Here is a 121,896-nt window from a genome sequence, read left to right on the forward strand (position 1 = left end):
TCCCCATTCTTTAACTTACCCTCCACATACCAACACTAAGGTCAGCATACCAACAGGGAAATCACTAGGGATCCCCATCCCTTTAAGATCTTTTCAGACAGTGCCAAATGGCTTCCTCCATTTTTGCACACTATATATAGAGCCTCTTTCCCCTTACAGCCATCTTCAGGTCTTTTCTAACCCAGATGGCACCGTAGTACGAGGTGATCTCTGCCCCAGCCAGAAACAGGTTCAGCTCTTGCTTGAAGGAATTCAGCGAACTGGTGTCCACCACACGAGCCACAGCCTGTTCCACAGGTCCACTGTTCTCTAGGAAAAGAACCACCTCCTGACATCTAATCTAGATCTGGCCTTGTATAACTTTAAATGGTGACACCGGTTCTCCCTAACCTATTTAATTGGAACAAACTGTCAACTCGAGCACAATCTATTCCCTTCATCATTATGTAAACCTCGATTGGATCACCCCATAGCCCGCGCTTCTTTAAAGTGTAGAGCTGCAGTTCTTTTAGCCTCTATTGCCAATAGAGGCAGTTCTTTTAGCCTCTATTAATAACTAAAATGCTTTAAACTGGACATTCATCTCGTGGCACTCCTCTGCACCCTTTCCAAAGCCTCAATATCACTATGAATGAGCAACTTGTTAAGCAATACATTTAGGAATATTAAATACCTGTGTATATCATCATTCTTTGCAAGATGCAAAACCCAAACTGGGTAACCACAGTTGGATTTAGTGCAAGGCAACTTCCATTAAAGAGGAAGGAACAATACATGCAAAGGGAAGTAATTTACCACTTTTCATTTAAATCTCTCCCACCAGGAGGGAATAATGGTCACATTTCTCTCCCTCCTCTGGGGTGGGCATGACACCTTGGGCCACTTCTTTGCAGATGAGGTACGGTTTTAGCATAGTCATGCAGAAGACTCTGTGTTACATGGTTGACTATATCTTGACTACATAATCCACCTCACTGTGCCAATATATGGACCCAGCCAGAGGGCGTTTACATTTTTTATGCTTCACTGATAGCACAATGCTGACTTACCTGGAACCCGGCACTGCGGTCCGACCAGCTTTTCTGGTTGCCCTGCATATATTCAACCAATCAAGTTAGGTCATCCCTTAATTTAAGTATATAACTAAGTTTCTGTCCTCATTAGCGATTTTTGCTTACTATGTCTTTCTGATTAGTGTTAACAAAAAGAAAATACTGCAGATGCTGGAAATCTGAAATAAAAACAGAAAATGCTGGAGATACTCAGCAGGTCAGGCAGCTTCTGTGAAGAGAGAAACAGAGTTAACATACAGGTTGATGACCTTTCATCAGAACTGGAAAAAAGCAGGAAATGGAACAGATTTTTAAGTAAGTGTAGTGGCTGGGAAATGGGGGAGGGGATGAAAGAACAAAAGGGAAGGTCTGTGATAGGCTGGAAGGCAGGAGAGATTAAGAGACATTGAGAGACATTAAGAGATATTCAAGGCAAAAGGGGATGGTAATGGGACAGGTTAAGAAACAAAGGATGGCTCTAGATGAAGTGTAAATTGCGCTGGCAGAATGGTAGACAGCTGCCATGTGAGAGAGAACAGAACAAAAGTGTGGATAAAATGATCTGAAATTGTTGAATTCTATGTTGAGTCCAGAAGGTTGTAAAGTGCCTAATCGAAAGATGAGGTGCTGTTCCTCGAGCTTACGCTGAGCTTCTGTGGAACAATGCAAGAGGCCAAGGACGGTGAGGTCTGAGTGGGAGTGGAGCAGTGAATTAAAGTGATAGGCGACCAGAAGCTCGGGGTCCCCCTTACGGACTGAACGGAGGTGTTCTGCAAAGCGGTCACCCAATCTGCGTTTGGTCTCCCCAATCTGCGTTTGGTCTCCCCAATGTAAAGGAGACCACATCGTGAGCAACGAATACAGTATACTAAATTGCAAGAAGTACAAGTAAATCGCTGTTTCACCTGGAAGGGGTGTTTGGGGCCCTGAACAGTGGGAAGTGGGGAGGTATAAGGGCATGTGTTGCATCTCCTGCGCTTGCACGGGAAGGTGCCGGGCGAAGGGGAAGGGGTGTTGGGGGCGATAGAGGAGTGGACTAGGGTGTCGCGGAGCGAGTGGTCTCTACGGAATGCTGAAAGGGGAGGTGAGGGGAAGATGTGTTTGGTGGTGGGATCACGCTGGAGATGGCGGAAATGGCGGAGGATGATACGTTGAATGTGGAGGCTGGTGGGGTGAAAGGTGAGGACAAGGGGAACTCTATCATGGTTCCGGGAGGGAGGGGCAGGGGTGAGGGCAGAAGTGCGGGAGATAGAACGGACACGGTTATGGGCCATGTCAACCACTGTAGAGAGGAATCCTCGGTTGAGGAAAAAGGAAGACATGTCGGAAGCACTGGTATGGCAGGTGGCATCGTCAGAGCAGATGCGGCAGAGACGGAGAAACTGGGAGAAAGGAATAGAGTCCTTACAGGAGGCGGGGTGGGAGGAACTGTAGTCCAGGTAGCTGTGGGAGTCAATGGACTTGTAGTGAATGTTGGTCAATAACTTATCCCCAGAGATGGAGACGGAGAAGTCGAGGAAGGGAAGGGAAGAGTCGGAGATGGACCATGTGAAGGTGAGGGAAGGGTGGAAATTGGAAGCAAAGTGAATGAAATTATCTAGTTCAGAGATAACTGCACTTAGTGTCTGTAGTTTCTTAGGGTCCTCCCTGTAAGCAAACAATAAGGGGGAGAAATTCATTATAGCCCAGGATTGGGCGCTAACGTTTGAAAAGTTAGAGATTTAGCGCCAGGCGCTAACGATTCAGAGTGCACGCTAAATTAAGTGTTAGCGCTCAAAGAAAGGACTGGAGCGCTAAATCAAGCGCCAATGACCTAGCTCAGTGGCGGTGGACTCAAAGCAATTTCAGGTGCAGTCTAATCACCAGTCATCATTGCCACAGGCTCTTTCCAGTTCTTAAAGGGGAGATTCAATCATGCTGCAGAACCTCATTCTCAGCATTGCTGGTTCTGCAGCTGTCTCAGCAAGCAGCAGAAGGCCAAGGAGAAGGAACCGGACCACTGAAGGAGGTGTCATTATGGCAGATCAACGGCCCAGGGAGAGAGCTCACAAATTCTGCGACCAAGCATTGGAGGCCTTGATCCTCGCAGTGGAGAGACAGAGGGCGGTGCTGTACCGGACAAGTGGCAGGAGGCCCTCACTGCGCCATGTGGAGGGAGGTAGCCCGGCAGGTCTTGGGCAGCACTGTGGTCCCCAGGACCCACACGCAGTGCAGGAAGAAATTTAATGACCTCACTCATGTAGTGTATGTAACTGTTCTACCTTTAAGAGAACTATTGTATGTAACCGTCCACCTTTAAGAGAACTATTTTAGGCGTGGCACTACTTTATCCTGGCTGCTGTATACTGTAATACCGACGGTGACCACACCGGTATATAAGTGCTGTGGCAGAATTTATTGGGCAGATTCGCCCTGACCTTCGAATAGTAAAGTCCTGTTTAAGTTACTCTTGTAGTCTGTGTATTACTTCGCTATACAACCCACAGACTTTACAGTGGCGACGAGTTCGATCTTACCCTGCGGCAACAATACTTCTGAAGAAGTAAACGAGCGTCGAAAAGAGGCACCCGCCCTCGTCGTTTTGCTGAGAGAAAACTCGAGTCTGCAGACCAAGAAAGGAGGAAGATTCAAACACGAAGTCTTCCATCAGCAACAGGCACGGATTGTCCCTTCTGCCACGGTGGCGAGTGAGCCGATCAACACGAGAAGCAAGTCGGCCACGGTGACTGTGAGTAAAGGGAAAATAGAAACAAATAAACGGAGGATAAGGGCGGTGCGCTCGACCACGGTCGAGGGGGAAAGGAGCCGGACAGACGTCGGGCCCAGAGGCGCTGAGACTGGGACAGCGTGGAGCAGAAGCCGTGGTACGAGAGGGCTGGGAGGCGCGATTGGAGCGAAAAAGGCCGGGCACCTACCGAGGCCGCGAGGCGCTGCGACCGGGATCATAAGGCGCGGAGGCAATAAATAAATAAATAACTAAATAACCCGCGAAGAATCAGCCGCAGCCGGGGAGGAAAGGACCGGACTGCGGGAGGTCTGGGAGAGGCGTTTAAAGCCGCTGAGGGAGAGCCGCGCGAGCGGGAGAGACAGAGCCCGAGAGAGAGCGAGCGAGAGCCGAGCGAGCGGGAGAGACAGAGCCCGAGAGAGAGCGAGCGAGAGCCGCGCGAGCGGGAGAGACAGAGCCCGAGAGAGAGACCGAGCGAGGTTCCGGCCAGCGGCTTGCAGCAGCTGCCGTGAAGGACCAGGAGCTGGATCTGTCCGACGCCAACTGGTTGTCCCCAGCGCCGGTTGCCCCTGCCGAAAAGAAGGGGGGGGAACAAGGAACGCGATCGGCTTTTCTAGCGCGCGCTTCAGAATAAACTGAAGCCGGCGCACAGGCTACAAACCCCGTAAACCAGCGGTCGTCGCCCGAGGGCAAAGCTTACCCCCCCCACCAGAGGAAGAAGTCAGGAGCGGGAAACCGCCATTTTGCCAGTAGGGGGGAAGAAGACAAGCGCGGGAAACCGCCATTTTGCCAGTAGGCGGGGAAGAAGACAAGCGCGGGAAACCGCCATTTTTGGAAAAAAAAAGAAAAAGTTAAAAAATTAAAGAGAAATCCTGTTGTTTCGCAGAAAGATAGTGAGAGATAGTGAAGATGCCTAAGCATGGTAACATCAACAACTTCGATGCCGAGGTGGAAGATTGGGCCACGTACGTAGAACGTATCGAGATATATTGTGAGGCCAATAAAATAGAAGATGATGATAAAGCTATAACCTTGCTAAACTCGATGGGCGCGAAGACATACGGGTTATTGAAGCATCTTCTTTCACCAGCTAAACCGACGGATCAGACTTTCGATAATATTGTTGCTGTTCTGAAGGATCACTTGAACCCCACACTGCTGATGTTGGCGGAACGATTCAAATTTTATGCGAGAACGCAATGGAAAGAGGAAAGCAACGCGGAATACTTGGTCGAACTGCGTAGACTAGCGAAATACTGCCAGTTTGGAGGAAATCTGACAGAGGCATTGCGAGACAAGTTCGTGTGCGGGTTGTCGAAGGAAGGAACGCAAAAGCGACTACTCGAAGAGAACGACCTTACACTTGAGAGGGCTGTCCTTATTGCAGCATCGCACGAAGCCGCAGCGAAAGGAACTGCGGAAATGCAGCTAAAGGCAGCGGTACTCAGTGTGGATCAAATTACTTCGGGTACAACGAAATGTTATCATTGTGGGAAGACAACACACGACCAGAACCAATGCTGGTTTAAAAACCAGGAATGTAGAAAATGGGCAAACTGGGTCACATAGCTAAAGTATGCCGGTCAGGAAAGAAGACCAACAACCAAAAAAAGCCATCACAGGGAAAGTACAACAAAGTACACAAGGTGGCTGAGAAGAGTTCAGACGAACAGAATTCGGATTCAGACCCAAACGGCCAGGAACTGGGTAGTCTGAGAATTCACAATGTGAGTAAGAAAGCTGACCTACAAACTATCTGGGTCATGCTAAAAATAGCCGGAGTCCAAGTGAAAATGGAGTTGGACACTGGATCAGCCCTATCAGTTATAAATCGAAGGGATTACAACCGGCTATTCTCACATATACCCTTGAGAGATACCAAGTTCGTATTGCAGACATACATGGGGCATAAAGTATACCCCATGCGGAAGATAAGAGTCAAGGTGAGAGACAGGGGCAAAGAACACCCAGGAATGGACTTATATGTACTACCTGAGGGAGGACCACCACTTCTAGGACGGGAGTGGATCAAGAAAATAGACATGGAATGGCACTACCTAAAAGCAATAACGAGTGAGGACTCAGTGCAGACAATCAGCTCAGACTCTGAAACGGATGACGATAAGACCAGCCCAAGTATGAAAGACAAGGCTAAAATGGACTTGCTGACTGAGGTTGGAAAAACGAAGGCGTGCATAAAGGCTTATGCGCCAGAGGAGAACAAAGTTTCAGAACAGAATTCCACTGAACAACAACATAGTTTGACAGAGAATTCTGAGTCTGTCCAGTTTACAGACATAGACATTACTGAGGAACACCGGGCTCGAACTCAACTTTATTTCAAATTACAACAGCAATTAGAACAATTGAGTCGCCGTCTTGAGCAAGAGACAACAGCAATGAAAAAGTTCTTGGACACAGAGTGGGAGAATCTGGAAAGACAACAGAAGCAGCTGAGGGAGAAAATGGAGCAGGAGCACACAAACCGTCTGCGCGAGGAGGCCAAACGAATCAAAGCTGATTCGGTCTCTGAAGGTGCGTGCTCTAATCTGGTGGAGCAAGATGTTCAGCAACTGAAGGCGCTTGTTAGCAGGTTGCAGGCAGAAAAGGCTGAGTTGGTCGCCATGAATTCCGAGCTCCTACTGAAGTCGGGTGCAGCATCACCGGACGATTCAATTGTGGAAATTCGAATGGTGGGGGCTGCGGATGATGGTGAAGTAGAAACAGCAAAGGAGCCCCAGGGTAAGGTTCTAAACAGCCCTGCAGCTAATGGGAAATGGATGATGGCAGAAGAGTTAACAGTCAGCCAACTCCTCCAGGGCAAGGTTATAAACAGCCCTGCAGCGAATGGGAAAGGGATGATGGCAGAAGAGTTAACAGTCAGCCAACTCCTTCATATGCTGAGGGACAAGACTCTGAAATGGGAAAAACTTGAACACGAGCCTCAATCTTCAAAGAAAAGGGGTTCGGAGCTCTCAAAAGTTATTGAAATAGCTGAAGTGGCAACACAGACGGAGAAGACTGCAGCAGAGCAGCCCTTGGATGCCAAAAGTACGCTGACTCACGTCAATGTAGAACAACAGAATGCTGAAACAGCTACTTCAGTAGAGGGATTGAATAGTCCGATCAATCAATCTCCGAAGGAAGTTAAAGTATTGAAATCACAAATGAGGTCATTAGTAAAAGACTTGCTGAAAGCCCAGAAAAAGCTGGATGAAGCGGAACACATGAAGAAGTCTCTTCAGGAAAGATGTCTGGATTTGGAACAAAAGCTGGCTAACGTCCAGCTGGGTAAGGAGGGAATAGAAGACCCTCTCGCTGGCCTAGCTCAGGACGACACCGAATATTACCATGATCTGTTGAGTGACACTGAATATTACGAGGACCTGGTCTGCCCAGCTTGTGCCGAGAACTCCCAAAGTGCCGAAATCAGGATGAATCACTTAAAGTCTAAGGAACATAGGGAGATGGTGGCGTTACAGCTGGCAGCTGACAATGGAGCCCCGAGAGTCTCCAAGAAGCAAAAAAGGAAAAGACGAAGCAGAAGATGATAACCATCTGAACCATTATTACCTCTACCCGATCACACACGTGGTCCCCCGAACGGAGCCAAATCAGTTGGAAAGTAGGAAAATTTCCCAAGGCAATCCAACTGTTTTTTGTTTGTTTTAAAAAAGTCAGCAATGCTGGTTCAGAAGTGATGGAAGTAAAGCTGTTAAGTCTAGGGAAGGACTATGGGAGGAGTCCCTCTAGCAAGGTGACCCGACTACACCACGGAGGCGTGGTCCGGACCGAGTCAAGAAGATCAGAGGCTGAATCTGTGAACTGTTTCCCGCAGAGACTGAATCTGTGAACTGTTTCCGCAGAGACTACCTCTGTGAACTGTTGTAACATGAAGTTGGATATGTTATGATGTTATGTTAATGGGGAATAAGTATGTTGTAAGCTAAAAAGGGAGGATTGTAGTGTATGTAACTGTTCTACCTTTAAGAGAACTATTGTATGTAACCGTCCACCTTTAAGAGAACTATTTTAGGTGTGGCACTACTTTATCCTGGCTGCTGTATACTGTAATACCGACGGTGACCACACCGGTATATAAGTGCTGTGGCAGAATTTATTGGGCAGATTCGCCCTGACCTTCGAATAGTAAAGTCCTGTTTAAGTTACTCTTGTAGTCTTGTGTATTACTTCGCTATACAACCCACAGACTTTACAACTCAGGTGGTCAGGGTGAGTCAATGCCTCAACAAATGCTGCAGACCACCATCTGAACCTCAGTCTGCACACACTGCCCAAAGCACCACACCCCCAGCACTCACCCACCAACAGTCTCAACCTACCAACACTCACATCCACATCTCACACCTTGCACGCAATGACAGCTATTCAACTATGCCAGGCACATCTCCAAAACACATTGCTCCACACTCACTCACACACTTTCCATTCTCTTGCAAGCCAAGGTCGCTCACAGCAGGAGGGAGCAGGAGCGCACAGGTGGGGGACAACCTGACACCCAACCACTTTCTGTGCTGGAGGAAAGAGTGCTGCAAATCATTGGGTGCCAGGTGGTGGGCGCCGTGGCCACTGGCGACGTTGACCCCCCTCGGGACAATAGTATGTTCATCCCTACTCCTTCTTCTCACATCCTACTTACCCCTCACCTCACAAGCCTTTCCCACTTTCCAGCTAATCATGCTTTATGCATGCAAGAACATAAGAAATAGGAGCAGGAGTAGGCCATACAGCCCCTTGAGCCTGCTCCACCATTCAATAAGATCATGGCTGATCATCCACCTCAACTCTACTTTCCCACCTGATCTCCTGGCAAAGCCACATGCACGTTCGTTCTGCTTCTCTCTGGTGATGGGAAAGGAAATGTAGTCCTTCTCCTACTGTAGAGAGCCTCTGTGACCTGCTGGATGCAGCGATGGACAGAGAACTGCGAGATGTTAGCTATATCTCCTGTTAGACTGGAAGGATCCACTGGCGAAGAAATTGAGGGTGATGGTGACCTTGACTGCAACTGAGAGTGTCGTGGTCACCCTGATCTGAGGCTCGAGGTTTGGTTGCAGGAGGTGGCAGAGGTCTGTGACCACTTCCTTGCTGAAGCGGAGCCTTCTAATGCACTGCTCCTCACTTAATTGGAGGTAGGAGAAGTGCTGTCGGAATATCCTCAGAGGGCAAGGCCTCCTGTTGAGAGCCCTGATGGCCCTCCTCATCCCTCTGGCCACATGTTCCAATCTTTCTCGCTGCCTCCGCTCCCTACACAGTAGATCCTGGAGGGCGAGGTCGACTGTCAGTATAGCCCCCATTAATGTAACCAAGTGTAGCACTTTGATATCTTGTCAGAATAAATGTCACTAATTTTGAGTAGCCACAACACTCCTGAAAGTAAAAAACCTTTAAATGACAATTAAACTGTTGCACAATCTCAAACTGACAAGGAAGCAGTGAAACAGCACTAACCTGAAAGCTGCGACTGATCCCTTTAAATAGAGCCCCTGGAGCCGCCATCCGCCTGCTTGACGCCTCTTCTCTCGGTCGGGGCGAGATGCTATGGCAGGGGGGCGATAATCAATTTGTCCGATCGGGCGCTCAGGGAACATTGCACGCTCACTGATGTCACGATTTGCCTGGCGCTAACAGTTAGTGGCGGCGCTAAGGGGTGACTGGATTTGGCGTGCAGCTAATGCCCTGGTGCTACTGCATTAGCGTCCCGTTAGCGCCATCACCAGGTGCTAACCAACTGAATTTCTCCGTGTTTTGTCCCAGTACTTGGGGTTCTACTAGTATCTAATAAGAGGTAACTGACGTAATAAAGACTCACTACGCACTTGGTTGTACATAAAGCAAGGCTTTAATCGACTTGCAACAAAACATGGAGGTCTAGTTAGTAGTCACTAGCTTCCTGTTTCCAGATCGTCTCTGGCCAAGTTGGGCCCACGCCCGAGTATTTATACTCCTCGGATGGCGCCCTCAGCTGGCCGTCCAGTAGTACTTCCTGAGTTATTTCTTGTAGAAGTTGCGATTTATGACATTCTTCCTCCCTAAAAGGTTTGGAAGTCCAGTCTTCCTTTAACGGACTAGGCGGACCAAAAATAGCCGTAGTCGTTTATCTTTCTGCTTGTGACCGGAAGGCACGTCTCCCCGGACCGTGTCCTGGTCCCTGGGTCGCTTGGCCCATACCGGTAAGTCGGTAGAGTCCGTGGCGTCTTGATCGTCCTGTGGAGGACTGGGAATATCATGACTCTGGGCCCGGGTCCCTACAGGTGCAGAGCTGGCCTCATCCTGGGTCATAGCCGGAGATTGTCCGGCATCCTGGTTTCAGTGCCAGACGGACAGCGTTCCAGATGATGGCATTGTATCGTTCAACCTGTCCGTTGCCGATTGGGTGATATGATGTCGTCTTACTCGAGGCAATTCCCCTTTGGGAGAGATAACCTTTAAGTTCACTCGACATAAAGGAGGGACCCCGATCCGTGTGGATAAAATTGGCCGTTCCGCAGAGAAAAGACCTGATCGAGGCATTTAATTACCGTAGAGGTAAGCATATTAGGACAGGGGAAGGCAAAGGGAAAGCGTGAATACTCGTCTACCATCGTAAGTAGGTAGGTGTTCCGCGTCAATGAAGGCAATGGCCCTTTAAAGTCTATGCTGAGCCTCTGCATAGGCTGCATTGCATGTATGAGTAAGCCATCTGATGGGCGGAAGAATTGTGGTTTCAATTCTGCACAAATCCTACAGGAGGAGCATGTTTTCTTTACGTCCTCTGTTGAGAATGGTAGATTTTTGGAGCGCACAAAGTGCAACATACGGGTAACGCCAGGATGGCATAAGTCCATATGCAGATCCGCCAGAGTCGACGTTGACATTGAAGAGCAAAATGCCCGTGTGAAGGTATCTGGGGCCACATTCTGTTTGCCGGGTCGGTAACGGATAGTATATCCAAAGGCGGCCAGCTCCATCCTCCAGAGTTGAATTTTATTATTTTTGATTTTCCTGCGCTTCCGGTTATCCAACATGAAGGCCACGGAGCGCTGGTCAGTTATGAGCGTGAAATGACGCCGAGCAAGAAAATGACTCCATTGGCGTACAGCCTCGATGAGGGCTGTAGCCTCCTTCTCGACGGGGGGGTAATGGAGCTCGCTACCCTGCAAGGTTCTGGATAGGAATGCCACGGGTCGACCACCTTGATTCAAGGTAGCCGAGATCGCCACCTCCGATGCATCGCATTAGACCACAAAAGGAAGGTTTTCGTCAATGGAGCAAAGCGTGGCTTTCTCCAGCTGTCGTTTGAGGAGGTTGAAGGCAGAAATAGCCGTTGCTTCCAATGGAAAAGACTTCGCATGAAGCAGGGGCTGTATTTTATCAGAGAAGTGAGGTATCCACTTTGCGCAATAAGCAAACATGCCAAGTGCCCGACGAAGAGAGCCAAGATTTGTAGGGGGAGGGAGCTCCTGAAGTGGACGAAGTCGCTCTGGGTCCGGTTTAATAACACTGTTGCCCACCCAGTCGCCAAGAATGTTCACTGATGGCACCAATTTGGATTCGTTTAACGTTAAGTGGCGACGACGGAGAACGTCAAAAAATCTCTGAAGATTGGCGTCATGCTCCTTTTGATCATGGCCGGCAATAATGATATTGTCTAAATACGGAAAGGTATCCGTCAAGTTCTCTTGCCGTACTAGGCCATCCATTGCCCGTTGGAAGACGGCCACCCCATTGGTGACCCCAAATGGAAGGCGACGAAACTGATAAAGCCGACCATTGGCCTCAAAGGCCGTATACTTTTTGTCAGTCTTTCAGTGGTACCTGATGGTACGCGCTCTTTAAATTGAAGGTTGAAAATACCTTGTATTTGGCAAGGTTGTTGACCATGTCATCTATGCGTAGCGGGTAGGCATCCAGATCGGTATATTGATTAATAGTCTGTGAATAATCAATACACAGACGTTTCTTATGTTGTTGTAAAGGGTTTCTCACAACGACGACTTGAGCCCGCCAGGGAGATGAACACAGCTCGATAATACCGTCAGCTAAAAGGCGAGAGATTTCTGCCTCGATAAATGCTCGGTCGTCTTGGCGGCAATGGGTTTACAGCGGGGGGGGGGGGGAGATTGGCAAACAGGGCGGGCTCACCGAGTAAGGCCGCCGAGAGCGCACAAAACGGCACCTTAGAAATGGTAAGCTCCGGCTTCGACCCTCCAAACTCAAAAGTGAGTCTTTTATGCTGCTTCTGAAGTCCTGTCCCAGAAGCACATCGCTGCATAAGTTTTCGAGTACTCCGAGCCGGGTGGAGAAATAAGTGCGGCCATTGAGGATGAGGTTGACAAGACAGAAGCCAGAAGAATTGGTGGTCAGAGTCGTCAGAGCCATTGCAATCTCCCTGTCCGAGGGATAAATGCGCAGTTTTAACCTGCTGACAGCCCGCTTACTAATGAAGCTGTCAGAGCTGCAGGAGTCGATTAGCGTGCTTAGAGTGTGCCCATTTATTGAAACCTTCATGGCTGCATGGGACAAACTTTGGGGAAAAACAGCTGTGATGGGAGGAAGAGCAATTTTTCCTTCAGCAGCTGTAGCCTTAGCAGTGGTTCTTGGGGGAGGAGCTGCTCCATAAATAGCAGCAGTGAAGCTAAAACGAGCTCTCAACCGGTATACTTTAGAGGAGCGGCCTTTCTTGTTAGCAGAGGCCCGTGACTGGCATACCTTGGAAAAGTGTCCTTTCTTGCTGCAATGATTGCAGGTCGCATTACGAGCCGGGCAAAATTTTCTGTAATGGAGCGTACCTCCACAAAAGAAACACTTTCTTCCTGATTGCCAGGATGCTGCTAGGGCGGGGTCATAATCAGCGAAGGCCTCTAGGGTAGGGTCATCGCCCGTTAGCGTAGAGTCATCATCAGCAGGGGCATCCACCCGAGACCTATTGAAAGACTCATTAAGGGTGATAGCCGCCGCCCGTGCACGTGGTGGGAGATAAGTGTCTGCATTCTTCTTGGCCAAGTCCAGGGAACACGCCTGGTCATAAGCAGCCCGTAAATTGACGTTTTATTTTCCAGCAGGCGCTGACATATAAAAGGGGACGCAATCCCATTGATAAAGGAATCGCGGATTAGTTTCTCTTGATACTGTTCAGCTGTAACCGCTTTAAGGTTACAATCTTTGCTGAGCCTGCGAAGTTTCTGGAGGAATTCATCGAGTGATTCCTCAGGCTGCTGCCGAGTTGTGGCAAGCAGGTATCGAGCAAAGATTTCATTCGGGGACTTGACATATAGCTGCTGTAAAATTTGGATAGCAGCGCCGTAGTCTATACAGTCCTCAATATAATCATACACATGAGGGGATATGTAGTTAATAAGCATTCATAACATATTAGGGGCATCCGCCCCACATTCCTCAAACCAATGCTTCCATACCTTCGCTGCCGCAGGTGCATTCGGGTCCAGGTCGAGACGAGCGGGTCTAAGGAGTTTTTCCATGATGGATCAGTTTCTTGTCCAAGTTCCTTTCTGCGGTTCGAGTTGCAGCTGGTTGTTCCGAATCACCCAAAGCGTGGAGACGATAACAAGTCGATTAAATTGACGTAATAAAGACTCACTACGCACTTGGTTGTACATAAAGCAAGGCTTTAATCGACTTGTAACAAAACATGGAGGTCTAGTTAGTAGTCACTAGCTTCCTATTTCCAGATTGTCTCTGGCCAAGTTGGGCCCACGCCCAAGTATTTATACTCCTCAGATGGCGCCCTCAGCTGGCCGTCCAGTAGTACTTCTTGTAGAAGTTGCGATTTATGACAGTAACTAACCAGGGACCCCGGGAAGTCTAAACTGCTGAGAGCTAGCAGAAGCTCAGCAGATTAAAAATGCACAATAGGGTAAATGACGTCCCAGTGTGTCAGAGGACACAAGCTCTACCAGCAGGGTTGTATAATTAGGAGGATGAACTTTTCATAGAATCAGAGAAACTTACAGCACAGAAAGAGGCCATTCGGCCCATCGTGCCTGTGCTGGCTCTTTGAAAGAGCAGTCGTGCTTAGTCCCACATCCCAGCTTTTTGTCCGTAACCCTGTAAGTTCCTCATCCTCAAGTACCCGTCCAACTCCCTTTTAAAATTATTTATGGAATCAGCTTCCACCACTTTTTCAGGTACTGCGTTCCACAACACAACAATGCGGAGTGAAAAAAATTCTCCCCATCTCCCCTCCAGAACTTTTGCCAATGATTTTGAATCCATGACCTCTAGTTATTGACCCACTCACCAGAGGGAATAATTTTTTTCTATCTACTCTCTAACAAAACCTTACGTCATCTTGAAAGCCTCTTAACCTTCTGTTTCAAGGAGAACAGTCCTAACTTTTCCAATCTTTCCTCAGAACTGAAGTCCCTCATCCCTGGCAAACCTCCTCTGCACCCTTTCTAAGGCCTTTACATCTTTCCTGAAGTGTGGTGCCCAGAATTGTTCACAATACTCCAGCTGAGGCCTAACCAGTGATTTATAAAGTTCTCGCATGATTTCTATTCTTCTATTTATAAATCCAAGTAACCCATATGTTTTTTTAACCACCTTATCAACGTGCCCTGCCCCCTTTAAGGATTTGTGTATATGGATACCAAGGTCTCTCTGTTCATCTACACTTTTCAAAATGGTGCCGTTTATAGTATACGGTCTTTCTATATTAGTTCTCCTAAAGTGCATCACTTCACAGTTCTCCACATTGAACTCCATCTGCCATGTTTCTGCCCATTTCACCATCCTGAAGCCTATAGCCATCCTCATAATTAGCTGATACTTTGATAAGTTTCGTATCATCTGCAAACTTAATAATGCTGCTCCCTACACCTGAATCTAGGTTGTTTATAAAAACTGCAAAGAGTAATGGACCCAAAACTGACCCTTGGGGAACACCAGTGCAAACCACCTCCCAGTCTGAAAAACATCCATCTACCACCACCCTTTGCTTCCTGTCACTCAGCCAATTTTGTAGCCATACCACCACTTTGCCCTCAATTCCATGGGCTGCCATCTTTTTAATAAGCCTCCTGTGTGGCACTTTGTGAATACCTTCTGAAAGTCCATATATACATCTACTGCACTACCTTGATTAACCTCTCTGTTACCTCATCAAAGAATTCAATCAAGTTAGTCAGACACGATTTGCCTTCAACAAAACCATGCTGGCTCTCCTTGATTAACCCATGCCTTTCCAAATGAAAGTTTATTTTGTCCCTGATAATGGTTTCCAATAACATCCCCACCACCGATGTTAAGCTGACTGGACTATAGTTTCCTGGTTCACCCCTCTCCCTTTTCTTGAATAGTGGTATAACATTAGTAACCCTCGAGTCCTCCGACACTACTCCTGTATCCAATGAGGATTGAAAGATTGTGACCAATGCCTCTGCTATTTCTACCTTTGCTTCTATCAGGAACCCAGGATGCATTCCATCTGGACCAGGTGACTTACCAACTTTCAGTAATTCTAATCTTTTTAGTATGTTTTCTCTATCTATTACTATCCTGTTGATAACTTTCCTCTCCTCTTTTAGTGTACCCTTCACATCGTCCACTTCCTTAGTGAAGACAGATGTAAAGTACTCATTTAATATTTTAGCTATGTCCTCTGCTTCTACATGAAGATTTTCCTTTGGGTCCTTAATAGGCCCAACTTTTTCCCTATCTAACTGCTTACACTTTATATGTTCATAAAATGTTTTAGGTTCACTTAAATGTTGCCTGCTAATCTTTTCTCATAACCTCTCTTTGCCTCCCATATTAACTTTTTCAATTCCCTCCTGTACTTTCCATAATCTTCCTGGTTATTAACTGAATCTTACTCCTGACATTTGTCATAAGCCTCCTTTTTCAGTTTTATTTTAACTTTGTCATTCAGGGTGCATTAGCTTTGGATGTTCTACCCTTTTCCTTCAAAGGAATATGCCTAGTTTGCACCTGAACTCTCTCTTCCCTGAAAGCCTTCCATTGCTCCATTACTGCTTTACCCTGCAATCGTCTTTTCCAATCTACCCGATTGTCCCTTCTTGAATCACTGAAATTAGCTCTTTCCCATTTTGAGCATTTTTACCTTCGATATTTTCTGTCTCCTTCCATAATTACTTGAAACCGAATTATGTTGTGGTCACTGTTAGCTAGATGATCTCCACTTGCCCTACTTCATTTCCCAGAAATGGTCTGACATTACAAGTCAAAACCAGTTGGGGAAGACGAGCAAGAGGAGCTCCAACGAATAGTGGTACTGTAGGCATAACTAATAGATTTACATGGTATTCCTCTTGCAGAATATCAGGGGTAGGTAAACTTTACAAACAACAACTTGTTGCAACACTTCCATTTGCCTAGTACTTCCAAAGACCTGTTACGAATGTTGGTATATACTAAATGGATCACTCTAAAGCACCTAAATACAATGCAGAGCTTTCTCCAATTTCTTACATTTTTAACTGCGTGTATATGTTTCAGGTATTAAGTCATAAGCAGTAATAGAATGGTTGACAATTTCATAGTCTGTAATATCCATAAGACAAACGTTAGAAAATGTGGTGAGCGCTTCACCATTAAGTGATGTTATCACCCTTTCAGCTCACTTACTTGCTCCACATATGATTGTTTGTTAACAATGCAACATGCCTGCTGAAAATACCTATACTGTTGTCCCCATTAAAATTTGCTATCAGATTGGCTTTAATGGAATTATTTCCCACAGAGTTATGAGCTAAATGAACTGTACCCTCACTTACTGGATTCAATGTCAATATACCTTCGCCATCATTCAAGAACATGTTGGTACGGTGTCTCCTTTTCCTATACCTCAAATTTGTGATGATTCTTTTCTGCTCTAAGATTCACAGCCTTGAGCTCGTAAGCATGATCCTTTTTTTTCCTCAGCAGCTAAGTGGAATAATTCTATTTCCTTGTCTATGCTTTATGAGCCCTTGTGGGTACTTTTAAACTACTGTTGTCAGTTATTAGTCCATTTGTTTTAAATTTTTCTTGTTGGTCTGTAATATTCTACCTCACCTATACTGCAACTACTGTTACTTTTTTGCAAGTCTTTTACCTTTTCCACTCTAGATATTTTAACTCCTATGTATCAGACTACTCTAATAGGTGACCCCTAGTTCCTCATGTCCTAGAGAGCATTTTGCTCTGCTCTGACATTGAGGTAAAATTCTTAGTGTACCTGGGTAACAAACAGGAAATCCTTTCTGATTATTTCATCTACTGGTTCTATCCTGTGTCTGTAAAGGAACCTCCTTCTCTTTGGAAAGCCACAGAATAACACTACTTTAGATTTTGTCTTGGGCTTCAACTACCAAACAAATTTATTGAACAGTAACAGCACGAGCAAAAAGTAGCAGTAACAGAACATATTCTTACAATAGATAAGGTTTGCCAGCTACCTCGAAAATAATAAATAATTCACAACTATTCTGCTAATGATATTAGTAATTTTCTTACTTAGTGGTACTTTTCCTCACCAACTATGGAAGTTTGGTTTGACTCACTGATTTGAAAAAGACAGCCTGATAAATACCTTTGAAACAGTAACCAGGACCAAGCACAATTTAAATAATTGCATGTTGTACTCAAAGGGGCTACCAATCAAACTCATATAGGGTGCTTGCCTTTGAATTGAGTGGCTTGGCCTAGCCACTGAACACTTACCAATAGACAAATTAACTATTTGTTGCAACAATCTATAGAGTTATTTGTATCCATTCATGTACTATAGCTGAATTAAAGAAGCCAATACCAAGCTAACTCAGACAAAAAGGCTTTATTTTTGTTGCACATTATCTTCAAACATGAAGCAATCATGAAGCAGCATTTTTTTGTCTACACCGATGTCCCACTCATAACTGCTTGTACAATATTTTCATTAAGATGCATAGCTGTTCCCAGGCCACAGCTTACAGGATTCTTACCATGTACCCAAGTAGACCTATCTGGTGGAAGATTTGGGAATTGCCAATGTAAGACAAAGAACAAAGTCACCACTAACTCTCACCGTGCTCTATTTTTTCAAACGAATGATATCTCTGAAATAAAAGTATCCACAAACAAATATTACTTAAAATGTGTACGCATAATTTCTATTCAGGTGAGAATTGCGAGAACACATTGTGATGGAAACATCATTTTATTGAGTTATTACATTAAAATTGGAAAAGTTATCAATTCACAATCAGGCTGCTAATGTTGACAAAAAACTATGCATTGAGTCAGATTGTTACACACACCTTCCATTAAGAACAGTATGTGACTAAACAGTTAAAAGTACTACTCTTCTACAAACTGTACAGAGGAAATCTTTTTATAAATGCTTACTTTGATACATGCCTGTACACTACAATTCTTTGTGTGACAGCAGCAACAACATCCTAATGTTTTTACTGTTGTGACCATGTTATATGCTGACAGCTATATCGCTTACAATATTTTAAATTTAATTATAACTTGTTTAAAAGATCAGGCACACACATGACAAATAACTGTAAACACTTATTATGAGCCCCGCTGTCATAATCCAAATCAAGCAATTCAATCTTTGCAGTTTGTTGGTTCCCACTTATATTGCTGGTCAGCTACTCGATCAGATTTATTTCTCTTCTTTTAAATTCTGTATGCAGAATCACATACAGGTCTCATTTGCACAGTTCTTAAAATCATTTTTAAACAAGACAGCAAGCAGAGATTGTGGGCAGCAAGCGTTGTGATAGAGTAGTGGTAGTTATGAGGAAAAGTGCATTATCTAATTTTTTGAGTCGAGTGGAGGAAGATAGGATGGAACATCATTCCTCCAGTCTCTTGTCACTTTATTCTGTTAATGCATTCAGAAATATCAAAATTGGCGCCAGAAGGAGAGCTACTGATTTTAAGGTGAATGTGAAATTTATAATGGAGAATGGATCTGGGGCTTACGTTACACTTCAAAAGTGCTTCATTGGCTGCAGAGTGATTTGGGACATCCTGAGATTGTGAAAGGCACTATATAAATGCAAGTCTTTCTTTTTTCTTTACTTTTAATCAATTTACCACTGGAAGGATTAAGTATTAGAAAAGTACATAAAATTAGTTGGATGTTGAATCCAGTATATTCCCTGGGAGATTACTTTTCATCTGAAAAATAATTGGCAGTGGCATCTGCACTCAATAATAGGCTCAGTCTAAAAATTACTCCAAAAGACTGCAGTCCCGGTTGATTGACTTATTTTCAGCTGTTAAGAAACTTTACAGAATGTGTTAACAGGCTCTTCTTAAACCATAAATCCAATAAAAAAGATTGCTGTCAACAAGGAGCTAGTTAGTGATTTATTATGGCTTTTTCACAGAATCACAGAGTGCAGATAGAGGCCATTTCGGCCCATCGAGCCTGCACCGACACATATCCCACCCGATCCCCGTAACCCCTACACCAACACATATCCCACCCTATCCCTGTAACCCCACGTATTTAATCCCCCTAACACTAAGGGTCAATTTATCGTAGCCAATCAACCTAACCCGCACATCTTTGGACTGTGGGAGGAAACCGGAGCACCCGGAGGAAACCCACGCAAACACGGGGAGAATGTGCAAACTCCACACAGACAGTCACCCGAGGCCGGATTCGAACCCGGGTCCCTGGCGCTGTGAGGCAACAGTGCTAGCCACTATGCCACCGTGCTGCCCTTGGTTTACTTACCAATTATTATATCTGCATTTTGATAAAATATCATCTTTCATTTTCAATAATGCAGAAAAAATGGCTCCTACAAATTCCGGGACGAACTGAAGTCAAAAACAGTTGTTTTAAGATGAGTAACTCCAGCCATTCTGATTCAAATATGCAAATAGAATTCAAGCTCATCTGCTATATTGATAATAATAATGTATATATGGGAGTGATTGTAAGGCATTAACTGCACCAAGGATTCAGATAATGTTATAAACTATAAATCTTTCCCTCCCCATTAAGGTGGTACTGGATGCTAGAATACAGTTCCAAAGGCACTGACAGCCCTCTGGTACCATGCTCAATTGGCAATTCTTCATTCTTGAGTCCAGATCCTAGACAATGAGTGCCAGTAGAGGGTACACTGCCAAAATAAAATCTTGCCCACATACACAGTCACTTTTCAGTAGAGCTCTTTTAATGATGATCTGAATAGGGAACAGTAGCCATCTTTCCCTTTTCTTTAGCTTAGAGACAATGAAGCTAATCATAAGTGTTGCCATCACTACCGCTCAGCCAATTCAATACAGGGCGGAGGTCAAATCTGGGACTTTCTTTGCCTATAATGCTCAGCACCACACAGTACATGCACCCACTGAGCTATTGGTGGAGGCCCAAGGTTGCAGTTTTGTAGATATTGGCGTGGCCAAGTTATTATTTTTATTTAAATGACATCTGAAACATTTAATACTTAGAATTCCTTGAAATGTAACTTTGAAAATCAGATATTTTACTTTTATTTTATGAAACAAGAATATTTTGATGTAGTTAAAAAAATCTGTACATATATTTGATCAATAATTACTTTTCATATTTTACTGTCTACACATTTCTCATAAATTGGCTAAAACATTTCATTTTCACTCATGCTCTGGTCACAGTTTTCCCCCCTTACCACATCCATGTTAACAATCTGAAAGGCAAGTTGGTCTGAGCCACACAGCTCTTCACAGCTGCCGGTCAATGCTATCTTTATCAGTTGATGAAAGACTATGTGGAGTAGAAAAAGTTCACTACTGGTTGTTTCGCATCACGGATATGCAATACTCCACTACAGTGAGATAAGCCTGGCAAAAAGACAAAAGATTCTATCCCTGCTTTACCCTACAGGAAGCCTCTGCTACAACACAAGAGCTGCTGGATTGTCTAAAAATGAATTTATGTAAAAGTTAAAAGTTACAAAACTATTAATGTCATGTTAAATTTAATTTATAATTTATTGTAATATTCAAGACTAATAATAACAGCTGAAAATAGCTAAAGCTCATAACAATAAATCTGACAATTTTGATGTGCAATGACACCAATGAATTATACAATTTACAAGATCAATCTGTCCTCCCCTCCTTCCTGAATCACCTGACCAATAGAATTCTGGTTTTGCTGTTTTTGAAAGCATTGTTTCTTGCATTCCATTAGTTGCTCAAAATCTCGCCACATTTTAACCTGCTTCATGTTTGGACCATGGCTCTCCCGTACAGCTTTCTGCTTCTCTCGTAGTTTCTATAGGGGAAAATAAAATAACATTTCAGCTAAGGTCATTACAAATATTCATAGTGCACAGACAAGTTGCACTATAAAGTACAAGAACGTCCAATAATTCCTCTCATGACGAGTTTCTGTCCCTGAGGTATCGAACACAGGTAAGATCAATAAACTGGAAGGCAACTTAAAACACCACTTAAGACACATACAGATTGATTTAAGATCAACAAATTGCCTGCTAGTTTCAACTGGGGAGTGGAATGTGTGAACCTAAAGCAGTAAAAAGAATCTCAGAACATTAGAAAAGGAACAGGAATAAAAAATAAATTCTGGAAATTTCTGTAACAGTCACAGGACAAAACAACAGGTATTTCAAATTAAGGGCATTAATAACATGGAAATAGATGGATCGTTTTTCATTCGGTTATGGAATGTGAGCGTTGTTGGCAAGGCCAGCATTTATTGCCCATCCCTAGTTGCCCTCGAGAAGGTGGTGGTGAGCCGCCGCCTTGAACCGCTGCAGTCCGTGTAGTGAAGGTACTCCCACAGTGCTGTTAGGGAGGGAGTTCCAGGATTTTGACCCAGCGACGATGAAGGATCGGCGATATACTTCTAAGTCCGGATGGTGTGTGACTTGGAGGTGGTGGTCTTCCCATGCGCCTGCTGCCCTTGTCCTTCGAGGAGGAAGAGGTCGCGGGTTTGGGAGTTGCTGCCGAAGAAGCCTTGGCGAGTTGCTGCAGTGCAACTTGCAGATGGTAAACACTGCAGCCACGGTGCGCCGGTGGTGGAGGGAGTGAATGTTTATGGCGGTGGATGGGGCGCCAATCAAGTGGCTGCTTTGTCCTGGATGGTGTCGAGCTTCTTGAGTGTTGTTGGAGCTGCACTCATCCAGACAAGTGGAGAGTATTCCATCACACTCCTTACTTATGCCTTGTAGATGGTGGAAAGGCTTTGGGGAGTCAGGAGGTGAGACACTCACCGCAGAATACCTAGCCTCTGACCTGCTCTTGTTGCCACAGTATTTATGTGGCTGGTCCAGTTAAGTTTCTTGTCAACGGTGACCCCCAGGATGTTGATGGTGGGAGATTTGGTGATGGTAATGCCATTGAATGTCGAGGGGCGGTGGTTAGAATCTCGCTTGTTGGAGATAGTCATTGCCTGGCACTTGTGTGGCGCGAATGTTACCTGCCACTTATCAGTCCAAGCCTGAATGTCGTCCAGGTCTTGCTGCATGCGGGCATGGACTGCTTCATTATCTGAGGAGTTGCTGAACACACTGCAGTCATCAGCGAACATCCCCATTTCTGAACCTTATGTTGGAGGGAAGGTCATTGATGAAGCAGCTGAAGATGGTTGGGCCTAGGACACTGCCCTGAGGAACTCCTGCAGCGATGTCCTGGGGCTGTGATGATAGACCTTCAACCACCACAACCATCTTCCTTTGTGCTAGGTATGACACCAGCCAGTGGAGAGTCTTTCCCCTGATTCCAATTGACTTCAATTTTACTAGGGCTCCTTGATGCCACACTCGGTCAAATGCTGCCTTGATGTCAACGGCAATCACTCTCACCTCACCTCTGGAATTTAGCTCCTTTGTCCATGTTTCGACCAAGGCTGTAATGAGGTCGGGAGCAGAGTGGTCTTGGCAGAACCCAAACTGGGCATCAGTGAGCAGGTTTTGGTGAGTAAGTGCCGCTTGATAGCACTATCGATGACACCTTCCATCACTTTGCTGATGACCGAGAGTAAACTGATGGGGCGGTAATTGGCTGGATTGGATTTGTCCTGCTTTTCGTGGACAGGACATACCTGGGCAGCTTTCCACATTGTCGGATAGATGCCAGTGTTGTAGCTGTACTGGAACAGCTTGGCTAGAGGCACGGTTAGTTCTGAAACACAAGTCTTCAGCGTGATAGCCGGGATGTTGTCGGGGCCCATAGCCTTTGCTGTATCCAGTGTGCTCAGCCGCTTCTTGATATCACGTGGAGTGAATCGAATTGGCTGAAGACGGGCTTCTGTGATGGCGGGGACCTCAGGAGGAGGCAGATATGTTTAATGGTCCACCACCATTCACGACTGCATGTGGCAGGACTGCAGAGCTTTGATCTGATCTGTTGATTGTGGGATCGCTTAGCCCTGTCTATAGCATGCTGCTTCTGCTTTTTAGCATGCATGTAGTCCTGTGTTGCAGTTTCCCCAGGTTGGCACCTCATTTTTAGGTAAGCCTGGTGCTGCTCCTGGCATGCTCTTCTACACTCCTTATTGAACCAGGGTTGGTCCCCTGGCTTGATGGTCATGGTAGAGTGAGGGATATGCCGGGCCATGAGGTTACAGATTGTGGTGGAATACAATTCTGCTGCTGCCGATGGCCCACAGCGCATCATGGATGCCCAGTTTTGAGCTGCTAGATCTGTTCTGAATCGATCCCATTTAGCACGGTGGTAGTGTCACACAACACGATGGAGGGTGTCCTCAGTGTGAAGATGGGACTTTGTCTCCACAATGACTGTGCGGTGGTCACTGCTACCAAGGGAGTGGGCCTTTGGCGTAGCGGTAGCATCCCCGTCGCTGGGCCAGAAGGCGTAGGGTTTCGAACCCCGCTCCAGACAGTCCCGGCAAGTGGAGTCGGAGCTCCGGCTCTAAATTCTGGGTTGACATCCAGTGGGATATTTGCGTCCGTGGGTGTGGGTGGCCCCCCCCCTCGTATGGGTTGTGGGAGCCCGTAAAACCCTCCCACCATAGGACTAACCACCCTAATGGCTGGTACGAAGATGGTTACGGTCACGGAAGGAGCGTTAATCGCGGCCAGAAATCCTTCCACCACTTCATACAGTTCCCCAAAGGGAACAGTATGAAGACACGTACGACGACGACTGCTACCAATACTGTTTGTTTGAGGTAACATAGCTGTGTAGAAATAGGAGGCCCCCACTTAAATTGAGAAAGTAGGAGTACGGTTGGATTTTCAGAAGTTCCACTTTTCTCAGAGGGTTATCAACCTATGGAACAGGATTTTCAAAACTGGTACTGACGACTGACTCCTTGCAACCTTCCAAGAAGACTTTAGAAGCTTTTTTAAAAAAAATGACGTGAAGCAGAGCCAGATGAATTATTTCATTAAACAACTAATGGGCTTGGAGCCTCTTGGGGCTTGTCTGATCACCATTGAGGGATTGGAGAAGAGTTTTTGATAGAAAATTCCTGAATTGTATTTCAGCAATAGGCGGGACAAGCATGTATGGGTCCGATAGCCTTTTTCTCATCCTAGACATGTAATATTACATTCAATGTGGATTTAACTTAATTCCTCTATTTTTCTAGGCTCAATATTTCCAAATTCTCTTTCCACATCATGGCTTTCAAACTTTCCTAGAAGGAGGACTCCCTGCAAATACTGACATTTCCACAGACCCTTTTCCTAAGGCTCTGAAAGATAGTCAGCAAACCTAAAGTGAGTAGTGCAGGAATGCCTCATTGGCAACATAAACTTTATGCTTGTTAATTGGCGCCAGAAACAAACCCGGAAAAAGATGCCTAGATACTTCTCTGGAGCAATAGCGACGGATTTCATACCTTTCTTCTGGTGGGTGGAGATACTTGGTTGCAGCTTCAAAAAGTCCAGTAGCTCGTTGGCATATCCAAGTAGTCCAGTTTTATTTGTGTTTTGTGGGATTCATTGCATCTTTGAAGAGGATTGCAAGGTAGTTGATGTACTGAGCTTCAAAATACTGCTGGTGTCAAAGCAGGTAAACTGGTGCTGCTCATTGTAATGACGAGCCCCTTTTGACAATGGCAATCCTTTCCAAACAACGACTTCTGTGTTTGCTGTTCCTCCCCTTGCACATCATCACCATGTGCACATTTTAAGAAATGTTGCCTGCCACTACTGCTGTTGAATGCTGCCCAATTCAGCTGAGAGAGAGTACAACAATGTCCTGTCATGTCACACTGTTGGTGACATAACAGCCTCCAGGGACAGTGATAAATGGCAAGTCTCATTTACATGGTTATAGCATAGATTCTTCTGGGATCTATGTATGGAATGCTGATTCTGAAGGAATTACTGGTGCACTGAAAAAACCCAAATTTCATGTTATGACCTTGAGGATACCAGTTTGAGTACTCGTGTTCCACAGACCCATTTTGAAAAATTCAAATTACAGTAATGTTGTTTCCTCTGTTTGCCTGCTTGTTTTCTTCTTTCTAAAGCCACAGATTGGCAAGGATTCTTTTAAGCTACTGTGTGTATACATGACATGCTACAATTTATTAATTGCAGTAATCATGTGTATAATGATATGTTTTGCATATTCTACTTATTATTTCCTAGTATATCATAATTGTTATATATGCCACTAACAGTTGTTTTATTAGTTTTCCTGAACAGTGTCCTGCAATCTAATTCATGTACACTACGGAGTTAATTGTGTACTGTATTTATGTCCCCATTGACGTGCCCTATACTGAAAATGGGTAAATATAGCACAGTACATGATTTTGGCATTTTTGAATTGATCAATCTGGGGCCACATGGCAGGTTTTAATCGGTTGAAAGACACTTATAATGTTATCCACTCATTTATGTATTAGCTGGCTCCTCTATGATTAAATCTCACCACATTTAGCACAACATTACTTTTTCGACCTGTTGTTGCAAGGATTGAAACCCCTCCACATTTTGCAATCAGGTCCATAATTTTACATTTTTACGTGGCAACATTTCAGTCGTTGAACAAGTGACATATCAGCACAAGTGACATATTAAAGTGGATTGCTTGCCACATTAACTCTCAGCACAAGATTATGCATATTGTAACTGTTCAGCTGGAGTGTACTGATAAAATATTGTTCTTGTGCTCTCCAGTGTATCTCTAAAGTATACACCATACTAGTACCAGACATTACTGTCAGAGTCAATTATTTTTAGTAGCAAGTAGAATTTTTAAGAAAAATACTTGTTCTAAATTATGTAATTTAATCCAAAATCTGATATATTGCTCTAAACAGGAAATTGCCCATAAGCAATTTCCTCCAAAGTGGGTTAAGCTACATCATAACACACACACCTCTTCCTCTGGTGAAGCAATTAGAAAAATATCGACAGTAGATATTCTGTTTTTGGACAAATTACTCGAGCTTGTTCCAGTAAGTAAAATACATGCAATCAGCCCTTCTCTATCCCTGTAAATTTATCACATACTAGCTGAAGTGCCCGGCGGTGCCGAGGGATTTTTGAGGGCATATTGTTGTTGGAAGAGCGAGAGAGAGAGAGAGAGCGACTGGGGGGGAAGAGAGAGCGCGACTGGGGGGAAGAGAGAGAGCGACGGGGGAAGAGAGAGCGCGACTGGGGGGGAGGGGGGAAAGGGGAGGGGAGGGGGGAAGGGAGGGGAGGGGGGAAGGGAGGGGGAAGGGAGGGAAAGGGGAGGGGAAAGGGGAGGGGAAGGGGTGGGAAGGGAGGGGAAAGGGAGGGGAAAGGGAAAGGGTGGGAAGGGGGAGGGGAAGGGGGAAGGGGAGGGGAAGGGGAGGGAGGAGGAAGGGGAAGGGGGAGGAGGAGGGGGGGAGGAGGGAGGAGGGGAGGAGAGGAAGGGGAGAGGAGGAAGGGGAGAGGAGGGAGGGGAGAGGAGGGAGGGGAGGGGGGAGGTGGGGGAAGGAGGGGGGGGGGGGAGAAAGGGAGGGGGGAGCCAACAGACCCTCTCCCCTCTGCCGGCGATGGGGGGGGGGGGGGGAAGGGGGAGAGGGGGGGAGGAGTCCCCGAGCCCCGCCCCCCGATCTCCCGACCTGCCGCCCCCGATCTCCCGCCCCCCGATCTCCCAAGCCCCGCCCCCGATGTCCCGAGCCCCGCCCCCCCGAGGCCCGATCTCACGAGGCCCGATCTTCCGAGGCCCGATCTCCCGAGCCCCGCCCCCCCATCTCCCGAGGCCCGATCTCACGAGCCCCGCCCGCCCCCCCAGCCCCGATCTGCCGAACCCCGATCTCCCGAGCCCCGCCCCCCACCCGAGCCAGCTTCAAGAGCAGAGAGAGACGCCGCCGCCGCGCAGCCTACCGCGTGAGGCCCGGCCGGACTCAAGTCGCGCGCGCTGACTCCTGCCCCACCCGCCTTTACTAAGATGGCGACGGTGGCGATGCTCGGCTCAGGCCCGCCCCCTCCAGCCTTCACAAAGATGGCGGCGATCGCGAGCTGCTTGTTGAGCGCGACAGGTGGTGCCTAGCTCGGGCGTGGCTGGGCAACAGAGGCCCAGGCTTACAGGCCTGGAAAAATGGTGAAAAGTAGGAAAAGTCTAGATGTTAGAGAAAAGATTTACAAATTAATTAACTTTTTTTTAAAACAATGTGTGTTTTAAAAGCAACTATTTTTTTTGCTGGAAATGTAGATTTGAAAAGAAACACGCAGAAAGTGGGAAAAAGAAATGAAAAGTTTGGAATCAAGATCGCGGCAACTCACCTCGGTTCAGAATGATAAGGCCCGCCCACACACGCACCGATTGGTCAACCGTCAGGTCACTGAACTGTAGGATTGGTCAATGATCACGTCACTCAACTGTAGCCCGCACACACAATGAACCCACCCCACTCGATGCAAATGAGCGGATAATGAGAGAAATTTTGAAAGTTTTTTGGATACCGTCGGCACAATTTTTGTCCGAGCAAAAAGTAAATACGCCTACAAGAGTCCCCTAATGATGAGCTTTCTTTTGATATAACATATGTGTAGGTACGCTCTATAACCTTTGCTTGTATAGCCGGCCAGAGAGACAGACAGAGAGACATATCCTTTTATATATATAGATGCTGTGCACCCCTCCCCACTTTTCTGGAACACAAATTATAGCATGACAATATTTTAAACTCATCTCAACCACAATTTACACACTATCACATGCCAGGAAAAATGACCAGGAAAGCTGCTGTATTGTCATAAAACCCCAAATTGTTCACTGATGCCCTGCAGGGAAGGAAACCTGCCATCTCTACTCAGCCTGGCTTACACATGACACAACTCCACACTACATGACTGACTCTTAATGACCTTTGAAGTGGCCTATTAAGCCACTCACTTGCAAAATAAAATTGCTTTAAAACACAAAGCACTCTCTAGCCAAGCTGTTCCAGATCAGCTATGAGACTGGCATCTACCCGACAATGTGGAAATTTGTCAAGGCTTCCTCCCCACCACAGCAATGAAACGGTCCTAATCAAAGATACAAATGGAATTCTTTGTGACTGTGAATGTGGTGTAATATCCTTCCTCATCCTTCTTGACCTGTCTACAGTCATTGACACGGTGGATCACACCATCCTCCGTTGACCAGCTGAGTGGGATTGCCCTCAACTGGTTCCACTCTTACCTATCCAGTCATAGCCAGAGAATCTCCTGCAATGGCTTCTCTTCCCGCCCATGCACCGTTACCTCTGGAGTCCTCCCATCGACTTAGCCCCCTTCTATTTCTCATCTACATGCTGCCCCTTGGCGACATCATCCGAAGCCACATCAGGTTCTACATGTATGCTGATGATACCCAGCTCTACTTCATCACCTCTCTCAACCCCCTCCACTGTCTTGATGTTGTCAGATTGCTTGTCCAACATCCAGTCTTGGATGAGCTGAAATTCTCTCCAATTAAACATTGGGAAGACCAAAGCTGTTGTCTTTGGCCCCCACCACCAACTTTGTTCCCTTGCCACCGATTCTATCCCCCTCCCCAGCTGTCATCTCAGGTGGAACCAGGCTGTTTGCAACTTGGCATCCTATTTGACCCAGCGCTGAGCTTCCAACCCTCTATCACAAGGCTTCACAACCCTCTACCCTCTTCCACCTCTGTAGCACCGCCCGTCTCCGCCCCTGTCTCAGCCATTTGTTGTTGAAACCCTCACCCACGCCTATGCCACCTCCAGACTCGACTATTCCACTGCTCTCCAGGCTGGCCGCCCATCTTCCACCCTCCATAAACGTGAACTCATCCAGAACTTTGACCTCTACCAACTAGAAAGGCAAGAGCCAGTTCCCCTCCAAGTCACACACCTGACCTGTTGGGCAGTAAATACAGCCTTTCACATCCAGAACAAATGTTGAAAAACTGATCTATTACTATAAAATTGATTAACTGTACAACCAACAGTGAAATATCACAACAGTTCACAAACCCAGCAGCCTAATCAATCACAAAAATAATGCAATGCCAAAGTACAATCAGATTGATCATAAATGTAATATTTAAACTAATGTGCGTGGGGGGGGGGGGGGGAAGTCTACATTTGAGACTAGAGAAGGATAACAGGATTAAATAGTGAGAAAATAACATCACAAAAGAAAATATCAGAGGAGATAGAGAAACTGGCTGTGACTTAGTGAAAGACAGTAAGTCTGTTGGAGAAGGGACAAGTGATATCAAAAATTAAATGAGAAAGTCAGGAAAAAGAAGAAGGGTCAACTTTCCAAAAAAATTGGAACGAGGATTGAGTGGTATACATGGGAATACACAAAGCTGTCAAAACAAAACTGGAGAGTTAGAAGCATTAATAACTATGGAGGGATATGATAAAGTAGTTTTAATAAAGATGTGCGCATTTAAGTTTGGCAGGACTGGGGACTTAAATCTTCCTGGTTATAACATTTTCAGGAGAGTTGGGAGGGGTGTGGGGTGGAGATGGGTGATATGGTAATGTTAGTGATGAACACAAGGATGTCTTAGGGGGTTGCATTAAAACAAAATCCATTTGGATAGATTTAACAAATCGGAAGGAAATTGTACAATTCTTGGCATGCATAGAGATGAGATGAGATGAAGATGATGATCTGCAGGCAGTTTAGTGAAATATGTAGGAACAAGGCAGCAATTCTAACTATATCAAGATAGACTGGGATAAAGGTAATATTCATGTGATCAAAGAGCAGAATACTGTTTTTGAATGCATCCAGGACTGCTTCTTAGATTAGTGTTTCTAGTTCAAAAAGGATTGCTTGATTTGATTCTGAGAAATGAAATGGCGCAAATAACTGATGTGAAAGTAGTAAAACAACAATTGGGAAATAATGACTACTACATATTAGGCTCGAGTAAGGATAGAAAAGGATAATCATGAGTCAAAGAAAAAGACAAATTTTTAGTGAATAGGGGATCTGATCCAAATTAACTGGGCAGAAAAGCTAACAGGTTGACGAATCAGTAGGAAATCTTAAAATACGAGTTGCATAGAGCACTAAAACCAATTATTCCTATAAAATGAAAATGGAGGTGCATCATAGAGTTCTAAGGATAAATAGAGTGGTTAAAGCTAAACTAAAAATTAAAAGGGGAGGTAGGTTAAAATTATGGTTAACAATACTGAAGATAATCATTAAGAATATAGAAACTGTATTTGGAATATTAGAAAGGCTAATAGGGAATATTAAAACAAACTAGCAAATAATATGAAAAGAAATAGTAAGGACTTTTATAAGCATAGAAAAGGTAAAAGAATAGTTAAAGATAGCATAGGACCACTCAGGGATGTAGGAGGGGGTCTGATTGTGGAGAAAGATGGTGGGAGTGAGAACATTGTTGTACTACAGGAGGATATGGAACAATAGTTAGAGCTAACTGTAGAAAAGTAATTTTTCTGATGTAAAAAATTGTAGAACTGAAGGTGAATAAGTCACTGGGCCCTGATGGCATGCCTCCCCAGGCTGCTGAAAGAAATCAGAGAGGAGATAACTGTTGTGTCTGTACCTTTCGACCTAGACACAATTTAGGACTCAGAACTCAGAGATTCAAACATGAAGTGCTTTATTGGAAGGAAAGGAAGTTCTGGCAAGTTCCGAACAAAGAGAGCTAAACTTAACCGAGAGAATACCCAACCATTTATCTTCTGTGACAGCGCCACCACAGGTAGGAGGAGAACACACAATACATAACATTTCCTCTCCTCTTAAATGGAAGGTCCACATTATTCCTCAACAGGTAAGTTACTTTCAATACACTCAACTAACCTAGGGTAGAGGTCGACTGCCTCAAACCCTGACTTTACCCTGGGGTTTATTCTGCCCCAGTCTTGTGGGTAAGTCACTAAGCCTACAGATCCAAGCGTCTTGGAGGCCGCCGCTCCCTGACAGGATACCGGCGGTCATCGCTGGCTTCCACAGCAGTAGGCATTGACACAGGCCTGGATGGAGAAGGTGCCTGTGTCAGTTGAAAGTCAGGAGTTTGCACAGGTGGAACAGTCTCTTTGACTTCCTGTGTTGGAGAAGAGCACTGTGGCAAAGGATGCTGGTTTGCGGTATCATTCGGAAACAGTTCAGGCCAACCAGCCGTTGGAGCCTCTGTGGCTGTCTCTGCTCCTAGCAACAGTTGATCTGTGTGTCTTCTCCAGACGACGTCCTCAGCAGTCTCAACCATGTAAGACACAGGGCCCGTCTGCGCAATCACCGTAGCAGGAACCCATTTCGGTCCAGTGTTGTAGTTTCGAGCTAGGATGTGCTCTCCCGGATGAAACCGTCTCTCCTTGGCTCTTTTCTCTCTCTTTTCAACTTGAGCTTGCTGTTGACGATGGACAACCTGCTCTGCCCTTGGAGGTTTGAGTAAGTCAAAGCTTGTCCGCAACTGCCTCTTCATCATGAGCGAAGCGGGGGAAGTTTTGGTTGTGGCATGCGGCTCGTTCCTGTAGGACAACAGGAAGCTGTTCAGACGTTGGTGGATTGAGCCCTGACCTTGCGATGCCTTCAAGGCGTGCTTCAAAGTTTGCATGAACCTTTCTGCCTGGCCGTTAGTAGAGGGATGATAGGGCGCAGACCTGATGTGTTGGACACCATTCACATGCAGGAAGGTTGCAAACTCCTGTGATACAAATTGTGGACCATTGTCACTTACGAGTTGTTCCGGTGAGCCATAACGGCTGAACATCTCACCAAGTTTCTCAATTGTTTTCTCTGCTGTGGTAGACCTCATCACAGCGACCTCCGGCCACTTGCTACGAGCGTCCACAACCACCATAAACATCTTCCCTTCGAAAGGACCAGCGAAGTCCACATGTACTCGCTGCCACACTTCTGCAGGCCAATCCCAGGGGTGTAGGGTTGCCCGCTGTGGAACATTCCGGACCCTTTGACATGGGGAACATGTTTTGGCTTTCTCCTCAATATTCTATTCGAGACCTGGCCACCAGAAGTAGCTTCTTGTCATTTCCTTCATCCGAACCATCCCACTGTGGCCTCATTGAAGTTGTTGCAGTATAGGTTCCCTCCGAGGTGGCAGAATGATGACACGGCGTCCCCAAAGAAGACAACCTGCCTGGATGGAGAGCTCATTTCTTTTTGAAATGTAAGGTTTCAAACTAGGAGAATCTCCTATCGCTCTCCCTCGAATGACATCGTCCATTACCTCAGACAGGACTGGATCGTTGCGGGTGTACCTTCGCACCTGAACTGCAGTGACAGGTGCTCCCTCCACTTGTCTAAAGTAGAAGATGTCTATCTGACGAGGCTCTGGGGGAGTAACAGGCAAGGGTAGCCTCGAGAGACCGTCTGCGTTGCCGTGCAAGTCTGATTTGCGATATTTGATGTCGTATGTGTGTCCTGACAACAGTAAAGCCCACCTTTGCATCCTGCTCGCAGCGAGAGACGGAATTCCAGTGTGGGGCCCGAAGATTGAAGTCAATGGACGGTGGTCTGTCAGGAGTGTGAACCCTCTCCCAAACAGGTACTGATGAAATTTTCGAATTCCAAAAACAATTCCCAAGGCCTCACGCTCGATCTGCGCATAGTTACTCTCGGCCATGTTCAAGGTGCGTGATGCGAAGGCGATAGGTTTCGCTTCACCCGAAGGCATGATGTGGGATATGACTGCTCCCACACCATATGGTGATGCATCACATGCTAGCTGCACGGGTAGCTTTGGGTCAAAGTGTGTCAGGACCTCCGAATTCAGCAATGCTTTCTTTGCTTGGGCGAAAGCTTCGTTGCACAGTTCAGTCCATTTCCATGTTTTGCCTTGACATAGCAACTGATGTAACGGCTTCAGCAATGTTGCTAAGTCTGGAATAAACTTCCCATAGTAGTTAAGTAGCCCCAGAAATGAACGTAGCTGGCTCACATTCTGGGGTGCTGGGGCCTCCAATGTCCCTATTGCTGTGAATAGGTGACAGCTGCAAAAGTGGTATGAAAGCTACCATTTCACAGCTGGTCACCATCCAATGTCAGAAGCTTGAACCTTTCGGACTTGAAGACACTTTTGAGCTGTATGCAGTTTGGATGTGTTTGGAGTAAACTCTCTATTCACTGTCATCTCCTTGGAGCAAGCTCTCACCATTGACAGATCACTTCTGTTATCTCAACTTCAGCAGCCATCTGTTCCAGCAACATTGGTGCATTTGAAAAAAATTTCACCTTGGTCCTCAGAATCCCTCCACGATCAACACCAACACCAACACCAACCTTCTCCGCAATCACCTGATGCTGCACAGGACACAGGGCATCAGCACCCGACAACATTGCTGCCCGGGAGGCCAGCAATGGCATCACCATGGCCAGGTTTACTTCACTTGACGCTGTACACCGCCTGCCACATGATGCGCCAGGTTACCACCACCTCACACCAGCACCATGAAGCATTCCTACAATGACCAAACCATTCCTTTCACACTCATCATCATTGCGGGGGATACTGTTATGTCTCACCATTCACTGCAACTCACTAAGACACTTCCGAAGGTGAGCACAGATCTGTACAATAAGGCCAAGTGTTGAGAATATAGATTTCAATGTTTGACAACACATTAACGGAAAATTTACATGAACATTGCATAAAACGCCCAAGTGCCTACTCTTACCCTTGTGTGTTGTTAGTTGGTATGATTGCACTAGGATGAGGGTGAGGGGTGGCTCGTGAGATGGGGAAGTGATAATGTAGATACAGAGGGATGGGTGGAGGTGCAAGGTAAGTTGGTGTAAGGATGTGCAGGAGTAGGGTAGGGAAGGCAGAGTTATGGGGATGTGATGAGTGGCACAGCAGGATGAGATTGAGTGTGGCTTTGCAGTAACGTTTCATGATCGACTGAGATCATTGAAAGGCTTGAAGAACATTCCCCAAGGATTGGAAGGTAGCAAACATAACCCCACTATTTAAGAAAGGAGAAAAAACAGGGAACTATAGGCCACTTAGCCTGACATCAGTAGTAGGCAAAATGCTAGAATCTATTATTAGGGATGTGGTAACAGGGCACTTAGAAAATCACATGATTAGGCAGAGTCAATATGGTTTTATGAAAGGGAAATCATGTTTGACAAATCTGTTTTGAAGATGTAACTAGTAGGATGGATAAGGGGGAACCAGAGGATGTAATTGTAGTGTCCGTGTGTTGATAGAGACACTGAAGACAGGAGTTGGTTCATAGGTGTTTACTAAGCAAAGTCTGGGGGGGGGGGGGGGGGGTTCTAACGGATATACACAATATACAGGCTTATACAGCCCGAGTGGCCATTACCGGCACTACAGCACACCTGGGGCTCTTAAAGGCACATACACTACAGTAATATATTTGGATTTTCAAAAAACATTCGATAAGGTACCACACAAGAGGTTATTACACAAAATTAGCACTCATGGTATCGGGGGTAATATATTAGCATGGGTAGAGGATTGGTAAATGGACTGAAAACAGAGAGTAGGAATAAACGGGACTTTTTTGGGTTGGCAGGCTGTAACTAGCGGGGTACCGCAAGGATCAGTGCTTGGGCCTCAGCTATTTACAATCTATATTAATGGCTTAGATGAAGGGACTGAGTGTAATGTTTCCAAGTTTGCTGATGATACAAAGTTAGGTGGGAAAGTAAGCTGTGACGAGGATGCAAAGAGGCTGCAGAGAAATATAGACAGGTTGACTGAATGGGCAAGAACATGGCAAATGAAATACAATGTGGGGAAGTGTGAAGTTATCCACTTTGGTAGGAAAAACAAAAAAGCAGAATATTTTTTGAATGGTGAGAGACTGGGAAATGTTTGCACTCAGAGGGACCTGGGTGTCCTTGTACATGAATCACAAAGTTAACATGCAGGTACAGCAAGCAATTAGGAAAGCAAATGGTATGTTAGCTTTTGTTACAAAGGGATTAGAATACAAGAGTAACGAAGTCTTACTACAATTATACAGGGCATTGGGTGAGGCCACACCCGGAGTATGGTGTACAGTTCTGGTCTCCTTACCTAAGGGAAGACATACTTGCCTTAGAGGGAGTGCAACGAAGGTTCACTAGACTGGTTCCTGGGATGAGGGGATTGCCTTATGAGGAGAGATTGACTAGAATAGGCCTATATTCCTTAAGAGTTTAGAAGAATGAGAGGTGATCTAATTGAAACATATAAAATTCTTAAGGGGATTGACAGAGTTAATGCTGGGAAAAGGTTTCCTCTGGCTGGGGAATCTAGAACACGGGGTCACAGTCACAGAATAAGGGGTAGGCCATTTAGGACTGAGATGAGGAGAAATTTCTTCACTCAAAGGATAGTGAATCTTTGGAATTCTTTACCCCAGAGCACTATGGATGCTCAGTCGTTGAGTATATTCAAGACAGAGGTCGATAAATTTTTGGGAACGAGGGGAATTAAAGGATATGGGAATAGTGCGGGAAGGTGGAGTTGAGGTAGAAGACCAGCCATGATCTTGTTGAATGGTGGAGCAGGCTCGAAGGGCCAAATGGCCTACTCCTATTTCTTATGTTCTTATGTACTTTCTCTCCAGAAAGACAGGTCTGCTGAATGAAAAATGCCCACCTGGATAACGCATCTTTTACCAGCCAGCTGCCATTAAAATGTTGGGATTGGCATAGTTTCCAATGCTAGATGCTAATCCTGATAGAAAATGTCATTAAAAAGTTCAATAATGGTAATTATTAGCGGTATGATGTTACTTACTGCAATTGAACTAAGATGCACAAGTTTTGGCAACTACCCATTCATTTCAGTGATAGAAAAGCAAATTGGATCTTAAGGGAAAACTGTAAACATGTCTGCAGAATGCTACCTAAAATAGTCATAATGCATTTGCTTTGATCTTGTACATCATACAAAAAAAATCAATCCCAATCAATTAATCCTAATAATGCAGCATATGTCATGTGCAAAAAGGATCTACTGAATACAACCTATTTTACAGCAAATGCAAACAGGGCACTAAATTCTTAATTGATTAATTAGGTTATGGGCGAGCTACAACAAATGTGCACGTGTGGCCTCAGGAGGCAATCATATCAAGTCTAATGTATTCTTGGCTTTTCCGTCATGCACCTTTCATCATGAGTAATGTAACCCCCTTGAGACGGCAATTAATTTTAGTATTTTGTTTTCTTAAATTATCAATAAAACTGGGCTTTAATCCATCAGGCTCATTATTATAATGGAATGAAACAATAACATTTAATATGTAACACAGTCCACAGCTACAATTCAAGATGCATAGACAGAAGAGCTGGAATAGAAAGAGATGCAGCAGGCATTCCCAAATGAAAGATAGTCAAATTTAAATTGCTTTACAGTTGGGACAGGATCCAAATAGTGCTTAGCTAATGTACAAAATGGCAGCAGGAATGTGGTGAACATAGACCTTCTGTGGCTGCCTCAAGTCGATTCCTGGAAGCTGTAACTGCCAGCAAATCATGGTAATTTGTACACTGCTTCCTACAGCAGGGAGCGCATCTTCTCAAGAACTGGTTCAGCTCATGCGCTATCATAGCTTGTAGATTCCAATAGCATAGAAACACAAAGAGCCCATCCAAATTCACACACATTTATGTTGCTTCTGAGATGTATTACTACACCGTCCATCTCATGCATGACCCTCTAATTTCTGTTACTCAGAATTTTAAAAAATAAAGGACAGCCAGAAAATTACCCTGCAAATCATATCTCGTGGAACAGGGGATATATAGTGAGTAGATGTGGATCACTTTGCTTCTCCCACAATAGGCTACTTTATAAGATTGGTTGATTGGAGGACAGATCTCAAGTTGGAGAATGACTTGGTTACATTTGAGTAGGCTGAAGGTTGCTATTAATGGTAGTGGTTGTGTGTAAAGACCGATTACTAGTGGAGTCCTGCAGGTCTCAGTGTTAGGGCTGTTGTTCTTCACACTGTCAGCTGTGGCTCACTGGTAGCACTCTCGCCAGAGTCAGAAGGTTGAGCACAAACGTCTAGGTTGACACTCCAGTACAGTACTGAGGGCGTGCTGCACTGTCGGAGGCACCATCTTTCGGATGAGACATTAAATCGAGGCCCTATCTGCCTTCTCAGGTGGACGCAAAAGATCCCATGGCACTATTTCGTAGAAGAACAGGGGAGTTCTCCCACTATCCTGGGTATTATTTATCCCTCAATCAACATCATTACAGATTATCTGGTCATTATCTCATTGCTGTTTGCAGGACCTTGCTGTGTGCAAACTAGCTGCTGCGTTTCCTACATTACAACAGTGATTATACTTCAAAAGTACTTAATTGGCTGTAAAGTGCTTTGGGATGTCCAGAGGTAATGAAAGGCGATATATAAATGCAAGTTCTTTCTTTCTTCTCTTTATTAATGATCTGGATGAAGGCACTGGGGAACCGTTGCAAGTTCACGGATGATACTTAGATATATGTGCGAGTGTTAGAATCTTAGAGGAGAAAAATGACTATAATCAGATCTAAATGTGATGTGGGGAATTGGTACTTGTGCATACCTATATAAAATTACATCTGCCAGACATGTCTGGGGCTAATGCCAACCATGTGTATAGCATGCAGGGTCCCGAACTAAAGTCTGTTGAGCGGGCAAGAGAGTATTAGGGCGTATTGCTAGTATAATATATTATAAAACAAAAAGCACTAAATCATCTGTATAAGACCTTGATTGGGCCTCATCTAGACTAGGGAGCTGAATGAGTTCCTAACCGTAAAAAAACAGGGTAGGTGGAGTATTCAGTGACTGTGTTAAACAGAAGAGAAGATTTCAGTGAGCTGTTGTGCTCTGATGTCCTTGCCGCAGTCACTGAGGAATCTTCCAAGTGTTTGTCATCCTGATGCTCTCCTTCAAGTCCTTCTGCCTCCAAAGCAGCTAGGGCCATCTCCTCAGGAATGTCCAAACCCAAGCCTTTTTGTACAGCAATGCTGTGCAGGACACAGCAGGTTCTAACTATGCAGGACACATGAGCTGGAGCATACTGCAGAGCCCCTCCTGACCAGTTGAGGCCATTAAATTGCCCCTTTAAGGCCCCAATAGTTCTCTTGAGGACATCCCAGTAGAGACTACTGTTTCGTTGTAACACTGCTGTTGTTTTTGCAGCTCTTACTGCGGTCATTATCCTTAGGAGCAGAGGGTACGCCTCGTCACCCACAAGCCATATGTTAACATAATTCAGGGAGGGCTGAATTCCGAAGGATGAATGTATTTCAGCAACTGCTAGTAAATCTCGCCTTTATGTGCAGGATCCTTTGCATGTTGTCAAATACAATCTAAATTAATGGAGTGGAAGCCCTTTCTGTTGAGGAGGGTATCTGGGGTTAAGCTGTGGGGGCTCTGAAAACAATATGGGTGGCATCTATTGCCTCCTGGGCCTTGGGAGCAACCCCATAAAATTAGATGGTCCTTTCTTGTTGCTTGCTCAGTGTGACGCAAAACTGGATGCATTCCCCAGCTCTTCTGAAAAGTACGTCAGTCACCTGTTGAACAATTGCCTGTACTGATATTACAGAGATCCCCCATGGCTGCCTGATATGATGCAGTACCATAAAAGCTGTGTGTGCTCATCACCTAATAGCCGCAAATAGAGCAGTGTGGGCAGATGACTGACTGCAGATTCTCATGCAGTGACTTGCACGGCTGCCCTATTGCTTCTTTGTGAGGTGCACTGTATTTATACAGCTCTCCTCACTAAAGTCTTCATATCTTGTGGGGTGCATCCTCCTTAAATGTTGCCTCATTCTCCTTTCCCCCAACCTTTCCTGCTCCTCCTCTTCCATAACAGAGTACAAAGTTATGCTCGTAGCTTTCACTATTGGTGGGAGTGTGGAGGCAAAATCTCCCAAATGTCTCTCACTCCCACAGGCAACCAGACGCAAGACCAATACTGTCTATTCTCAATGCAATAAAAACACGCTCCAAAAAGTCATTCCCATCTGCAGTAATCGTTACTCAAACTCTCCAGACACTTCAGTTCAAATATTCCTCACTTCCAGCGGTCTCAGCTGCTTCTGGAAACAGCTACACCTTGTATTTCTCATTCTAACTTACCCCCTAGTGCATTGTAGGCATAAATCTAGGAAATTAAGGGCTACAGCGCCACTGACCCTCAGTGAGATATATTTAAATTGGCTGCATAGAGACTTAGTGGACAGAATGTGGGAAGGGCCAGATTGTGTTTCGAAATTTGGATGGGTAAATTTTGGGGCAGAAATGGCTTCCATCTTAGACAGATGAATGAATTTCCCCTCTGATAACAGATAACTGTCCTCAATAAAACAAAACTTTGGGGAGGTCTCAAGTCTTTAAACCCATTCCAACAGTAAGTCCTTACTTGAATGAATCCAGTAAAGACTCTAATAAAGAGTAAACGTGGACATGTAACATCTGTTCTGTGCCCCCCTTACATTAATAAGTGCCCCCCCCCTTACATTAATAAGAACATAAGAATCAGGAGCTGGAGTAGGCCATAAGGTCCTTCGAGCCTGCTCCGCCATTCAATAAGATCATGGCTGATCTTTGACATCAACTCCACTTTTCCACCCGATCCCCATATCCCTCGATTCCCCTAGAGTCCAAAAATCTGTCTATCTCAGCCTTGAATATACTCAACGACTCAGCTTCCACTGCCCTTTGGGGTAGAGAATTCCAAAGATTCACAACCCTCTGAGTGAAGAAATTCCTCATCTCATTCTTAAATGACCTACCCCTTATCCTGAGACTATGCCCCCTAGTTCTAGACTCTCCAGCCAGGGGAAAACAACCTCTCAGCATCTACCTTGTCAATCCCCCTCAGCATCTTATATGTTTCAAAGAGATCACCTCTCATTCTTCTAAACTCCAGAGAGTATAGGCCCAATCTACTCAATCTCTCATCCCGGGGATCAATCTAGTGAACCTTCGTTGCACCGCCTCTAAGGCATGTATGTCCTTTCTCAGGTAAGGAGACCAAAACTGTGCACAGTATTCCAGGTGTGGTCTCACCAAAGCCCTGTACAATTGTAGAAAGACTTCCTTACTCTTGTACTCCAAACTCCTTGCAATAAAGGCCAACATGCCATTTGCCTTCCCAATTGCTTATGTACCTGCATGCTAACTTTGTGCTTTCTGTACGAGGACACCTAAATCTCTCTGAACACCAACATTTAATAGTTTCTCACCATTTAAAAAATATCTTGTTTTTCTATTCTTCCTACCAAATCGAATAACCCCACATTTCCTCACATTATACGCCATCTGCCACCTTATTGCCCACTCACTTAACCTGTCTAAATCCCTTTGCAGGCTCTTTGTTTCCTCCTGACAGCTTACTTTCCCACCTAGCTTTGTATTGTCAGAAAACTTGGATACATTGCACTCGGTCCCTTCATCTAAGTCATTAATATAGATTGTAAATAGCTGAGGCCCCTGCACTGATCCTTGCCGCACCCCACTAGTTACAGCCTGCCAACGTGAAAATGACCCGTTTATCCCTACTCTGTGTTTTCTGTCCGTTAACCAATCCTCTATCCATGCTAATATATTACCCCCAACCCCATGAGCCCTTAACTTGCGTAGTAACCTTTTATGTGGCACCTTATCAAATGCCTTTTGGAAATCCAAATATACTACATCCACTGGTTCCCCTTTAACTACCCTACTTGTTACATCCTCAAAAAACTCAATAAATTTGTTAAACATGATTTCCCTTTCATAAAACCATGTTGACACTGCCTAATCATATTATGATTTCCTAAGTGCCCCGTTACCACTTCCTTAATAATGGATTCTAGCATTTTCCCGACCACTGATGTCAGGCTAACTGGCCTGCAGTTCCCTGTTTTCTCTCTCCCTCCTTTCTTGAATAGCAGGGTTACATTTGTTACCTTCCAATCCACTGGGACCGTTCTAGAATCTAGGGAATTTTGGAAGATCACAACCAATGCATCCAATATCTCTGCAGCCACCTCTTTTAGAACCCTAGGATATAGGCCATCAGATCCATTCTAATGCAATTCATGACATCTGTCCGAATACCAGCATAAATTATCAGTCTTGAGAGCTGTGCTGATAGCTGTGGGTCTCTGCTGATAGCTGTGGGTCTCTGCTGGTGCAGAACTTTCCCGGTGTACCAAAAGGGAAATAGAAATTGCGTTAGATAGCCACAGTTCAATTTAAACTCATTTAATTACTTGCAATGTTGACACAAAAACCTGATTCTTCTCTGGGGCTTTTGTCTTTATACTGTCAACGTCCTCCTTGCTAATGGAATTAGTAGCAGATGGATTGCTAAGTAAATGGGCCTTGTGGTACTGAGCTACAGATACCAGGAAGGTCTCCGCTTTAATCCTTGTTTTTTGTTGTGTTTGCAGCTCTTAGCCAAATGGCAGTCAGGGAAATACAACTGTCTTCAGTTTTCTGGATTATGGAGGGGTTTAACAAAAAAAAGTGGGTTTCTGCTCATCATTTCCCAGTGCCTCTCCTGAAGTCCAGCCCCATACAGTGAAATAGCCTGTTGATACAATCAAGGCTCATATATGAGAAATGGCTACTTAGAAGATGAACGAGATAACTGCTGGTGGCTGTGGAACTTTATCCTCACGAGAGTCACTACCTTCAGAAGAGGGGGGCAAAAGGGGAGAAAATTGAGCGAAAAATTCATACTACAAAATTCTTTCTCCAATATTTTGAAAGATTACCACCCCTATCACACAACCTTAAAAAAAACCTTTGTATACATTGCCTTCTCCGTTCCTCTGACTCTTGTATCCGCCCGATTCCCATCACTATTGGCGGCCATGTGTTCAGCTGCCTAATTCCCAGTCTCTGGAATTTTCTCCCTAAACCACTCTGCCTTTCCACCTGCCTCTCCTCCTTTAAGATCCTTCTTAAAACCCACCTCTTTGATCAAGCTTTTATTTGCCTCTTTGGCATGGTGTCTGTTTTTTCTCACGCTTCGGAATGTTTTCCTCCATTAAAGGTGCTATGCAAATGCAAGTTGCTGCAATATAGGTTTCTCTGAACTGCGAGTTAAGGTAGGCATTATAGTGGATATTCCAACTCCATACAATTCATGCTATATGTCATATGGAAAATCCTTGGTGTTGTTAATAGCTGCCACTCCCTAGCTTCATTGCCCCTCACCTTTCGACCTTCAACTGAACACTTAATATCTAATTTTCTTTCTCTCAAATGTAAACGTTCTGAATTTCACCATCTTTGAAAAACTTAGAAGCAGTCAATTTATTTGAAATTACAAATTAATTTCAAATCTGTCACGTTAACAGACTAAAGAGGTTCCATTAGAACAGATGAAATAGATCATGTGGTTTAAATGTAGAATAACTAGGATATTAGCAGGGATAACAATATGTCCATAACTTGTCTCCACTGTAGCACCATGTAAATAATTTTCAGCCAAGTCGCACGTACTTCAGATATTAATTGTGGAACTGGTTTGCCTTTGTATAATAGTGTGTGCCAAGACTATGGGAAATCCCAACACCAGTTAGTGCCTGTACTGGTAAGCTCTGAGAATAGCCTTCATCTTTCCTGACGGTACTACTGAGTGGAGATATCTGTGCGAATACAGGATGCATTCCTGCAATCCCTGGTTCAGACTAACAGCTGCCAAGCATACTTCCCAAGACTCACTAGAACATGCAATGAATTATTTTGTCAGGAAGTTATTGCTAATTTTATCTTCACTTCTTATAAACAGTTTTATCATAAAATCTGGTAAATTTGTAAGTGATCTAATGCCTAGAATCTAGGATATGCAATCCGGGAAGTGATATAAAAAAATACTTTAAAAAGCTTTTTTTAAAATAATTCTCAGTAAATGAAAAAATATTGTCCAGCTACATGGATTACAAAGTTGGTATTTTGGAGTTTTTCGCATCAATCGATAGGTACTGACCATAAACACAGTGCAACTTCAGATGGCATTTGTGTTTATGTCATATCAGAATGCGAAGGAATGAAAGAGGCGGATTCCTTTATTAAGCAAAAAAATAAATATAAGTTAAATAACTCCAGACTACAAAATAGCAGTCAAGTTGCTGTAGCTACAGATCACTGGTTCCCAAAAACAGAGTTTAATTTCTAGTTTCAGTTGCCATTTGAACCACAGTACCCCTCTGATCAGAATTTGCCATTTTGCATCCTCAAGTCATTGAGCATATCATCTCATGGTACAGATGAAGTACTCCAACTTAAAAAAACCCACAATGGCCCAGGTTTTGCTATAGCAGGGCATCTAATGGCATTTGCCATTAGTTAGACTTGCCCTTGCACATTCAGGTTTTTACATTTTTTGCGTGGCAAGTTGCTGAAAGTGCGAGCTGATAACGGGTAACTGGGTAAGCAATTGTGTATCTCCTTAACTAATCAGACTGATGGACTGTGAAATAAACTGAGAAGAAAGTGTAAATTAGAGTGGGTGAATTCAATGTCAAATCAGGAACAGAAAGAGAAATATAGTGGAGAAGATTGGATTAAGAGAGAGTAAAAAGAGGCAAAGGAAAAGTAAAAAAAATGTTTTTTTTTCATTTTAAATTTGATGTTTTAAAAATCTCCAATAACAATTAATACCTGAAGCAATGAGACTCCATACTTTTACTAGTTAATTTTCAGTGCCAGAGAGGTAGTAATTAAGTTACTACGTCGTTAAAACGGTACTTGCGCTTGTAATGACTTTCTGTGATGAGTTTAGTTCGTATCTACCATGCAAATACTGCAACTTCATGCCATTCAATGCATGTCAATGGTGAGACAGACAGTGAGATACCGTTTTCATGAAGTTAACGGTGGAGCGGCGCAACTTGGATAGCAAATTTTTGGTATTGGCATTTAACCACACATCTGCCCCTCGCCTGAAGTTGTTGTGAAAAAAATATTATGTCTATCTAAATGGAAAGGACAGTTTCACAATTATATATGATTTTTGTTGAAGGTTTATACATTCAGTCTAGAGCCCTAGTGGAATTCTCCAAATTTATATAAATAAAATTAACCAAATAGACTTGGTTATCAATTGAGTCATGATTCCCTTATTAAAGCATTTTATTGACACTTTATTTATAAACATAATGGTATAGAAATTCATTTCCATTGTACCTGTGCTGATCTTATGTCTTCAACTGGATCCTATTTCTCTGCCTTTTCACTGTAATTTCTTACATGTATGATCTTGATGGCCTCAAATTCATCTTATTCATGAGGCTAATCCCAAATTGTAAGGTATTGCATGAACTTCCCTGAAGAATATAGAAACATCCCCTTCCCCCTTCCTGGATTACCAGGAATTGGACACATACCTACTTTCACCTTGACCTCCACAGAGGTATATTCATCATCAGATTGCTAGAGAGAATGAAGCCATTGTCACCAAACCATCTCTGTGAATACACATTTGGAAAAAACCCACCATACACAGTTCTTTTTGTTAACAACATTTCTTCTAGGAAAATATTTTTCTAAGCTAGTCGTGTCAGAAAAAAAATTGCTCTTAGAATAATACAGCACAAAAGGAGGTCATTGGGCCCATCGTAACATATAAGCTTACACTTTTACATAGTGTACTAGTTTTTAAAAAATCTCTTGAAATGGGGTTCAAATGTAGCTCAAATAATGGGCCGAAAGTATCCTCTCTTTGCTGGCTGTAAGTGCCTTGCATAAAATTAGTTTAGGCAGCATGTATCTAATTTAGCATGTAGAACTCTCACTGAAAGAGGTCACCGGGATAGGTGCTGTTAGAAATGCAAATGTAACTTGTACAGTAGGGAATGATCTTTTGAGGTTGGGGCTAAGGTGCATTGCTGCTGGAGCTTTACTCCACAAACGATTGAGCTATACCTGACCGGATTTCATCCTGACACTGGGTTACTGAAAGGCAAAAGTGGTGCATTTCCCAGCACTAACACAATTTGCCTTTATAAGCAAATAAATGTAACAATTTTGTTTTTTTTACTTTTTTGATTAATCAAGGTAAATATTTCTTCATGTTCCAGCAAAAATATTAGCTTTCCCCCCAAAAGAAAAGTATCTTTCATTAGTACTAAATTAATATCTGATCTAAGTACCTCTAATTGCTTACTGCTAAATCTCCTGGAAAGATAACTGCTGACATTATCCATCGATTTTCTCCTATTCATTCATAAAGTTATGAAAAAACTAGGCCATGCCCCAGTTTTAAGCCGATTATAAATATTACAGCAACTACAAAAAAACGAGACAAAAGAATAGTCTGACCCGGTTTTAGAACTCCATTTTCATCCCCAAATTTACATTTTCTTTTAAATTACATTGCAGGAGTGTAAATCCAATTTATACTGCAGCAAACATACTGCACTAGCACTATTTAATGGTGATATGAGCGAATAGTCATCATTCTATTGCCCAATCAAATTGCTGTCGAATGGGGAGGCAGAATTCTGCATGTGGTTACTAGAATACATGTGCAGAACAATGCTTATTGGCCTCCAACTGCTGGTGTGATTTCTAATGATAGAAAAGAGTTGATGGATTAGTCAGCTGTTTTCCTGCATTATAATTGAATGACACCACAGTGAGCCACTTGAGATTTTTTTTTTAACTTTAAGGCCTAGAAATTGGGTTGGGGCGCCAAAGTGGCGCAAAAGTCGCCTAAGCGCAGGATTTAGCGCAGCGTTCGAGGCTTCAGCGATCGTCAGATATTCAGTTTCATTGCCCCTCGAGGGACACGGGGCGAGGCTCGAGGCGCTCCGCGTCCCTCTTAGGGCGCTGAAACTGAGTATCGCAGCGCAACGTGCCCACGCTGCGGTACTGCAGGCCTTCCTCCCACTGTTAAGGGGGAGGTGCCTGCAACAGCGCAAGCCCCGATCGCGAGTGCCGGCAAAAGAGCCCGGCACCAAGGAAAAGTGCCCGGCACCAAGGAAAAGTGCCGGGCTCTCGGGAAACAGTTGGCAATGCCGCGGGGGGTGGGGTTAGGAGGCCGGGGACGGAGGTGCTGGCAGGCGGCCGCCGAAAAAGGCGGCCGCCCGCACCTCCACCTTAACTTGCACCGCTGTCGGCACAGTAAGGCCCCGTCGCCCCAACTCAATATCGCGGGAGGCGCAGCCAGTGGCGCTACAGCGGCGCTACTCACCCAATTTCTCCCCCTAAAAGTTAAAGTTTAATAGGGGGGTCATGCATCGGTTGCAATTACATCACAGCTGACATGTGGCGCTAACAGCATGGGGTTAAAAATCCACCGTAAATTGGTGCAGCATATTCTTTCTTGCAGTTAAATTCAGGATGTGCTCTATAATGAAGCATTAGACTACGGAATAATAAATTGCGCTTAATATATTCTCAGCTTCTTTACGAGGTACAGGTTACAGATGAACTAAATTTGTTTTTCTGTAGTTCAACTGCTACAATGAGCATTGCTGAAGTTGCACAGCACAATGTGTTGAATAGGAAGCAATAGAATGTATGCCTGCACTCTCTTTGTGAGTCCCCGATCTCAGCTAGACAATTTGGGGGATAAAGAGGAAAGTTATCCCAGGCCACTCTTGCAGGCTGTTAAGTGACCAATTATCTTAAACCTTCCAAAACAACTTTAAGTAGATTAAAAAGTTCACTGTTCAATGTTAGTTCAGTAACACAAGTACAGCACCTGCCTCTCAATGCAATGGCTGCAGATTTAAAAAGCAGCGCTGCCCATTGTTCAACCTCATCTGTCGCCATTGAGAGCAAGTTTGGTCTGTTCCCCAGAGTCCAGCAGATTAATGGAAAATTTGATACTGTCAGCTCGTGCCGTTGACGAGCTTTGTAGCGAGTCTGCTATTTAGATAGCTATCTTAAACTCACATATATTGCTTTAAGCAAATTAAAAGTTAAACTGCACTATTTTGACCCAGTAGCAGAGTGTCGAACTCCCACCCAAGGACTTGAAATATGATACTGCCTCTGGTAACTGTTAGAAGATGCATGGCATCAAACAGTTGACAAAAATCAGAGTGAAAAAAGGTAAAAATTCCCAAACAGAACTTGGGAGTGATCAATGCAAGATTATCTTCCCATTTTAATAGGAAAGGAACTTTCATCCATACTGATCACAATTTCAGATTCTCAGTGGACAGCCAGATTATTTTAAGCAACTCAAATAATCTCGATTCCCTCCATACATGGGAAAAATAAAATAAGCAGGAAATTGAAGAAACCTTAGCCCCAGGTCCAAGAGTATGTGCATCTGCGTCAGCATCTAAGCCATCTGGGAATAATCACATGCCACCAAACAAATGCAGCTCAGTCTAGCTGCTTGCTACAAATTAGCATTCTTAAATCCTGATGCACGGACGACAGAGTTTAAAATGTATTAAGTTATTTAATATTCAACTTAAACTTACGACTCCCATTATTTACCACTACTGTACAAGTTTCTTTTGTAACGATTGTAAAAGGAATGCGCTATTGTTGTAAATTACATGCCTGCCCTGTTGCTACAGTTCATGCTGTCCCTTGAATTCACAACTGCTGATGTTGCTTCTTCTCAACAGATTAGTTACCGATGACAACAGCTACAAAGTTTTCTTTCTGGTATAGCTGTGCCAGGACTTCTGGACAGCTGGCTGTATCCTTCATTGTCTGCCAGAAGGCAATGAGTTAGCTAATATAGATTTTCACAAAGTACAACATCACTCCTTACATGGCCTATTGCGCAGAAAGAGACTCACCTTTCCCAGATTTTCTTGCTCAAGGATATTTCGATTGTATTGCTCCCTAAAAGATATAAAATAATTACTGAATTAATACCCATTGTATTGCTTTTGCTGATTACTCGACTGGAACTGCAACTGCAAAAAATTGCATAACAACTTCGCAATATAGGATAAGTAATTTAAAGAATAGCTGAGTATCAGACCTACATGAGCTAGACAATTATTATTGGAGGTATTACAAGGTCAATTTTTCTGAAGTGTGGAAAACAATGTTAATGCTGGATGACTTCTCTAGAGCATCAAAGCGCACCATATAATTCAAAATGTTCACATTGACAGATTTAAAATGCTTCCTTCTTTTTGAAACTTGAGAGAAACAATATAGTTATTTTAGAAGCCAATTTTTTTTTAAAGATATTTCCTGGAGAATTATCTTTTCAAATAAACAACCATATTAACAAACATTTTTAAATGAAGTACAGATCTGTTATTTGGGGTTCCTACAGCCTCACAAGTAGGACCCATTCTGCACTACTTATTTAATATATGTATTTTCACTACAGTCAGCAAAGGATGATCCCTTAATTTTGGGAAGTTATCTTTCTACTGCCTTTCATAGTTCCTCTCCTCCAACTCACAAACCTTGCACCCTATTCTCACCCGTTCCAAGTCTTTTATTAGTGCACTGAACTGGCTACTAAGCCGGTTGATTAAAAAAAAGGTGCCAATTGATTCTTTCAATTTTTCCCCCAAAAGAGAAATTGTCTCCCTCCACAGCGTATTATGAATTCACAATGTGGAAAATGACTGGGAAAGCAGGTGCTGTATCACCCTGTGGTACAATGTATTAATCTTAGGTTGCCATAAGGAAAATACCTTTAATGCAAATCAAGTCCATTTTTGCCCAAATAAAGCAAGGATAAGATGGGATAAACTAGTTTTCAAGACAGTTACACAAAGCGTTGAGATCCGTTCATAAACTGCAAGATGCATCCAAGACTTCAAAGAGGCATCCTTCATGAAAGCTCCAACTGGAGTACCACAGGATTTGATAACCAGCAATATAAATTTTACCAACTGATACAGAAACAATATCACAACTTCTATTAATGAATGGATCTCCATGGCATTCCTAATGGTGAGTTGGTGCAGAGGCTAAGTAGAAGAGCAGGAAAAAGATTTCAGTGAGGAAGTTCAGGAGAGTGAGGCAGACAATAAGGACTTTAAACAAAAGGTGGAAAGGTAAGGTGCTCAAACAAGCAAAAAGTGGCAGAGGAGTAAAAGGATACGTTGAAATGGGACTAGAGATGAGACGTGCTACTGCCATCCATGGTGGCTTGGGTACGAAATGCAATGGGTGTGTAGCTATGCAGGACAGCTTCCATGAAGGAGAATTCATCAATAGTGAGCCAGGTTTTGATCAGTGAGTAAAAAGAAACTGACCCATAGCTCAATAGTCATAACATGGATATCCACAAAAAACACAGGTTCAAAAAAAAAAAAGCAAGATATATATAAAAAATATAAATTTTAGAATCTGTAAATTTACCTTATGGCTTTTCTTCTTTCCTGTGGATCTGCAGAAACATATAGCTTCATTTCATCAGCAGCTCGCTGTATCTGCCTTTCAGTAATCTGTTCAACAGAAGACCATTTATACATCTGCAATTTTTTTTTCAGAACTACTAAAATCGATGTTACTTTGAGAGATTTTTTTTGTACCCTTTTCAAGCAGTTGATGTAATGGTATCTAGTTTCCTCCTGGCCACATTCTTCTCGGAGTCCTTGAACTTCCTGCAAAAGTTTCCAATTTAAGAATCACTTTACAGGGTAGAAATGTCATCGTTTACCCGACTTCTAAAAAAAATAAATATTGTATGATAGGAAACTTATACAATCAATATTACACATAATTACTTGCAAATTTAACTGAATGCATTTTTGAGCCTACTTGCCTGGATGAGTGCAGCTCCAACAACACTCAAGAAGCTCGACACCATCCAGGACAAAACAGCCCGCTTGATTGGCATCCCATCCATCACCTTAAACATTCACTCCCTCCACCACGGGCATACCGTGGCTGCAGTGTGCACCATCTACAAGATGTACTGCAGCAACTCGCCAAGGCTTCTTCGGCAGCACCTCCCAAACCCATGATCTCTACCACCAAGAAGGACAAAGGCAGCAGGCGCATGGGAACACCACCACCTCCAAGTTCCCCTCCAAGTCACACACCATCCTGACTTGGAAGTATATTGCCGATCCTTCATCGTCGCTGGGTCAAAATCCTAGAACTCCGTCCCTAACAGCACTGTGGGAGTACCTTCACCACATGGACTGCAGCGGTTCAAGAAGGCGGCTCACCACCACCTTCTCAAGGGCAACTAGGGATGGGCAATAAACGCTGGCCTTGCCAGCGACGCTCAGATCCCATGAACGAATATTTTTTAAAAATTCACCATTAAAGTAACAGTACTTTTTCAAAAAATTAAGTATTTTTTTCTGAACAGAATTTATAATTTATGCAATGAAGCACAACAATTTCTTTTATAATGAAAAGATATTTTTAAAACTTTTTTGCTAGTCCTTCTGAAAACTGAATTACAGTCTCTAGCAACTGAAACTTTGATAAGCTGATCCCTTAATAAGAACTACTTTATTGCTTTATAACTCAAAGTCAACTTTACTTTTTTCAGCCTCATCTTTAAAAGAAAGAAAAATCTAGGGAGGATGCTTTCTGTTCAAAGATACGCCCCTAAACCCCAAAAATCTTTCATTTTGCAGCTACTTGGTGGAAAGTTTATTATTAGCTGAATAGGCAGCAGTATCCATTTGGTAGTAATTCTTTTTGCTGTGTATGCCAATCCCAGGCCACCTTAAGGTGCTGGCTCCCACTAAAGTGAACTGAGCCACTCCTGGATGTGTCGAGCCATCTCCGTAAGATACGCCACCCAAATGTCTAAGGAGGGAAACTGAGACTGGAAATGGTGGCTCTCTGAGGCTAGAAAATTGGACATACAATACAAAATGCAAATGCAGCACCACCAATAGGGGTAATAGCGATTCAGCTTCTGCCTACTGCCATGGAATCTCATTCTCAGGGCCTCACGTCTCTGCTGCTCTCCTCCCATTATTATGCAGAATGGAGGTATGCCCATTGGAAAGGCCATTCCAGCTTATTTGACCTTCTGAATACGAGGGTCCGAAAAACCTAGGGTGCACTGACTGACATCATTTTGGTTAAGTACAGGGCAGGTCTCAATAAAAAAATGTTTTTATATCACTAAGAAAATCCCTATCAAGCAACAGAAATCTCAGTTACGCTGATACCAGGCAACTTTGGGCTACACTGGGCGTAAATCTACACCAGCACATTATTTACGTAAATCCAGGAAACTCGCATGATCTGTTTTTTTGCGTGGGGGTGAAGTTATGTAAATGAGTGGCAGAGAGTATCGGTGGACGTTTCTCACAAGTGGCGCAAACGATTGAGGAAATTCACCAGTAGCAATGTTTCATCATAAAACCACTGTAAATCACTTATACGTAAATTTCCTCGGGGGGAAAAATTGGTGCAATGCTGCTCTTGTGCTCTAGTTACGCCAAAACTTTCCAGGAAATTCCGGGTCAAAATAATGAGTGTAATTGAAATGACCAACAAAGTGTCACATTATGGATCCTTGATTATTCAAGTGGATGGACTGTATCAAAAGGCAAGAACTGTTAACAGCTTTAGTACTAACATTTTCACTGCTGGTTTCAATAAACCAGAAACTGAAAGAGTCCTTTCTTTCAGGAAAGGAGGGCAGGAAAAAAATCCTCAAATCTGGTTACTTCTGCATTCTAATAATAATGACAACATGCGTTGTGCACTCAAAACATTTTCTGTATTGATTCCACATATTTAGTTATTTTTGTAAGAAGTCACACAACACCAGGTTATAGTCCAACAGTTTTATTTGAAATCACAAGCTTTCGGAGCGCTGCTCCTTCGTCAGGTGAAGTGGAGAGATGCATAAAGACACAGCTTATATAGTCAGAGAATAATGCCAGATGATTATTCAAGTGGATGGACTGTATCAAAAGGCTATATAAGCTGTGTCTTTATGCATCTCTCCACTTCACCTGATGAAGGAGCCGCACTCCGAAAGCTTGTGATTTCAAATAAAACTGTTGGACTATAACCTGGTGTTGTGTGACTTCTTACATTTGTCCACCCCAGTCCAACACTGGCATCTCCACACCTTAGTTATTTTTGTATTTGAAAAATTTCCAAAATGTAACTAAATGGCACAAAGAGTCTAAAATGTTACACTGCCAGCAGTAGCTATTGCATATGTAGAATGTGCATGGCTTTTTCCTACCTGTTCAAGCTTAGATCGATTGCTTTCCAAACCTGCTGCACAGCTGTCATAGAGTGCTTTTTTTTCTTCGTACTCTTGAGTTAATTCCTAATGTGAAAGGGCAAAATGTCATGTAAATGAAACTGTGAGCTAGCAGCATGCGACACTAAAACAATGTGTGTCCTTGTCAATCACAGGTCAAGACCTTGTATTCTCAAATACATTCACACTTACAAGCTCATGTAAACCAAACAGGTGGCTTTACACCCTTGTATGTGGAGTAAAATTGCAATACTACATATTTAGGGTCTAACAGTTGACCTGCTATTGAATGCCAATAATATGTGGGCTTCGTGTTTGATTAAGGCCGATTATTCTCCAGATAATACTCCTTCAAATGCTTCCCTGTTCATTAATAGCCATTTTGTGACTGATACGCAGACTGCAATTTGTCTGCTGAATGACACAATGGAATTTGGTACACCAATTTTTGATTTTGCAGGCAACTGGCAAACAGAAGGACAAGAAGCAACATATTTCTTCATTACCGGCTTTGTTGTTTGAATTCCACCACCCACCTGGCACTTCTGTCTCAATGGTCGTAGTTCTTTGATGACTGGCGCCAGGGCAGACTTCTTTTCAGCAATAAGGGTATTAAGTTTCTTTATCTGTGGAAATGTTTTTAACAAAAAAAAACAAGTACTAATTCAAACTCTGCATTACCTCTTCATTTCCTGTTACAGTATTTCTTTTTCAATTACTCCAAGTCTCTTTTACTCTACAATCTGAAAAACTGCTATACAAAGTTAACTTGTACATATTGAAATTTCACCAATGATGTGCGTTCTACACCCAACTTTTTCTTTTTTGTTGTGAATTTCTATAACCCAGATACACATCTTGTTTGTATGGAATCTAAACTGGAGAAAATAAATAGACCAGCAAAGTAGCATGCAGTTGTAAATGTGACCCTGTCCAAGTCAATGCATGCCCATTTGCCTGCCCTTCTTATGTAAGGAATACATGAAGAGACAGGAATACATGAAGAGGTGGTGTGTTGGGGGGCGGGGGGTGAGGGGATAATTAGATGGCACCCTTCCCTTTCACCTCTCAGGCGCATCTCTGTTTCCCAGCCCAAACTATTGAATTGAAAGTCTACTCTCTATTAATCTTCAAGTTTGTTGAAATTAGTTTTGACCAGCTCAATGCAGTTTTGCATGGGCCAATAGTACAAAACTACCCATAACTGGATACAGATTAGCACTCTCATCCAGAGGGGTCATATGGTTATCTGGTGTGTGGAATTGAAAATAATCTGAACTGGTACAGTATGCTCTATAATTGGGGTTAAGGTAGTTTTGCAGATTAAATGCAGATCTGCTCCTTATTTGGTTTTATTATTCCTGACCAGGCACAGCTTGATGCTGACACTGCAGGATAAAAGTGGAAAATGTGTTCCATTCCCCAGTACTGACATCCTTCACCTTGCCAAACAGAGTTGATTTTTTTTAAATAGCATCTGGCACTGATGTAACTGCTAAACAGCTCTTAGACTTGATTTTTTGCACTTACAAATTAACTCTAAAAAGCAAGTTGACAGCATTGGAAATTTAATTTTGAATAGATGTTGACTCTTGTGTGCAAGTGTTTTTTTAAATTAAAGCAGACAGTGGGTCCATTGTGTACAACAGAAGAAGAAAAAGATAAGAAATAAACTAAAGATAAAAGATACAGAAGGCAGACAAAACCGATGTACAGATGAAAGCCACAAATATAATACAGGAGTACACAGGCACACAAGAATCTTCCTCAGGCTGCTCATGTCCACCTTCTTGTGGCCAGCTTCAGAGTCCTGTTGCCAACTGTCTGAAAGCAAGTTGCCCAACTATCTTCTCTTGGTTACAGATTGGTCCCAGCAATCACAATAGGGAAGAAAGATTCCTTTAAAAGGAAATAGGCCTCACCCTAATTTAAAAAAGAACCATTTTAAGGGAACATGGTATTAGATTTAATGAGCACATGCTTCTAAGAAAATACAGTACTGATGTGACATCTACATTTGTAATGCTAACATTACTACATTTACACAATGACTGATTTAAGTTAATGTGCAAAACAACCGCTCCACTGTATCGCGAATGTGTGTGGAAGCCTAACTAGTTCTGATTTGCACTGAATGGCCTCTACAGTAATGTAGTGTCTTTTGTTGGGTATGAATTAAATGTTGAATTTTCAAGTAACAATGTAGTTTTCTAATTAATTGAGTAACAGCAATAGAGGTGCAAGGGAAATATGTGCAATCTATTTTTAAAAAAAATCAGAATACAATCAGTGCCTGACTGCATTTTTTCATGAAGACGGTACTATGAGTGTCTCACATTAGGAAAAGAGATTCTAATAGGTTAACACATAAACTAGCTTCGACAGGAATAGTAATTGTCACATTCTGCACTCAACTTAATTTGCTCATTTAAATTTCTATGACCTTAAAGTTTGCTTTAAAAGATTACATTCAGACATAAATGGTATGAACAAATGATTGAAGGATGGGCAACTGAGTTCAATAATGAGCACTTGAGCAAGATGCCTGGTGACTGAGAAAATGTACCATCATGATGAATAACACTCTTTTGGGAAAGGTGGGAAGAAAATTGACAAATTAAAAAATTAAAAAAAACTTGTGCAACATCATCTGACAGTTGAGAGCCCAGAGGCCACTCTACAGGACTGTGATGATAGCAAAAATTAATTTTACTTGTTTGCTTCAGAATTCAATGATGATAGTTAACAAATACGACAGAAAGATAAGTGATTTCACACAATCTGTTCACATGCTAACTGACCATCACATAAATCACACTGATATAAAAGTTGTTTAATTTTAAACTAGCTCAGTTCTTGCATAGTATTTTTTTTAATACAACTTGAACTTTTCTTGAATACATTTCAGATAGAGATCAGCCAAACACCGCTCTCAGCACAAACATCAATGCAAGTCAGACTCCGCACTTTTACCTGACCTCCTTCAGCAGACCATGGGGCCATTTCCTCTGCAGTGAAATCATGAATGGGAGCGTACTGTCCAAAGTCCAATCCTTTCTCAATGAATTCCGCTCCCCATTCATTTCATTGCAATTGAACTTCACATTGTTACGTCAGGAGAAATTTTACAAAACAAAAAACTTGTCCTTGGGCCACTGGCCTGTAGTTTTGAAAGACACCTCCAGAATACAAACAATTTATATTTAATACACAATGTTTTTAGTATCCAGTTTATTGGACAAATTACTTTTGATCATTTCATGTCTACTGCTAAAAAAAAGTACAAGAGTTGATGAATCACTGTTTGCAAAATTGCTCACAGCATGCTTTGAAACTGGTGAGTTTTATGTATGCTCCTTTAAATGTGTATTACAACCCTTATTTTTCTATGACTGAATAGGGTATAGGTGTTTAAAATCATAAAATTTGGAACAATTTTAGTCATATTTTGAAAACAATTCAAAAATGGAGATTTGTCAGCTCTGCCTCCAAAGACCTCACTCACACCAAGAAAAGTCCACTATGAAGGAGAAAACAGAATATGGTTATGTCTCCAACAGGTATGAACATAAAACTGGGTTTTAGGCCATCAGGAAGATAAATAACAGCTGCATTTATATAGTGCCTTATCATGTCAAAATATTTCAAAGCACTTCACACAACAGATTACTTTTGAACTGATTGTTATGAAGGCAAATTGTACTGCGGATAGGACAGGATCATAATGTGAACATTTTCTTTCCCATCATCAAATGATAAATATTTTACTTTTTATTACAAATCCTCTGAACATTAGGGCCTAGAAATTCACTAGCCTTAGCGCCGCTTTTGAGGCGCTAGAGGGACTAGCGCCAGAGTTATGGCCAGTTGAAAAATTCCCTGGGGCCCTAAAGCGGCGTTGCACCGGTAGCGCTGCGCCTTCACCGATGGCGTCATTGGTGTGCGCAGCGTCCCGGTTGCCATGCCGACGGGCCCCAGCGCCGAAATTCAGTTGCGGCCGCCTCGCCCGTGGCAGCCGCAACTAAGACTCTGGCAACCGAGTCTTACACAAGTTAGCGCCGGCGCATTAAGGTCGCGCGGCGGCCGGCCGCTTTCCCGCCGGCCGCACCTCCCTCCCCGGACTCCTCCACCCCCCCCCGCGCGGAACAGATGCGTCTGGCCTGCAAGCCCGGCACTTGTCCGAGGTGCCGGGCTCATTTTTGAAAAAATCAAACGGCCAGCGATCAGGTGAAGGCAGCGCCTCCTTAACGGGAGGAGGAGGTCTGCACTTCCCCAGCCTGCACCATCGGGTGCCGCAGCGCCGGATTAGCGCCGCAATTCGGCACTCAGCGCCCATTGGGAGGCACTCACGCCCGCCAGTAGCGCCGGCAGCCGTCTGGGCGCGGCGCTACTGAATTTTTGGCGCGCGCAAGGGAATTAGCGCCGGCGCTAAATTTCCGGCGCTAAAGCCCTGGCGTGGCGTCAACTCAATTTCTAGGCCTAGGTTTCCTTAACCTTTAATGGTCCTGATGATCTGTAGAAGCTTGGTCTGAATTTTTCAAAATCAGGCCATCCAGAGGAATAGGTTCTTTGAGATAAAGTTACAACTGAGGCTATAGGGGCTGGAAATATAAGATATCTGAGAAGCACTGTTATTATGGGCAGTATGAAGCAATTAAAATAAATAATTTTTTCATGGTGAACCTGGAGGTCTGAGAAATAGAGTATTTTTTTTTACAATACCACAGTGTTGAAAGGGATTGCTAGCACCCATTTACCCATTTAATGCTTTGCAGAGGGACTGGGAAGTGCAGAAAGCCAGAGTGCTGAATGAGAAAATGTCACAGAAATGCAGCACAGGTCCTAGTTTATAGTATAGTCTGGGCAAAAAATAAAACAATGCCATCTAATAATATATTTGAACAGAAAGAAAGAAGTACAATGTAGACTCCAAAGTGTTAAATGAGCAAGAATGACATGAGGATATTTTGGCTGGTAGCTTTTCTTTATGCAAAGTAATTTATGAAAACATTTTTGATTAGATGAATAAATTACTAGGAGGGTAGGATAAGGTCTGCCCTTCTTCACGGTGAATTGATTTAATAGGGTAATAACTAGCAATATATTATGCACTGGGCAAAAAGTGGAAAGACGCACTTTACCATAATTATAATTATTCTTAATTGGTTTCACAAATTGTGATATAGTCGTTATTAAATGTACAACCACTGAATGAATTTTAGGTTTCATAAAAAGATGGATCACCATTTCAGACATCTCATCAAGTGTTCGTCCCTTCACTTCATCCAACTCGCTCTTCAATGCGGATACTCTCTCCAGCTCCTCTTGAGTGTCACTGAAACCTGTAATACCATGCTTAGCTTCGACCGCTTGCTGTGAACACAAACAGTTTGACAAAATTATGAAAAGACTAGGTATATAAGGAACCCAGCTGGCCATTTATATCATAAACAGTTATAACATAAGTGTCATCAGTTTGAGCTCAGGACCGTGGACATTTATTTATAGGGTGTTGAAAATTCCAAACAATTTGACGTAGTTGGCATACACAGCATCTAAAATTAATCATATTCTTCCATTTCAGCGGAAATGTTATAAACTCTTCTGGCAAGTGAACAGCCTTTGTATATACCATGAAAGCGCTGCTTAAACTATATCTTGGAATACATCTGTAAGACAGCCTGTTTGTGCCATGAATGAGTGACTAAGTTTGATTACCAGCTTCAGGCTACATCTGTATTCAGCTTCCCCCTGTGGGATTCTCTTTACTGAGCCCGATAACCCAGCAAATGTAGTGATGGTGGATAACTGACAAGAAAAAGAAAAATTGACAGGGACTCCTATCCACTCCCGGTGCCACGTGCTAGTGAGTATAGGAATAGGAGGATAGAGCAGATGAATGCGTGGCTAAAGAGTTGGTGCAGGAGGGAGGGCTTTAGTTTCCTGGATCACTGGGCCTGCTTCTGGGGAAGGTGGGACTTGTACAAGTCGGACGGGTTGCACCTGAACCAGAACGGGACAAATATCCTTGCGGGGAGGTTTGCTAGCACTGTTCGGGGGGGTTTAAACTAAAATGGCAGGGGGTTGGGAACCTGAGCAGGGAGACAGAGGAAAGGGAAACAGTGATAAAACCAAAAGATAGGAAGGAGAAAAACAAAAGTGGCAGTCAGAGAAATCAACAGTTTAAATCAAACGTGGCCACAGTAAATAATAATTCTAATAGGTCTAAGAGCATTAAAAAGACAAGCTTGAAGGCTTTGGCCTAGAAATTGGGTTTTGGCGCAGCGACGGCTTTAGCGCCGGAAGTTAGTGCCAGAGCTAAGTCGCGCTGGGCGGGCCAAAAATTCACTAGTTCTGCGCCCAAACGGCTGCCGGCGCTGCTGAAAGCTGTTTGCGCCTGAAAACTGGCGCTATGCGCTGAATTGCGGCACTATTCCGGCGCTGCAGCGCCCGCTGCGGTGCGGCAGGTTCGGGAAGTGCAGGCCTCCTCCTTCCCTTAAGGAGGAGCTGCCTGCACCCGGCCGCGGCCCGCGAAAATCATTGTAAAAATGAGCCCGGCACCTCGGACAAGTGCCGGGCTTGCATCTGTCCCGGGGGGGGGGGGGGGGGGGGGGGGGAGAAGTCCGGGGAGGGAGCTGCGGCCAGGCGGCCGGCGGGAAAGCGGCCGGCCGCCGCGGGGCCTTTAATGCGCCGGCGCAAAGTCCAGTAAGGCACCTCTGCCAGAACGTTGCTTGCGGCTGCCACGGGCGAGGCGGCCGCAAGTCAATTTCGGAGTTCGGGCGGGGTTACCATGGCAACCGGGACGCTGCGCACACCGATGACGTCATCGGTGCCGGCGCAGCGCTAACGGCCTAACGCCGATTTAGGGACCCACTCAATTTCCAAACTGGCCATAACTCCGGCGCTAGGCCCTCTAGCGCATCAAAAGCGGCGCTAAGCCTACCGAATTTCTACGCCTTTGTGTCTTAATGCGAGGAGCATTTGTAATAAGGTGGATGAATTGGCTGCGCAAATAGAGGTAAACGAATATGATTTGGTTGGGATTACGGAAACGTGGCTCAAGGATGGCCAAGACTGGGAACTCAACATCCAGGGTTATTCGATATTCAGGAAAGATAGGCAAAAAGGAAAGGGAGGTGGGGTAGCATTACTGGTTAAAGTAGGGATTAATACAATTGTAATGAAGGATATTAGCTCTGATGATGTGGAATCTGTATGGGTAGAATTGAGAAATACCAAGGGGAAAAAAACATTAGTGGGAGTGGTATATGGACCTCCAAACAGTAAGGCGGAGGTTGGGGATGGCATTAAAAGGGAAATTAAAGAAGCGTGCAATAAGGGCACAGCAGTCATCATGGGTGACTTTAATCTACATATAGATTGGGCCAACCAAATTAGTAACAATACTGTGGAGGAGGAATTCCTGGAGTGTTTACGGGATGGCTTCCTGGACCAATATGTCGAGGAACCAACCAGAGATCAGGCCATCTTAGACTGGGTATTATGTAACGAGAAAGGATTAATTAGCAATCTTGTTGTACGAGGCCCCTTGGGTCGGAGCGATCATAATATGATCGAATTCTTCATTAAGATGGAGAATGAAGTATTTAACTCAGAGACTAGGGTCCTGAATTTAAATAAAGGAAACTACGATGGTCTGAGGAGCGAGTTGGGTAGGATTGATTGGGGAATGTCACTCAAAGGGTTGACAGTGGATAGGCAATGGCAAACATTCAAAGACCGAATGGAAGAGCTACAGAATTTGTTCATCCCAGTTTGGCATAAAAATAAAACAAAAAAGGTGACTCAACCGTGGCTAACAAGGGAAATTAGGGATAGCATAAGATCCAAGGAGAGGACATAGAAATTGGCCAGAAAAAGCAATAATCCTGAGGATTGGGAGCAGTTTAGGATTCAACAAAGGAGGACAAAGGGATTAATTAAGAAAGGGAAAATAGAATATGAGAGTAAGCTAGCAGGGAACATAAAAACTGACTGTAAAAGCTTTTATAGATATGTGAAGAGAAAAAGATTGGTGAAGTCAAGCGTAGGTCCCCTGCAGTCAGAATCAGGGGAATTTATAATGGGAAACAAAGAAATGGCAGACCAACTAAATACATACTTTGGTTCTGTCTTCACAAAGGAGGACACAAATAACCTCCCAGAGATGCCGGGGAACATAGGGTCTGATGAAAGGGTGGAACTGAAAGAAATCAGTATTTGTAGGGAAATGGTGTTAGGAAAATTGATGGGACTGAAGGCCGATAAATCCCCAGGGCCTGATAATCTACATCCCAGGGTACTTAAGGAAGTGGCCCTAAAAATAGCAGATGCATTGCTGGTCATCTTCCAGAACTCGATGCGACTCTGGAACAGTACCCATGGATTGGAGGGTAGCTAATGTTACCCCACTATTCAAAAAAGGTGGTAGAGAAAAAGCGGGGGAATTATAGACCGGTAAGCCTGACATCGGTAGTGGGGAAAATGCTGGAGTCCATTATAAAAGATGTAATAGCAGAGCACTTGGAAAACAGTGACAGGATCGGACAAAGTCAACATGGATTTACAAAAGGTAAATCATGCTTGACTAATCTACTGGAATTTTTTGAGGATGTAACTGGTAAAATAGATATGGGAGAACCAGTGGATGTGGTGTATTTGGACTTTCAGAAGGCTTTTGATAAGGTCCCACATAAGAGATTAGCGTGCAAAATTAAGGCACATGGGATTGGGGGCAAGGTATTGACTTGGATAGAGAACTCGTTGGCGGACAGAAAGCAAAGAGTTGGAATAAACGGGTCGTTTTCTGAGTGGCAGGCAGTGACTAGTGGGGTACTGCAAGGATCGGTCCCAGGACCCAAGCTGTTCACAATATATATTATGATCTGGACGAGGGAATTGGATGTAATATCTCCAAATTTGCAGATGACACAAAGCTGGGTGGGAGGGTAAGCTGTGAGGAGGATGTCGTGAAACTCCAGTACGATTTGGACAGGTTGGGTGATTGGGCAGAAACATGGCAAATGCACTATAATGTGGATAAATGTGAGGTTATCCACTTTGGTGGCAAAAACAGGAAGGCAGATTGTTATTTGAATGGCAATAGATTGGGAGAAGGGGAAGTGCAAAGAGACCTGGGTGTTCTTGTGCACCAGTCGCTGAAGGTAAGCATGCAGGTGCAGCAGGCGGTTAAGAAGGCAAATGGTATGTTGGCCTTCGTAGCAAGAGGGTTCGAGTACAGGAACAAGGATGTCTTGCTACAGTTGTACAGGGCCTTGGCGAGACCACACCTTGAGTATTGTGTGCAGTTTTGGTCGCCTTACCTGAGGAAGGACGTTCTTGCCATGGAAGGAGTGCAGCGAAGATTCACCAGGCTGATACCTGGGATGGCAGGAATGACATATGAGGAGAGATTGTGTCAATTGGGCTTATACTCACTGGAGTTTAGAAGATTGAGAGGGGATCTCATCGAAACCTATAAAATTCTGTCAGGCCTGGACAGACTAGATGCAGGAAGGATGTTTCTGATGGCCGGGGAGTCCAGAACCAGGGGTCATAGTCTAAGGATAAGGATAAGGGGTAAGCCATTTAGGACTGAAATGAGGAGGAATTTCTTCACCCAGAGAGTGGTGAACCTGTGGAATTCTCTGCCACAGAGGGCGGTGGAGGCCAGTTCATTAAATATATTCAAGAAAGAGTTGGATATATTTCTTAAGGCTAAAGGGATCAAGGGATATGGGGAGAAGGCAGGGACAGGGTACTGAATTTGGATGATCAGCCATGATCTCATTGAATGGCGGAGCAGGCTCGAAGGGCCGAATGGCCTACTCCTGCTCCTATCTTCTATGTTTCTGCCAACTGGGTACAAAGCAACATTAGTGGAAGCCAAGACGATGCAGGAACTCATGGTGTAAGTGAATTAGGCCATTATGCACACCAGACCACACCACCCTACCCCACCCCACTCCACAATTTCCTGGGACTGTTGCCAATACCTTAGCTGAAACCATGCAAAACTGATCATCATAGCTCTGTCCCCCTTCCACCCTGTTCAAGTCAATGGTGATAGCGAAAGCCATCATCAACAACAACTTGCATTTACATAGCACCTTTAATGTAGTAAAACATCCCAAGGTGATTTTCAGGAGCGATTATCAAACAAAATTTGACACTAAGCCACATAGAGATTTTAGGACAGGTGACCAAGAGGCAGGTTTTAAGGAGTGTCTTAAAGGAGGAGAGCGAGGTAGAGAGGCGGAGTGTTTAGGCAGGGAATTCCAGAGTTTCGGGCCGAGGCAGCTGAAGGTACGGGCGCCATTGGTGGAACAAAGAAAATCAGGGATGTGCAAGAAGCCAGAATTGGATGAGCAGATATCTCAGCGGGTTGTAGGGCTGGAGGAGGATTACAGGAATAGGGAGGGGTGAGGCTTTGAAAACAAGGATAAGAATTTTAAAATCAAGACGTTGCTGGACCAGGAGTCAATGTAGGTCAGTGAGTGCAGGGGTGATGGGTGAATGGGATTTGGTGCGAGTTAGGATACGGCAGCAGAGTTTTGGATGAGCTCAAGTTTACAGATTACTGCATATTACTGGCTGTGAGGAGTTACTGAGCCCGACTGTTTAAGGGAGCTGCATTAACACTGATTATAATTAATTTGGGCTGGTTCAGTTATCAAGTAAATTCAATTCTACATATTTTAGGATTCAAATTTTTTTTTATATAACAGACTACAGAACTGGAGATAACTGTAACAAGGACAGATATTTCACAAATACGTATTACCCTGGTGCTCCCCAAGAGAACAGAACCACCTAAAGAATTTGTAGCAAACCAGTTTCCAGCAACATTTCTTTAGCAAGTGATGATTAAATCTGTGTTTTAACTTCTGCATACAAAGAGTGCAGTTGCAAAGGCAAATTAGCTGGGGGGAGAAATTCGGTATCGCCCCATTTGGGGTGCAATTATCGCCGGGTGCAAAGTTTAGCGCCTGCCGCTAATTATCGCCTCCGACTGCAAACTTGGCTTCTATTGCCCCTGGAGGTGATTGGAACGCTAAATCAGACGCTACACACCTCTCTTAAGGCGCTAATGCCGAGGAGTGAGGCGCTACCTCAGAGCGCTGGTGAAGCTCATGTGATGTCAGTCAGCAATGGAACACAGACACACTGGCGCCGGCCAGTTACATAAGAACATAAGAAATAGGAGCAGGAGTAGGCCAATCGGCCCCTCGAGCCTGCTCCGCCATTCAATAAGATCATGGCTGATCTGATCCTAACCGCCAATCTACTATCACAGAACCATCTCCTGAATCTAACAGAATTAGACACATGAAATAGGAGCAGGATCAGGCTACACGGCCCCTGGGCCCGCTCCGCTACCCACAGGGCCATGACCGATCCGAACCTAGACTCATGTCCAAATTCCTGCCCGCACCCCGTAACCCTTAATTCCCTTTACTTCTAGGAAACTGTCTATTTCTGTTTTAAATTTATGTAATGATGTAGCTTCTACAGCTTTTTGGGGCAGCATATTCCATGGACCTACCACCCTCTGAGTGAAGTAGTTCCTCCTCATCTCAGTTTTGAAAGAGCAGCCCCTTATTCTAAGACTATGCCCCCTAGTTCTAGTTTCACCCATCATCAGGAACATCCTCCCCGCATACACCCCCTTCACAATCTTATATGTTTCAATAAGATCGCCTCTCATTCTTCTGAACTCCAATGAGTAGAGTCCCAATCTACTCAACCTCTCCTCATATGTCCATCCCCTCATCCCCGGGATTAACCGAGTGAACCTTCTTTGTACTGACTCGAGAGCAAGTATGTCCTTTCTTAAGTATGGACACCAAAACTGTACGCAGTATTCCAGGTGCGGTCTCACCAATACCTTGTACAACTGAAGCAAAACCTCCCTATTTTTATATTCTATCCCCCTAGCAATGAAAGCCAACATTCCATTGGCCTTCTTAATCACTTGCTGCACCTGCATACTAACCTTTTGAGTTTCGTGCACCAGGACCCCCAGATCCCTTTGTACTTCAGTACTTTCCAGTTTCTTGCCATTAAGATAATAACTTGCTCTACGATTTTTTCTGCCAAAATGCATAACCTCACACTTTCCAGTATTGTATTCCATCTGCCAAATCTCTGCCCACTTACTTAGCCTGTCTATGTCCCCTTGCAGGTTTTTTAAGTCCTCCTCACTCACTACTTTCCCTCCCATCTTAGTATCATCTGCAAACTTTGATATGTTACACTCGGTCCCCTCCTCCAAATCGTTAATATAGATTGTAAAGAGTTGGGGACCCAGCAGTGACCCCTGCGGAACACCACTTGTTACTGATTGCCAGTCTGAGAATGAACCATTTATCCCAACTCTCTGCCTTCTGTTAGATAGCCAATCCTCTATCCATGCCAGAATATTACCCCCAATTAAAGAGGAGGGTCGATCTTGCTCTCCATCCACACCCTGCTCATTGCAGCCTTGAATCTCGGCCTGGAGAGACCTGTACATCAAATCTGCTGGAAAGAACAATGGAGAGACCCAGGGAAAGAGCTGAGTGCAGCCCCCATAGTCTCTTCTAAATCGATGCAAGCAAGGTCAAATCAAAATGAACCTGCAAAGTGCTGCTCAGTACCCAAAACTCCTTCACACAGCGTTGAATCTCTCCAGAAGTCTCTCTGTCAGATGCGTGGTGCAAAAATGTCGTCGACAAAAAAAGGCAGGAAGCGGTCGCCTTTAAATAGCGCTCCCCAGTCCCTTCCCAACTGCAAAACATTCCCCTCAACCTGTCATTGCTAGCGGCAGGGGGAAAGGCAGGGGGCACCACTCAATATCCGGTCCGCGGCGTTGCACACTCGACTGACGTTACGATCTGCGGGCCCAGGAGATCGTGGCGGTAGTGTTTCGCGCCGCCACAAAATGTTTGGTCAATTTCGCGAGCGGCGCGAACATCGCTGCGCCCGGGCGCTAGTTGCTCTGCGACCCATTAGCGCCCTTTTAGGGCACCAACGGGAGGCGCAAAGTAACCGAATTTTTCCCCCCTGGTGTGTAAAATTTTGCTGCAGATATATTATGCTCATGTTTTGAATGTTGAGTTGTATTAATTCCACTCTCTCGCAGTTGTTCAATGACAGGTCTTCCAATGTTATTGATAGTCAAGTATTTTTTTTTAAATCAGTAGAAAGACAGAAATAAAATGAAGCCAATATTAATTCCTTGTAACAGCTTAAATTTTAAAAAGGGCACAGTATTATGCTATCCAATTCAAATCTCTGTCTAAGCATAATGAAATAAATATGGATAAAATTATATACTCAGCTATCTGAAAAACATTCTACATGCTCAAAGATAAAAACTGTAAAGTGCCAGCTGATACCAACTTGTGCTTTTCTAGGTAATCAGTACAGTGTTAACTAAAGGCATGGGAACTTGCAGGGTCGACTGAAATGGTTTCGTGGAAAGTTGTGTCATTTCACATGAATTATCGTTTGTGTCGCAGAATGGTCCCGAGTTGGCCAGTGAGTGTATTGAAAGCCAGGTTCTCATTACCAGCTGTTGCTGTATGGCCTCATGCCGCTGTTTTAGAATTTCTTCTGTCCTCTGCAGGACACCGTACTCTGCTCTCAGTTCTGCCAGTTCTTGACGTTTCTTCTTGTACACTGTACTCTTACTACGAAGCTTGCTGACATAGCGTTTGAACTAGAAATAATGGAAATTAAAGGGCAATGGGTTAACATAGTCAATGCTAAAAATAAATTTGGAAGTCTAATGTCTCCAAGCACAACAAATACTGAAATTAAAGAAGTTATTAGTTTCAGAACTGACACCAATCTCAGTATCTACAGAACAAAAGACAGACTGGCAATGCTAAACCCACAGAGTTTCATTTTCTTAGACAACAGGGCATATTCTATAAAAAGCGTCCCGGGCAGGAAGCCAAAAATAGGCTAGCCACTGCTGTGCGAAAGTGTTGAATGCAGAGCTTCCCTGCCCCCCTCAATCTCATTGCTGTCTCATACACTCCAGTAATTTGGGAACTGAAATTTTCAAGCTTCTTAATTAAATAACTCATACATAAATTACGTTATGTATTCTTATAAACCATGAAACACGATCTTTTATAACCAAGTTCATTGTTTGGGTCAAGGGCAATTAAGGTCAGCAAAATAAACAGTAAGATATTCTATTCTATAAACCTTTGTTAGTTGTCCAAAATTCATACTATGTACTTATTTGCATGTAAATACCTTCAGCAATCATTTATAATGCAAAAGGAAATTTCCATATTATATCATTAAAACAGACTTGAGATGCTTTTCATGCAATTTCCTGTTGATTTTGTTTGCCACTGAAACATTAATTCATGAAAGGAATATTTTGTTCTGAAAGCTTTCACTTATAAATAAACCCTCACCACATTTTCCATAGTTACAGGATGCAAGAAGTTAAATAAAAGGTAATTTATACAAGGACCAATTATAATATACAAATCAACAGCTCACAGGTTCAGTTTATTTATACAGGTGTAGAATGATTGTAAAATGTAAATTTATGACTTTATGATCTGTGATGGACTCAATTGTACATCATTCATTAATCTGGGATGCTAAAGCATTTTTCTTTTTCTCATCCAGAAGCTGACCAAAGTACATTCACTGAGAGTCCAAATTATGTTTTGACATTTCTTGTGGCTAATGATGCTATTTAATCCCAAATGCAATGGAAAATTTCTAACCCGCAGTATCAATTGGATGGTCAGTGAAGGAATATTTCACTGTCCAAAGTTTAAATTGCATAAGGCAAATAGTCTTTGAAGCATTTCTATATGGAGCCTTTTATAATTCAGACTTCCTCCCAATGCTTTGAGCTTGCGTTCTCAGAGAAAGGCAGCTTCCATAAACAGCCCAAGTCTCCCAAGAACCTAAACTTGTGCTCTTGTGTGCCAGAAATGGGATAGCATCACAGGACTAACAATTACACTTCAATTACAGTATAACGCATCAGAGACTGTGGGATGCCCAACACACTCGCCTATCAACTCAAAAAGTCAGTAAAAACCTATTGTACAATTGTTACATTCAGGCTAAAACTAATAGTTACATTTATTTATGAGTAAGATAATTACCTAGAAGGTACAAAACACAGCATGATATTGATATTATAAATACAGGAAACTCTCGATTTACCGGCACCTAAATAAACGGAAATCTCTGTTAACCGGCAAAATTCAGGAGTAGGTTCAGGTAAGTTTTACTTCATATTAGTGGCCGTTCCTGGATCTGTGGTCGTGTAACCGGGGTTCCTGCACCTGTTGCTATGCAACAGGGATGCCTGAATCTGTGGCCGGGGTTCCTGCACCTGTTGCTATGCAACAGGAACGCCTGGATCTGTGGCCGTGTACGGGGCTCTCGTACCTTTTACTATGCCTCTCTGTAATCCGGACTTTTTGATAAACCGGCACCACACCGGTCCCGTCGGTGCCGGATAAAAAAAGAATTTCCTGTAACTGGAAAGTAATAAAGATAAAATCACTCAAATTCAAAATATCTTGTTCAGAACATACTTTTATACACTCCAATAATCTGCAGGAATCAGTCTTTCATAGACTTACTGATGAAATGTGTGCACATGGTGAGGCAATGACCAGAATTTCCTGAAGATTTGCACTATTGTAATGGCACATCTATGGCATTGGGTTAGTTTTCCAACGAAATTATGGATTAAGTGAATTAAGCCATTTTTCACACTGCACCATAATTTCCTGGGACTTTTGTGCTACTCTGCTAACACGCTCGTCGAAACCATGCAAAATTGATCATCATAGATCTGATCTGCACCCACCCCCCACCTCCATCCCAGTCAAGTCAATGGCGATCACGAATTTCCTGGATTTATGTCAATTCTCGCCACAGCCACTTAGACTGAAAAATAAAGGTGTAAGTGAATGTATTTAAATTAATGATTAATACGAATTTCAATGTTAAATAGTGTACACTAACCTGCTATACTTATCTACAATGTTACCCTGTAACCTAATGGGAATTCCAATGTTAAATAACAACACTGACCTGTAATCATTCCGTCATGCCACAAATTATTTGAAATGCTTTCTGAAAATATTTTTGTGCACAATTTCCCCCCCCAGTCACTGAAATTTCTAAGCCCCAAAATACAATTTTAAATAAAAATAATAGATTTGAAAAAAAAAGAAATTCCACAACAACATGATTGTATTTATCCACTGAATTGTGTTTTATGCCTTTTAACACATTCATTAAGGTTTTTACTTGAAGAACTCAGCCTTTCCACAGGCTTGGATTTAATATTGTTGCCCAGAGCTGTGAAATTGTTAACTGAATGCAATTGTGCAGTCTGAACACGTGCAGTGTACCTAAATTCACAGGATACATTCCTCATCTGATATTTGTAGACATCTAGAAAATGTAAATATACTAGTCACTGACACCTTGGAGGAATAGAGAAAGAGGAGAAAAAAAGAGACAACAGAGAGAATCTCTTCACTCATCCTAACTTGAATGAGGGGGTAGTAGGAGGGAAAGGCATGCGCAATGGATGGGGAAAGCATGAGTGAATTGGGGCAAGGATGAGAAGGGAGCCACTGAGGGTTGCAGGGCACATTTTCCCCAGAATCCCAAATTGCAGCCGGCAACCCTCGGTGGCTCCTTTCTCTACCATACCGCCACCTCCCACCTGAAAGCTAAAAAGCCAAAGAAAGCAGCAGAAGAGGATAGAGAGAGAAGCACGAAAAGTTGGGGAGAGAGAAGCAGAAGACAGGGAATCAACAAAAAGATGAGAGTTAAGAAACAGACCATATTCTCCGGCTTACCATGTGCAATGCCACAGGAGATCCAACAGAGAGAGAGAGAAAGTGAGTGTGTATAATTTTTGCTGCCAACTGCTTTAAGTCTATGAGATGATTGGGGGGGGGGGGGAAATCAGCCTGGCAAGCTGTCAATCAAAGTTACGACACTGAATGTAACGTGCACCCTTGGATGTAGGAGCTCCCATGCATCGGCCTTAGTCAAGCCCCTCCACTATGTAATTGCAATGGAACAAGTCCTAAGCCCTCAAGTGTCACAAGGGAGCCATGTGAGTTAGGGTAAGTGGGGTGTTAGGTGCTCTTTTCAAACTTTAACTCTGTGGGTTGTAGTTAATAGCGCCTTTCTGGTGCAGAGTGACTGTTGGTAAACCATTTAACTGGTGTAACTAGAGGGATTGATTTAATTTAAATCCAATTAATTAAAGGGGATACTAGCATCTAAAATCGGGCAGAGGGTGTCCATAACTAACAATAAAAAATTTAATTAATTACATAGAATGGAGCAGGTGATGTGTTACTGTTGCGAGATGTGGGAGCCAGTGAACCCCATTGAGGCTCACGGTGATTACGTCTGTGACAAGTGTCTGCTGCTACAGGAACTCCAGCTCCGTGTTGATGAGCTGGAGTCTGAGCTTCAGACACTGCGACACATCAGGGAGGGGGAGAAGTACCTGGACTCTGTGTATCAGGAGGTGGTCACACCTATGAAGTTAATTAATTCAGATGTAGCCCATGGTCAGGGACAGGACGGTGTGACTACGAGTGAGGCAGGTACGGGGATCCAGGAGGTAGAGCTGGAGGAGCCGCAGCCCTTGTCCAACAGGTTCGAGGTTCTTACTCCCTGTGGGGACAGGAGCAGGGACTGCAGGGAGGCTGAGCAAACTGGCCACAGCACCGTGGAACAGGGGGCCATTCAAGAGGGGGGAGTAAATAGAAATGTTGTAGTGGTAGGGGATAGTATTATTAGGGGGGTAGATAGAGTTCTCTGCAGCCGAGAGCGAGAGTCCCGAAGGCTGTGTTGCCTACCCAGTGCCAGAGTTAAGGACATCTCCTCTGGGCTGGAAAGAAACTTGCAGTGGGAGGGGGTGGATTCAGTTGTCGTGGTCCATGTTGGTACAAACGACGTAGATAGGACTAGGAAGCCGGTTCTGTTAAAGGAGTATGAGCAGCTAGGGGTCAAATTAAAAAACAGAACCTCAAGGGTAATAATCTCTGGATTATTACCTGAGCCACGAGCGAATTTGGCTAGGACAAATAAAATTAGAGAGTTAAATGCGTGGCTCAAAGACTGGTGTGGGAGAAATGGGTTTTGCTTCCTGGGACACTGGCACCAGTACTGGGGCAGGAGGGCGCTGTTCCGTTGGGACGGGCTTCACTTGGCTAGTGCTGGGACTAGAGTCCTGGCGGATCATATAACTAGGGCTGTAGAGAGGGCTTTAAATTAACTAGTGGGGGGGAGATTCCAAGAGAGCAAATAATAAAAATGACAACAGAGAAGGTCATAGACGTAGGTAGCAGTGGGGAAATTAAAAACCAGAGCGTGTCAGGAACGGGCTGAAGGTATGGAGTAAAAGGTAAAGTAATAAAAAGGGCAAAAGCAGGAACTAAGTGTCACAAAACATATTTGAAAGTTCTCTATCTGAATGCACGTAGCATTCGTAACAAAATAGACGAGTTAATGGCACAAATAACTACATATGGGTATGATCTTGTGGCCATTACAGAAACATGGCTGCAGGGTGACAATGCCTGGGAATTAAACATACCAGGTTATTTAACGATCAGGAAGGACAGGCAGGAAGGAAGGGGAGGTGGGGTGGCTATGTTAATAAAGGAAGGAATCACTGTAATACAGAGAAATGATATTGGGTCAAAGGATCAGGATAATGAAACAGTTATGGTGGAGGTAAGGAATAATAAGGGGGAAAAAACACTAGTGGGCGTAGTCTATGGGCCTCCGAACAGTTGCAACTCTGTTGGACGGAGTATCAATCAGGAAATAGTTGAGGCTTGTAATAAGGGAACATCTAAAATTATGGGGGATTTTAACTATCATATTAATTGGACAAATCAAATTGGGCAGGGCTGCCTTGAGGATGAGTTCATTGAGTGTATTAGGGATGGGTTTCTTGAGCAGTATGTAACTGAACCAACCAGGGGGCAAGCAACCTTAGATCTGGTCCTGTGTAATGAAACGGGATTAATTAAAAATGTCCTAGTAAAGGATCCCCTTGGAATGAGTGACCATAACATGGTTGAATTCCATATTCAATTAGAGGGTGAGAAGGTTGGATCTCAAACAAGCGTGCTAAGCTTGAATAAAGGAGACTATGAAGGTATGAGAGCAGAATTGAGTAGAGTGGATTGGGAAAATAGATTAAAGGGTAAGACGATACATGATCAGTGGTGTACATTTAAGGAGTTATTTTACAACTTCCAAAAAAAAAATATTCCACCGAGAAGAAAAGGGTGTAAAGAAAAGACAGCCATCCGTGGCTAAGTAAAGAAATTAAGGATAGTATTCGACTAAAAACAAGGGCATATAAGGTAGCCAAATCTAGTGGGAGGATAGAGGATTGGGAAAACTTTAAAAGACAGCAAAAAATAACAAAAAGATTGATTAAGAAAGGGAAGATAGATTATGAAAGTAAATTAGCAAAAAATATAAAAACAGATAGGAAGAGTTTTTATAGTTATATAAAAAGAAAAAGGGTGGCTAAAGTAAATGTTGGTCCCTTAGACGATGAGACTGGGAAATTAATGGTGGGAAATATGGAGATGGCAAAAACACTGAATGAATATTTTGCATCAGTCTTCACAGTAGAAAACACTAAGAATATCCCAACACTGGACAAACAGGGGGCTAAAGTGGGGGAGGAGCTAAACACGATCAAAATCACTAAGGAAGTGGTACTCGGTAAAATAATGGGACTCAAGGCGGATAAATCGCCTGGACCTGATGGCTTACATCCTAGGGTCTTGAGGGAAGTGGCAGTAGGGATTGTGGATGCATTGGTAATAATTTTCCAAAACTCCCTGGACTCAGCAAAGGTCCCGGCAGACTGGAAAACTGCTAATGTAACACCCTTATTTAAAAAGGGCAGTAGACAGAAGGCTGGAAACTATAGACCAGTTAGCCTAACATCTGCGGTAGGTAAAATTTTGGAGTCCATTATTAAGGAGACAGTAACAGGACATTTGGATAATCATAATTTAATAGGACAAAGTCAGCATGGTTTTATGAAGGGGAAGTCATGTTTGACAAATTTGCTGGAGTTCTTTGAGGAAGTAACATATAGGGTGGATAAAGGGGAACCAGTGGACGTAGTGTATTTAGACTTCCAAAAGGCATTTGACAAGGTGCCACACAAAAGATTATTGCTTAAGATAAAAAATCACGGGATTGGGGGTAATATTCTGGCATGGATAGAGGATTGGCTATCTAACAGAAGGCAGAGAGTTGGGATAAATGGTTCATTCTCTGGCAATCAGTAACTAGTGGTGTTCCGCAGGGGTCAGTGCTGGGTCCCCAACTCTTTACAATCTATATTAACGATTTGGAGGAGGGGACCGAGTGTAACATATCAAAGTTTGCAGATGATACTAAGATGGGAGGGAAAGTAGTGAGTGAGGAGGACATAAAAAACCTGCAAGGGGACATAGACAGGCTAAGTAAGTGGGCAGAGATTTGGCAGATGGAATACAATACTGGAAAGTGTGAGGTTATGCACTTTGGCAGGAAAAATCGTAGAGCAAGTTATTATCTTAATGGCAAGAAACTGGAAAGTACTGAAGTACAAAGGGATCTGGGGGTCCTGGTGCACGAAACTCAAAAGGTTAGTATGCAGGTGCAGCAAGTGATTAAGAAGGCCAATGGAATGTTGGCTTTCATTGCTAGGGGGATAGAATATAAAAATAGGGAGGTATTGCTTCAGTTGTACAAGGTATTGGTGAGACCACACCTGGAATACTGCATACTGTTTTGGTGTCCATACTTAAGAAAAGACATACTTGCTCTTGAGTCAGTACAAAGAAGGTTCACTCGGTTAATCCCGGGGATGAGGGGATGGACATATGAGGAGAGGTTGAGTAGATTGGGACTCTACTCATTGGAGTTCAGAAGAATGAGAGGCGATCTTATTGAAACATATAAGATTGTGAAGGGGTTGGATCGGGTGGATGCGGGGAGGATGTTCCCGATGATGGGTGAAACTAGAACTAGGGGGCATAGTCTTAGAATAAGGGGCTGCTCTTTCAAAACTGAGATGAGGAGGAACTACTTCATTCAGAGGGTGGTAGGTCCATGGAATATGCTGCCCCAAAAAGCTGTAGAAGCTACATCATTACATAAATTTAAAACAGAAATAGACAGTTTCCTAGAAGTAAAGGGAATTAAGGGTTACGGGGAGCGGGCAGGAATTTGGACATGAGTCTAGGTTCGGATAGGTCATGGCCCTGTGGGTAGCGGAGCGGGCCCAGGGGCCGTGTAGCCTGATCCTGCTCCTATTTCGTGTGTCTAATTCTGATAGATTCAGGAGATGGTTCTGTGATAGTAGATTGGCGGTTAGGATCAGATCAGCCATGATCTTATTGAATGGCGGAGCAGGCTCGAGGGGCCGATTGGCCTACTCCTGCTCCTATTTCTTATGTTCTTATGTTCTTAACATAAAACTCTTGAGATATTACAGAACAATATTAGTTTACTAATTAACACTCCCAAATACTACTGTTTAGATGGGATCCAGGCTGCTAAACTTATGTTGACAAAAAATGTTGTGTGCAGCCTTGGGAGTTAAGAACAGAAGAAATAGGAGCAGACCATTCAGCCCCTCGAGCCTGCTCCGTCATTCAATAGGATCATGGCTGATCTTCTACCTCAACTCCACTTTCCTGCTCTATCCCCATATCCCTTGATTCCCTTAATATTCAAAAATTTATCAATCTCTGTCTTGAATATACTCAATGACTGAGCCTCCACCACCCTCTGGTTAGAGAATTCCAAAGATTCACCACCCTCTGAGTGAAGAAATTTCTCCTCCTCAGTCCTCAATGGCCGACCCCTTATTCTGAGACTGTGACCCCTGATTCTCGACTCACCAGCTAGAGGAAGCATCCTCCCTGCATCTACCCTGTCAAGCCCTGTAAGAGTTTTGTATGTTTCAATGAGATCACCTCTCATTCTTCTAAACTCTAGAGAATATAGGCCTAGTCTACTCAATCTCTCCTCATAGGACAATCCTCCCATCCCAGGAACCAGTCTGGTGAACCTTCGTTGAACTCCCTCTATGGCAAATATATCCTTCCTTAGCTAAGGAGACCAAGGCCTAGAAATTCAGTAGGCTTTGCGCCCACTTTTCGCCCAAAGAGGGTTTCTGCGCCAGTGTAAGAGGGTGCGCTGATATTCAGCGCTGCGGTAATGGCGGCGGTAGCTGGTAGCGCTGCGCCGACACCGATTACGTCATCGGTGTGCGCAGTGCCCCGGTACCGCCCCGCTTCCGGGCCAAACCCCATATTTAGTTGCGGCCGCCTCTTCTGCAGCGGCCGCAAACAGCGTTTGAAAAACGGGGCCGTACTGCTGCGCTACTGGGGCGCTTTAAGGTGGAGGTGCGGACGGCCGCTTTTTCGGCGGCCGCCTGCCCGCACCTCCCTCCCCGGCCTCCGACGCCACCCCCCCCCGCGGCATTGGTGGCTGATTCCCGCGAGCCCGGCACTTCTCCGTGGTGCCGGCCTCATTTGCCAGCAGAATCCAGCAGCGATCTCACGGCTGCAGGCAGCTCCTCCTTAAGAGAAGGAGGAGGCCTGCAGTACCCCAGCCTGCCGCACCGCATCGGGTGGCGCAGCGGCAGCTGGAGCGCTGAAATTCACTTTCAGCGCCCCAAGCGGAGGCGGGCACACCCTGGAACAGCGCCCGGTTCCGACTAGGGGCGCTAAAAGTGAATTTCTGGCACGCGCAACTGGCTCCGCGCGCAGCGCTAACTTTTGGGCGTTAGCCTGCTGGCGGGCCTTAAGTGAATTTCTAGGCCCAAAACTGTACACAATACTCCAGGAGTGGTCTCACCAGGGCCCTATATAATTTCAGTGAGACATCTTTACTCTTATACTTAAATGCTCTTGTAATAAAGGCCAACATACCATTTGTTTTCTTAATTGCTTGCTGTACCTGCATGTTAACTTTCAGTGATTCTTGTACAAGGACACCCAGGTCTCTCTGAACACCAACATTTCCCAATCTCTCACCATTTAAAAAATACAATTTTTCCTACCAAAGTGGATAACTTCACATTTCTCCACATTATATTCCATTTGCCATGTTCTTGCCCACTCACTTAGCCTGTCTATATCCTCTTGAAGCCTCTTTGCATCCTCCTCACAACTTACATTCCCACCTAGCTTTGTATCATCAGCAAACTTGGATATATTACATTTGGTCCACTCATCCAAATCATTGATATAGATTGTGAATAGCTGAGGCCCAAGCACTGATCCTTGCGGTATCTCACTAGTTACAGCCTGCCAACCCGAAAATGACCCATTTATTCCTACTCTCTGTTTTCTGTCTGTTAACCAATCCTCAATCCATGCTAGTATATTACCTGCAATCCCATGAGCCCTAATTTTGTTTAATAACCTCTTGTGTGGCACCTTATCGAATGCCTTCTGAAAATCCAAATACACCACATCCACTGGTTCTCCCTTATTTATTCTGCTAGTTACAACCTCAAAAAACTCTTAACAGATTTGTCAAACACGATTTCCCTTTCATAAATCCGTGTTGACTCTGCCCAATCCTATTATTATTTTCTAAGTGCCCTGTTACCATGTCCTTAATAATAGATTCTAGCTTTTTCCCTACTACTGATGTCAGGCTAACTGGTCTGTAGTTCCCAGTTTCTCTCTGCCTCCTTTCTTAAATAGTGGAGTTACATTTTCTACCTTCCAATCTGCGGGAACCATTCTAGAATCAATGGAATTTTAGAAGATGGAACTAATGCATCCACTTTCTCTATAGCCACCTCTTTCAAAACCCTAGGCCATCAGATCCTGGGGATTTATCGGCTTTCAGTCCCATTAATGTCTCCAGTACTATTTTTTGTAAATGAATACTAATTTCTTTCAGTTCCTCATTCTCGCTAGACCCTTGGTTCTCCACTATTTCTGGGAGGTTTTTTGCATCTTCTTCCGTGAAGACAGAAACAAAGCATTGGTTTAATTTCTCTTCCATTTCCTTATTCTCCCATCATAATTTCACCTGTCTCAGCCTGTAAGGGACTCACATTTACTTTCGCTAATCTCTTTTTTACATACCTATAGAAGCTTTTACAGTCTGTTATATCTCTCACTAGTTTACTCTCATATTCTATTTTTCCTTTATCAATTTCTTGGTCCTCCTTTGCTGGATTTGCTAAGTTGAATCTAATGCTACATAATTGCTATAGATTAAAAAAAAATCCAACTGAAGCAACACAGGCAAAATACAAATTGCAACAAGATTATAGTTTTGTTTCATCAAGGATGGTTGAGGCAATAAATTTAAATTTTCAAAGTTTTACATAAATGCTTTGAATAGTATTTTACGAATGCACAGATATAAAAAAAATAGAATGTCTGTAATTTACATCGTCTGAAACCCACTCAGAATTTCATTGTTAAGCATAAAATAAGAAAGAAAATTGTAACCAATTGCAATCCTGGTACCGGGAGCATAAATTTAAAAAAACTATTCAAAAAGTTACTTGAAAAATTCTGTTTTTGTAGATCTATTAACAAAGTTGAGCAACAGAATCACTGAACTTTGCATGTTAATTACACTTTGATCTTCAAAAGATCTATGGATCTTATTCAAATATTGTGAAATGAATGCAACATGTGTAATGTATTTGTCGTAGGTCATAGCCATCTGTTTTTTGGCAAGCCACAAATGATAATCATAGTTTGGTAACCAGAGCTGGGATACTACATACTCAGTAGGTTACAGGCATTTCCTTCCCTCCACCCGCCCCCCCGCCCCTTGCAACAATTGACTCAGACTACACAATAAGTGAGCAACTCCACCTCATCCCATTTGGAAAGAAAATAGCATTTATACCTTAAGCTGGAATTTCCACTTGCTGTTAGAAATATCACTTGCAGAAATATAACTTCTTTCCCTTTGAAAATTGGTAGTTATTACACCAGTATTATACTTACTGTGCAATAACCACAAACATTTGGTCCAACCAGTGTAATGGAGACTTTAACAAAAGACCATAAGGGCTATAAATATAATACCCATGCAATTCTCCATGGCTAACAACAGTATTGGCTTGCACTGTTTTTAGACCAATATGAAACTGGCTTAAAAACAATGTCAGAGCAATATAAAACAGCTCACACAAGCACATGCCACTCAGGAGTCAAAGTTGCTTATATTATACCAATTGACAGGAGGAAATGAACTCAAATTCAGAAGAAGGAAACAATATTTGTCATATTAGTTGTATGAATTAAGAAGCTTAACCCTTCCTATTTTCTCCCCTCATTTCAGAAGCCAGACTCGTGCTGGAGAGTGTGGTTCTGTAGGCTCTGGCAGCCCAAGTTGTCAATCAACAGGTTTATTATTACAAAATACTTCCATGGCCATCTATGTGATCTAATTTATTCAGCTGTCAGGAATGGGATGACTTAAAGTAACTTCATAACAAATTAGGCCAGAATTTAATGTTAACTTATAACTGCGATCTCCACTTAGAGAATTTCCAATATAGTTCTTCCCTTCTCAAGAAAGGTGAAAGCTGCCCCACAATGTCAAGTACAGGAAGTTTTATCATGACAACAACTGTATATACAGTTTTAATGCTTTAATGATCAAAAATAAGTCATATACATTTCAACAAAATACTTGATAGCAAGCTGAATATGAAATTTACTCAATATACAAATGAACTTTTGCAATTCACTTGTAACTGTGGTGCTCATAAGTTGTTCAGTTTGCTTGAGATAAATGTTCTATTCAAGACAATGGCTCATCATTAAGCCTTTTGATTTTAGGGTTAAATCTAATTACACCACATAATTACCTTAAAAGATTAATTCCAAAATTAGGGTTAAACTGGAAATGTCAGTATCAGCATACTGCAGTTCTGGTGTGACAGGCAAAGCTGTTTTCCCCATTTTTGTGCAATGAGTACTTTACCTCCTCAATGTTCTGACAGCAGTTCTACAGCACTCTCAATTTTCTCAGTCATGACATCTGAACAAAGTTCTATGGGGAAATGATGCTGCTAAGGATGTACATCAAATCTTTTAGCTTTAAACTTTAAACAGTTGTAAAGGTTCATTTACTCATAATTCTATTTGTTCTTTCCAAAATTGATTTGGTGTTTTCTGGGTGTGAATATTTTTATTCTTGGCTCTAAAAAACATGCATTTATTTGTGGCTGGTTTCACACAGTTATTTGAAAAAATAAATCCTTAAAAATCAGAAGACTTACTTACTAGCAAATATCCACTATAAGTAGCTGAACTGTAGTCAAGAAAATTTACACAAAATAATCGTTTGCCTATGGGAAATAAAATTAATAGTTTCATTCTTTCTATATTTCACATTTTTAGTAGCATTAAAGACTAAGCAATTCTTGCTCTTCAGGCTTCCTTAGGAATATCACCATTAGCATCAAGTTTAACCCATAATGTACCACAGTTCTCATCTGGGCATGTTGGGCTAACAACAATGTGGACAAAACTGGTGCAGCAAATGTACTCAAGCACTTGATATAAGAAAGTTCATCAAAGATTGACTTGGCTATACTTAGGCCTCAATTGGCTGAAAACCTGCCTAGAGGTATTTCCTTTCTCTCTCCCCCACACCCCCCTCCCCCAACACACTATTATGTATGTACCAAATCCAAAATAAATGGTGCATCCTGGAAGGCAGAAAAAAAACAGGTTAGCAAAAGTGATGGTAGAAATAAAAGGATATGGTGTATATGGATTTTCAGAAGGTATTCACTAATGTGTTTAACAAGAGGCTTGCTACTAAGATTCAGGTGTATGGTATGAGGAAATGTAGAAGCCTGGATAGAAAGTTGATTCACTGACAGGAAACTTAGGATTAATGGACGTTGTTCGGATCAGAGAATGGTTAGAAGTGGTGTACCCTGGGGTCAGTGGTGGGTCCACTTTTGTTCTCAATATATGCAGATGATTTGTACTTGTGCGTAGGAGCACAACATTGAAATTTGCTGACGACACAAAAGCAGGGGGATAAGGACTGTAAAAGACTTCAGGAGGAAATGGGCAAGTTATTGGAATGGGCAGGCAGGTGGCCGATGTCATTTAATACAGATAATCACAGAATCTTACAGCACAGAAGTAGGCCATTCAGCCCATCGTGTCTGTGCCAGCTCTTTGGTAGAGCTATCCAATTAGTCCCACACCCCTGCTCTTTCCCCATAGCCCAGCAATTTTCTTCCCTTCGAGTATTTATCTAATTCCCTTTTGAAAGTTACAATTGAATCTGGTTGCACTATTCTTTCAGGCAGTGCATTCTAGATCATAATAACATGCTGTGTAAAAAAATTCTTCTCATCTCACCTCTGGTTCTTTTGCCAATCACCTTAAATCTGTGTCCTCTGGTTATTGACCCTTCGGCCAGTGGAAACAGTTTCTCCTTATTTACTCTATCAAACCCCATCATGATTTTGAACACCTCTATTAAATCTCCCCTTGACCTTCTCAACTTTTCCAGTCTTTCCATGTAACTGAAGTCCCTCATCTCTGGTACCATTCTAATAAATCTCCTCTGCATTCTCTCCAAGGCCTTGGCATCCTTCCTAAATTGTGGTGTCCAGAACTGAACACAATACTCCAGCTGAGGCATCTATGCCTTGATTATAAAGCCAAGGATCCCGTATGCTTTTTTTTTTTTAAAAACAACTTTATCAACTTGTCCTGCCACCTTCAAAGGTTTTTGTATGCAAACTCCCAGATCTCTTTGTTCCTGCATCCCCTTTAAAATTGTGGCATTTAAACTTATATTGGCTCTCCTTGTTCTTCCTTCCAAAGTACATCATTTCACACTTCTCTGCGTTAAATTTCATCTGCCATGTGTCTGCACATTTCACCAGTCTATGTCCTCCTGAAGGCTGCTACTATTCTCCTTACTGTTTACTACTTTTCTGAGTTTCGTGTCATCTGCAAACTTTGGTATTATGGCCTGTATGCCCAAGTCCAAGGTCATTAATATATATCAAAAAGAGCAGTGGTCCTAATACCAACCCCTGGGGTACACTTCCCTCCAGTCTGAAACATGTCACCATTACTCTCGGTTTTGTGTGTGTGTGGTACTAAGAACATAAGAAATAGGAGCAGGAGTAGGTCATTTGGCCCCTCGAGCCTGCTCCGCCATTCAATAAGATCATGGCTGATCTGATCTTGGCCTCAACTCCACTTCCCTGCCCGCTCCTCATAGCCCTCGATTCCCCTGTTTTTCAAAATTCTGTGTATCTCCGTCTTGAATATATTCAATGACTCAGCCTCCACAGCGCTCTGGGGTAGAGAATTCCAAAGATTCACGACCCTCAGAGAAGAAATTCCTCCTCATCTCCATTTTAAATGGGCGACCCCTTATTCTGAAACTATGCCCCTTAGTTCTAGATTCCCCCATGAGGGGAAACATCCTCCCTGCATCTACCCTGTCAAGTCCCCTCAGAATCTTATATGTTTCAATAAGATCACCTCTCATTCTTCTAAACTCCAATGAGTATAGGCTCAACCTTTCCTCATAAGACAACCCCTTCAACTCAGGAATCAACCTAGTGAACCTTCTCTGAACTGCCTCCAATGCAAGTATATCCTTCCTTAAATAAGGAGACAAAAACTGTATGCAGTACTCCAGGTGTGGTCTCACCAATGCCCTGTACAGTTGTAGCAAGACTTCCCTACTTTTATACTCCATCCCCCTTGCAATAAAGGCCAATATTCCATTTACCTTCCTAATTACTTGCTGCACCTGCATGCTAACCTTTTGGGTTTCATGTACGAGGACACCCAGATCCCTTTGTACCGCAGCATTCTATAGTCTCCCTCCATTTAAATAATAATTTGCTTTTTTATTCTTCCTACCAAGTGGATAACCTCACATTTTCCCACATTATACTCCATCTGCCAAATTTTTGCCCACTCACTTAACCTATCTATATCCCTTTGCAGGCTCTTTGGGCTGGATTTTGCCAGCCCTGGGGAGGCGGGTTTGGAGGCGGTACTGCCGGGAAAATGGCAGAATTTGGGGGTGGGTGCCCAGGGGGCTTGTCAGCCTTTAGTCCCATTAGTTTGCCTAGTACTTTTTCTCTAGTGATAGTTTTAAGTTCCTCTCTCCCTATAGCCCCTTGATTATCAATTATTATTGGAATGCTTTTAGTGTCTTCTACCGTGAAGACTGATACAAAATATTTTCTCAAAGTCTCTGCCATTTCCCTGTTTCCCATTATTAATTCCCCAGTCTCATCTGCTAAGGGACCAACGTTTACTTTAGCTACTCTCTTCCTTTTTATATACTGTCTGTTTTTATATTTTTAGCTAGTTTACTCTCATAATCTATCTTCTCCCTCTTTATTCTTTTTTTAGTCATCCATTGCTAGTTTTTAAAAATTTCCAAATCTATCTCTAATCTTTGCAACATTGTATGCCTTTTCCTTCAATTTGATACCATTCTTAACTTCCTTAGTTAGCTACGGATGGTTCATCCTTCTCGTACATTCTTTCTTTCTCACTGGAATAAACCTTTACTGAGAGTTATGAAATATCTCCTTAAATGTCTGCCACTGCTTACCTACCGTCTTACCCTTTAATCTATTTTCCCAGTCCACTTTAGCCAACTCTGTCTTCATACCTTTGTAATTGCCTTTATTTAAGTTTAGGACACTAGTTTCAGACAGAAGATGCTCATGCTCAAACTGAATTTAAAACTCAATCATGCTATGATCACTCTTCCCTAGAGGATCCTTTACAAGGAGATCATTAATTAATCCTGCCTCATTACACATTACCAGATCTAAAATAGCCTGCTCCCTGGTTGGTTCCACAACGTATTGTTCTAAGAAACCATCCTGAAAAGTGATGCACTTTGGGAGGAAAATCAAGGAATGAGAGTACACATTCAATGGATATATGCTGATAGTTATGAAAGAGCAGAGACTTAAGGATGCAAATACATAATTCCTTGAAAGTGTATACGGAAGTATATAAAGCCATAAAAAGGCCACAGCATTTTGGCTTTTATACATAGGGACAGAGTACAAAAGCAAAGAGGTTATGATAAATTTAAACAACACAATGGTTAGGCCACAATGAAAATGTAATGTAATTTTGGGCACGCAATCATAGAAAGCATATTAAAGCCATAGAGAGCAAGTCAAAATGGTCAACAAGACTGAGGAAGGGATGAGGAAAAGTTTCTCAACACAGAGTTGTTGGAGCATGGAATACTTTGACACAGGGGGTAGTTGAGGCAGAAACCATTGCACCTTTTAAGGGAACTGTAAAGATACATGGCTGTGGGGAGACAGTAGGGCACGCAGCACAATGATGTTATGGCAGATCTCCAATTCAATTGCCAAGTTTTAATTAATAAATAGAAGCTATTAATGTCATGAAATAGCTTGGAGTGCCGAGTGGGCGAGAAGTGGAGTCAGTGAATCAATGCAAGTCAGGACGATAAATATGCATTTTTGCCATCCTATCCCACAACCAACAGATCAGGTCAAAGCTCTGCAACCCTGCCACATACAGTAATGAATGGTGGTGGATAATTGAGCAACTAACAGGAGGAGGAGGCTCCATGAACATCCCCATCCTTAATGATGGCAGAGCCCAGCACACGTGCAAAAGACAAGGCTGAAGCATTTGCAACCATCTTCGGCCAGAAGTGCTGAGTGGATGATCCTTCTCTGCCTCCTCCGGAGGTCCCGACCATCGCAGCTTCCACTCTTCAGCCAATTTGATTCACTCCATGTGACATCAAGAAACGCCTGAGCGCACTGGACACAGAAAAGACTATAGACCCCGAAAACGGCTGTTGACCTGTGCTCAAGAATTAACTGCTCCCCTTTCTAAACTGGAATACTGACATCTACCCAACAATGTGGAATATTGCCCAGGTATGTCCTGTTCAGAAAAAGCAGGACAAATCCAACCCTGCCAATTATCATCCTATTAGCCTACTTACTCCCAAATCTTCAACAAAGTGATGGAAGGAGAAGTCAACATCTTGGAGAAGTATCAAGCAACAATTATTCACCAATAACCTGCTCATCAATGCACCAATGGGGCTGTTCACAGATGATGGCCCAGTGTTCAGTTTCATTTGCGATTTGTCAGATAATGAAGCCATCTATGCCTGAATGCAGCAAGACCTGGACAACGTCCATGCTTGGGCTGATAAGTGGCAAGTTACACAAGCTCCAGGCAATGACCATCTCCAACAAGAGAGAGCCTAACCACCTCCTCTTGACATTCAAAGGCATTACCATCGCCAAGTCCCCCATCATCAACATCCTGGGGTCACCATTGACCAACAATTCAACTGTACCAGCCACATAAATGCCGTGGCTATTAGAGCAGGTCAGAGGCTGGATATACTGTTGCATGGCTCAACTCTTGACTCCCCACCACCTACAAAACACAAATCAGGAGTGTGGTGCAATATTCTTCACTTGCCTGGAAGGGTGCAGCTGTAACAACACTCAAGAAATCTGACACCATCCAGACAAAGCAGTCGGCCTGTGTAGTGTATGTGCCTTTAAGAGCCCCCTGTGTACTGTAATGCCGGTAATGGCCACTCGGGCTATATAAGCCTGTATATTGTGTTGCATCAGTTAGTTCCCCTCCAGACTTTGTTCAGTAAACACCTGTGAAACCAACTCCTGTCTTCAGTGTCTCTATTAACACACGGATACAACAGTGGCGACGAATTGGAAACGGACTTACCTGCAATTCGGCAGCACCTCAAGGACATCGATTCCTCTGGCGATAAAGCAAGAAAAAGAAAAAGCTGTGATTTCACCAGCTAGCCGAGCTGGTGGCAGGTACTGCAATAATCCTTCCTGGGCGTCGGGCTGGGGCTCCAGCGGCTGACTCTGCAGCTAGGCCAAGCAGCGAAGGCGGAGGTAAGCAGTAACAGACGGGGAGGGAGCACTCGGGAGACGGCCGGCGCTGCAAGCAGGTCGGCGTTCAGACCTAGCAGAGAGAGTCCGGCGGGAACGAGTCTCCACCTGTAAATAAAAAAATAAAAAGGGAAACCAGCGGAAAACAGAGTTGTCATCGGCAGCAGCGGCGGGGAAGCGCGGGAAGCGCCATATCTTTTCTGCAGAAAAGAAAGAAAAGCGCGGGAAGCGCCATTTTTTTTTCAGCATGCCTAAGTCTGGCAATATTGATGCTTTTGATAACGATATAGAGGATTGGACCACATATGTGGAAAGAGTGGAGGTATATTGCACCGCAAATGGAATAGAAAATGAAAAAAAAGTGTCAGTACTTCTAAATCTAATGGGCGCAAAGACATACGGGCTGTTACGAAACTTAATCACTCCAGCCAAACCAAAGGACAAGAATTTTAAAGAAATTGTTGATACCCTACAGGAGCACTTAAACCCAACACCGCTGCTGATAGCGGAACGATTCAAATTCTTCAAGAGAAATCAACACAAGAATGAAAGTAACGCTGATTACCTCACCGAATTAAGAAAGCTATCAAAGCACTGCCAATTCCGGGCAGGACTAGCAGATAATCTTCGAGACAAATTCGTCTGCGGTCTCCTAAGTGAAGGAACACAGAAAAGGCTGCTTTCTGAGAAAGATATAACACTGGACAAGGCTTTCAGTATGGCTGTATCATACGAAGCAGCCGCAAGAGGAGCTGCAGAGATACAACAAAAGACACAGGACTTCGGCACCCATGAAATGACACAGGGTTTCCAGAGATGTTATCGCTGCGGCAGATCCACCCATGACCAGGGGGACTGCTGGTTCAAGGACAAAGCATGCAGGCAATGCGGAAAGATTGGACACATTGCACGGGTATGCCGATCTGGACAAAAAAAATCCACGGACAGGAAAAGAAAAATCAATAAAGAAAATTACAGAAAGGTACAAATGATGACGGACAGTAGCTCCGAAGACCAGAAGAGCGATAGCGACTCCGAAAACAAGAGACTAAGCTGTCTCAAATTACATAATGTAATTGCCAAAGAAGATTACCAGACCATTTGGGTTACCCTTACGATAGCAGGGTCCCCAGTTAAAATGGAGCTAGATACAGGATCAGCTCTGACCGTCATAAATCGACGGGATTACGAGCGGCTATTTCCGCATATACCTTTAAAAGACACATCCATTATCTTGAAAACATATACGGGGCAGAAAGTATACCCCAAAGGAAAAATGAGGGTGCCTGTTGTATACAACGGCAAGGAAATACAAAAGTTGTATTTATACGTTCTACAAGATGGTGGTCCACCGCTGTTGGGACGTGAATGGATCAGGAAAATACGTTTAGACTGGCACTCCATTCAGGCACTGACGGTGACCAGTAAGGAAAAAAACGATGATGACGTCATACCTGAACGATTAAAAGACATCTTGGCCAACGCCAAAGAAGTGTTTCAAGAGAAACTAGGAACCTTGAAAGGCATCACCGCCTCAATAAAAGTGGAAGATGCGGCAACTCCCAAGTTTTTTAAGGCAAGACCGGTGCCATACGCAATTCGTCCAGCAGTCGAGGCAGAGCTGGAGAATTTGGAAAAGGCAGGCGTATTATCCAAAATAGATTGGAGCGAGTGGGCAATACCCATCGTCCCAGTCATGAAGAAAACGTTGAATAATGATAAATCTGAAGAAGAGAAAAATTTGCATCTGTGGAGACTTCAAGGTGACTGTAAACCCGGTTCTTCACACGGTACAGTATCCTCTTCCGAGGATAGAAGATATTTTCGCCTCACTATCCGGAGGGAAACGTTTCACCAAAATTGACTTGGCACAGGCATATCTACAGATGGAGGTTGAAGAGGCCTCTAAAAAGTATCTCACGATAAATACACACAATCGACTGGTTTTTCGGAGTAGCATCCGCTCCAGCTATCTGGCAAAGAGCTATGGAGCAAGTCCTCCAAGGGATTCCGGGGACTCAATGCTACCTAGATGACATCCTTGTAACAGGAGAAAACGACAACGAGCACCTTGCCAATTTGGAGCAGGTGCTCACTAGGCTGAGAGAACAGGGCCTACGAGCAAATCGCCCCAAGTGCGAATTTTTCCAGAATCAAATATCATATTGTGGCCACATAATTAATAAGGAAGGGTTGCATAAGTCACCTGAAAAAATTGAAGCGGTCATAAAAGCCCCAGCACCTGAAAATGTTTCACAATTAAGGTCGTTCCTGGGATTAATAAATGACTATCATAAATTTTTACCGAACTTATCAACTCTTCTGCACCCTCTTAATGAACTGCTACAAACAGGAGTAATTTGGAAATGGAGCGAAGACTGTAAACGTGCCTTCCATAAATGTAAAGACTTAATCACGTCCAAAGAAGTTTTGGCTCATTACAACCCATCACTGCCAATCAGACTGGATGCGATGCATCCCCTTACGGCGTAGGAGCAGTATTATCGCATAAATTCCCTGATGGCTCGGAACGGCCGATAGCTTTTGCGTCACGCTCATTGAACTCAGCTGAGCGTAACTATGCCCAAATCGACAGGGAAGCACTCAGCCTGGTATGGGGAGTGAAAAAATTCGACCATTACCCACACGGACAAAAATTTACCTTGTTGACTGACCATCAACCCCTCATCTCCATATTCAACCCTAAAAAGGGTGTTCCCATTATGACAGCGCAAAGGCTACAGAGGTGGTCCCTTTTTCTAGGGGCACACCAATATAACATAGAATACAAAGGATCAAAACAGCATGGGAATGCTGACGGTTTATCGCGTCTACCATTGCCAACGGTAGAAGAAGCACCTACCGTAGACCCAGTGGAGATTTTCCACTCTACCATAGTCGAATGTCTACCAGTAACAAATTCTACCATTGAAAGGGAAACTAGAAATGACCCAACTCTCTCACGAGTCTACGATTTAACAGTGAAGGGATGGCCAGCACATGGCGAACCACTGTTGCCAGCATTCTCGCAAAGAAGAGAACAGCTGTCAGTGTGCCGAGGAACCTTGATGTGTGGATCCAGAGTGGTGATTCCACCCAAACTCCAGGATAAAGTTCTAAAGGAGCTTCACGAGGGGCATCTGGGTGGAGTGAAAATGAAGAACCTAGCCAGGGCGTTTGTATGGTGGCCAGGTATCGATGGAGACATCGAAGAAATGACCAAGAGCTGCCTAGGATGCCAGAAGGTCCAAAACACTCCACCACAAGCCCCTCTACATCCATGGGAGTGGCCCTCATCTCCATGGCAAAGGGTACACATCGACTTTGCTGGTCCATTTATGGACTCAATGTTCTTAATCGCGGTTGATGCACACTCCAAGTGGCCGGAGGTAATAAAGATGTCCTCCACCACCACGGAAAAAACCATCACAGTATTAAGGACCATATTTGCCAGGAATGGGCTGCCTGAACAGATCTGTTCTGATAATGGACCGCAATTTGTGTCCGAAGAATTCAGGAAGTTCTTAAAAAACAATGGGGTTAAGCACTACACGTCCGCCCCATACCATCCCGCCACCAATGGATTGGCTGAAAGGTTTGTCCAGACCTTCAAGAAGGTCATAAAGGCCATGGGTAATGAAGACATAAAACTTCAGCATAAGGTGGATAACTTCTTGTTTGCATACAGGAATGCAACACATATGGTTACAAACCAAACTCCCGCCATGATGTTCTTCAATAGAAGCCTAAGATGCCGGCTGGATTTGATCAAGCCAAACATCAGAAGGGACGTGGAGAACCGGCAATTTCAAGGCATGAATGAAAGGCCAACTAGAACCTTCCAGATAGGTCAACAAGTTTTGGCCCGGGACTACCGTACCGAGAAATGGCAGCCTGGAACTATCTGCACACAACTAGGACCACTGATGTATACCGTGGACATCGGAGAAAGCATAATAAGGCGCCATGCTGACCAAATCATAGAGTCATCCGAAAAGGGACAACCTACACCACAACTCTATACGCCTAATGATGAAGTAGAGATACCCATAGTATCTACCTCCGATCCGGTGATACTGGAACCCGACACTGGCATTCAAGCCGAATCAGCCTTGCCAAAAGAACCTACTACACCACCAGAAACTACTACACCACCGAGGCGTTATCCGGACCGAGTCAGGAAGCCTCCAGAGAGACTGACTTATAATTGATTAACTGCAGCAATGTGTAGATTATTTTTCTTGTAACATGTAATTAATGATTACTTAAAATATTATGTACTGGTTGGCTAAAAGGGGAGGAATTGTACTGTATGTGCCTTTAAGAGCCCCCTGTGTACTGTAATGCTGGTAATGGCCACTCGAGCTATATAAGCCTGTATATTGTGTTGTATCAGTTAGTTCCCCTCCAGACTTTGTTCAGTAAACACCTGTGAAACCAACTCCTGTCTTCAGTGTCTCTATTAACACACGGATACAACAGCCTGATCAGCACTTCATCCACCACCAGTGTACCGTGGGTGCAGTGTGTACTATCTACAGGATGCACTGTAGCAACTCGCCAAGATTTGTTTGGCAGCACCTCTAAAACCCGGAATCTCCACCACCTAGAAAGAAAAGGGCAGCAGGTGCATGGGAACACTATCACCTCCAAGTTCCCCTCCAAGTCACACACCACCCTGACTTGGACATATATAATTCTTTCATTGTCGCTGGATAAAATCCTGGAACTCCCTACCTAAAAGCATTGTCGGAGCACCTTCACTACATGGACTGCAGCGGTTCAAGAGGAATGCCCACCACTACTTTCTTAAAGGCAAGTAGGGATGAGCAATAAATGCAAGCCTTGCCATGGCCACAACCCAAGAATTAATAATTAAAAGATCCACCCTCCTAATGTAAAAAGGTCTTGTATTGGTTCAGATCACAGACTCGGCTCCTAGCTGGGCATCAGGTAACACAAAGCCTAGGCAATTTTGCCAGATCTCTGTATTCTAAACATACATTGGATTCAGCAAAATTATCATATGAATCTGATATTAGTTTGGAACTAATCAGGGTATCACGCATGAATAACAATTCTGCCAATATTCTTCTGCCCAGTCTTCAGTGTCAAACCATTCCCTCAGAAACAGCAGGTAAGCAGCCACTTGTAGGACTGCGCCAATGTCACTTTAATCAATAACTAGAAGGGAATCGGAATGTCCAGCTTGAATTGCCCTCCGATTTTCCATTTGTTACCTCTGCTTAGTAATCTACTTCCCTTCCCCCACTCAAGCCACCTTTGCAGATCTTGGGAATTCAACATGTAGGGAAAACAGACACAAATACACATTTTACAAATCCACAACATAACACAGCACTTTAGTTTACCAAAGATTGTGCCACTGCCTGTTGAAAGTAAACAAATACTCTAGTATGCACTAGAAGAACTATTGTAATATTGACTTGAGGTTGGTGTGCTTGACACACGCATCAGGAAACAACAAATCTACATCAAATTAAAATGTACAAAACTGTCAATAAATATACTGTTATTTCTGCAGCAGATTATAAAGAGAAAAAAATACTTCCAACAGCTGTCGTCAACAGTAAATATACCCAAGATACCTTAAATATTCATGGTCATTTGTTTCAGTTATCTTACCTCATCACCTTTCAGAACTGCTGTGCCATCAAAATCACGAGCCTGGTTTGTTTTCTGTGCCAGTTCTTTCTCCATGCTCGACAGCTCTTCTCTTCCTTCTTGTAACTCTTCAGCCTTCGCTTCTTTTTTCCGGGAAATAATAGATGCCTGGGTGAAAATTAAAATGTTACTTTGGAAGTTGTTGTTTACTGGTAGCATAAAAGTATAATTTTGCCATTTGTTTTTTTAGTCTGGAGAACTACTTTTATAAATGTTCTGTTCTTAATTCAACTATGGACATCATGGACATAATTTTAAGCCTATTAGTAACTCTCCTGTGAGATTGCTCCTGGTTAGTCTGAGGTCTGGAGCATGGTTATGATTTTAGCTGCTAACCTGACCTGTCCCTTAAAGACCATTGCTCATGAACTTCCTGAGTGAAAATGGTCTCAATAGGCAAATCCAGGTAACCATAAACATGAGGTCGATCACAGGCCAGTTGTAACTGCTTGCATATTTCAGACACAGAGCAACAACTGGCTTCCTCTTGCTTTTAAGATGGTTTGGATCTGTAACAAAGTGCGACACATTGAAGTGTGATGTCTGGGGTGTGACACATATGTGCTAAAAACAAGACCCTTCTACGAATACGAGTAGCACGTCATAGTAAAGGGCAAGCAGCATCCAACCATGCTCTGGATGGAGAGCAGGGGTGGGTCTGGCGCATCTCATTGTGCAAGTCAACATTCTCAGCAATCACTGTGATGAAGTCAAAGTACCGCATGCAACTGCTGGGACACAAACCTAAAAGCTGCACTATGATGTGCTGCTTCTGGATCACCATGCAACTGAGGACATCACCCATCATATTGTTCAACTCAACTAAATGTGCTGAAAGTGTCATTCGGTAGTTCAGGTAACAATCAGCCAGTAGAAATCACATTTTGACAGTGGAGAAACAGCAAGTCCCACCTTGCTTGTTGACATAACAATGAACTACTGTGTTGTCGGTCGAAAGACTTGCTGATTTGCCCTGCACCAGAGTCTGAAAGTATCTGCGGGCAAGGCGCACCAATGGCAAATCAAGCCTGTTGATGTGTCAGGTGGACTTGTCTGCAGTGTACCTCTCCTGACTCCATTTGTCTTGCAGGTGACCCCCATCTGCTCAAGGTGGCATCCATCATCAATATCCTTTGATGTGGTGACTGTAGCAAGATCACTTGGAGAACATCCTGCTCCTCGGAACACCATCTTAAATTGAGAGCTAAAGTCTGATCTGTCTTCACTGGCTGATAATAAAGGTTATCTTCAAGGAAACCACTGTAATGATCTGATGAACAGTGAAGCATTTGGGACAAAGATGGCTGCTGCTAACAGAGCAAAAACATGAAAATAGTGTTCTACTGTGACATGACCGCTGACTCTTTATGCCAAAAGAACATCTATCTTCGAAGTACTGTAATCCAGTTTGGGAGCACGACGACTTTGCCCAAGGTCACACAAAAACAAGAATCATGTCTTCAGTGCTTACCTTTAGATAGTTAGATTCAAAATATTGAAAATGTTACACTCCTGTTTTAAAAAAAAAAAGGGAGAGGGATATTGCCGGCAACTACTGGCCAGTCAGTAGTGGGGAAACATAAAGAGACAATAATCGAGGACAAAATTAATCGGCATTTGGAAAAGTATGGGCTAAGAAATGAAAGCCAGCACAGATTTGTTAAAGGCAAATTGTGTTTGATTAACTTGATTGAGTTCTTTGATGAAGTAAGAGAGGGTTGATGAGGGTGTTGTGTATCCGACTTTCAAAAGGCATTTGACAAAGTATCACATAATAGACTTGTTGGCAAAATGAAAACTTTTTTTTACACACCAAGTTGTTGTGATCTGGAATGCACAGCCTGAAAGTGTGGTGGAAGTAGATTCAATAGTAATATTCAAAAGAGAATTGGATAAATAGTTGAAGGGAAAAAATTAAAGGGCTATGGGGAAAGAGCAGGGGAATGGGATTAATTGGATAGCTCTAGCACGTGGGCCAAATGGCCTCCTTCTGTGCTGTATCAGGCTACAATTCTATAAATATTGGCTTACAAGATAAATTATGAATATTGTTACCTACTCTTTGCAAGAATAGTTTATAAATATGCACATAACAATTAAAGATCAGGTTGACATTCAAATTCAGGTACTCATAATTATAAGTTTTCTTTGCGATATAATTCAACATTAAATTACAGATAAATTCATGCTTTCCCATCTACTGTCCTATGTGATAAACAACTGATACCAAACTTATAGTCAAACTTACAAAACTGTAACTGAATATTTGGAAATGGATGTGTGTGGAAAAAAAGTTACCTGTTATTTGATACAGCATTGACATTTATTATTGCTTTTATTATATTAAATGGAAGGAAGGAAGGAACTGACATGAAATCTTTGCAGAATATTTTATGTATGTCAGTTTGCAACTTCAAATTACTGTTTAATTTTCTTTTCTCATTAGTAGATATTACTGAGAACATGGTGGGACTACCTCACCAATTGTCAACAGCAACTTGGGCAAGGTACTGAAAAGGTAGAAAAGGGGGAGAAAATACTCTGATTTTTAAAATTACCATGGAGAATGACCAAACTTTACAAACATGATATAAAATGCAAATTTAATGTCAAGGATCACTATTTGAAGATAAAGTTACCACATTTTCCTCAGCACTGCAGAAATCAGTCCATTACCACCATAGATTGGCTCCAGTAGTAATTTATTGATCTTTTGACAAACGCAAATACTGTAAATGGAAAAGGTGTTTGAAACTACATCACAATTCAAAGCACCCGGGATTAACTGCGGCCTAACAGAAGAGTGTCTCGAACTCCAGAAGGAAAAAGGGGGAAAAAACTCCCCATTTCCTCTTCTTTACTCTTTATCTCCCTCCCTTGTCCCCCACACCTCCTCCTCTCCTATCTTATTGACTCAAAAACCAGTATAATTGAGCCATTGGATTGATTACGTAACTAATAAGATGCTTTCAAATTTATGTCATCAAGTGGCAATTGGCTCTAACAGAAATACAAATATAATTCTCAACAGGACTGAAATTTCAACCTATCGGTTGGTAGTAAAAGAATAATCATTTTTAGATCACATCAAATATAGTTACCATATTTTCCAGTATGTCAGAATATGGTGTGCCTGTTTTGGTGCACATGTAGGACCAGCTTTCTAATGTTTTAATTTCTACTCTGCATCTGCTATAGGATGCACTGGCGAAGATTAGGGAATAGGTGTGTGAGGAATCACTAGGAAAATCCATATCTAATTTCTCCATGGCATTGTGCCACTGGGTCAGCTTAATGGGACTGCTTTCAGGTGAGGTACATGCCATTAAACTTTTTTTGGGGGGCACATCCTGATTAGAAGACGTATTGCCACTACCAGCTTTCATACTGGCAGTTTCCGTAACCAGAGTATACTAGTTGATTGGGTGCTTCGCGCTATGCGGTGGTATAGTTTTAGGGATCCCATAACCCATCGATGAGAAGTGCCACCATACTCATTGGACGTGAGTACCCTTGCTAGATATTAACCCAGAATTTAGAGCCGGAGCTCCAGTCCCCACTCGCCGGGGCTGTCTGGAGCGGGGCTTGAATCCTACATCTACTGACTCTAGCCATTAAGCCAAAGGCTCGCTCCCCATTAAACATACTTCTATACTGATGTTTACATTATCCTTACCTGTTGCCGAAAAAGGAAAAGTTTGTCGTCCATTGGGTCATTTCTCATCATTCTTTTTTCAATTAGTTGGTTAATTTGTGTATTGATCTCCTGGATCTAAAAAATGAAAGCAGTGATATCAAAATAATGCTCTGTTTCTAAGAATATTGGTTTTAAAAAATGCAAACATGTTAAATTTAAAGCGTTGAATATATATTCAAAAAGACACTACAACTTTGTAAGTACTGTGCAGTTCCAGGTACAATTATAAGCCTCGCTTATACATAATGCTGTTTGAAAAATCATTTACAAAGATTAATCACATTTTAAAACATGTATTTTGGAACTATGACACTATAAAGTACTAAGCAAATAACTGTCTTTCTTTAAGCTTTGTTGTTGCTCAAAACACTTAGCACTTTAAGGATATTGAGCATAAGAATAAAATGAACATCTCTTGCTGGGCCATATTAATCATCCTGCGCTATGATTCATTTGAAGCGATAACGTTTAAATCTAAAAACTGCTGATGCAAGTCAGAAGTTAATCACATTGTGAGGTCTTGTCCGATAAGGATATGCTAATATTGGAGATTGGTCAGGACAATTGAAAAGCAGGAACTAGCAGAAAGGTCAGTGCCATTCCACATTGTTTATGGAAGACATCCCATGTTCTTCTGTTCTTCAGATCATAACCATCGCTCTCATTTTTTCCAGACAGCAGCTGTTGGTAATGATTCTGCTATTGCCATTTGCACCTCCTCTTGACCCATCTTTTGTTTCTTTACTTGTCCCATTACCATCCCCTTTTGCCTTGCACCATCATCCCTGTTGTCACTTAATCACTCCTGCCTTCCACCCTATCACAGACCTTCCCTTTTGTTCTTTTCTCCCGGCCCCACCTATCCCTACCTCTGTACTTGCTTAAAACCTGTTACACAACTCTAACTTTTTCCAGTTCTGATGAAAGGTCATCGACCTGAAATGTTAACTTTGTTTCTATCGCCACAGATGCTGCCTGACCTGCTGAGTATTTCCAGCATTTTCTGCGGTTAACTTGATTAGTAGTTAGACAAACAGCATGGCCATTATCTGTTGAACAGGATGAAATTGGGAAGGTGTTTACCACAGTTTTGATGATTCAGGGATTGGGCAGGCGTGTCGCTATAGTGATTGACTCTCCAGGAGGGAAAAGAGCCGTGGAGAAACCTGATTAATGCAGTACAGTTTCTTTGTTTTCAGGGTTTAAAAGCAGAACCACATTTGCAGGAAAAGTTGTCGAAACAAGGAGCCACGTCCGTAGGGTGAGTGTAGAGTCAAGGCAAGGGAGGAAGCCGCAACTTGACCGGACGAAAGTATTGGTGAACGGGACACTGAACTCTACCCACAGTGGAGCGAGTAATATCAATTCTTGCTCTGTTAACTATCGCTTAAATACTTGTATGTATTAATCTTTTACTTGTTGACAATAAAGAATCATTATAACGGTATTGGTGTCAGTCTTGACCCATTCAACCTTTCCTCCACAACACCAAAATAGTACGGTAATACTGTACTATATACAGGCACCTTATGAGCAAAAGGAGCACCTTAAAAGTTCAGAGATGAGACAGTAGGAAAGGGAAACAATGGCCAGAATTGTCCCCTAAAACAGCGGGTGGGTTTAGAACGTGGGGGCAGTTAAATTGTTAAAAATGGGATTCCCGACTTGATCCCACCTCCAACCCACCCACTTCCAATTTTGACGGAGGCAGGACGGGGGTTTAAGGATGACCAACCTGCTCCCAGGGGGCGTTACCTTAATTTAAATATTATAATGAGGCTTGCGGCCTCTTTTTTTCACCTCCATTTTGAATTTAACTGCCTGTGGACGGGTTTCACACAATTCGTGAAACCCAGTAGTTAAACCGATGCGGGGACTGCTGCATCCAGAATGCAAGTGGCTTTCTACCTACCTCCTAGATGCAGGATCCCTACCTAACACCCCCCCCGCAATTGTTGACCCTCCCACGGGCCTCCGATCACCACCATGAGGCCATTCCCCCCACCCCACTGATAAGGTCGGCAAGGCCTGTGGGGAAACCCAGCCTCCCGCCCACCTTGGAGGCCCCCCCGATGCCAACCCGTCTCCCTTGAGAAAATTCCGGCCAATGTGCTTTTTAAAAAAAACGCTAACCGCAGAAATGATGCAGACCGTTTCTGGTAGTTAAACATTTAGCAAATACAGCTTCATAAATTCATGAAGAGAACTGAAGCTTAATAATCATATGATCATTTAAAAGCTGGAGTACTTGGGCACTCATAAGACAACAGGACCAGATGATATGTTTCCATAGCTATTCTTCTATGTATATGATGAATAGAAAGTGGTATATACACAGCAGGTCCATCAGCATCTGTAAAGGGAGAAGACAGCTTAACATGTCAGGTGTGGACTCTTTCAGAAGAGTTCTGATGAAGCATCCACATCCAAAATGCTAACTTGTCTTTTGTCCCTACACATGCTGATGGACCTACTTTTTCCAACCATTTTGTTTTTTAGATTTCAGAATTTGCAGTATTTTATTTTCATAAGTATAGAGAAGTACAGACGTTAGTTCAAAAGTCTGAAAAGTAGCTAATGTTCTGTTTTTAAAAAGTCAGGGGTCATTGGATAACGATCAGGAGATTTTTCTCGTCCCTACCAAAAAGGTGCTGAAGACAACTGGAGAGCCCAGTTGCTGGTCCAGCAGAGATCAGCCTTGGTTGTACGGGTTAGAATAACACTGGGCAGTGCATTTTACCACTAAGCCATCAGGGAAACTACAAAAAGTTATTTAAATTTCTTTCACTAACATTTCTTTCAATTTCTACTTTCTTGAAAAACTATGATTACTAAAACTGCCATAGTGCTCATCACAGCTGTCCACAACAGCAATGACGTGCATAGTTTTCCCCAAAATATGATGGCAGCAATTGCCATTTCCCCGTTATTATACTGTATTATTCTTTACAACTTACAGACCAAGAATGATTGCTTCCCGAGTCTGTGGTGAATTAACTAATCTGAGGCAGGTGGGCCACTACAGTTGTCATCCCGTCTAGGGCCGGAAAAAAAAATACACATACGCGCACACACCTACATTTACTGTAATCAACATCCTAAGGGATGCAATAACATCGTCTTATCACTGCACCTTAGCTTCCAGCTCACTGAGGTCAGAGTGTCCCATAGCAGGTTCTGCTACCACTTTTTGTAGGTAATGAACAGTTTTCTTCTTACTCTCCAATTCCTTGGGAAGCTTGTCTGAAACCATGTATGTATTGAATTTGATCTCCTCATCCAGCCTCTTCATCAAACCTGAAATGAATATTCAGTTCAAGTATTAGGTTAAACATTTTAATCTCAAATGAAACTACACACATCAACTGACAGTTACTGATTGTTGTTTTTGAACAGTTTTATTTTTGGTTTCTAAAAGTTCAATACTGTATTACTCAGGATGATAACTTTGAGCCTTCAATAGTTACAAGTTTCAGCACCAGCACTCATGTATACTTAAATCCACCAGCCACCTACGTCAAAAAATTTCAATAATTCTCAGTCAGGCTGCTAGGTAGGTCACCTCAACTTGTTGGAAAAAAATAGAACGACAATTTTCTATCTTATCATGAAGCAAGTGTGCCTTCTACTGGCTAAACATGGGACATCATTTACAGAAAAGGAAACTTATCCTTTTTCTGCTTAGCTGCAAGGAGATAAACAGCTCTAACCATAAGGTAAGATTGAAGCGAATATTGACAATAAGTGATTGGAAAATATAAAACTCTCTGGGGCTTTTGCTGACAATTCCATAGTGCTTTTCTTCATTCATAACTACTCCAATAATGAAGCAGCCCATGCCAGCCTACAGCAAGACCCAGACAACATCAGGCTTTATCTGACAAGTGGCAGGTAACATTTGAGCCACATACATGCCAGGCAATGACCATCTCCAACAAGAAAAAGCCCAACCACTGCCCACTGACCTTCAACGGCACCACAATCACACCCCACCATCAACATCTTAGGATTACTACAGACCAGAAGCTTAACTGGACCTGCCTCATCAACAATGAGGCTACAAGAACAGGGCAGACTCTGGGTACTCTCTAATGAAGAACCTACTGATCCTTCAAAGTCAGTCCACCATCTACAAGGCTGAAGTCAGGAGTGCCATGGACTACTCACCACTCGCCTGGATGGGTGCAGCTGCAGCAACACTCAAGACACTCAACATCATCCAGGATAGAGCAGATTGCTTGACCGGCAACCCTACCACCAGACACAATATCCACCATCTCCGCCACGGGCACGCTGTGGTTGCAGCATGTACTAGCTACAGGATGCAGTGCAGCAACTCGCCAAGCTTAATTCAACAGTACCTTCCAGCCCTGTGAACTCTACCACCAAGATCCTGGGAACACCATCATCTCCAAGTCATAAACCATCCAGATTTGGACATAAACTGCACAAGGACTGAAGCAGTTCAAGGAGAAGGCCCACTATCACCTTCAGTGTAACTAGGGATGGGCAACAAATACAGATTGCCAGCACCATCCACATCCCGAGAACACATAATTTAAAAAGTACCCACCCTTCTTAGCTTGCATAAAATGCGGTCATCTTCCTTTACCTGCCCTGAAGTCTGTAGCAGACTCAATTATTAACTATTGTTAGCCAGTCATGCTGGCTTTTTTCACTAAAGCTGAGAAAGTTAAGAGGTGACCTGCCAGAGATATGGGAAGCAAGGAAAATGGGATTAGACTAAATGAAGAAAAAAATTTGCATTATGGACTGAATGGCCGGTTTCTATGCTGCAACATTCGGATTCTTGATTTTATGACTGCACAGCCCTCCAGTGCCTTGTCCAAGTTGCTGTTTTTCATGTGAAAAGCTGAATAGTGACAATTAGTGAGGTAACCTGACGTTGGCAATCTCTGTCTCTGGACTTTAATTACACTGGATTCAAAGAGTTTCTTCCAACTTTTGTGGCGCTTGAATTACTGAGCATTCAATAAACAAGCATTCTAAAATCTACCTGTTTCAAACAGAAGAAGTCAATGGAAGAAAAAATTTTAAGAATGAAGAGGACTCTGGTGAACAACATAGTTACTGGTATTCCACAGTATGAATTCCCAGAGAAAATTCTAAAAAAAACAACAACTTGTATATTTAAATACAGCCTTTAACATAGTAAAACGTCCCAAGGCACTTCACAGAATCATATAGAAGAAAATTTGACACCGAGCCACATAAGCAAAAGCTTGGGAACCTGAGCAGGGAGACAGAGGAAAGGGAAACAAGGATAGAAGCAAAAGACAGGAAGGAGAAAAACAAAGGTGGCAGTCAGAGAAATCAAGGGTTTAAATCAAACATGGCCACAGTAAATAATAATTCTAAAAAGTCTACGAGCGTTAAAAAAACAAGCATGAAGGCTTTGTGTCTTAATGCGAGGAGCATTCGTAATAAGGTGGATGAATTAGCTGCGCAAATAGAGGTAAACGAATATGATATGATTGGGATTATGGAAACATGGCTCCAGGGTGGCCAAGGCTGGGAACTCAACATCCAGGGGTATTCAATATTCAGGAAAGATAGGCAAAAAGGAAAAAGAGGTGGGGTAGCATTGCTGGTTAAAGAGGGGATTAACACAATTGCAAGGAAGGATATTAGCTCTGATGAAGTGGAATCTGTATGGGTAGAAAACTGAGAAATACCAAGGGGCAGAAAACGTTAGTGGGAGTGGTATATAGACCTCCAAACAGTAATGCGGAGGTTGGGGATGGCATTAAAAGGGAAATTAGAGAAGCGTGCAATAAGGGCACAGCAGTTATCATGGGTGATTTTAATCTACATATAGATTGGGCTAACCAAATTAGTAACAATACCGTGGAGGAGGAATTCCTAGAGTGTATACGGGATGGTTTCCTGGACCAATATGTCGAGGAACCAACCAGAGATCAGGCCATCTTAGACTGGGTATTATGTAATGAGAAAGGATTAATTAGCAATCTTGTTGTGCAAGGCCCCTTGGGTTGGAGCGATCATAATATGATAGAATTCTTCATTAAGATGGAGAATGAAGTAGTTGACTCCTGAATTTAAATAAAGGAAACTACGATGGTATGAGGCTCGAGTTGGGTAGGATTGATTGGGGAATGTTACTCAAAGGGTTGACGGCGGATAGGCAATGGCAAACATTCAAAGATCGCATGGATGAACTACAGAAATTGTTCATCCCAGTTTGGCATAAAAATAAAACAAAAAAGGTGACTCAACCGTGGCTAACAAGGGAAATTAGGGATAGCATAAGATCCAAGGGGAGGACATATAAATTGGCCAGAAAAAGCAGTAAACCTGAGGATTGGGAGCTGTTTAGGATTCAACAAAGGAGGACAAAGGGATTAATTAAGAGGGGGAAAATAGAATGAGAGTAAGCTTTCAGGGAACATAAAAACTGACTGTAAAAGCTTTTATAGATATGTGAAGAGAAAAAGATTGGTGAAGTCAAGTGTAGGTCCCTTGCAGTCAGAATCAGGGGAATTTATAATGGGGAACAAAGAAATGGCCGACCAATTAAATACATACTTTGGTTCTGTCTTTACAAAGGAAGACACAAATAACCTCCCAGAGATGTCGGGAAACATAGGGTCTAATGAGAGGGAGGAACTGAAAGAAATCAGTATTTGTAGGGAAATGGTGTTGGGGAAATTGATGGGATTGAAGGACGATAAATCCCCAGGGCCTGATAATCTACGTACTAGGGTACTTAAGGAAGTGGCCCTAGAAAAGTAGATGCATTGCTGATCATCTTCCAACATTCGATGGAATCTGGAACAGTACCCATGGATTGGAGGGTAGCTAATGTTAGCCCACTATTCAAAAAAGGTGGTAGAGAGAAAACGGGGAATTATAGACCAGTAAGCCTGACATCGATAGTGGGGAAAATGCTAAAGTCCATTATAAAAGATGTAATAGCAGAGCACTTGGAAAACAGTGACAGGATCGGACAAAGTCAACATGGATTTACAAAAGGTAAATCGTGCTCGACTAATCTACTGGAATTTTTTGAGGATGTAACTGGTAAAATAGATAAGGGAGAACCAGTGGATGTGGTGTATTTGGACTTTCAGAAGGCTTTCGATAAGGTCCCGCATAAGAGATTAGCGTGTAAAGTTAAGGCACATGGGATTGGGGGCAAGGTATTGACTTGGATAGAGAACTGGTTGGCAGACAGGAAGCAAAGAGTTGGAATAAACGGGTCTTTTTCCGAGTGGCAGGCAGTGACTAGTGGGGTACCGCAGGGATCGGTCCTAGGACCCCAGCTATTCACAATATATATTAATGATCTAGACGAGGGAACTAGATGTAATATCTCCAAGTTTGCAGACGACACAAAGCTGGGTGGGCATGTGTGCTGTGAGGAGGATGCCGAGAAACTCCAGTATGATTTGGACAGGTTGGGTGATTGGGCAGAAGCATGGCAGATGCAATATAATGCGGATAAATGCGAGGTTATCCACTTTGGTGTCAAAAACAGGAGGGCAGATTATTATCTGAATGGCAATAGATTGGGAGAAAGGGAAGTGCAACGAGACCTGGGTGTCCTTGTGCACCAGCCGCTGAAGGTAAGCATGCAGGTGCAGCAGGCGGTTAAGAAGGCAATGGTATGTTGGCCTTCGTAGCGCGAGGGTTTGAGTACAGGAACAAGGATGTCTTGCTGCAGTTGTACAGGGCCTTGGTGAGGCCAGATCTTGAGTATTGTGTGCAGTTTTGGTCGCCTTATCTGAGGAAGGATGTTCTTGCCATGGAGGGAGTGCAGTGGAGATTCACCAGGCTGATACCTGGGATGGCAGGAATGACATATGAGGAGAGATTGGGTCGATTGGGCTTATACTCGTTGGAGTTTAGAAGAATGAGAGGGGATCTCATTGAAATTATAAAATTCTAACAGAACTAGACAGACTAGATGCAGGAAGGATGTTCCCGATGGCGGGGGAGACCAGAACCAGGGGTCACAGTCTAAGGATAAGGGGTAAGCCATTTAGGACAGAGATGAGGAGGAATGTCTTCACCCAGAGAGTGGTGAACCTGTGGAATTCTCTACCACAGAAGGCAGTAGAGGCCAATTCATTAAATATATTCAAGAAGGAGTTTGATATATTTCTTAAGGCTAAAGGGATCAAGGGATATGGGGAGAAAGCAGGGACAGGGTACTGAATTTGGATGATCAGCCATGATCTCATTGACTGGCGGAGCAGGCTTGAGGGGCCGAATGGCCTACTCCTGCTATCTTCTATGTTTCTATGTTGGTTTTAAGGAGCACCTTAAAAGGAGGAAACGGAGGTAGAGAGGCGGAGAGGTTTAGGGAGGGAATTCTAGAGCTGAGGGCATTGGCAGCTGAAGGAACAGCCACCAAGCAATTAAAATCAGAGATGTTCAAGAGGCCAGAATTAGAGGATTGCAGATATCTTGGAGAGTTATGGGGCTGGAGGAGATTAGAGATAGGGAGAGGCGAGGCCATGGAGGGATTTGAAAACAACGATGAGAATTTTAAAATTGAGGCGTTGCTTAACTGGGAATCAATGTAGGTCATCGAGCACAGAGGTGATGAGTGAACAGGACTTGGTGCGAGTTAGGACACGGGCAGCAGAGGTTTGGATGACCTCAAGTTTACAGAGCGTAGAACGTGGGAGGCCAGCTAGGAATCCGTTGGAATAGAGGTAACAAAGGCATGGATGACGGTTTCAGCAGCAGATGAGCTGAAGCAGGGGCGGAGTCGGGCAATGTTCCGGAGGTGGAAATAGCCGGTCTTCGTGATGGCGCAGATATGTGGTCGGAAACTCATTTCGGGGTCAAATATGACACCAAGGTTGTGAACAGTCTGGTTCAGCCTCAGACAGTTGCTGGGGTGAAGGATGGCGTTGATGGCTAGGGAACGGAATTTGTGGCAGGGGCTGAAGACAATGGTTTCAGTCTTCCCAATATTTAATTGGAGGAAATTTCTGTACATCCAGTACTGGATATCGGACAAGCAGTATGACAATTTAGAGACAGTGGAGGAATCAAGAGAGAAGGTGGTGAGGTGGAGCTGGGTGTCGTCAGCGTACATGTGAAACTGACGTGTTTTCGGATGATGTCGCCGAGGGGCAGCATGTAGATGAGAAATAGGAGGGGGCCAAGGACAGATCCTTGCAGGACACCAGTGGTAATGGTGCGGGAGCAGGAAGAGAAGCCACTGCAGGTGATCCTCTGGCTACGATTAGATAGATAAGAATGGAACCAGGTGAGTGCAGTCCCATCCAGTTGGATGACGGTGGAGAGGCGTTGGAGGAAGATGGAGTGGTCAACCATGTCAAAGGCTACAAACAGGTCGAGAAGGACAAGGAGGGATAGTTTACCTTTGTCACAGTCACATCAAAATCACAAATGACATTCTAGAAGAGCCGTTTCGGTACTGTGGCAGGAGCAGCAAAGAACAGAATAGTTTTCTTTGACACTAACGTTTTCTTCCATGGTCTATGAAAAATTGTACTGTAGTTTCATTTACATAATGGTCTTAATATAATTTAAATATATTTCTATTTTTATCTTTTTTTTTCCTCTCCCAGGAGATTACATAGCTTCTGGTGGGTCGGGAGTGTCTGTATCATGATGCATAAGGCATCACAACTATATGGGACAGACTAGACAGACCAGTGGGTCTTTTCCTATCCAACATTTTCATATGTTCGTATGTATGTAACATAGTAATGAGATAACATGAAACATTCTTCGGTGGCACACTTTTTGAAAAACAATTAGAGAAGCAACAGAACAAGGAGCTGCGGACAACTGAAGGAGGGGATTCCCAGGTGCTGCCACAAGTCCACCGATACCTTAATGCAATGCAGAATAGTTTAGTGAGCAACATGATTTCTAGCTTTTTTTGATACGCATCCAGAGCCCTTTTTTCTACTGTTTTAATCTGCCATTCTTAAGCCTCTTAAGTTTGTAGTTTCATAGAGCACTTACTTTCAGGCTTTGCATCTGCTGAAGCCTGCCGAAGGTCCTTCAACTGTTGTTGTGCTCTCTGCAGTCTTTGCTCTGCATGGAATAACTGCAGAAGAAAAAACATATAATGTAAAAGTCCAATATAATAAAAACTGCACAACATTGCTAAAAATTCCTTTTTTATTAAATGGATCAAAAACAGACAGGATTTCCTTCAATGACTTCTAGCACATTCTTAACAGTCTTTCATGTTTCATGGATATTGTCTTTGAAATGAAAATTAGAGCAAGTTATAATAAACACAATGTATAGCTGATGACATACACACCTTGGTTGGCATATTCTTGAAGTTATGAACCTCTCTTTTTTAAGTTACTTTCCTGATGTCTTCAGGCCATGTACTCGCTATAGCCAGGAGACAAATAAGCAATATACTGTAGGCTTCCACCATTCAAAGCCTGCGTCAGACACCTTGTGTGTAAGATTTTGCACTGATTTTCTCCCGCTCCATACAGGGAAGTGCCTGAAGATGATGCAGGCAAGATCAAAAACTCAGTATAGTTCCATGTCCCACCACTCAATGCGTGTATGCTGTCAACTAGCCAAGCTCTATGATCGCTACAGGGGAATAGCTGAACAATCTATTACTGCTGGAAGAGCCAATATTCATTTGTCTAGGATCTCAAATAGATATTACAGCTTAAAGAATTGATAGTTTATATTCTTTAGTAAACAGTAAATGTCTCCTCCTAAATTATATACCTCCTGCCAAATTTCTCACGATATATAAAATCTCCATTTGCTCCCCATCCTCCAATCCATTCAATTCAAAATCCTCATTTACAAATCCCTCCACAGCCTCAACCCCTTCTTACTTCTGCAACCTCGTAAAGCACTACACACTGCCATGTACCTTCCATAGAGTCATAGAGTTTTACAGCACAGAAAGAGGCCCTTCGGCCCATCGTGTCCGCGCCGCCCATCCATCCCTGTCCAGTCTAATCCCATTTTCCAGCATTTGGTCCATAGCCTTGTATGCAATGGCATTTCAAGTGCTCATCCAAATGCTTCTTGAATGTTGTGAGGGTTCCTGCCTCTACCACCCTTTCAGGCATTGAGTTCCACATTCCAACCACCCTCTGGGTGAAAAAGTTCCTCCTCAAATCCCCTCTAAATCTCCTGCCCCTTACCCTGAATCTATGCCCCCTTGTTATTGACCCCCCTACTAAGGGGAAAAGTTCCTCTTTATCTACCCTATCTATGCCCCTCATCATTTTGTACACCTCAATCAGGTCCCCCCTCAGCCTTCTTTGCTCCAAGGAAAACAACCCCAGCCTGTCCAGCCTCTCTTCATAGCTGAGGCGCTCCATCCCAGGTAACATCCTGGTGAATCTTCTCTGCACCCTCTCCAAAGCAATCACATCCTTCCTATAGTGAGGCGACCAGAACTGCACACAGTACTCCAGCTGTGGCCTCACCAGCGTTTTGTACAGCTCCATCATAACCTCCCTGCTCTTATATTCCATGCCTTGGCTAATGAAGGCAAGTATCCCATATGCCTTTTTAACCACCCTATCTACCTGTTCCGCTGCCTTCAGGGATCTATGTACATGTACACCAAGGTCCCTCTGACCCTCTGTACTTCCTAGGGTCCTACCACTCATTGTGTATTCCCTTACCTGATTTGTCCATCCAAAATGCATCACCTCGCACTTTTCAGGGTTAAATTCCATTTGCCACTTTTCCGCCCATCTGACCAACCCGTTTATATCGTCCTGTAGCCGGAGGCTTTCCTCCTCGCAATTTACCACCCCACCAATTTTCGTGTCATCTGCGAACTTACTGATCATACCTTTTACATTCGCATCCAAGTCATTTATGTAGATCACAAACAACAAGGGACCCAGCACCGATCCCTGAGGTACCCCACTGGACACAGGCTTCCAGTCACAAAAGCAACCTTCGACCATCACCCTCTGCCTCCTGCCACTCAGCCAGTTTAGGATCCAACGCGCCAAGGCACCCTGGATCCCATGGGCTCTTACCTTCTTGACCAGTCTCCTATGCGGGACTTTGTCAAAAGTTTTACTGAAGTCCACGTAAACCACATCCACAGCATTTCCCTCATCCACCCCACTAGTCACCCCCTCGAAAAATTCAATCAGATTTGTCAGACATGATTTACCCTTGACAAAGCCATGCTGACTATCCCCGATTAATCCTTGCCTCTCCAAGTGGAGACTAATTTTGTCCCTCAGAATTTTTTCCAATAATTTCCCTACCACAGATGTTAGGCTCACTGGCCTGTAATTCCCTGGTTTATCCCTGCTACCCTTCTTGTATAGTGGTACTACATTAGCTGTTCTCCAGTCCTCTGGTACATCCCCTGTGGCCAGAGAGGTTCTGAAAATTTGTGTCAGAGCCCCTGCAATCTCCTCCTTTGCCTCCCACAGCAGCCTGGGATACATCTCGTCCGGGCCTGGGGATTTATCCACTTTTTGGCCTGCTAAAACCGCTAGCACCTCCTCCCTCTCGATGCTAATATGTTCAAGTATGTCACAGTCCCCTTGCCCGATTTCTATGTCTGCATCGTCTTTCTCCAGAGTGAACACAGATGCAAAAAATTCATTTAAAACCCCGCCTACATCATCTGGCTCTACACACAGATTGCCACTTTGGTCCCTAATGGGCCCTACCCTTTCCCTGGTTATCCTCTTGCCCTTAATATACTTATAAAACATCTTAGGATTTTCCTTTATTTTGCTCGCCAGTGTTTTCATGGCCCCTCCTCGCCCTCCTAATTTCTTTTTTAAGTATGCCCCTGCACTTTTTATACTCCTCTAGGGCTTCTTCCGTCTTTAGTCTTTTGTAACTGCCAAAAGCCCCCCTTTTATTTCTAATGCATTTTTGTATATCCCTTGCCATCCAAGGTTCCCTTTGCTTGTTGGTCCCACCCTTGACCTTTACAGGAACATGTTGGCGTTGTACTCTCTCTATTTCCCTTCTGAAAGTCTCCCACTGTTTTGATGTGGATTTTCCTATAAGTAGCTGCTCCCAGTCCACTTTGGCCAGATCCTGCCTTATCATATTAAAATCGGCCCTCCCCCAATTTAGAACCCTTATTTCCGGGCCGTCTTTGTCTTTTTCCATGACCACCTTAAATCTCACCGAATTATGGTCACTGTCGCCAAAATGCTCTCCTACTGACACTTCCACTCTTGTAACTATGGCATCCTGTACAATCCTCATTCTTCCACTCTTTTGTGTCAGAGCCTGCAGCTGTTTTAATCTTGTAGTTAAACTCCACCTACATTAACCTTATGACCTCTCCCCCCACTTTCAAAAAGCTCAAAACTTCTCCAACCATGGCTTCAGTCAGCTCCCTACTCCTGTCTACTGTTGCTGCTCAGTGCTTGTATTTTCTCCTGTTATTGCAGTAGGACATTTAATGTTCTAAAGATGCTATATAAATGAAAGTAGTTGATCTGGAATAGCTTCATATAACAAGTATATATTTCCTCATGCAGCTTGTACAATATATGCATTATAAATTACCTGATTTTTCTGTTCCTGCTTTTGCTGTATTAAAGATTCTTCCCTCTCCTTCTCCACACGAAGCTGTCTTGCCATCTCCAACATCCGCTGGTGATTTGATACTGTATCTACCTAGTGAAAACATGTAAACATTGCTTTTTACTACCAGCATCTTAAGAAAATATGACCAAGCTCATATTTCACAGATGATTTTCTTTTGCTATCAATAATTATCTGCAGATGACAGCATGGAATTCACACCAATTAAACCAACATGCATGCATTAAGTGTGTAACTCCTTGTAGAGTTTGGCAACACTCCCAGCATGTCTCCTTTTACTCAAATGTGTTACTCAATCCCTTCCTTAAGCAAGCAACATGCTCCTTCAGTCCAGATCTATATTTTTCCATGTGACATGCAAAGTATGGCCAAAGAAACAATATCCTTACAACATAACTAGATCATACCCTTTTTTTTAGACGTTCCACTCGCTTAATGAGTTGATCCTTCTCTTCCTCCATAGCATTTATATCCTGCAAATCCAAAGCAAAAATTTTACCGTGCCTTACCTATTCCATTTAAGTATTTTTACACATTGATGTTTTTCTTAATGATATAAAATTCCAAACTAAAACCTCTACCTATTAATATCCACATATATAAATTGAGTGCGATAATTAGTGTGATGTGACATTTAAAAGAAAATTCTGATAATGTACATTTCTCTTACAGCTTAAAAAATGATTTTTAAAAACAAAGACAAATGTATTTGCCGGTTTCAGTACAAGAATGGCAGCACCATGGAGTCCGAAGACACAGGTGCTCTTCCACGATTCTTTATGTTAAGTACCTGAGCTTCATGATTAGCAAGATGCTTTCGCTGAGGCACGAAAGGAAAATACTAGACAAATTAAATGGGACAGTGAGTCAATTTGTGCTATTCTTGCAAAACACCAAGTCTAAAAAACCTGGAAACAGGTTATCCGACCCACCAGATGTGTAAAAGATCAGCAGCAAAAGGTAACATGGAATCAAGAGAAAATAAACTTACATAAGTGGCAGGAATGTTAACTTTTTGAATATATTTTGAATAAAAGATTTGTTAGCGTAACAGATGAACCAAAGGAACTAGAAAGGAAGGCGGTCAGTGATCTGACCTGGGGAGGAAAAGGGTGCACTGCAGCCAGAGACTGGTCTTGTGTGAATGTTTACTGTCATATATTCTCACTTGTGCAAGCTACCTGTCTCCAGTTAGGTCTCTGGAACAGGTGCTGAAATATACAGCATAACAGACAGCCATACTATTACAAATTACTATCATTTCTGATGGATTTAAAAATAATTGATGGCTTACAGTGATACAAGCAAGGTACACAGAATAAGATTGGGAGCAGGGTGGTTCAGTGTAACATAGGTGCCCACAAGTACAGACACTGCATGTACTTTGCTATTATAAACATTTAAAAATTGGTTCAAATTATTTCAGATAAAAAAGGGTGGAAGGCACTTCACCACTACATTTTTAGATTGGCAATAGTAAAGCTCATGGTTGCATTTACGAAAGAAAATTTCCTGTCCATTAGAAATTCAAATGTTTCACACACCTGGACACAAACCTATCCTTTGATAAATAATTTTATATAGTGATTTTAAAATTCTCATCCTTGTTTTCAAATCTCTCCATGGCCTCGCTCCTCCCTAGCTCTGTAACCTCCTCCAGCCCTACAACCCTTTCCAAGATCTGTACACTCCTCCAATTCTGGCCTCTTGCACTTCCCCGATTTCCTTCGCTCCACCACTGGCGGCCGTACCTTCAGCTGCCGAGGGCCCAAGCTCTGCAATTCCCTCCCTAAGCCTCACGGCCTCTCTCTCTTTGTTTAAGATCATAGAATCATAAAATGGTTACAGCACAGAAGGAGACCATTCAGCCAGTCGAGTCCGTGCCGGCTCTCTGCAAGAGCACTTCAGCTAGTCCCACTCCCCTGCCCTTTCCCCTTTCCCTGCAAATTTTTTTCCCCTCAGGTACTTATCCAATTCCCTTTTGAAAGCCACAATTGAGTCTGCCTCCACCACCCTTTTAGGCAGTGCATTCCAGATCCTAACCACTCGCTGTGTAAAAAAAGGTTTTCCTCATGTCACCTTTGGTTCTCATGCCAATCACCTTAAATCTGTGTCCTCTGGCTCTCAACCCTTCTGCCAATGGGAACAGTTTCTCTATCTACAAGGTCTATACTCCTCATGATCTTGAATACTTCTATCAAATCTCCTCTCAACCTTCTCTGCTCTAAGGAGAACTACACCAGCTTCTCTAATACAAAAGCAAAATACTGCGGACTGCATTCTGACAAAAGGTCATCGACCTGAAACATTAACTCTGTTTCTCTCTCCACAGATGCTGCCTGACCTGCTGAGTATTTCCAGCATTTTCTGTTTTTATCCCAGCTTCTCTAGTCTATCCACGTAACTGAAGTCCCTCATCCCTGGAATCATTCTCGTAAATAATAAGATGCTCATTAAAACCTCTCTCTTTGACCAAGCTTTTGGTCATCTAATATGTCCTCATGTGACTCGGTGTTAAATTCTGTTTGATAACGCTCCTGTGAAGCACCGTGGGACATTTTACTATGTTAAAGGTGCTATATAAATGCAAGTTGTTGTTGTTGTTGATTGCCAGTAGGTTTCTAATTCCAGTAAAATGGCTTAATTACTTTTACCGGTTAAAGTACTTGATGTTTTGTGCTTTACTTATCTCCAAATGACAGCTAAATATTTAGGGGAGATACTTTGCAAGTTTTAAATCTCAGCAAAAAGACAAGTGGAGGCAATTTCATTTTCCACTAAAAAAGGAGAACACAATAGCAGCCATGTCACCCTAGCTTGCTTGGGGGTTGAAACTGCTATTAAAATGGGTTACCAACTTTAAAAGTACAATCAGGAATTTATTACAAAAAAAAGTGTGCACAGAGGGATTTCAATCCCCTTGCATTCAGACTGAGAGTAGCATAGGCAAAGGCCCAAGAATAAGTTGTCTTCCCACCTCCTGAACTGGGAGATGATGAATGGTCTGAAAGACGCTGGAAGAATAACTTAAAATAAACATAAAATTGTGGGAAATAAACCAAATATCCAGATTAGTAAGACACCATGGGATGTGGGTATCACACACTGGAACTACTGGGAAATAATTCCAACCTTAGTTGAGTCACCATTTCAGACAGTAAAAGAAAGAAAACAAAAACCTACACTTGTAATAGCACCTTAGCATGTCTCAGAAAAGTCTCAGTTACTTTGAGTCGCAGTCATTATTGTTTTGTAGACAAACACAACAGCTATTTTATGTTCAGCAAGATCCCACCAATAGTAATCAGATGAATGACCAATTTATCTTTCTTTTTGTTGGCATTGGTTGAGGGAGAAATGTCAGCCAGGAGAATTCCCATCTCTTCTTTAAATAGTAAAATGGATTTTTTAATGTCTACCTGAACAAACAGATGGAGCCTCAGTTTAACATCTCCTCCAAATGACACAAGTTAGCAAAACGCTAATTTTAGGAAATTCAAAAAGTGATTAATGTGTGGAATAACTTCCAGATAGTGGAAGCAAAATCCCTGGAATCATTGGATGCTAAAATGGGTGGGAGTTTAAGATGTTTGTGAATGGATGAATTAAGATGAGTCGAATGCCCTTCCCCATCTGTAATTATCTTCTGATGATCATCACCAACAATGCAGTACTTCTTCAGTACTGCACTAGTGTCAGTCTAGTTATAGACCAGATTTTCTGCTCCTGCATAGTCCCAGAGCAGAAAATGTGATCAATACCTGGAGTGGGGCTAGAGATACACACCCTTCCTTCTTTTCTGTCATATCACCCAAGTTATAGTTTATACCCTCAATCAAGAGGAGTTGGCAAACCAGGCACAGATTCCTCAATGACTGGTGCTAACATTCCCCATAGACTGACTTGTAGAAGACATACTTTCATGAACAAGATGGAAAAAGCATCAATTTACTCCACTACATACTCAAAGTAGTTTCATTAAAAGGATAAAAGGCAAAATGTTTTGGTTGTTTTCTTATTAATAGAATGATTTACATTAGAGGTTCTTAACTTAATTGTGTTTAAGGCTCTTGCATGTTGTAAGAAGTTACCAAATGCCTTTGCAAAATAAGTCTTTGTGCCTATGCTGAAGTGTATTTTCTACATACCCTTCTTATTTCTGCAGTTGAAAAACCAGAGTTCTTCAGCTGTTCACATTCCTTGTGCAAAGTTTTGAACCCTTCCACCAATTCCTCATACTGCAAACAAAAACCAGAATGATTCTTAAAAACATTATGCCAACTTCAGCATTTTGTAGATTTAAACCAAACTAGATCAGTTAGTGCTTTGGTTTAAATCCAGTTAATGTTCACTATGTTTTATCTAATACGAATAAGCTTCAGATCAAAATAATGATGAGTAATTAAAGAAGAAACATTACTCTTAGACAAATAAACATCCATGCGAAAAACTATTAATAACCCACACTTTGAATTCAAAGGCATAATTACTAAACCTGATGATAAGTGTCTGCCACCACGTCATCCTGCAGAAAGTCGGATGGGATCTCCACCTTGACAAGGAAGCGAGCCAGATATGCCCTTTTTTTAAGTTCATTAGTCCGCTGCAGAAGCCAGTGTAAAATGGGATGAATTATAGGCTTACTCCCAGTGACCAGACCCGGTCGAAAGGCACTCCTGGAAGGGTGGTCACAAAAGCACAATCAACCACACCTTGAAGTATACCATCCAACTCAATCTCAATTATCTTAGTGGTTTTATGCTCCGACATTATCTTGAGGAAACAAATGTCGAGACAAAATTACAAGATGACAATTTGTTATTTTTTGTCTTTGTTTTTAAGATATTTTAAAATTATTTTATTGCACATCCTCATTATTTACCATGAATAATAATCTTAATATAATTTTCCTATATTAATATTTGTTCCTATTTAGAGAATGAAGCAATATTTTGCTTGAGCCTTGCTGCAGAAATTTTGAAAATTACTGATTTTTAATATAGTGCACAGTCCTTTAAAGCACTAGATTACCAATTATGAAATAAAGCAAAATGTACACCTTTTTTAAAAAATAGTTTGTTTTAAAATTTAACAGATGTTGAATTTGATTACAAGAATGGAACATCTTTTCCAAAAATCCCTTGTTAGACAAAGTGGTACATAGGCTTGTGCCTGCAATTCCCCACACGGTGAATGCCTTATACCAGCCCGGATGTCAGGAGGAAGAGGCAAGTGGAGATTATAGGATGGACTTTGTAGTGTCTCACATATAGCCAGCATCAATTGGAAAACTGCGAGTATGTTGCCTGTGATTTTCCATCCAATGATTTCAATGGGCAGATGCCGATAGCATGCTCCTGATTTTTTCCGAGTGTACTGGCTGTGCCCAAGGGCCCATCAACGTGGCAAAATTTAGCCTTATGTGCTTCCCCATAGATAGGAAAAGAAATAAAAGCAAAGTAAGATAACCTGGGAGGCTACTGTAGACAAATAAAGTAATCAGTTGCAGAGCTAAACATCTGCCCAACTTCTCAGTGGAGGACTGGTACATGACATATGATGATTGGAGCACCCGAACAGGGGATAATGGGGTATAATTTGCGATCGGTATGACGGCATACTCTCAGAGTACGCCATCATACTGCCTTTGAAATTGACTGCAAGTTTGGGATTTCTACATGCGCTTGCGCCACAACCCAAACTTGCGATCTGTCAAGTTCCGACTTGACATCATCCGCTGCGACTGTGAAATCCTCATTGCTGGTGCAGAGTTGGGCTAATTGCCCAGCAATTACGCACAGCATAAGGGGAGGGAAGGGGTAGTTGTCCATACTGTCTTAATATTCAACATAGCTTTGTATTGCCAGACAAACACTACTTTGTACTGTTCTCATTCTGCTGTCCATCACTCTGATTACAAATTATTCCAAGCCACCAGACTTTTTGCATAATAAAGTTATTGTTGAAACAAGATTTGCTGCCTAATATTTCTTTGCTGTACCTCGCTTTGAATAATTGTTGTTTTGATTCATTTCACTCTATGCAAGTAAAACTGGACAGAGCCTCGACAAGGGATCTATGTCTATTTTACAAAAAATATTCCTTGCCAGTTTAGCTTGAGTGTTATGGTTATCATTATTATTTACAGTGGGAATGATAAGTCATCAATTCAAATCAATATTCACACTGTTTAATTTAAAATTTGATTGATGTTGGGCATCGAAGATTTCTGTTCCCAGATTGGCACACCGCCCCACGTGATCCCAGGAACGCTTACGCACACAGTGTGGCCCTGGGATCCACGGGCTACTACGCTGCGCACAACTCCGCAGTGAAACAATACAAGTTTTCGAAGGGGGCCTCGCACCAGGTAAGTGCAGATTTCTGTTGGAGGTCAGCGGCGTACTCCTTAGTTACGCCGGCGACCACAATTTCAGCGCCAATAGATCTGAAACTGGGTTCTGAAAGAGAGACAAGTGTTTTTACCATACTACTGGCTTGGTCTTCATTCTTTCCTCAACAAGACATTTTCTAACGCTGATCACACAGCCAGGAGTTTACCTCATGAATGACAGTGTTACCTCTTTGACTTGCTCCTATTGCTGAATATATGTGCAATTATCTAATATATAGTTTTAAACAGTACAGGTGATATCCAATTGCAGAGGTGAATTAAAGAGGCATGAAAACAGGTAACTTGCCTGACCTCTCAGTCAGGAAACAGTAAAGACAGAAGTGAGGACTCTAAAGAGGAAAGTGGTGAAATAAACATTCTTCTATAACCCCCAGGTAAAACATAAAATGTTACGTACATATCGGAAGCATTTCCAAGCGGCTTGTATTTCAAAATTCCCAGAAGGCTAAACATTCGCTTTGCTGTTTGATCTGGTGCTTCCTCTCGTATGTCGATGTTATGCTACCAGAAAAGACAAGAATATTGCTACTGTTATTAGATATTAAATCTGGTACATAAAGGACATGTTTCATTGAAAACTCATTGGGGGGGGGGGGGGGGAAGAAGGGTTGAGAGGCAGGAAGGATTAAGTGGGGTGGTGGGTTGGCGGGGGGGGCTTTGAGGGTTTTCTATGATTCTCTTTATTGACTACTTTATGATGTAAAAATAGTACGGAAAGCATATTATTACTCCCTCAGTTGGTAAAGACAATGGGGCCGATTTTCCTGGAGGTGTGGGGAATTGTCGGGTTCCGACACGAATCTAAATGGGTCTGCCACATCGATGCAATTTTCCCTCAATTGGCCAATTCATTTCCAGCATGTGGGAACCCTTGCTAATTGACTATTTCCAGTCAGAAAGCCCCACAGTATGATGTCATCATTCGTGGTGCTTTTAAAGTCCACAGCAAGCATTGCATCCTCTGAAGGCTTCCAAACGAACCATACAGAATGGCAGAGGAGCCTGCAGCAGCTGTGGCCAGTGCCAGACCCCAATGCTGCCTCCAAATTCGACAAGGATTCACTGCAGGCATTATTGGATGGGGTTAGGGCCCACAGGGAAGTCCTCTTCCCTAGGTCAGGGAGGAAGAGGCCTCCCACTGAGACCGAGGCTGCATGGATGCAGGTGTCAGCAGATGTCAACTCGCTGGGAGTCACCAGAAGAACCTTGGCATTACATCTCTAGCTCCTTCCTTTACTCCCCCACAGTACCATCCAGAGCCCCCGTCCCCACTGTGGAGGAGGAAGAGGCTGTGCAGCCAGACTCCTCAGAGGAAGCTCCAACCTCCGAGGGCGCAACGTGAGCAGAAGTAAGCGCACCCAGCACCAGCGCAGACACTCACACCTCGGGGGGACCTTCGGGACATAGAGTAGTGTTGTCACCTGGTGTTTCACAGCTCACAAGTGAGCATCAGCAGATTGTGGAGACAGGGACAGCAGTGGAGAGTCCTCGTCGGAGGGCGCAGGACTCTGCCAGCTCAGCTGCATGTCGACCCTCTGCCTCTGGGTCCATCCGCAAGAGAAGAGGTGATGGATCTCCATGCACAGATGCAGGAGTCTCTGGCAGGTTTTGTCTCCAGGGTCGCTGCGAGTGTGGAGCGAATGGAGGAGTCCATAGCGAAGATGAGCTGAGTCTTTGCGTAGTCATTGGCGCATGAACGCATCACCATGCAAAGGTTGGCACCCTCCATGGAGGAGATAAGTTGCCAGGGTATGGAAAACATGGTGAGTGTTCATTATAGAATGACATCTCTTGAGGAGCGATTGGCATCTATTGAACAGAGAAACCAGACCTTCATGGAAGTCCTTCTGAGTAGGACTGCCAGTGCAGATACGGGTCTCCATGGCCCCCTGATGCGCAGCAAGGTGCTCTCAAGCCACATCCAAGCGCTGGCTCCTTCTGGCCTGTGCAGCTTCAGGTGAGTGAGCAGCAGCCTGGCGCTCCTGCTGCTGATGCTGCTGCTCCTGGTTCTGCTGCTGACGCCTCTGCTGCTGGAGATCCTCTAATGGCATGAAGGGAAGGGAAAAAAGGCCTCCCATACTTCTGGTAGATGCCTCCGTTGAGGAAGCGCTGAGTGAGGGTGCTGAGCGGTGCTTCACAGGAGCTCACACTGGAGAAGTGTGTGAGGCCCCAACCTTCCACAGCTGTGCCTAAGCCTTGAACAAGTTGCCCCAAGCCTGAAACAACAAGGTCCTGCAACCTACAAATGCTGTCTGATTAAATCGCTTCTTTCCTGATTGACCTGCAGCTGAAAGTAAGCGAGCCGATATTGTTCACGCCAGGTTTCATCAGCAGTGTTCCCACCAGGCGTGTTTAGCGTGGGAAAAGGCCGAAAATAGCAAGGGCCCCTTAAAATGGCATTATAGATGCCATTATTGGTGATTAGGGTGCCTAAAGACCAGTCCCACCTGCTGCGGGCAGGACTGATTCGGGTCGCATTGAAACGCCGGGGCGAAAGTCGGACGGGGCAGGGAATCAGGCGGGGGGGGGGGGGGGTGTCACGACCCCCTATTTTTGCGATTTTCCCCCCCCCACACGCCTGACGGCTCCAGGAAAATCGAGGCCAATGTGTAACTGAGCTAAACAGACCAGAAAATCCCAGATGTGATTTCTGGGTCAGTGAGCTAATTGATTTTCATACGGGTGCTACAATTGGTTACAGTGCCCCAGACTGGGGTAGTGGAGGGGGGGGAAAAAAATCAGCTAAGGGTCCCATTCCTGATTGCTAGCCAGTGAAAACTGCTCGAATGTATGCATGTTGACATCAGTGAAGACAGGTTCAGGCTTAGCTGTGATGTCCCCACAGCTGAATACCCTGGTTCAATAAGGAGTGTAGAAGACCATGCCAGGAGCAGCACCAGGCATACCTAAAAATGCGGTGCAGTAAGCGGGCAGTAAGGTGGCAAATGGAGTATAATGTAGGGAAATGTGAGGTTATTCACTTTGTTAGGAAGAATAGAAAAACAGAATTTTTTTAAATGGTGAGAAACTTTTAAATGTTGGTGCTCAGAGAGATTTGGGTGTCCTTGTGCAAGAAACACAGAAAGCTAGCATGCAGGTACAGCAAGCAATAAGGAAGGCAAATGGCATGTTGGCCTTCATTGCAAGGGGGCTGGAGTACAAGAGTAAGGAAGTCTTATGACAATTGTACAGGGCCTTGGTGAGACCACACCTGGAGTACTGTGCACAGTTTTGGTCTCCTTATCTAAGGAAGGATGTACTTGCCTTGGAGGCGGTGCAACGAAGGTTCACTAGATTGAATCCTGGGATGAGAAGGCTGTCCGATGATGAGAGATTGTGTAGAATAGGCCTATACTCTCTGGAGTTTAGAAGAATGAGAGGTGATCTCATTGAAACATACAAGATTCCGAAGGGGTTTGACAGGGTAGATGCGGAGAGGTTGTTTCCCCTGGCTGGAGTGTCTAGAACTAGGGGGCATAGTCTCAGGATAAGGGGTAGGCCATTTAAGACCAAGATGAGGAGGAATTTCTACACTCAGTTGTGAATCTTTGGCATTCTCTGCCCCAGAGGGCTATGGATGCTGAGTCTTTGAGTATATTTCAAGCTGAGATAGATAGATTTTTGGGCTCTAGGGGAATCAAGGGATATGGAGATCGGGCAGGAAAGTGGAGTTGAAGTCGATGATCAGTCATGATCTTACTGAACGACGGAGCAGACTCGAGGGGCCATACGCCCTACTCCAGCTCCTATTTCTTATGTTCTTAATAAATGTTGGCCTTGCCAGCGACGCCCACATCCCATGAACAAATTTTTAAAAAAGACACCACTGTCTAGCCTCATACATGAAGAATAGCCAACCAATATCATGGAATTGAAGTCTCAATGTTTTATAGGAGTGAGGAGGAAGGAAAACAACAACAGTTATACAAAATTTGACAATTTTCACAAGATACAGATTTTAGTCTAAGATGTTGTAATACATTTGGCTGCTTTAACATGTGATGCGACATATTTCAATGTGAAATGAATGGTCCTGTAGGGTAATTGGGAACTCTTCACATATAAAAACTACAAGTCCACGTACTCGACTTGTAAGCAAAGTTAAAGCCCATGGGATTAAAGGGACAGTGGTAGCAAAAATTGGCTAAAGGACACAAAGCAGAGAGTAGTGGTGAATGGTTGTTTTTCAGACTGGAAGGAGGTATATAATGGTGTTCTCCAGGGGTCGGTCTTTGGATCACTGCTCTTTTTGATATATATTAATGACCTGGACTTGGGTATACAGGGCATAATTTCAAAGTTTGCAGATGATAGGAAACTCAGAAATGTAGTAAAGAACGAGGAGGGCAGTAAGAAGACATAGACAGACTGGTGAAATGGCCAGACACAAGGCAGATGAAGTTTAACACAGAAGTGTGAAGTGATACACTTTGGTAGGAAGAATGAAAAGAGGCAATATGAACTAAATGGTACAATTTTAAATGGAGTGCAGGAACAGAGAGACCTGGGGGTGTATGTGCACAAATCTTTGAAGGTGGCAGGACAAGTTGAGAAGGCTGTTAAAAAAGCGTATGGGATCCTTGCCTTTATTAACAGAGGAATAGACTACAAAAGCAAGGAAGTTATGCAAAACTTTTATAAAACACTGGCTAGGCCTCAGTTGGAGAATTGTGTTCAATTCTGGGCACCACACTTTAGGAAGGATGTCAAGGCCTTGGAGAGGGTTCAGAGGAGATTTACTAGAATGGTTCCAGGGATGCAGGGCTTCAGTTACATGGAGAGACTAGAGAAGCTGGGATTGTTCTCCTTAGAGCAGAGAAGATTAAGGGGAGATTTGATAGAGATGTTCAAAATCATGAAGGGTTTTGATAGAGTAAATAAGGAGAAACTATTTCTAGTGGCAGAAGGGTCAGTAACCAGAATACACAGATTTAAGGTGATTGGCAAAAGAACCAGAGCTGACATGAGGAAACTTTTTTTTTTACACAGCGAGATCTTGAATGCACTGCCTGAAAGAGTGGTGGAAGCAGATTCAATAGTAACATTCAAAGGAGATTTGGATAAATACTTGAAGGGAAAAAAATTACAGGGCTATGGGGAAATATTTTGAATATTAAGGGAATCAAGGGATATGGGGATAGTGCAGGAAAGTGGAGATGCGGTAGAAGGTGAGCCATGATCTTACCAATTGGCGGAGCAGGCTCGAAGGGCCAAATGGCCGACTCCTGCTCCTATTTCTTATGTTCTAAGGGCAGGGGACTGGGATTAATTGGACAGCTCTACCAAAGAGCCGGCACAGGCACGATGGGTCCAATGGCCCCCATCTTTACTGTATCATTCTATGATTCTATATTGACAACAATTTATATAAAAAAGCTAGACATTTAAGTTAAAACACTAAATACAACAGCAGCATATTACATACCTTTGGATCAATCTCAGCCAGAACCTCATTGAGCACCTGCAGCAACTGCAGCGGCTCCAATGAGTCAAAGGTGATTAGGTTGAAGGTCTTCTTGAAGGGCTCCTTATTGAGCTGTTCTACAATAAACTTGATCTGTTCGCTCATTTTAGTTTGTTCTGAAAGAAAAAAAAAGCCATGGACACATTACATTGTACTGCATTTTCTGGTTTCAAAATGGCTTTTTAGAAAACTTCATATAATATGGCACTGGCACTGGGGAGGGAGCAAAAAAGCTTTACAAGGATGACATCAGAACTGCGATGTTATACCTATCAGGAAAGGATAAGCATAAACGCCAACATGTACTGGTTGGGCCAAATGGCTTGTTTCTGTGCTGTATAGTCTATGTAATGGCAAACTGTGAGGAAGAATGCAAGAAATTGTGAGCAAATAGGTGGCAGATGCAGTTCAATGCATAGAAATGTAAATAGTACATTTTAGGGGAAAAATAGGGAAAGGAAATATACCCCAACAGAGTGGAAGAAAAGATTGAGGGGTGCTGTTACATAGATCTTTAAAAGGGAGGCGTACAAGTAGAAAAGACCATTAAAAAGGAAATGGGATTCTGGGTTTTATACATAGGGACACTGAATATAAAAACAAGGGAGTGATGTTGAATTTGTGCAAGACATTGATTGGGCCACAGTTGGGGTGTGTTGTTTGGGCACCCCATTATAGGAAAATATTAAGAGCTATGAAAAGGGTATAGTGGTGATGACCTGGCATGATATCAAGAGATTACAGTTATGAAGAAAAATTAGGGCTTTTTTCATTGGAACAGAAAAGGTCAATTGCAAAGTTCTGAAAAGGTAAACAATGAAAGCTTGTTTCCACAGGTTGGTAAATTGGTAACAGCAGTATCAATTCCGGAATAACCAATAGAAGAACAAAGGAGAAGTTAGAAGATTTGTTTTTATATATACAGAGGGCTTTATCACAGCATCATTTAAAATGGAACTGGATAATTCATTGAAAAAGATAAAAGACTACAGGGAAATTGGATTAGAATAGAAAGCTCCAATGAATTATCACTGGCAGAAGCATTATGGGCCACTATAGCCTACTTCTGTGCTTTAATACTGTATTTATGTCTATTTATTGGATACTGCCTTCACATTCAGTTTTCCCAATTTATAAAAATATACACAGAGAGACGGGTTTCAAGATGAAAATATCTATTTGGATTTAAACAATTACTTTAAACCATACTTGAGCTGCAACTTGCTGTTTGAGGTTCCTTTATATTAGCTCTCCGCTGTTATTTTACACAGCACATTTTTATATTATTGACGACCCTCCTGCAATTTTCAAAATGGCACTTAGTAAAACAGTCAGGTTTCTTTTTCGTATTGAATTAGTGATTCATTTGAATGTAATCGATTCATTTCAGTCTGATGGAAAGCTTAGCAGTCAATTTAAATACAAATTAAAAATATTTACAGGTGGTGGCACCATAGTGTCACTAAGGACGCATTGAGTGACAAGGGTAGTTGTCAATAGCGGAAAATAATCACTCCCTTTCCTAAATGGGGCAGTTATAGAGTGACGGTTTTTTTATCGTTAGTTGAGCTCAATAATGAATATTTAAGAATTTTAATATTTCCCTAGAATCAAATGTAGGTAAATATCCATCCGGGGGCTCAGGAATCTTGAGTGGGAAGGCAAGGGCCAAGAGCGCTGCAGGTTTGAGGATTGGAGTCAGACTCTCGACCGATGACTCGAGCCTCTGGATGCTTTTGCGAGGCCGCGACAGGACAACCGAGGTCGCCTCTCCTTCAGAGAGATAACGTTACAAAAAAAAATACAATCAGATTGCTTGCTGCGCGCTTGAGGCCTCCATCATTGGCGGCGAACCTAACGCTATGCGGAAACAGCGCCGTCATTAAAACATTTAACGCACCTAAAGCGGAAGCCGCTGGGAAAGTTCAATTAAAAAGAAAAATAATCAGCAACTTACGCGGGAGTTCTTTTTTGGGGGGAAAAAAAGGAGAATTTGAAACTGTCGGGAATGAAGCTGCCTAGAAACCGGCCACGGTCGCGGCGTTGCTAACCGGAAGTAACTTTACAAGGACAGGAAGCGGTCAGTAACCAGGCAACGGGAGAAGCTGAGAGTGCGGGGCTTGTGCTTCCCCCTGCGGCTTTGTTTACTGCCGTGCTGCAGTTCCAATTTTTAAAAAATTGTACAAGGGAAGAACCTGGTAACTATAGGCCCATTAACTTGACGGGGGTACGGTAGCATAGTGGTTATGTTATAATAGCAAAATACTGCGGATGCTGGAAATCTGAAATAACAACAGAAAATGCTGGAAACACTCAGCAGGCCAGGCAGCATCCGTGGAGAGAGAAACAGAGTTAACGTTTCAGGTCTGGGACCCTTCATCAGAACTGGAAAAAGTTAGAGATGTAACAGGTTTTAATCCAGAGACTTGAACTAATGATCCACACAGGTGAGTTCAAATGATTTGGATGATCAGCCATGATCTCATTGAATGGCGGAGCAGGCTCGAGGGGCCGAATGGCCTACTCCTGCTCCTATCTTCTATGTCTATGTTAAATCTGGGGAATTTAAATTCAGTTAATGAATAAAAAGGTAGAAGCAGTAATGGTGACCATGTAACTACTGGATTGTCATAAAAACCTATCTGGTTCACTAATGTAGTCCTTATCTGGTTTGACCTATATGTGACTCCAGCAAAGTGGTTGACTCTTAACTGTCTGAAAACCATTCAGTTGTATAAGGAAGGGAAATTAGGGATAGGCAATAAATGCCAGCGATGCCCACATCCCGTGAATGAATAAAAAAAAGGAAGATATTCGAGGAAATCATTAGGATGCAATATATGGCCATTTAGACAG

The 121,896-nt window shown here is 43.2% G+C and overlaps 1 protein-coding gene across 3 annotated transcripts; it reads right to left on the reverse strand.

Annotated features, from left to right (window-relative positions):
* Nucleotides 1–17,556: 17,556 nt before the first annotated feature.
* Nucleotides 17,557–121,131, reverse strand: ift81 (intraflagellar transport 81 homolog). Of its 3 annotated transcripts, none has more exons than XM_085961600.1 (20): nt 120,998–121,131; nt 119,002–119,156; nt 113,974–114,077; nt 111,657–111,837; nt 111,310–111,399; nt 107,569–107,634; nt 107,123–107,233; nt 103,589–103,673; nt 96,729–96,892; nt 93,575–93,670; nt 89,860–90,006; nt 65,782–65,931; nt 57,474–57,602; nt 52,766–52,855; nt 52,209–52,295; nt 49,567–49,638; nt 49,394–49,479; nt 47,860–47,905; nt 20,873–21,016; nt 17,557–17,837 (listed from the first exon to the last, which is right to left on the reverse strand). In XM_085961600.1, exons 2-20 carry the CDS (start codon nt 119,143–119,145, stop codon nt 17,796–17,798), a joined length of 2,034 nt encoding a protein of 677 aa, XP_085817726.1. In that variant the 5' UTR covers nt 119,146–119,156; nt 120,998–121,131; the 3' UTR covers nt 17,557–17,795. The 3 variants fall into 3 exon arrangements, with proteins under 3 accessions (XP_085817726.1, XP_085817727.1, XP_085817728.1); XM_085961601.1 differs by having other exon boundaries at nt 120,941–121,131; XM_085961602.1 differs by having other exon boundaries at nt 17,557–21,016; nt 120,998–121,130.
* Between the last annotated feature and the right edge of the window lie 765 nt (nt 121,132–121,896).

The sequence above is a fragment of the Somniosus microcephalus genome, chromosome 19 (assembly GCF_052327205.1).
Source record: "Somniosus microcephalus isolate GS21.2 chromosome 19, FLI_Smic_1.0, whole genome shotgun sequence".
Taxonomy (NCBI): domain Eukaryota; kingdom Metazoa; phylum Chordata; class Chondrichthyes; order Squaliformes; family Somniosidae; genus Somniosus; species Somniosus microcephalus.

What these genes read in the sequence shown, in the direction of transcription:
- ift81 (XM_085961600.1), bottom strand. Translation starts at nt 119,145, where the DNA reads ATGAGCGAACAGATCAAGTTTATTGTAGAACAGCTCAATAAGGAGCCC. An exon ending in CTTGGAAATGCTTCCGATAT is followed by an intron (nt 111,838 to 113,973) that starts GTACGTAACATT and finishes CCACCCTTCCAG; the next exon opens with GAGTGCCTTTCGACCGGGTC. An exon ending in TTTTCCTTTTTCGGCAACAG is followed by an intron (nt 90,007 to 93,574) that starts GTAAGGATAATG and finishes ATTTTCACCCAG; the next exon opens with GCATCTATTATTTCCCGGAA.